Genomic DNA, 144,179 nt, shown 5'->3' on the forward strand with positions numbered 1-144,179 from the left:
CACTCCTGCTTTTGCTTGCGCCTTTGCCCAGCAGAAAGTGGGTTTGTGTAAGAGACATGACTCACGGTGGGAGCAGGAGACTGAGATGCTAGTCCCCGGGCGTGCGGCGGGCCTCAGGATCGCAGGCTCTTGTGACTAGCCTCACATTTGCTCTTGTGAACATCAAGTGCAAGTAAAACATCACATCAATCCAAAATAACAGCTGCAGCAAGCCAGCACTAAGGCATGATGAGAAGGCAGCGCCCTGCTCTGAGCAGCCCCCACTCCTCGCTGACTGCTCAGAAACCACCGCATCGGACAGGGACAGCCTCAAAACCTCACCCTAGAATCCCGCCCAGATTTATATGAGTTTTGAAAGCTGATAAAACCAGGTTCCTCCACTTTCACCTTCTCAGCCTCTTCCAGACACACACAGCTCTTTCCAAATAGACCTGTAAAGCTGCAGGTGGGACTGACATTCAGCCAGGGAACCGGTGGTTTGACTGGAAGCAGAAAAGACCAGCAAATTCTCACTTGTTTCCATTCCAGATCTCATCTGTGGGTCTCAGCTGAAATTCTTAAAGGTAAAATCCCTATGAGCTGGAGGAGGAGCAGAGATAAGCAAATACAGGCTGCATGGGAAATATCTCATCCTGAAAGCCCACAGGCTTCCAGGCCAGCAGGCATCCTTTGCCCAGCCTGCGCATGCCTTTCCAGTACCAGTTTTCAGCAGCTGCCAATATCAGAGCAAGCTTGAGGGTCCTGTAACACATCTCTGGGACATCACTCTCAACCAGCTACCTCTGAGACACAGAGACAGAAGGTGGAAGTGGCACCATGATGCAAATGGAGCAATTTGTGTCGAGGCAGGACCACGAGGCAGATGTCAAGGTGGGAGTCTTGCTATCTGAGGTGACATAAAGTGCCCGCTCCTGAAGCCCAGGGTCCATGGGGCCACCCTAACTGCGCCCCGGCGTTCACATGAGCAGCTCCCCAGGGCCCCGTGGGTCCTCAGTGCTGCAAGCTGCCGGCACTGCAGTGCGCAGCCAGGATGACCTCAGCAATGATCTCATTCCCTTCATCATAGCTCAGCACGGCCTCAGGACTGCACCCAGGTGTTTTAAGCAAGGCTACAGGCTAAGAGGAGCTTTGCCTTTAGCCTCCACAGAAGTAAAATGGAGACAAACTCTGCCAGCCCTCAGGAAGGGCTTTTCTGGAGGCAACCGCCCAACCTCAGCCACGCAGCTACAGAGCGTTACATCTCTCCCTCTCCGAGGGTTTAACACTAACCTATTTTTTTCCAAGGGGCAGTGGAAAATATGATGAGTGAATGTGTACGGCTGCAGCTCCCGTTCCACATTAGACATTCAGGAGGGGCGTGAGGAAATGCCTCATTACCCTCGGCACGTCGCGCGGAGCCAAGCGAGCACATGCCCCGCGTTGCCCGCGGGGTGCAAATCCCTCCCCAGGGACGAAGCAGTTCCTGAGAAGAAAGACGGGCTTGGGATCCGCCAGGAGCGCGGGGAAGCTCCGCGGTTAGGAGCCCAGCTGCCGCCCTGCGCGGGGAGCGCGCTGCGCGTGCCCCCCGGGGCTCCGCGGCGAAGGTTGCCTCACCCAGTCAACGTGTGTCTTGGATAAATCTCCAATAACGAACTGTTGTTTTCAGCGGTGGAGGGTTTTTTCCAGTCACCGAGTAGCCTGGAGACCTGATTTTGGGAGCATGGAATTAAGAGGGATCAAAGAGGTAGAGTGCGGTTGTCAGGAAAAAGACACAGGACTGTCGTGTGCTAATGCTAGTGAAACTGTGATAAAATGACAGGAGAATCGCTGCGTGGATCTCAGCCTAGCAGGGCACTTTGTTCATTAGAAGCAGAAGCATTTTATATGATGCTGAAACAAAAAAGAGAAGCGTTTGTTAAGATCAAATAGCATTTAAGCCAGCTGTTGTCAAAACTCCAGCTAGCAGGGAAAAGAAGGAAAGAAAAAAGTGGGGGACAGAGGGGGAAAAAAAAAGCACAAGACCACCGGGCATTAAAGCCATCAGGAGCTAGAGCTGGACAGGATGCCTTGGCAGGCTTCCTCAGCCTGAAGACCCAGGAACCGCTCAATAAATTATTCTTTTACTGTGCGCTGGTGATTGAATTAACTTCTTGCCCAGGTATTGGTCATTCACAGATATTTTCCTCAGCGGCTGCCATCCTGCTAGAGCCACAATTAGCAGTGATGCTCCGGCAGCTGCTTGGGAATTGTGTGTTGTAGAGGTGACACAAAGGACTAATTAACAGGGGCTTATGAAGGCTGCAGATCAATTAAAACACCCTGGCGCATGCACGAGGAAACCAAACAGTCCAAGCCCCGTGTCCCCCTCTGCCCCGGCTGCTCACTGCTCCCCGAGGATTCGCGAGAACCTTGCAGGTGCCGGCTCCACCCCAGGCGGGCAGGACCTCGCTCCCTTCAAGGGCGACACCATGGCTAACTGAGGTGACACCACCGTGTCCCACCAGGCACGGACCGCCGCGACCCGTCGGTAGGAGCACTCCCTGCGCAGGGTGCTGCCAGATGCCACGCATGCAGCTGGGGCCAGTCGCAGAGGAGGTGTATTTTACTTTTCCAAAACGTGCTTTGCCCTTTGCTTTCAGTCGCAACGTTCTCGTGCTCAGAAGCCAGCCTTTGGGGCAGCTCCGCTCCCGGGCCGCTGGGAACGGCCCCCAGCTCGGCTGCCAGCGTGGGGCCGGCTCACGGGCTGCAGCTCACAGGTGGCAGTGGGGCCTTGCCAGCGTCACGCAACCCCTCCATGGGAGGTGACAGCGCAGAGGCCACCGGGCTTGGGGACACCATGCTTGCCCACACAGAGACCTGCCTCAAAACTGTCCTCCTGGGCTCCTCCTCCTCTGCAGATGTTTTGAGCAGAAAGGAAAGGCCCGGGGGACCCAGAGGAGATTTTCCTGCAGGGAAGGAGGGGAAGAAAAAAAAGTGAAAAGAAAGGAAAAAAAAAAAAGAAAGAAAGAAAAAGCAAGGCTGCCCATCTCAGCTCATCACTGCCTGGCACCTGTGTCCCAGGGCAGGCGTCCAAGCAAGTTGAAATCAGGCGCGATGCCATCGCAGCAGATGGGCACGAGCGTAGGCAGCCGTGAGCCCACGAGCCTGCATCATCTTGGGGTGTTGACTGTTTAGGGCAAATTTCCCAGCTGAGAATGTCAAAACAGCTGCCAGTCTGGAGTCTATACACCTATAATTAAGGGGGTATGTGATTTCTAATCCAGCTCAAAGGGAGATGGATTAATTGGCAAACCTAAAAATAGCATCTTTGACCATGTAAGGCAAGCTTCTGTACATAGTTTAAATTAGGAAAACAGGCTCTGGCTGGTTGGAATAAATAGGGAGGGACAGCAGCGCTGTTCTGCGTCTGGAGAGCCATTACAGGCCTGGTCCTGCTGAGGGACCTTGGGAGCCCAGGGCGCATGGTCCCACTCCAGAGTAATAGCCTTAGTCCCAGAGAAAGATGATTCCCTTGGTTTTGCACGTAGAGGGTTGAACCAGTCCTACCCAGTACGTCGGTCCCACCAGCCCAACTCACTGCCCTACATAGCAGAGTGCAACCAGGCCCTAAGGCCTTCTCACTTAGTGGTTCCTTAGCCTTCTGGGTTGTGCACCAGCCTCCACCCCAACATTTCTCCTGGGTGCCCACAGAGCCCAACCACCTAAGCTGTAACTGAGCACACCAGGAGGACATAACTCATCTGTTTGCGATGCCTGGAAGCTTTGCATGGTGAGAAGAGACACATCAGTTAACCAGAGAGTCCCTGGCTGCCTCAGAGACATCCTAAACCTGCAAGTTATCCACCCAAATTCAATTTTTGCACCAATGCAGCCCACATGTTGCAGAGCAAGCCACCAACTTGCGCTCTGGGATCCTCTTCCTTTTCTGAATGCAGACCTACCCTAAACTGCACTGCAAGGTTAAATTGCTTTTAATTTTTGTTTAATTATCGACAGTGGCACAAATAACTAACAGCATTGATTTGAACTTGGCACACAAAGGCAGGTTCCAAACGGCAAAGTATATTATGAGATCGAATTATTAAACGTAGCTAATGAGCAAAATAATGATGTGGGACCAAGCTATAAAAGGTTAGGCTTTAAAGTTGTCACAGTTGATAAGCAAGAAAGATTTAATCGCACTCTTAATCAAATATTTATATGATAATGTGTTTTAATCAAAATAATAGCAATAAATTTGGAGTGCAATATACTGCACGCTTCCTCTTCTTGCTTTGCTGAAGATTTCTGCGGTGGGCTGCAGAGCACATATTTCCTTACTGAATAATATATCAGTCCCAGTTGTAAGGTCTTCCAGCTCTCTGTGGCTGGGGGCATGCTGGCATGGTGACAAATTGCAAGAGTAGTTCAAGGCCTGCGGGTGCCATGCACCGTCACGCCGAGCCTCGTGCCAGCTCCGCGGGGCCGGTGGTGGCTCCCGTGCCACCGCAGGGCTGCGCGGCCCCGGCAGCGCCCGGCCCAGGGCGACGGGGGCCCACGCTGGCACCGGCCAGCAAACCGGGGCCCCTCGCTATGCCTTTGAAGCACTTAGCTGTTCACAAATGATTTAGCTGCTACCTCTTTTCCTCTGAATTCTGCCAAATCTCATAACTCTCCTTGGCAGCTGACGGTATCACAATGATTTCCAGCTGTGCAAGAAGGAGCTTAAAATGGCTGCTGTCTTGGAGCTCCCATTCCCTCCTTCCCCTTCCTCCTTTTCTGGGCAGAGAGAGGCAGGGAAATGAGGAGGCACATCCAACACCTACCCTCTCTCAGCTCTTCTCCGGGGCCTTGTTTCCCCTCTTGACCTGCTTGGCAAAGCCTAGATCTGCAGCTGGATGCTGAATGCTCTGAAATACCGTAAGTTTTGCTCTGTGATTTTAATTCAGTGCATTATAAATATAGAAAGGGCGGTTTCAAGGAGCAACAGCCCCCTCCCAACAGCAGGGTTAGACCACGAGTGCCTGCAGAGTGCAGAGGTGGTCCCCTGGTCCACATCTGTGAGAGGTGCACACGTCTACTGTGTGCAAATGCCTTGAGGGAAGGGCCATGGAGCCTGAGGAAGTTAGATATCCATAAACCTGCCAGAGTGAAAAACACAGAAAAAGGGAGCTAAGATTTTGCCTGAAAAACTCAAAATGAAACTTGCTTGAAATTCAAGCAAAGCCTAAATGACCATCTTTAACAGAGGTTGCAACAGCCAAACTATCACGAGAAAACACAACCTCTTAAGGAGTGCATCAAAGTCCTTCCAATGCATTTAGCTGAGGGAAGCAGCCAAACAATCGGAGCATTTCTTTTAACGGAGTCACTAAATGTGGGCAAAAATCTTCAAAAAGCCGTGCCAAGCAAAACGGCACCCCCTGAAAGAGAGCATCTCTCACCAAAACCCTCTGATAAGGATATCCTATTATTATGCGCCTAGCTGCAATAAAGCTTTTGAAGAGGATAAATAACGCAGCGGCTGGCGGGGCTGCAGTGAGCGGCGCAGCTGACAATTACGCGGGCTCTGGCAAAGCAGCCGCGCCGCAGGCAGCGAGGACTCGTGCCGCGGGCCGGCCCCGCGCGCCCCGGGACGTGCCTCCCGCGGGTCCCCGCACGCAGCCCGCTGCTGCGGCGCGGCCGCTCGGGGAGGTGCCGCGGGAACCGCGTGCCGCGCGCTTCCAAGGCAAACACGGCAATATCCGGCAACCAGCCTTTCCAATAACATGTCATTCTTGGAACCACGTTGCTTCTGGGAATTCGATCAAAAACACCATGACAGTGTCAAAATACTGGCCCTACCACTAGGCCCTTGGCACACACCTTCACATATGCACAGCCCAATATTTTTTCTCTTAATCTATTTAGCCTCTTGTGCTGGATATATGTATAAGCACTTTTCACTGTCTGCCATTTTAACACTTCATCAGAAAGCTGGATTTTTTTTTTTTTTTTTAAGTGCTAAGTTTGCCGTTTCTGTTGGAGTCGAGATGAAAAGCTTTCAATGAACCACCTTTGATTGGAATCACTTCTGTTGCCTTTGGTTTGGCCAGATGTTTCCCAATTACTTATCTGTCAAATATTTCTTTTCTTTTTTTTAATTCACAGACATTTCCTCTAAATGTGAAATAGTGTAAGGTTCTTGTTTAATGTCTCTGCCTGAGTGAAATAAGCCAGGCTAGGCTTCATCATCAAGGCTGGATTTTATGCTTGAACATGCAACTTAACATCAAAAGCTTGATCTTTTTTATTATTCAGCACAGCCTTTTTAGACCAACTTTAGCAGGAGCCAAATGGCATATTATAACTTGGGATTTAAAACTTTTATTTATAAAGCTTGATTCGAGTCATGCAGCTTTCTCCTGAGCCTGAGTGAGTGTCATGTACTAACTTAGGGACAGAATCTGCCACCATTATTCATGTCAGTGAAGACTTATTTACATGGATAGACTTACTGAACCAGTGCTGCTTGGTGTGAGTAATGGTTGCAAAGTCAGGTCTGATCCTTCTCTCATCAGAAAGCATCCCCAGTGACCTAAATGAGTCGGTCATTGGGTCCTACAATGCCCTCCTATCCATTACTCATACAGTAATTCCTTTGGAGACAGAAAGAAGGAAACCTCCAAGCCTCTAACTCCCCAAACTGACCACCGCTGGAGGAGGAATACAGCATGGCATGGAGCAAGGACCTGATCTAACGAGGTAGCTGTCCCTGCGTGTCCATCACTGGAGACATGGGCATCGATTTGCTGTTTGGCTCCTGTCAGAAGTCTTTTGCTCTGGATAAGAGTCCCAAGGACCCTGATGCTAATGCTGCCTTTGCGCAAGAGAGAAAAACCGTCAGAACTAAGCTCTGAATGAGCCCATTGATACTTTCAGGATTTCATTCTCTTCCCTCTGCATTCAAAAGACAAAAAACAAAGCCTGTCACACGCGCTGTGCAAAGCAGGAGAGAGGAAAAGCTCGCGCTACCAGCCCCTGGCTGCCGGGTGCTCACCCGGGCTGCTGGAGAGGCGCGACGGGCGCTCCGCCGCGCCGCCCGCGGCCAGCACGTTCCTCCGGCGGGACGAGGGCTGGGAGCCCGCGACCGGGGCAGGGCCCCACGTTTTTGCAATCCGAGCATTGCTCCACAGCACCAGAACAATACACTAGAAGCAGATTGAATTAACCAAAAATAAATCCATAAAACAATTTTTCAGCAGCTCTGTGTTCAAGGCCAAATACCGTTCTTTAATGAGAGCAGAATCAGACCAGTAAAGCTTTAAAGTTATTTGATAGCTAGTTATTTTTCTTCAAAAGCAACTAGGCAAACCTCTGCCTCTAGCCTTCATCACACCACCAGAAATGCTTTGTCAGTGTATTTGTGACAAATTAATTATAGAGATGGAAAAATCTAGGTAGAAATGAATATTCCAAAAGAAAAAAAAAAGACATTTTAAGATTTTGACTTCGGGGAATTCACTTCTGTTTCTAACACTGTATGTTTTGCTCATTAACTCTTCTCCTCTCCCCCCCCCACCCCGTTCTTTTCAGAAACTTTTTCAGAAGTGGTTAGAAATGGTTTTATTTTCCACCCTCCTCGGCAGCGACATGTGCAAAGGAACAAGCCTGATGACATCAGAATCTTTCTGGCAACACAAAGTGGCCTTCCAGCAAACTTTTCAAAGGAAAAACAAAATAATCCAGAAATTACTGTATCATTCCCGGCGATCCAATACTAGCGTATTCTAAGAAGTCACCATGAGGCTATCTCAGCGCTTTAACATTTAATGAGTCTTCTTGCTCTGGGTTCGTCCTCGGCAGGCAGCGTGGCACTCACCCGCACCGGTCCCGGCTTACCGGCGAGCGGCACGTCCGGGCGGTCTGCAGGGGCAGCCCGCGGTGCGGGAGGAAATCAAGGAGTTGCATTTAAGAGTTGCATTCGTCTTGGGCAAAAACAGTTTCAGCGAGCAAAATTCCTTACTGCTCACCTGCTCGTGAACTTGGTTAAGGCTGACGAAAGCAGGAGACCTCTCAGTTAGGACTGCGGAGGCCGGCTCCAGGACCACCCTCCGGCCGGGCAGTCCCGGGGGAGCTGGGTGACCGGGCAGAGTCTCCTCCCGTCCTCTCCTTCCCCCCGATGCCTGCAGAAGCGCTAGCCGGGGTGCGGAGAACCATCGGCTGCGTCAGGTACGAGGCTCCTGGGGGATCTTATGTCAGGGTTGTAAGTTCTGGTCCACCCAGACCTACTTAATTAACAAGTTGCATCACTAACATGCTGCCTAATTAGCAAATTTAATTAATAAGTAGCCTGGATGGCTTAATTAATAATTAATTATTCCTTGGTTATTAAGGACACAAAGAACCCATTCATAGGGGATTTTTTTCAATAGTTTAAGGTGAAATAAAGATTTAAGGAAAAGGAGAAGTCATTAAAGTGACTGCAATGAGCTGGGTGCCTGGATCCCCCCTCCTGAACCCAGCAGCACCGGCAGGATTTGGGACCGGACACAGCTATCTGGAGGCTGGGAATGCACGACAGCATTCTCCAGTATCTCCACAGACCAGGATGCAGTTTGCTGATCATCCGACTCATCTGTGAAAAAGTGAAGAAAACAGCTAAAGCAAAGAATCATGAACTTAAAAATACAAAGACCAGAAATAAACCCTCATCTCTGAATTTCTGCTCCCACAAACATCAGGGTATCTCATGTAAGTAAACTGGGCAGGGCTTGTGGGTCTGCTCTAACATCTAGAGAACCAACTGGAGTCTCTCCACTGATTTTAGTTGGGGTTTCACCCCCTAGGCATCATCTGGGGCAAGCAGCTAAGAACTGGTACCTACCACAGCCTCAAAAACAGCACACAGTGCTCTGGCAAGGTCCCAAGGGGCTGTTCAGATCAATGATTTCAAAGGCATCAGCCTTCCCTCCAAGGTAGGTCCTGCTGAACCAGGAGCTGCAGGGGCCCTGGTGAAGGTCCAAGGCTTTTGGTATGAGAACGTTCCAGAAGAGATTGTTTCCTTAAATCCAAATTGTGCTCAACTCAGCTATACTCAACTCAAAATATGTTGCCCACAGTTTGACAACATCATACAAAATTTAACATTTTTCAACAGTAAAGTGTGAAGAACTATTTTGATGTTTTAGTTTCATTTTGATAGTCTTGCTTCCATTTTAATATTGATCTCAAGGTGTGTATACATTATATATATACACACACTGCATTAAACACATTCATATTATGATACAACATTTCAAATTTAGCTAAATAAAAGCAGTTGATGTTTTCTGATGGTATTGGTTTGAAAATTCCCATCCATAAACCACTCTGAAGTCCCAAACAAAACAAAATTCAGAATGTTGTTATTTCCCACACAACAGATGCAGTGCAACAATCTCCAGGAAAATGAATTTTTAGTTTATTGTTGCTCATGGTGACTCCTGTTCATGTCTGGTTTCAAGGAAGATATGGAGTGTAGCAACAGAATAACCTTTGCTGAGAGATAATTGCCCTTGTTTTCATTTTTAATGTCGTAGTTCCCAGCCTGAGTATTTCGAGATTCAGAAATACAAACACTACTGCTATTGCCATGTTGATAAACTATGATTGCTGGTTTACTCTGAAAGCAACAGTTAATGGTGTTCAGTTTCGTTGCAAGATTTACTGGATAACCGGAAATAAAACACAACCTAAATTTGTTATTAACATGATGACAAACACGTTTTCGGGCGTGGGGGAGAAGGAGAGTGGGAAGCGCGTTTGCTTTTTTTAAGATAAAACACTTAGACATGGAATCAATAAGCAAAATCTACCTGAAAATTCAGCTCCCCAAAGGAAAGATGTGAGACTGATTTCACTATATGCATTTAGTGGAAATAAGCGCTCCCCACGTCTTTTATTCAGCTCTTTTTGGTATCAAATGTGTCTTTCTACTTTTTCCAACTGCCATTTGTCGGCATGTCAGTGAGAAGGAGTTGAAAGCAAGCGTGACTTCTCTGATGACAGCAGGAAGTTCTAGTTAGTTTGGATTCTTTTTCTGACACAAATCAGTATATTCCTAATGTCTCATCCCTATTTAGAGCCAAAAGTTGCACAGTGTCTAAAACCTTCTTAGCTTTATTTTACCAGAAGTGCAGGGGACAAGGAGTTCAGCGGTTTCTCCTTTTCCTTTCACCTGCTGCCATTCCCTGTCGCTGCACTGACTTGGGTAGGAGCCTTTTGGTGGATAATTGAAAATATCAATAGCCAAAAAGACAAAGCTCTCTCTTTTTTTTTTTTTTTTTTTTTTTTTAAGTGTTACCCAAATCTGATGTCATGAAAAACAAATCTCAGCAATACCTGCTACATGCTCATTAACTGACCCCACACTTGTGTTCTGATCAAAATTCAAGACGTTTCTTCTCTGCAATTTATGTAAATAGGTGATAAAAGACAGTGCTGTAGAGCACTACAGCTACCCTGCATCCAGCTGGCCTGTAAAGTTTTTACCTATTCCTTTCCTCTGCTTGGAGCAACTAGCGTTTGACATCACTCAACAAGGAGACCTGAGGCACAGAGCAGGCTGTCCTCCTGCTTCCGCTGTGCCCCTGGACACGGACTGCAGCAGGGAAGGGAAGGCAGAGGACCCTTCTCTGACTTTCCCAGCTCCACTTAGTTTAAAGCCAACCCAGCCAAAAGTCACTGCACTTCACTTCCCCCTTCTGCATCCTACCTCCTGTACTCTTGAAGCTCCTCTGCACTGCAGGTTGGAAAGCAGGCTTGCATTGCTTTCCAAATGGATGAGCAAAAGACCCATGAAGCTACCTGCTCAAGACATCTAGCAGCCAGTGGCAAAGCAGATTTGCTTCGTATACTAGCAAACAACACAGATGCTCTTTACATTGCCTGAGGTCTACAGAGCCCAGCACGGGGCTCTCTGACTCTTCTCCAGATCCCCTAGGACACTGTTGTGGGCAAAAAAAAAAAAATCCTTAGGGACCAAATGGCATTTTTCCCTTAGCCAAGTTTCAGTTCTGTAATAAAGAAAGGATGGAAAGAAAGTGTAGAAGGAAAAAGAGGCAATTCACTTACTCCCCACTGAACTCTATAAATAATGAATGCAACTAATTGAGGTCAAGGCCTCCTCAACTCAGCAGCGTGGTTATAGTCTTGGGAACAAAAGCCTGCTCCCAAATGCTTCCCACGGTCACTACCACAGCAACAACTTGGAAAGGCTTGCAAAGTATTTACCAGTTGTTGGTGTCTGATGCTTGGCATGGAGATTCCCACTCTACACCGTCTGCACAGATTCACTTGCATTTCTCCACTCTACCTTCTTTTCATCATGTAACCTGAAAAACTTCTGCTGGCTTCTGGTTTTGTAATGAAAACAGTAGTGGCCATTTGGAAGGCCTTTGGGGGAGTTTTGCTGCTCTCACATCGTCCAAAATGTGCCCATCCAGTGGCAGCATTAAAGATGAGCACAAAAGGCCATCTATCCTTTAAGGCAAGGAACCATATTTTCCATAGTGGTTGTTGCAGCCAGGCCTTTCCCCATTTCCTAACCATTTTCACCGTGAATTTTTCCTTTAAGTAGTCATAAAACGATGACCACAGATTTGGGAGGGATTTGCAGTCAAATGCAGGAGGCAAAAAACGAGCAGTGAGTGTGCACCACTCCCATCCTTCTGGGCAGCTGGGAATTACAAATGTGACTAGAAACCCCCTGCTAGTGAAGACAGTATTTACTCATCCAAAACAAATCCATGAATGTCACCATTGCCAGGGGCTCTAGGTCCTGTTTTGAGGGGAATCTCAATGGACCACAGTGATTCATCCTTTCTAGAGGCTACATCAGAAGACTGGCCAGGCTGAGGGTGACAGGCTCTGGCCTCGCAAAGGCACAAGTTGACTTCATTTCAAAGAAAAAGCAGGAAATTTTGCATGTGTCCAGGAGGGAAGTGGGAAGTCCTGAGCCTCCTGAATGTTGCTTCTCGATGAAAAAGCCAGCTCCTTGACTCAGAGTCACAAGCCTGTCCCCCAGCACTGACCCGCTCCCTCTGGTCAATACCTTTGCAGCTAGCAAATCAGCACTGCAACTCCAAACCACACCATAAAAAAAGGGCGTCAGATCTCCCAGGTCTTCCTGCAAGAACGACTCTTCAAGAACACGATACCCTGGGTGGTCACACTGTCTTGCACAGGTTATATCAGCTTCAAAGCTGGGGACAAACACTAGAAAATCCTATCATATTTCTCATGGCTGAGCTCCGTCTGTTCCCTGTGGCAGGAGACGGTATCCGCTCGGAGCTGCCAGCTTTCTCTAGCAGCCTGACTGCACGTGGCTGACACCAGGGAACTTTAGCTAGTGAAATCCAAGACGGACCAAACCAGCCGCTCTCCAAGGTCGGTCCCTGATCCCGAGCTCCTGCCTCTGGAGCAGATGCTGCATGTTTCACTATGGTGGAGCAGGGTGCGCAGTGAGGCTGCAGATTGACTTTAACCTTCTCGCTCTGCCCAGGCCTGTATTGACACTTTTTTTTCCCTTCATTTTTCATTAAATCCAGGCCAGTGAGGAAGAGAAGCGAGTTCAGTGCATCTGCTGACCACTAACACTGAAAAACAGCACAGAAAAGCTTTACTAACCTGAAATGTATTGGCAGATCTAACCAAAAACTTCTTGATTTCCCCTGGAAAGCAAAAGCTGTGAAAGACCACTACTAGCAGGTTGCCTTGGATGTGAAGTAATTGAATCAGGAAATAGGAAATGTGAGGCAGGAGAGCTAAGCTGTCATTTTACAAAAACAATTAAATGCATGAAATGTATCTTAATGATATAATTAAGGCAAAATTCCAATCCTCCGTTAGCAGTGGCATTAATTATTGCAAGCACATTACTTTCAGTATAGTTGCAACGAGAAAATCCTTTGTTATACAGCTTTATTAAAAAATAAAATAAAATAAAACCCAGATTATCTGATCCTCAAGAGAAGCTCCAAAGCAAAATTACTTTGAACAACCCTTGATTACCCCTGTGCGTGCAGGCTGACAGCAAGAGAGGCCAAAGCAGCGCGGGGAACCCACCGTAAAGTACTGCCCCACCGCAGCAGCCGCTCCGGGCGCGAGCCAAGCCCTGGAACGTCGCAGCCGCGTGCGCATCTCACACGAGCAGCCGAAGGCAAAATCCGCCCGTCAGGCAGCCGCCAAGCACGACCGCTGCACCATCGCACGTGAGCACACTTCCAGCAACGCCGCACTTCGCCCGCTGCGCGTTATCCCGCGCGGATCGGCGGGAGCGCCGGCGAGAAACTGGGCAATTGCTCGCAGGCAGCGAAGGGCACCACGGCCCGCAGCGGGGCTCGCCGTCAGCCTGCCCGCACCTCGGCTCCGGCAGCACCCGCTTCCGCCCTCCCGGCACGCCCGAAGTCGTTTTGGAGAGGCAGTTTGCAGCAAGGCAAGATCTCACCTACCGCCCGTGCAAGGCGAAGAGCCGCAGTGTCGGCTTTGCTGCTCCCTGAGCGCGCTGCTCCCTCTCACTCGGGCCGTTTTTCTGCATTACGTTTCTGGGGGCTCGTGGCGTTCAGTCTGGCAAGGCGGAGACCGGCGCTTTGGAAGTGCACGCGCGGCGGGAGGAGCCAGCAGCCAGCTGTTAAAAGGCTCTTGGATGCTGCTCAAAACCGTTTCACATGCTGGGACAAGCGGGGGGATTCGTGACCCGTCACAGAGGTGCGGGAACATCAGATCTACCTTTCCAGCCAAGTGCAAGTCATCAATAACATCCATCATGGGCACATTTTTTCAGAACTATAAGCAAACAGGAACCTATTTATAGTGATTTTTTTTTTGACAATTCAGCTCAAAAATGCTATTAAACAAAATTGAAACCCCTCCAGATAGCCATGTGACTCCTGGCTGATAACTGCCAGAGCACCAGCAAATGCATCGGTTGAGTGATTATGTGGCTACTTGCTGAAAGAGGGGGATTTTCAATTATGCGCGGATGATTTTTCTGCACATACATCTCCTATTATATGGTAAAATCAATTAGCAAGAGTCATTTGTTTCTGAATGCATTGGTTGGAGAGAAACATTAGTTCAGAAACATTAATTTCTGGACAAATGTTTACAATTAAAAGGCGATTCTGATTCCACTCAAGTCCTATACTGCTGCCCTGCATCTCAGCCAAATCCAGAGACTGAAGGAGAGTCTCCAGGAAAGGCAGGTCCGGATTCGCAGCGGTGGGAAATCCCTCACAGGCAGCACGCTGTAAAGGCACCAAGCAAGGGCAGAGGATGGGGCGGGGGAATCTGGCTATTTCCTCATCCAAACCTTTTTCCTTGACAAACGAGAGCTAATGGAGAAGCTCGGACAGTTCGAAAGCACTTGGGCTAGGAAGAGAAAGAAATGGCAACCCTGCCGCTCGAAAACGTGGGAATGCGGGACCTTGGCTCCCTGGCGCACAGACAGCGCTCGCCAGCTCCCGCAGAGCCCGGGCTCCCTGCGGGAGCGGAGGAAAAGATCGGGAGCGAGTGATGGTCACGACTGCTTCTGCCACCAGAAACGGCCAGGCACGGCCAGCGCCAACGGCGGAAGCAGCCCGCGGCCGCACTGCTGCCGGCACAGCGCTGCGTGCCGGAACCCGAAAGTGGAAGCAATGCAATTTCTCATAACCCAAAACTTAAACAGAAAAGACAGGCTGTTTTCCAAGCTCACATTTTATTACAGCGATTACTCACGACTAGTTGCAATTATTCATGACTCAGCCTGGGAAGAGCTTCATGATGGCAGAAAATCACCGGAGTAGGGTGTTTTCTAGCATCCTGAGAAGACACTGAGTAAGCTTGACAGAAGTAAAAAAATTAGTCTAATTCCTTAAAGCTTCACTCCATGTTGTGCTTCCGCTGTGCCCCTAGAAGTCTTGATTACGTTCCCTGACACCGTCGTTACATTCTTTAATACAGTTATTCTGCCATTGCTCACTCCAAAATGAAGATTTTTTTTTTTTTGAAATATTACCAGTGTATGGGAATGAGGCAGATCGCACCCCCAAGCTCCCATGGAGAAAAACGTGCTCGGTGTCTCTGCTTCCTCAGGACCCATTGCACATAGGGCGCTTGGCCACGCTTCCTTTGGCAGGTTGGCTGGCAATAAAAGTGGTGATCCCACCATAGGTTACTGATCTGACCTAACTTCTCGGCGCAGGGCACGAGTGCATCCAGGCGCCGTGCAGATTCACAGGAATTGCTTGCTCAGACAGCTTATTCAGGCATTTACAGTAAAGCCAAGCCTAGAAATGGTTAATAGAGGTCAAGTTTAATACCACTCTTACAATATTACTGTAAATCTGGTCATATTTAGTATTTTTTCTTCAAGTATAGAAATTATGCAATAAACTGACCTTGCACTAGCAAAGGAGGAAGAGGAAACTTTCCAGACCTCCTGTTTGCAGAGGACTGAGAAGAGCAGGGGTCAGAGATCAGAAGGAAAAAAGGGAGATCACCTCCCGCCTCCCTCCTCCCTCTTCTCTGCGCCTCCCCGTGCCCCCGGGCCACGCAGCAGGGCAGGCTGGCACCGCGGGCCGGTCTCATGGGGAAACCTCAACTCTGCCTCCTTCTTGGAAAGCAAAATCAGCAGATTTGCTTAGCCGGGCAGAGGGAAGCAGCAGCCCTCACATGAGACAAAAACAGGGAGAAGAAAGAAAGAAGCCACCAGCAGGGCCCATCCCAATAGTGCCAGAGTTGGGTTTCAACCCGATTCTGCTCATCTGAACGTTGCTTTGGGTTCATTAGGGTCACCTGTTGATGGGGACTTGATGCGCACTGTGAAGGACAAGGACATTAAGGAGTTATCTGGAGTGAACATACGCTTAAGAAGTATCCTCTTCCTCAAGAAAACCATCCGTGTGCACGCTCACCCCGAGGTAAAACACGACCTGGCTCCCTCCTCACTCACACAGACCCCACTGACTGACCAAAACCACTCCAAGGCACCGGGAAGCATCCAGGGACTTTTGGTCTTGCATGATGTCAGTCCTGGATAGAGCTGCGAAGGAGCTTTGGGTGCCTTATTCCTTTGCACTGTAATGGGCCCAAGTACTAAAATACTGCAAACAACTCTTGAAAAAAGTAACTAACTGCTCTTGGCATTGAAACTGTTAACTCATAACTCATTAACTTACCTATCAGAGCAGGAGCAGGACAGCAGCCCACTCTCTGCTGGTGACGCAGAGCTGCTGTGGCCCCAGGGGAGGACACAGCTGTTCCCGCTTCCTAGTTCAGATGACGATCACCTTAAAGGGCCTTTTAAAGTGGCCCGGGAGCATCTGGTGCATTAGGAAACACAAGACTTGACATCTGTGCCAAACTTGCGAGCACAGCACATGGGTATTTAAGTCATGTAGACAAGTTCCCCTCCCCCGGATCGCACCCAGGGACTGGCCACGCTTTTACCGTGGGCCAGAAAGCAGCTAACCATCGTGGCGCAGGAGCGGCCAGCGCCGCAGCGAGCAGGATCACACAGAATGATGTCTTGAGCAACGACGCATCCAGCAAGACACTGTTCTGGCTCTTACGCAGGGCAGGGCACTTAAAAATAAAATAAAAGGGCAAGATAAAAACGAGGCAGTAAAGACAAATAAGTGCAAAAGCCTTTTTTCCCCTCACTTTTGCCTGGACACCAGTGAGACCACAGCAGAAAGGGAAAGGTGTAAGCATGGTGCAAAGCCACTTTCTCGGGCGCGCTGCGTTCCTTGGTAAGGGACGGGCTGAGGGCGCTTTGATCCTTGAGTCTCCAGTCTCCCTTTTTTTTAAGCCAGGCTGCTTAGTAGCAAAGCACATCAACACCAAAGCAAGAGCTTTGTACTTCAGAGTTACTCTCTTAGTCAAATGCAACTTTGCGGGGCCGTGCTGATCTAATTGTTCGGTGGCCAGGTTGCCTGTGCTTGCAAGAGATAAATACTCCAAGGAGCCGCTTTTTGACTGGCATCCAAAGCTCACCACTAGCTGCTGTGGCTGTAATTATTGCCGCTGCTAACCATCAATCTCAAGGCAAAGGCATGCATTTGAACCGAGGATCAGGACCACGCAGGGGCGGGAGGTGAATACCCACCGAGAGCTGACAACTAACGAATCCCGGCCGGCAGTCACCGCTCTCCCACATCTCTGCATTTCAAACCCCACTGCGAGCACCTCGTGTCAAGTGTTTCGAGCCACCTCTCCGCCACGCAGTCCAGAGCCACCAGCTGATGGGGACAGAGCTCTGACTTGCCTTGCGGCACGTTTCGGTCCTGCCCAGGTGCGCCAGCCCGCCCAGCCTGCCCCCCGCGTCACTCCCACGGGCGGGCGACGCTCGCCAGCCCCCGCCGGCAGCTGCCCCAGCTCTCGGGGGGAGCAACAGGAATCAGGGCACAGAGGCCGGGCAGGAGGACGCCCCAGTGCCGCGGGAGCGGCAGCAGCCAGGCGGTGACGAGCGACGCTCTCGGCCACGCAGGAGCGAAAGCCCCGACCTGACTCCTCGATAACCAGGGGACTTCAGAGACTCGTGGGCCAGCTGAGACAAGAACAGGTCCCATCTCATTCAGCTGCAGAGGGTTGCAGGTGTTAGCTTCCTCCAAAAAAGAGCCAAAAAGCACCCCCACAGGAGATGTTTAAATTGGCCTCCTAGGTCATGGGTTGATAGCCCTCACCTGGCCTCTGGCCACCCTGCTTGTCCTATCACTTGAGAAAATGCTGTTGGTCTCCCAGCACCTCCAAGGAGAGCGGGGAGCTTAAGTCTGGGCCCTGCACAGGAGGAGGAGGAGGAGGAGGAGGAGGAGGAGGAGGAGGCAAAGGCAAGTTCGTGCTCAGGGAAGAACCAGCTTTGCTCCTTCTGCTTTTAGGTGAGGTGGACACTGAGCAGTGCTTTTCCAGCCCAGTCATGTCCTGGAGCACGAGGCAGGAATTATTGCTTGTTTTCTCCTGTCTGCTCTTTTCCTTTGGCAAGTAACGCTGTTACGCAGTGCTCTCTCATGTCAAAGCGGTGGGAATTGCTGCTGGTGTCTCCTTTACAGAAAAAACCACGGCACAGTGGCACCTGCCTCAGGTCGGGACAGGGCCTCCTGAGGATCACGATGTTTTTTTTCTTAACACGTGCCAGTGTCGCCCATCGGGGTGATGCTCCTCGTGTGGGAGGGTTTGCGTTTCCAGCCAGCCTCGCAGAGGGCTTCCCCTCGGGTCCGGAGAGCCGGGGAAGATCGCGCCTTCCTCCGCGGCGGAGGGAACCTGGGGAGGCTACGGAGACCGCCGGGGGCCAGCGAGGACCACGGGGGCCTTGGAGAAACCCAACCTCTTGCTCCCGGCTCGGGCGCTTTCAAGGCAGCGTTTACACCTTCCCGCGAGCGGAGCCAGGCGGCGGAAACGCCACGACGAGGGCTTCGGCGGTGCGGGCCCAGCGTGAAGCGGAGCCGGATTTTTCTTTTTAAGGCCTTTCAAATTTGCAGCACACAAATCTGTTTAAAATCAAAGTCTTTGCCTCTTGTGGTTTCCAAGAGTCACAATTAAAATTGTTTCTTCTGAATTAAAAAAAAAAAAAAAAAAAGAAAGAGAGAGTTAAAAATAATCTTTCGCCAATCAGCTGTGCTGCAGTGTCCCCAGATCACCTTATTAGCTGCAGAAAGGTAGCTTAGTAACAGTATTTCTCTGCCCATTCCCACGCACTGAGCTGGCTGCATTTTTTTTTTCTTTTCTTTTTTTTTTTTTTTTTATGAAAAAACATCCCCTCTGGAAAATGTGGTTTCATCCAAGTGCCCATTTTCTGTGGGAAGATGTTGGTTTCAGTGGGGTTTTTCAGCTGCAAATCCTGAAATGAAAAACGCCGTTCCGTACTCGGTGATTGAGAGCAGAGCAGCGCCCGGCCCCGTGCCGCTGCCGTCCCGCACCGGCGGAGCCCCCGGCGGCACCGCGAGCCCCGGCCCGCGGATCCGTGGTTCCTCGCCGGCGAGGATGGGAAGTGGTTGGGCATCGCTCGAGTTTCCAGGCAGGGCAGTCTCCCGCAGCGGTGCCTCCTCCCCGTGCCCGGGCTCTTCCCAGAGGCCAAGCACGATCCGTCCCCCACGGACATGCTGCTGGGAGGACGGGCTGCCTGGTAGAAACCTGCCAGAACCCCTGAGATAGCTTTTCCAAAGGGAAAAAAGAAACCCAGCCCTTGAGAGCCCTGCCCCAGGGGCCAACGCATTGAAAAGTTCAGCTCCAAACACTCATGGGAAAGTAAACGAGTTCATCGCTAAAATGGTGCGAGCAGGTTTCTGCTCACTTAAAACACGATTTAGAGGGAAAAAAGGCTTCCTGACTAACAGCTGGTGTTTTATAAATGGACTGGAAGGCACCAAACGCTGGCAGAACGGAGCAATACCACGCACAGGATGGCCGGGGATAGCGCCAGCGCTGTAACGTCTCCAGAAGTTCCCAGGGATGCCTCTAGAATCACATTTTTTTTTTTTTTTTGCAGTTGAATCGCTGCTAATTGACTCATCGCAGAGCCCAGCCTGCTGGGGGCAGGTTCCCTACACGCCGCCGTTGCAACGGGAGCAGCTCAATACGTGCTGCCGCTCGGGAGCCTCCTCTGCACAAGAGCTCGCTCTTTCTCCGAGAGGCGTCTGATCCCTTCGGAAACTCGTGACTCCTCCGGGCACAGGGAACCGGCCAGGACTGAACCCTGCCCCGCTCCGGGGGCTGCGAGAGCAGCAGGTGCCATCTCGGGTCTGTGCTATTTTAGAACTGCTTCTGGCATGGGGGCATTTTGAGAGATTCAGGTCTAAAGGTAGAAGAGCTCCAAACCAGACTCGGTTGGATGTTCAGCCCATCAGCGTGTATGACTAGTTACTGGTAAAAGCGTTCACTGAAGTAGGGAGAACGAGGCCAACGCAGCTAGGCAACAGCACTGTTTTAAATGAAGCCAATTTCTTACCATGGAGAAAATTAAAGCCTTCCGATCTAATCCAGCTGCCTTTCAGGACTGCGTCACCCGGGGTCATCTTTCCAGCAGCAACACACAAAGGAAAGTAGAAATTCCACAAAATAAACCATAACTGGGAGACAAGCAACCCAGTCCAGGGATCAGAGCTGGAAGGTGGGATTTGGGGTCCTCGTTCCTGCTCTGCAACTAAGCTGCTTTCGGTGAGGACTACCGACGTGTTCCAAAGCGGCCCTCGGCTCGGCGCCTGCTGGAGCCAGCTGGACGCCCCGAGCATCCGAAGGGCTGCTGAAGTCCACCGGAGCGCCCTGCACCCCCCCAAAATCAAAGCCAAGTTTCCACAGCTTGGCCACCCAAACCAGCTGGAGGTGCCTCGCTGAGAAGCCTGGGGCCACGTTCAGGAGCGCCATCCGCCACGCCACCTTACTCGGAGGTTTGCGATCAGCGAGGGAGCGGGGCTGGCGGCGTCCGGACGAGCTCGGGCAGTGTTAGACACCTCCTACCCTCAAAAGGGACCGGAGATCCCAAGGTCTCTCCCATCTAGGTGAATCTGCAGGAAATCCTTCATAAATACAAAAAGAAAACCCCTGCAAACAATTAAGTTTTCAATCATTTTAATGTGATCATTGCAATTTGACCACAATCTCAGAAAGGAAAAAAAGAAGTCACACAAATTATCTGTGCTTAGGATTTAAGTCAATCTACACAGTTCTCATTGGCTGACGATTATTCAAGTTAAGACCTTCCAACCATCAGTGATGTTCTTGTCTGAAAGGCAGGATCGCGAGTGTGGATATATTGGTGCAAAACAGGAATGCTTCATCTGGAATTAAAGCTGCGATACCTGATCTACTCAAAAGAAAACGTAATTACACACACACACACAGACACACACACACAGACCGAGCATGCAAATACACCAGGAATCAGCTACAGCTTCACAGGGAAACACACGGTGTGTCAGTACACATTGGACTGTTATTCAGAAGGCTGCTTAACAAAGTGGGGGGAAAAACACACAAATACTCATTTTCCAGTATTTGAAAAAAAAATGGGAAGAGGTTTTCAAATTACATCGTGTTGGCAAACTCTGATTTTAGGTAACAAAGCAAAAGGTGAAGGCAAATTTTCCAAAGTATTGTAAAATTTATTGTATAAGTATTGCAGCTTTTAGAATGACATATAATTGCCACTATTGGTTACTGTTACACAATAAGCGTTTACAACAGATTTTTGTAAATTGGCATCAGAGTACATATTCATACTAAAACAGCAAAATATAGATAAGTACTGCATTGCATGTGCTGTCAATAGTTTACATAAGTTTAAACTTGAACAGAACTCAGGATACAGGACTGCCTATAACAAACTCCAAAGCCAAAGCAATGCAACTGGAAGTTTAAGAAAATATTAATACAATGAAATGTGACTATAAGGCAGGCAAATTAGGACTTTAATGTTGTCCTTCATGAGCTTCTATAGTACAGCAAAAATCTGAAGCGCGGTTTCTGGAAAACTTTCTTTTTGTAGCTTTGTGTTGTACATAGAAAATCTCTGAGCTATACAGAGACAGAAGAGATTAAAAATTCATTCTGTTCTTGCCTAGCACTGTTAATGCTACACATCTGGATTCAGTCTTTTTTCAACCCTTAGTAAAAATGTTGGGCTTTTATTTATTTATTTTTAATATAGCAGTTAGTGCAATTTTATAGTTTTATACACATACAAAAGGGTGATTCTCAAGAAAGCAATCAGTTTTCCTTATACCCCCACTTAAGATGGAATGAATTTTGTAACACTTATGGAAACAATGCACTAGATTAGTGAAGCTGAATTTCCAAACCACTGAAATCAAGGGCTGTGAAGGGAACTTAGTTTTACCAGTGTCAGAACCAAATAAAACCTTTTCTGCCTTGCCATCCTTATTGAAAAAGCCATGTTCACATTCCAGGTCATTAAGTTTTGGTGGCACTTCAAGAACGTTGCTTGTCATACCATAAGATAAGAAAAACCTGCAAAATTAACCACCGCTTTTAAAGCTAACATGACTTAAAACTTTGAGCAAAAAGGCAGGCTAGGACAAGAGGTTGCTAAGCGTTAGCAATGTCTTGTTTCTTCTGCTTTTGTTTATAAATAAGTCATTCTTACAGGGCCTGAGCCTCTCTGCTGACAGCTGAAAGGTGCCTAGAGCCCTCTGCGGCGCAGGACTGTAGACCCACTGCTAGGACCCTTCTCTCATCATCTGCACGAAGGCCAAAAGAAAACAAGTCGATACATCAGCAATCGTGTGCAAAGCAATTTCTCTGCCTTGGTGGCAAGATGGGAGACGGGTGTTGGGAAGAAATGGACCCCGAGGCAAAAAGTAACATTAAATAGTAATAATAATAATAATAATAACAACAACAACAACAACAACAATAATAAAAAAGAATAGACTGTTATTTCTAAACACCCATTCAAAACGTTAGAGTTGATCTGGGCCCCAACTCTGGTATCTGCATTTGAAATACATGGAAGTTCTCAGGACTGCAAAGCAGAGGGATTAAAAAAGAAGAGAGACAGAAGGGGAAACCTCGGCTCTGTCGAGGTGGACAGGAGCTTCCCCAGGCTGCCTAGAGCGGAGGTCCCCCCGCCTGCCCCTGCCGCTAACTCCCTGCCAACGGGAAGCGTCGGTGGAGAAGGCGGCAGCTAAATTTGCGTCTCTACACGATGTGTGCTCAGAGGCATCACTGTCACCAGAAACTCCTTCCTGAAGAGCCACCCCATTTCCCACCCATTAAACATTGCCTGCTAGGACAGACAGAAATGCAACTGGACCCAGTAACTCAACAAACTGACCAAGAAACTGCAAACGCTTGGGGTGATGCTGGTGAAATAAAGTTCACACTGGGAGTTGATGGAGGGGGGAGGGGGGAAGCAAGAGAATCAGTTGAAATTTTGAGGACTTCAAAGAACTAGTTTTAATTGCACTACATTTTTTTAAGACCCTCTCCCACTACCCCCACGTGAGACCGTGCCCTTTCAAACCACCCTCCTGCTCTTCCTAGGGGGGTCGGGGCCATGTTGCTCCCATGCGACAAGACAATTCAGTCACTTAACAACCTCCAGTCCAGGCGACACCTCCGCGTTTACCATCCAGTTTTGGATGTGCGACACAGACTCCACCCAAAACCTGCTGAGGTAACCATTATTTTTTGTAGCAAACAAACCACGAAACCACAGAACCGCCCCCCTCCCGCCGCCCTCCCCGAAACCCCCAAATAAAACCCAGCGACACTATTCACGCGTTTTGGCTCAAGAGGGCAGTAGATATTATATTTCAGTCTGTCTTTTGGTTGGTATCTCGTTTACAATATCCACCACGGTTTCCTACCTACACAAGTAGGAGATGTGCATAAACGTATTCAAGTTACCTTACAAACAGTCCAAGGAAAGAAACGGCGGAAAGGGAGCACCTTACCGGGGCGGCGCGGCGTGGGAGCGCTCCGCGCCGCGGCACCCACCGCGGCGGCGGGGCGGAAAACCTAACGCGAGGTCCCACGGAGCGAGAGACCGGACGCTGGTACTTGTGACGCTAAGGACGATTCTGTTTGCCCCTCTTTGAAAAGGGAGGGTTGCTGTTTCTTTAATAAGGCACTAAATAGACATGTTACATAAAGGAAAGATACATTTTTTAAAAACTCGTAGAAATTCAGCAGTTTTGTACCTTTCGTGACAAACTAGATTTATTCCTTTGCATGACCTTTTTTTTTTTTTTTGTGGCTTTTTTTTTTTTTTTTTTTTTGAAGGTCATCAAAATTAGGTTACATGACTTTAAAGCTATGAAGGTTTCAAGAGCTGTGGAAAAGCGGTTTGAATATTGAGAAGGTACAGGACTATTTCTAGGCAAAATTAAAAAAAAGGCAAAAAAAATCAAACTTCAAGTTCAGCTATTCATCATCATCTTTAAAATATATATAAATATTGTTCAAATGGTCAGAACTTCAAAACTGTTCTCATGATTTTTTTTCAAGTAATAGAAAAGTTGCTTAAAAACAATATTTATTGCCTTTATATCTTTCATTTATGTCACTACTAGATAGCATCCTGCAGAAAACGAAATTACACCTCCTTGTAAAAGCAGCGCTCTTTGTGGTTCCCCTATCCGACCCTTCCTCACACTCGGAGAAATCCTCTCCCAGCCAACGGAGCAGCGTTGCCCAGCTGGTAATATCTGCACACAAGGTTGTGAGAACAGTTTTTCCCTTTTATTTTCTCTCTCTCTCTCTCTCTCTCAAATTTCTCACTCGCTCATTCTGTCACATACAAATTCACCGCAAGGGTAAAACACCTCTCAGACATCTACGCAATATAAAAATGTAAACAATAGCATAGTAAGACAAAATGCTTCCGAAACAAAGATAAATTAAAGACGCACGACATCCAAAGGGAGCGAAGGGCGGGAGGGGGGGACATCGCCGAACGCGGGACCGTGCTGCTTTGAATGAGGAAATCTTCAGAAGAGGTAAAGGGGTTTTGCTTCTAAAGCTTTAAGCATATTTCTTTAGCCTTTAATTAATACATCACAGGAGCAGATTCATTTCCACCTATTGTATTCGATGCCTCTGTAGCTAGGATAATAAAGTAAAAAATAACAATGACCAGAGGCAGCCTGCAAGAACTGCAGATATTTTATGAGACATGACTGCGCTCTTTTATTCCAAATAAAAGTTTTGGAGTTTAATATAAAATGAAAATGACTTTCATGAGCAACACACTTTTCAGCTTGTATTTTCAACGAGATATTTAAACCCCTTTGAAAGGCAGCCTACGGGTATGTTACCATTTACTCACATTAACTTCCTTAACTACCACTTTATCTCAAAATAGGGCCCTTCGGTTTAATATAGAAAGAAAGAAACCAAAAAACACTTTGTTCCTTCAGACACAGAAGTTTATTCTCATCCCCACCACCCCCCTCCAAAAAGTTAGAGGTTGTCAAAAAAAAAATCAAGTAGTTTTTGTTTGCTCCTGTCATTACTGACTCTCAGAAGCAGCAATTTTTATCTTTTTTACTCCAATAATCCTAACGGATAACACACACACACACACACACACACACACACACACACACACACACACACTCACACTCCTCTTTCTTGGTAGGGAATGTATAAAACAGCGAGGGCCACTGACCAGCCGACTGGCCAGGACGGTCCATGCTCCGGGGACTCTAGGAATTAAAGATTTGCATAAGATGCAGTCTTGCTCACAACGTTCCTCGCAGGGCTGTCCTTTTAACTTTAGGATTTTTCCACCCCCTTCCAGCTAGTTTGTTCTTCACTTTGACATATTATCCCTTAACAGTTTCATGGTAGACATGATAGAGGCTTTGACCAACACAAGCACTGACATATTTATATTAAAAAATAGTGCAAAATTTCAACATTTATATAAATAACTCTAAACCCCTGCTTTTGTTTTTTTTTGTTTTTTGTTTTTTTACAATGTAATACACACTTTTTGAGTTGGCACTCAAAAAATTGCCATTTTTCTTCTAGTTCAGAAAACAACTTTTTTTTTTGAATAGGCCTCTTCTTCTAATACAAAAATACTCCTGCTCCTTACACATACACTTTCTCTTATTTTTAATATATATTTATATATTTATATTGCAGATCTTTAAACAAAACGTTTTTTGTGCAAATATTTTGTCTTTAAAGTTAAGTGAAATAATCAAACAAAAAAAAGCATTCACACACAGCTCAACTAGAAACAAAAAAAAAGGACTACAGTTGATTTTTTTTTCCTTTTTAAATGTCTAGACACAGCTCAATAAAGAAATGTTTTTGCAAGCTTTGTAGGCTTGTGCATTCAGACCAGACATAACAAGTAAATATTTATACACGGAGAGATGGGGAAGGGCTTTTTTTCTTTGCTCATCTTCCTCAACTCTCAATCTCCCTCCTTTTTCTTTTAATGAGAAGTGCAGAGCATTTCATTTACTTTCTTGCGCGATTTTTTTTTTAAAAGGGGTGCCCTTTTTGTTTCTCTTTATCTTTGTTCCATGCAGTTGTGTTCTCAAGGCCATTGATTTGTGAATGATGGAGTCTGCTGCCCTCTAAGATCGAGGGCATCCCGTTGTTGTTCTGCTGGTGCTGGTAAAACGTAGACCCGGGGTAGTGCCCTATCACCTCGCTGTACGTCGGCGGTGGTCCTTCCATCCGACCATTGCTCCCATAGCAGGTCGCGCTGATGCCAGAGTTACTGCTGGGGGGGCACGGCCCCCCGTACACTGAGTTATCTATCAAGTCACTGTCGAAGATGGTTCTGTTAGGGGGGGCCCGGACCGACTCTCTGTTGAGCTCCATTTGCTGCTCGGGGTCTCGCAGCTGCAGCGTGCAGGGTCCCTGGTATGGGGGCGGCTCCTCGCCGTCCGACAGCGAGATGGTGGGCGGCAGGTCGATCTCGTGCTGCATGTAGGGGTACGTCGGCTGGAATCTGTTAAAACGGTCCCTCTGCAAAAAGGATGGCACTGCGAGCCGGTCGCTGGGTCTCGGCGTGTAGATTTGCTGCTGAAAGGCAGAGAAAGAGCGAGAGAGCGTCAGAATTACGAAACGCTGCAGCCCACATGCAACGGGGAAAGGTAGCGGCACGCAGCACCCGCTTCTCCCTCACCTCTGTTATTCCGTTTCCCGACACTGTGCTTTCTGAAGGCCACAGGCTTCCTTCCTACATTGGGGAGGAGAAGAGAGTTGAGAATAATTCCTGACTACCAGCAATATTTAAGTTCTTGAAGATTTGCAAACGGATTGTGCCGAACTTTATTCTGCACAGAAGCCCGATGTAGAATGATGTTTCTGCAGTCAGCAGAACTGCACAGGTGCAGCAACGCAGAATACAGACCTGATTCTATGTTCCCTTCTACAAGAACAGTGTTACCTGCTCTAGTAAGAGCATTACTTTATTAACACTGAAAATAACTCTTATAATCAAGATTTCCCTCCATTTTTACCTCCATTTACATTTAATAAATCACTTACAGAATGAATGATGAGAATGACACAAGCAAATTACACTCGCTTATTTGTAGTCTTCCCCCTTCCACTCACACCCACCCAACATGTTTCTCTCCTCAGTTCAAGCATGCCAAAGGAATATTTTTCAGTTTGTGATCCACGAGACACTGGTGATTCACAAGACATTAGAAAACCGTACATGAAATAATGACAAGATTAAAAAAAAAAAACAAAAAAAACCCCAAACCCCACACCCACATTCTGATGTATGTAGTCAAAGAAATCATGAGAAAATACAGATGGAATGAAAGCACTCACAAGTTTAGTATAATTTTGATTTGGCTATAAAAAATAATATACATAGCAATAGAGCACAGTCCTGCAGTATTTCTTCCCCCAAAGATTAAGTCCTTAGCTTAAAAAGACTGAGTGGTCTAGAGGCTTCCCTACGTTGCCAGCATCAGCCCTGATCCTGCAATCGGACCCAGACTTTGACAACCCAAGGCATTAAAACATCTGCAAACCAATTTCCTCACAAACCATGAGACTAGCTTAAAATAAATGTATAAAACAAACAAACAAACAAAGGCTCTTTTCATTTGCTGATGATATTCTGAATTTACAAAGTTTACCTTCTAAACTTTTGCTGTAAGAGCTAAAACATTTAAGTACTGCTAATATTTACATATAGTAACGTTGTTCCAGAAGACAGAGCTGGAAGAAAAGGAGCCAGAAGGCTCCTAATTATAAGCTGTAATAGCTGGCACTTCTGAGTTCCTTGCAGGTGAATCTCCATTTCTGGCACCAGCAGGAAACACTTAGCCCCACTGGATAAAAATACCAGGTGTTTTTTACCCCTTTTTTCCTTCAACAATGTTTTCTATCCAAAGCCTATTCTAGGGACCTACCCTACACAACAGGGCACTCTGAGCAGACTGCAAACCTTCCTACTATGAAAATACCCATTTCTGCGATAACCACGGTGGCAGTCCAGGCAAGGTGCTGAGGTCCAATGCTCCTGTGAAAGCCAATGCATTCTGTGCAAAAAGCTGGAACTCAGACACAACTTCTGATAAAGTCAAGAGATTATGCCTGTCAGACGGCTCTCTGCACCCAGCCCAGGTGTCACAAGCATTTTTAGCCTACTCTCAGTCAGATGTGCACAAGGGTAAATGTTGACGTAAACTTTGAGCCCTTTGTAGCTAACGCAGTAAACTGAAGTGGTTGAGCAGCTTCTCCACTTGGAGCAAGACCACCACCAAAGGTAGATAGCTCATTCCTGGACACCTGTGAAGCATTCATGGGAGTGCTGTGACCATGGCCTCTGTGGGTAGATCCTACCATGCAAGCCCTGCAGAAGCAGCGCAAGCACTGGGCACCTTGTGACCCTCCTCCCGAGAGCCCAAAACACACGGCACACGTACAGCATTAAAATCTCCAAAGTAGCTGCCAATTAAACCCCCATTCTTCCCCCCTCTGCCCTTCTTCTATATTTTTCCCAACTTGAGAATAAATTTCTTCCGTGGCATTGCATGTAATATCAGATATGGAGAGAATCCAATTGCATTCCTGTTTTTGAATCTCAACTCTGCACATAAACCTCAAGGCAGTCCTGTTGCTAGTGCAAGGAAAACAGTGATTTATATGGAAATGAGATGGCCCACATTCTTTTCACTTCTCTATGTTTTGTAGGGAACATCTCCTTGGAATACCAGAGGTTACGTGTTATGACAAGGGCATACTTTCCACCTAAAGCTAATGAATCTGCTGTTTTGGTTTTGTACCACACATCCATCCCACCAAAGCATCTGGCAGGCCTGAACAATACAATGCCCATATTTTATACAGACCTTGAGACTTGAACATGCGACTGTTTACACAGGCATCAACTGTTTAGTCTAGTCCATTTTATATGTATTTCTTGCCTGTAAGGATAGTCTACATTAAAATTCCCCCAGCAGTTAAAAAGACCCAAGAGTCTGCATCTGTCATAGATGAAAACCTTGTCTTTAACCCCTCCAGCACTTACTCCTCTGACACCAAAGCACAGGGTGGGTTTTGCAGCCAGACCCGTGGCAGGTAGGAGCGCAAACCACTGTGAACCATGTTTACTCTGCAACGTCCCGACAGCAGACTTCCCGAGGGGCCAGTTCCTCGGCTGCTTCACACAGCAGGGTTTATATTTAACATCGCAGGAGGCAGCATCACTGCTACCCCATCTGCTTCACCACTGGCCCCGGAGTGAGGGCGGCCCACTTGCACGAGGGCAGCTGCAGAGTGGCAGGAAGCTCGGAGCTCCCTGGGCTCTCTGCTGCAGGAGGCAGAAGGGACATCATACACCGTTACGGGAATTACTTCAACACCTGCTCCTTCACGCTCCAAAGCCTGCACCCAAAATCCCTCCAAGGTATTAAGGACAAAAAGTCTCTGGCTCACAAACAAACTCTGCTTTTTAAAAGTCTCTGTTTGTACAATGAGGACTTGTGCCCTGGACAACGTGTGAATATAAGACTAGCAAAATGTTGGAAATGCAGTTAAAACAGGACATGTAGAGCTGTAAAGTGAAGACAGCAGACCAATCCCCAATGTAAAGTCTGCAGCAACTAGACCTGTGCATTTGTCTTCAATCATTTCTGCTGAGACTTTAGGGCTTGACTCTAGAACTGCTTAGTTGCTTAAAATTAGCCAACACACAAGTTCTACCCCTGCCTAGGTATGTTAACTGCTTGTAGGACACAAACTCTAATGTCTCAGCCATCATTATGAAGCCGTAATGGCTTATGTCTCACCTTGAAAAGTCAACAGTGGGATTAAAATTGCCAGAAATCAGTTGTCAGATCTCAAAAGATGGAAAACAAACACATTTTAGCATTTGTTCTTCTGGTCATGGGACTGTCACACCACCACAATGAGCCAGGCAAAATTTCCTCTGCTGGGTGGGAAACATCACCTTGGTAAATCCCTGAGATTCTGATGTGTAATGAGCAAGAGGGCTTTGAAAACCTCCAACAAGCATTCACAACTTAAAAAGAAATTTAAAAGTAATTTTAAATTCTGAAGTAAAGATCAGTCTATGACTTTTATAGAACTGCTTGTTTTACTAGTGTCAGAGAACTGTACAAAGTCTGGAAGCCTTCAGGAAAGCTGGTATTTTCCATTTTGCCGGAGATAGCTACTTTCGAAATTGTATTTGAACCACTTTTTCTTTTGCATGTGTGCAGGGGGGAGGAAGTTGAGATGAGTTCTCACTGTCCCAAAGGTATAGAGACAGCAATCATCTTATTGCAAAAAAAAGGAGGTTGAGTAGCATTTATTAAAGAATTTTCATTCTGGAGAAATAAATGTTTTAAGACAACAGAGTTCAGACAGAGCAAAGAGATGGTTATGGAGACATATCCAGTAATATGAGATTTCCTTACTAGCAAAAATCACATTCAAAAGACCTTTGGGGAAATGAATTTCTCCCTCACTTGTACTTTTTGAGCTACAACAACAGAAAAGGACAACTAATGCAGATGTTGGAGCCTTCTGACCATGGGATAAACTTCTTTAATATTTTAAAAGAGGAAAAGTGTATACGCAGCCCCAGTGCCTGTCTCTGGTCATGACAGCAAAATGAAGTTTGGGATTAAAAAAAAAAAAAAAAAAAAAAAAAAAAAAAACGAAAAAAAACTAACAACAGTTCAGTGCAAGTTTAATGGATTACATAAACCAATATCTAGTTCAACAAAGTCTGCCTGCCATCCTCGAACACCAACTTATACTTGAGAAGTTTTCTGGAAAAAAAAAAAATACACTGTGCTGAATCTCAAATGAGCTACCCCCACGATCAGTATTATGACTGATCCCAGTGCAACGAGCTTCTTGCTTAGCACACAAGGGGCTTTTCTGTCCTTTCAAGAGGGCTCTCAGGCCACAAGGAAAGTGTTGCTGGGACTTAATTATGCTGTGCTTAAAGCAAAATAGGGGGCAGGGAGAAGAGGAAGAACGGTAAGGAGGGGAAAACCCGCAATTTTGTACATTCACAGCTCTCTCCCTAGCTCAGAGAAAGGTTCTGAAGGCTCTGGGCCTGCACAGAGGTCTAACAGATAGCAGCGGTAACTGTCTGCTGAAAAGCTATTTTAATTACTGATGTTTCTGAAGACTGAATAAATAGTGAATCTGTTTTGGTTGTACTGCCTAGGCCAAAAAAATTGGCTGGAAATAAGACTGGCTTGGTGAGATCTTAAAAACAAACAAGAACAAAATTAAATAATGGACAAAATTTTATTTCAACCTGAAATTTCTGTTCAATCTCCACACGATTTTTTACTCTCTTTCTGTGTTAGCTTTCTTTTAAGAAGAAAGGCACATAAGAAAACATAAATAACTATTTTAAAATAGAAAAGGCTTGTCCTGGTATTTGTTTTTGAAAATGTAGACTGAAACACCTTGGGATTCCCAGAGTAAAACATTCTGGAAATGGGGGGGGGGGGGGGGGAAACTGCTATTTTTAAAAGCTCTAAACCCTTCACTCACTTTTGTAACTACAGCAATTTGCCAAATTTGTCCCAAACTGGCAAACACTTTCAGCTTTATTAAAACTCCCCATTTTGTCCAAGTCTTAATAAGGAGAACTGGGAGGGATCAGGCCAGCCAAGTTCTGCCCTATCCCTAAAATTCAGAACCTCACTGGTTCAGAAGTTATTTCTTAATCCCCACTCTCAGAAAACAGGACGTCTAATGAAGTGATGTAGGGATTCAGCTAATCAAGTGGTGCCCATTCTTGTTCCTTTTGCACTGAAAACCCATTATACCAGAGCCTCTAAACAAATTTCAGCCTCCGAGTGTTGACTAGATGTACTCACATGCCCACATTTTGCTATCGCTGGAGTGAGATGCATGAGACTAAGAAGAGGAATAAGTTCTGGAATGCCAAAATGAGCCTGGGCATGACCTGGATGTTTAGCTCCGATTCCCCAAACAGGCAGACGCTTGAGGGAAATGCCTTGAGTGCTCATCACCCTCACACAAGTTGGCCTACCATGAGATCGTTCACTCCAGGCAGTTTGCTCATGCTGCATGGTTTCATATAAATGAGCATGTGCTAAGTTCAGCACCCTACCTTTTGGAGATGCTGTCCCTGCACTATTAAATGAAATGTTTTCACAGCTCTCCTTCCCAATGGGGTGTATTCTTCACTTTGGAAGAGAGCAACCCATAAGAGACCTTACTCTGTTGTATGTAATTCATGACAAAACGACAAATAGTCTATGGATTTTTTTTAAGAAAACAATCACACTATTCGATCTTTTTCTCATAGCGAGCATGGATATAACACAAGAAAACAGAGCCCCAAATGGAACAAAACAAACAGCTCCTGATCTATTCAGCCTACAGTGAAGTCTACAAATGAGCAAAAGAGCAAAAAGCAATGACCTTGAAGAAGGCATATCGTTTAAAGAGCTTTCAGATCCTTCAGGGTGAATACTAAAAAATGTATCAGTACAAGACAACCCTGCACTGGAAGACAGAGTCATGTAGACAGCAGTGAATAGTACATGTTCACCCTCCAAGAAAATTTTATTTCTCTTCTCTACCGGTTCTTGTAACTCACTCTGAGCTGCAACATTTGAGGGAACACTCCTGCTCTGCAAAAAGCAATGTCTGTCACAAGGCTGGAAAGGCTCCCCCTTGAATGGTACAATTAATGCATTTCTCCTATGGGTTCTAATGAACCAGGAAGCCTGCACTCTGCAGTGAACCACTCAAGCATTACCTTAGAGACGTTTCTGCTTGTCTGGCTGACAAGAGTTTTTGTAAATTCTCCACTACTGTAATGGCAGCACAATTTCACCAGTGGAGAAAACCAGCAAAAGTCTTTCACAAAGTCCAGTCCTCTTGAAGTCAGGCAGTAAATTTTAATGTAATCTGAGACTCTCCAGTTGGAGCTCCCAAAGGGCTCAGTAACTTTGGACTACAAAGTTGAGGTATTTGCATCTCAGCCATTATGAACAGTACACACAAACAGCCTCACGCAGTTAGTTGTCTCAGCGAACATCACTGTTGATCAGCCAGCAGCCACGCAACACTCGCAGTAGGATGTGTAGCAGCGGCAGAGTCCACAGAGGCTACCAGGCTTACACTGATGAAAAATCCAAACTAGCTCAGGGGAAAGACAAGGCTATGGCTTTCCATATATTACAACTTACATCACCATAAGGAGCCATAGGCATTGCCAAACAGGCTCTGCACAGAACAGAAACTGAAGACAATGCCAGGACCCAGCTTGCAGGGTGCTTCCATGCAGTGCCAAGCAGCACGTGGGCAGATGTAAGTGAGATCAATGTCTCTGACTAAGGTTTCCCATGCTTTGCATCACCTGGCAAACAATACAGTAAAACACATTAGAAGACCAGGGTGTCACTTACTGATGATAGATTCTCATCTCTCCTCCTCCCCTGGCTGTGCCGGCTGATGAAGGATCGTGCAGAGAGTTTGTAGTGGTTCAGCAGACACGTGATCACAACCACCATCACCATCATCACCACCACGATTATGATTATCTGTACAAACTCCAGCTCCGCTGCAAAAGAGACAGACATACTTTGAGCCACCTGAGAAAACACCACTTAGTTAAGAACAAGACAAACTAATTTGGCCAAGAAGCCAACAGCACAGCAAAGCTGCATCTTTCCTCCACGTTTAAAGCTCTCAGATATATGTATGTGGCTCTGCTTGTTTTGAATCAAGCCACTTACTAACTAAAGAAATCATTAATTTATTCCTTCAATATCACAGAATAAACCGACTCTAGGAGGAATCTTTAAATATGATCTAGAAAGCACACGGTTTTTCTGAGTTACAGTCCAGACACAAGGCTTCTTAAAAACCTCCCTAGAGGCCCAGCACTTTCTGATTTCAAGTTTGATAGATGCCTCCATAACCAGGTGTACAGCAGGTTTTGCACCAGTGCCGAGTGCTGCTTTACGCCAGGTTGTGGAGTCATAGGCCACGCATGATTGGTCTTAATGAAATAATTTCACAAAACATGAGCTAAGTTTTTGTAATCCTCTTCCCAATGCAATTACTTCTTTCCTCAGAGAAGACAGGACTGATGTCAGCCTTGGCCCATCAGGGCACCAAGCAGACGTCACCTCTTTTCAGAGGGCTGGGTGGAAGTGCAGGACTGCTGAAGTGACACAGGGAGCCGAGCGGAGGAGAACTCGTGCTTTTCAACAAGCAGCCAGACTTACTCAATCCACAGTGATTGCAGCACCCCCTTCCCCCTCCAACACCACCGACATACCAGAGCTCCAGACATAATTCAGTTCAGGGCTCAGTTCCGCCAGCTGACAGTGGCAGCTTGAATGGCTTGAACTGGCATAAAGGAGAACTGCCAAAAATCCTCCAAACAAATAAGAACAAGCAAACAACAGACTATCCGGTTAACTCCAGAGACATTTGGCAGCACTCAGCATGAAGCAGCTCCTAAAAATTTAAGAAAATAATTCCTCGTACCTCACTGATGCTAAATAAAATTGAGAGTTGGAGACAGACCATAATAGCGGGGTAATTATTTCCATGCATTCAGCATCTAAAAGCGGGAGCTACCCCTAAGCAGCTCCAGCTCCCTGACCGACAGCCCCAAATGATGCACGTGTGTATATGTGCATACACGCACACACACAACACAAGTGCTCACCTGCGTGCAGACCGGCACCCCCTGCCGCCGAGGGCCCAGCAGCAATGCTGCCCCAGCTTTCAGCAAAGGAGACCAGCAAAACTCAAATTCAACAGCACTGGTGTTTTAAGCCTCTTCTGCTTCTCGGCAGGGACAGTTACAAAACCCAGGTCTGAAAAACTGTGCATCACGGATGCAGCCATCTGCATTTCATCTATACACACGAATATATGCATACACAGGAGGCTCATACATGCCCAAAAAGGGCAGTACCACACTGCTCATAAGGGATGGGACGGACTGTGCTGAGTCAGGCAGGCTTTTTTTTTTTTTTTCTTTTTTATAGAAAGTTTTCTCCTGGCAGGTGGCATTTAACTGCCAGTAAAAGCAAATAAATGTCAAGAAAACAGTCCAGGTGGTAAGTGCTGCCAGTTACCTTGGAGTTAGTTCTGCTAAACAGCAGCTATTTCTGCCACCGGACAAGCCCATTTCCCATCATCCCAAAAGATCCCAGAACACTTAACCAGCTCTGCCTGCCACCTTCAAAGGCAGAAGTATGCCTTGAAAGCAGGAACATTATCTGGCATTTAAAGCTAGGCATATGAGTAAGTCCTTCTGGGCTTGAAGCCCATTCAGTTACAGCACCCCTAAAACGCAGCTGCCTCTGCGCTGGAAAACTGCATGCGGGGTGGAAAGGGGTGGATTAGGAGCTAAACGGTGCAAAGGAGTTTTAGTTAAAGGCTCCGTCTTAAAAGCAGATCCCAGGGTCTTCCACGGCAAACCCAGCAAGGTGTCCAAACACCACTGCGAAGGGAACAGCTTAGGGAAAAAAGAAAAGGAAAAAAAAAAATCTACATCTATAAACGACCTAATCCCCAAGCGCCCAGCAGCATTTCCACGGGGAGACTCACCCTTGAGAGAGCTGCCGGCGTGGCTCTGCACCGGAGGAAGGAATTAAAACAACAAGGCTGTTTCTTCTACACAAGAAGCAGACTGCACGAGCACAGCAAAGCTTAAGGAGTTCGAGGATGACATGAAAACGTTAAAAGCAAAAATTAAAGAAGGGAGGGAAAAAAAGCCAAAAAGGTAGAGCCTCTTCTCATTCCCCTCACACCTTTTCAAAAAAAAAAAAAAAAAAAAAATCCTGGGGAGAAAAATACATACAAGGGATCGACACGCTGGCACGAAGGAGAAGGAAGCGCGGGGGGCCGGGACCGGCGGGCAGACGCTTCCCGGGAACAGCCGCAGCTCCCGGCCGCCCAGGGCCCCGCGGCAAAGGGGCTTCAAGGACCCCCCGAAAGCCCAGGGCCCTGTGGGGCCCGTCGCCCCCCGGCCCTTCTGTGCCCCCCTCTCCCCGGGGGGCGGCGGCGGCGGCGGCGGGGGGGGGCACGGCCGCCCTGGGCTTACCGGCGGCGGCGGCGGCTAGCGCGCGAAGCACCACACGGAGCAGGGCCACCAGCTCCAGCCGCAGCCGCAGGAGCAGCTCCCGCCGCCCCGCGCCGGCCTCGGCCTCGCCGCCGCCCGGCGCTTCCCTCGGCGGCGGCCGCCGGGCGCCGAGGCCGCGGCGGGACGCTCCATGCCTCTCGGCGGCGGGGCGAGCGCCGGCTCCTTCCCCCTGCCCGTCGGCAGCCCCGCGAGCTGGATGAGGCGCGGAGCCTGCTCCTTGCAGGATTCGTTACGGGGGAGAGGAGGGAAGAAGGACAAAAAAAAAAAGAAAAAAAAATCACAGATTTTCAGAGTATGAGTCAACTTAGCCTCACACAAAATGCAACGTGCTCAAGGAGACGCCGGAGAAAGGAGACTGGTGATGCAAAGCTTCCTTTTTTCCCCCCAAAGAGGTGGCGTTTCTGAAGGAAGCCCGGACCCGGCCGGTCTGAAGGAGAGCCCCGCGGCCACGCGCGGCGCACTCCGAAGAGCCCCGAGACGCTTCTCCTGCGCACGTGCAGACGCGCAACGGCGCGGAGCCGCGGCCGGGCGAGAGGCGGGAATCCCGCCCGGCGCGGGGACAAGGCGCCGGCGGCCCGACGCAGCCCCCAGCGCTGTTTACTCTGGCTCGGGGACTAGTTTGATCGGAGCGGCAACGTTATCGGCGCGGAGGAAGTCCGCGTCCCTGCCCTCCCCTCCCGCCCCCGCTCCGGGCTCTTCGGACACGGGCGGCGGCGCCGGCAGCCGAGCCGACAGGCCTCGGCGCGGGGCTCTCCCGAGCGTCACGTGCCGCTCGCTTCGGCTCTACGTCGGGGCGTTTCAACGCATAATCTAGTCTAACGCTACAGTGATCACATTAAAATTATAAATAGAATAGTAATTTTAATATCTGACTTCGCGTGAGGGGAAAAGGACAATTAATCAGTAAATTAACATTCTGTTAAGCGGGTTTGGTGAAAAATATCTGAGCGATAAAAACTAAGCAGCTCCCCCCGTTCTGATCCCCGCCGTCACGCTCTCAACTTGCCTTCACGGGCACAGGAGAGGAAACGCCTCTTAACCGCGGCAGCGGAGCACATCTAACGGCACTGCAACGGAGACCAGAGCGTGAACGCGCAAGCACGCATCGCGCTCAGCCCGCGCCGGCCACGGGAAACGCGTCTGCACTGATGCTTTGTTTGTTGCTGCTGAAATTCAAATTTCTTCTCAATGGTGAAATTAGAATCCACCAGCTGGCCAAACCCCCCAGGAGCCTCTTATCTCCACACCAGAAGGAGCCAAACCCTAGGAGCTCAGCGAGGAGCGCAGAGCAGACCGTGCGCTGAATTCTACCCCGTCGCCAAATCCAGCCTGAAACAAGCAACGCAGCACACGAGCCTGCGAACAGAGCAGGTACGCCAAGCCGAGCTTTAATGCCTTCAGCAAGAACACTCATGTTGCCCAATCCTCCTTTGGAGGAGGAAAAAAGAAAAAAAGAAAAGAGCCATACACACGATTTGGGCTTTTCAAGTTTCAAGAGACTCATACCCACTTGAGGCATCAAAGTTCCTGCCAACTCTCTTTCTGTTTTAACATGTCTTCATGGGCTTCATTTTCAGAATGGGAGAGAAAAAAAAAAAACATCCTGGAAAGCTGGATATACTTGGTAAGATTTTATCCAAACAGCTCAGTCAACTAATGAAGGAAGAGCACTAAAAATCCCAAACTTTGAGTTAGTATGTTATTATACAATTCAGCTGCTATGCTAATAAAAAGCCTTCAGGGAATGAAAAACAAGCCAAACCTCAAAGCACAAATTGTAATTCCACTGGTATTCTTAAAAAACATGCGCGCGCACACACACACATCCCCCAAAACAAGAAAAAACCCACTCAACACATTTTGTATTTGGCTTCCTAATCATTGTCACTTTTCAATTAGAAGAGACCTCATTCCATTTCTTGCTGTAATTTTCCCCAAGGGAAGTGTTATAAATGCACTAGGCTTTACAAGGCAGGCAAATTCAGCCTCCAAATGCAAAGTAAGGTCACACTAATTTAATTTTGCATAATTTTTACTCCAGAATACATTTCAAACTAACAGGTTCAGACATCACGTTTAAGTGACACAACCTGCTTTTCTGTAGTTTCTGTCTAGACACTGCAGCTTTTGGAGTTGGTAAGCATGCACGCAATTGTTTTGCAACTAAGCATTTTTTTTCCTCAGATTCTCACAATCCAGAAACTGGATATTCATGATTAAGTGAAATTACTTGTCACATCTCATTTTTCAGTTTGTTACTCGTTTGCCACTTTAAACCATGTGTGGCCTTGAAGAAGGGTTTCAAAATAGATTACAGCGTTACATTTAACAAAATACATGAGACTTTGCTGCTTGCCAAAGCTTGCAGCGCAGGCTGCAGCCACCTTCCTGCTCAGGGCTCTTTGGAGAACGGTAGCAGATGCAGTTACAGCCACACAGCATTTCAGCTAAATGCACCGAGTGATTCAACACAGTCCCCTCCCGGCAGCCTCGCGTTGCTGCAAAACAGCTACCTCGTTAGGGCAATCCCCTAAAAATCACTACGGGCTCACCCTAATGTAGTCTGCTCGCCTTCCTCCCTGCGAAGGACGAGCAAGCTGAGCCCGCCAGGCTGCTGCCTGGGCTCTAAGACAAAACAGCTCAAAAGCATCTGAAATTTATGAAAATTGAAGCTGGTGAGCAGTTGCTGTCTCCACAGCAAGGCCAAGGAAGTCTCCCGGCGTTCGGGCCGGCAGCCCCCTCCCCAGCAGCAGGCTGTCATGTTCGCCTGGGCTCGGGGGCCGCCGAGACCCAGGCGTCCCCATTCCTCTGGACGCAGACCGGGGCTTCGAGATTTACAACTCAGCAGAAGCAGCTGCAGAAAGGAGCAACTTCGAGAGCTTCTTAGAGTGTTTCAGATCTTTTAAGAACGAAACACCCAAGAGCCACAGATTCAGGATTTATTAATACTTTTGCAAGGAGGGAGCACTATTTGAGTCAATATTCACGCTGTTAAGCACTGAAGTCACCTTCCGTGTATGCACAAGGTCCAGAACTGCTGCAGGGGAGCCAAGGCCACGATGTATTTAAGATACATTTCTTACTTTTTACAACCTTCACTGCAGTTCATAAAATACTTGCTAAAAACTTGCTTAATGCTCTTCTCACTGCACAGAGTATCACTGCGGGTAGGTATCAAAAACTACACCTGTGTTTTGCTGAAACGATGGATACTACAGCTGTAATTTACAAGTGGACAGAACAGCTTTCACACAAGGTCTTAACCAAGACCATCTCTGCTTTCAGCTGGGTATAATATGAATCTACAGCTCCAAATAGTTACCTCTAAGCTTCAATTATAATTTATATGTATATGTATATACACTGGAATTGCCTATCATGTAGGAAGGGGAAGTGAAACTACTTAGGAGATAATGGCTAGCTGAATAAATGTTGCTGCATTAGCTACAATTCCTAAAATAAGTTTTAAACAACACTGTCATCATAACTGCTGCAGTGAATTGTGCTAAAACTATAGTCTGTTGTGCTGAGACAAAATTAAACAAACCAAAGAAAACCCTGTGGAATACTTCGCTTCTCTTATGTTCATCTTCACTTCCTCCAAACACTTTATTGTTAAAAACCTCTGAGTTCTACCTTTAAACAGATTGCTGGGAACAGCACAAATAAGATCACAGTCAGATCACAATCCAAATCTTGAGCAGGCTATCAAATATATGCTCCTAAGGTGTAGAGAAAAACTGTTGCAGATTTCATCTCCTGGTGGAGATCTGCCCAGGTAGGCAGCAACACAATTACAGATCTGAAGAATACACTCCACACCCTATCAGCAATCCACATATAATGAAATACCTCACCAGAAAGCCACATTGTTAAAAGTTAATTAACCATCAGTTAAATTTTACCCAGGAAGGATGGAATATGCACCTCAGATTCCAGATGCCCCTAGGACTGTCCCTCAGAAGCAGAGTCTCATATCACTGGTTTGTTAAAATTCTTTGGGGAAAATGCATCTAAAATAGTATTTTGAGGCGGCTCACATGCCTGACAAGGACAGGACAGCTAATAACACTAGCAGCCAAAGCTGTCATTAGGTTTAGAGGGACTGATTTAACATCAATTTTCTTTCACTTGACCTCAAAGTCAAGGACTACACACCTTTATTGCCCTTTTGAGATGCAGGAACCAATGGCCCTAGTCTGGGAACGGGGAAAGGCCTGGACTGCTGGTCAGCAGCAGAATCAAAATTAAAGCATGAAGCTCCTAGCCTGCAGTCTTTGCTGTGCAGAATCCTCTAAAAAGGCAGTCCTGGAACCAAATGAAAACCAAGGCAGCAAATCTCTAGCACCACCAGTTCAAAACAAAATTGAGATTTTTGCAGCTGTCACGATTAGAGATACTATTTTCTCCAGAGGAAAAGATTTCATTTTGTTACTTAAGGATAAAATGAAATCTGAAGCAAACAGGCTGATGGGTATTATCACCTAAAAGATAAAGAAAAAAAAAAGGAAAGAAAAGGAGCTTCCATCCCATTTTCTATCGGAAGCGCGTGCCCAGGAGCCTCAGCTGGGGACGGTTGCAGGGCAGCATCCAGAGTCTCTCTGTCTGTAGGTGGTGCTTGCACACGCTCTCCGCAGAGCCGCGCCGCGTTTAATGGGAGCGCTAACAAGGGCCGCGCTAATCGGCGGCTCCCGCGGTCCCCGGGGCACGCGCGCGGCGGCCCGGGTGAATGGAGGCGGCGAGACATTGGAATCCTGAACGGCTTCCCAGCGCCGCTCAGTGCACAAAGGAGCACTAAACCGGGGCTAAGACGCAATTAGGATGTGTAATTTGCCTGTAATCCATCCCCCTACCTACCCCTGCACCAGATTTAACGCAGATAGGGCAAAGGCAGCACGCTGGGGGAGGAACGCTCCGGGAGGGTTGCCCCATGCTATGGCAAAGAGCAGCATTTCTGGAAGGAATATTAAACCCAAACTCACAGCAACATACACTCGCATGTGCAATATCACGTGTTTAATATACGCTGCCCCCAGATATGCCCCTGGCTCGCCCACTCCGCACAGGCAGTTCACGGCAAAGGATGGGGAGATGGGGATGCAGCCAGGCGGAGGAGCGGTCCCTGCCGACGGCTGCAGGAAGGCGGCCACCCGCCCCAGAAAACGGTGGCCCCTTCGGCACCGGCTGTGGCCGGGGCATGTCCCACATGGTGCTCGCACGCTGTGGGATAACCTCCATGAAATCACCCATCAAGCCACATGACCAGGGTAAAAGCCCCGGAGCTCAGCACAGGGCTGGTTGCATAGGCTGACTCCTGCTGGGAAATTTCTACAATCGCCCTAATATCTTTGATATCAGAGTTCAGGGAAAAAGGCAGGCGTAAAATGAAACTCAACTGCAGCTGTAACTGCGCTGGCTTCCCCCAGTCTAGAAACTGATGTTAATTTGAGTAGTAGAAAAATCCAAAAGGAAGTGAGTAAGAATTCATGAGACTAGAAAACAAAAGTAGTTGGGGGGGAGGGAAGCACAGATTTCACTCTTTCAAAAGTTTTAGGGAGCTGGGGTAATAGCTCTTCCCCCCTGAATCACTGCTGTTCCACCACTCTACCAACAAGCATCTTTGCTTTCCCGTAGCCAGGCTCCTTGTGTGGTTTTATCTGGCCCTTGGTTTTATTCCAGACAAGTGAAAGGTCTTGTTTAAAAAAAATGTAATAATAAAAATCTGGAGCCTGAGGTAATATAGAGTCCCCTTCTAGGCTGGAAAGCCATTCTGCAACTCAACTGTATGAGAATCTTAAAACTAGCTACTTTCTACAGTATGTAGGGACCGCACTTTAATTAAATGTCACTCATTTTCCCAGGGAAACATGCTGTAAATGCCTAATGGAATAGCCAAAGAGCTCCTGAGTACTGTGCATTCACCTCTGGATTTGACACTGACACACTTAAGACAACTTTTATGCCTAGGCTGCATGGGTCCTGAATAGGCCAGTTTTGTGCAGAGATTCCTCCCGCTGTCTAACAAGCCTCAGTATATTGGGCAAAGAATAAGACTTTTAAAACCTGCCTGTTGAAACACAAAAGGATGCAAGCAGGTCTTGTACAAACTTGAATAGCATCTTTCCAGTCTCCAGAAGACGAAGGCTAAGGATGGCTTCTAATGGCAATAGCTTGTGAATGCTTACCAAAAAAATAAAGTGAAATAATAATAATTAAAAAAAAAATGCTGCTCCAACTTAATCCCAGCCCATTTTGACACACTTTCCACTTAGCAAGAAAATGGCTGGAGGTTCTCCAGGAAACCCTGGATAGGTAAGGAGTTACACCCTGAGCACTCACCCTCTTCCAGGCTGGGGCCATGGGAGCGCTGCCCCGTGGCCGGGGAGGCAAGGCAGAGGGTCGCACGGCGAGCACTCGCCCGCGGTGCCGGGCTCACCATAGCCTCCCGCCTCCCTCTCCATTCCAGCAGCAAAGCTTCAGCCTCAGGATTAAGTGAATTCACAAATACACACAGTTGGCTGAGGGGAACGATATAATTAAGGTCTCTGGGAGGCTGAACAGAGTTAGCAGCCAGAGCAAAGCTCGTCATGGGAGATGCATCACTGACAGCAGCGCCGGGATGAACTCACAGGAGGGGGAAGGATTATTCACCCCGTCTAACTTTAGGCACCTCAATTAGTTGCCAAGTTAAGAGCCCAGGCTCCCTACACTGCCCAGCAGAGAGGGATGAGGTCTTCCTGGGGTGATTCAGCCCAGGAACTAAACTTAGCTCTGAGTCACCCTCAAGGAGGACCTCACTCCCTCCCGTGACTACAGACGAGCCAGGCGCTCTACGTGGGCAACAGGACACACCTGAAGGACGTGAGCCCACTGCCACTGTTTCAGGTTGGGAGCCCCAGTGTTGGGCACTCGAGGCCTCTGACAGCGATGAGCCCTTGGTGCCACTGCAATACCCATTGGCACCACGCAAAGGCAAGAGAAAGCTTACAGAGAGACAGCACAACTCGTCCCAGGCCGCTCCACCAGAGAGTGGCCGACCTGGCACTCTCCTGCCTGCCGAGCACTGCAGCTTCGCGGAGCACCTGCAGCTATTTTTGGAGTAGTTTTACAGGACTCACCCTGCATGGGGACCCAAAGAAGGGGCTGCTCCATTGGCAAAACGCAGGACCAGACCGGGGGCACCTGCCTGAACCACACTGGGCCAAGTGGGACGATGGCCAGGCCAATCCCTGCCCCAAAGCTTGTTAAATCCATAAACGAACTGCTGCCTACAGTAACCTGAATACTGCGGCACTGTAATGCAATACCACATATCTCAGCTTCTTCCAGAATCCTTGAGAATTTGGGAAAGTTTAAATGAATGTAAAGCTCCCTTCTCCCAAACACTCCCCTGCTCAAATCTCAGACAGGAAAGTCTCCACACACACACACACACAGTTTCTCCAGACATGACAAAATTAACTGGATGAATTAATAAAAAGTGTTCGCAAATCCACAGCAAGTACTTTCATCACACACTGTTTCTCTGATTTTCCATTAACACCTCCGATATCCACAGTGCTGCCCTTGCAACGTGACTCTCAGTAAAATGCAGCAGAGCTGTGTGCATACCTGACTTCATTTTCCTTCCATCCCAATTTTCTAATCTTTTCATCCACCTCCACCCTTGGGTATCTTTTGCTTGAACAGGTTCCTTCCAGCCATGAATGGCAGTGCACCACTTACATTAAAAAAAAAAAAAAAAAAAAAAAAGGATCTAAAAGAAATAAGGGTGCAGCTATACTTGATTGGGAATGTACAGATAAGCTTATTCAACAATAATTAGGAGAGAGGGCAGGAGAGATCAATCAAGTCCAAATGAGATGGATAAGGGCAAGAATTTGAAGCTTGAGGATGACAAGTGTTCAGGAATCCTTCCTCCCTGTTTGCAATTCCCCAAATTCTGCATTTACAAGTTTTGCTGGAAGACAAGGACACATAAGAATGTTAACCAAGAAGAGTATCAGGCCAGTAATCCTAAACTTAAAGGCATCTTTACAAGCTAATGCAGTTCCTCCAAGAGCAAAAGAAAAACAGCTCTTGGAATTGGGAGAAGGCCATGGTGCCCCTCTACCCCAGCTTCAGTAAATGTCTTTCAGCACCCAAAATTCAGACTGCTTCATTAATATCCCACAGCAAGCATCCCTATCAGCCACCAGTTCAGAGGTCCTTGCCTACTCCTTTACCAACCCACTGCTTTTGACAAGCACTGAAAGAAGAATACGACCCAGCATTTTCTCCAAGAGACCTGTGCTGCAGTCTTCGCACGAAACTTATTGCCAATGGGCAGGTAGAGATGCTGCCTTAAACGAGATGTGATGGATCTGACTTTCAGCAGTTCTCAGCACCCACATCTCTGGCCGAAGGCAGTGGCAAGTGCAGGGGTGTAGGAGCCCTGAGAATTGGGTTACTGAAAAGGAGAAGGAGAGACGCCCTTATCCATTTTGTCAGCTACTTGACAGGCCTGACCAACTTCCTCTCCTTGTCTTCACTGACATTTCAGAGCACTACTGCTTCAGCTGTGGTAGTGCCCAGAGGCACCACAAAATACAAGGAGATGTACAAGGACAGTCCTTGTCATGGACAGCTGAGAGCCTACCACTGCCTCGCACCACCCAATTACTAAGCCACAAATCAAGTCCTAATCACACTCTGAAAATAAAGCAAAAAACACCCTGTGCCATCTTGTATTACACCTACCAACATGCAAGTGCAGGAGAACCAGAGAGGACACGAGTCGACATTATTAAACCAGTTTTCATCAGGGGGATATCCACAGAGAAGGCCCGAGGTCCACATAGTCCTTGGGCACACATACCTGAGCAAGTTTTAAATCCATGCTGGCCCCAAGAGCTTCTGCTTGTGCCTGACAACTGTGATCACAACGCAGCTTGGGACTACTTTGGACCAACATGTACATCCCTGGAAGGATCTGAGGGTTAAACTCAACAGAATCAAATCCAGCGGAAGTGCAATGGTTAGGCCATATACTCCAAGCCTCTCTAAAAGGATGTGGGTTAAACACTGTAGCCAAACAGTGGGCCTCATTTTTTCTACTCAAAGCAAAGGAATGTGAATCTGAGAAGAGCCATCCGAATAGTGACCCTTCAGAATTGTGCTTTTAGCAAGAAATAAATTCAACTCTCTAGCAACCAGCTGCTTGGGTTTTGGACAAGATGCCTGCAAGCAGTCAAGAGGCATCAGGGCCAACTCTGGCACCACTTTTAATGGCAGCCCCTCATTTTTCCCTGCTTACACATGAGGCACCGAGGAAAACATTGTGGCACAGCAGCAACATAGGGTGATGGCAGCTCCACATGGTCCTGTCCTTCCCAGCCCCACTTGGACAGGGGATATGCCCATTATGCTAAGCATTACATGTGAACTGCTCTAATTTAAGCAAGAACCAAAAGAGCTCTAGGCAACTGCTGGAATCCAAGGGCTGCCAAAGAGGGTGCAGCACAGAGCATTGCTCCTGGTTTACAGAAGCTATTTCATCCTCCAGATGCCAACTCCGCTTGTTAAAGAAACTAGTGTTCTTGCTCTCGGAGGCTGCATGGGAAGAAGAGATGAAAGAACAAAGAACTAAAGACAGCAGATTACTCAACTTCTGTCATTTGTCTCTTAGGTCATCCAAAACAATCAAACCAAAGTCGTCACCCCAGTATCTATGTATTAGTGTTTATCTGTTACATTTATCTGCTAAATAATACCTCCATAAACCACAAATAAAGGGCCCATCAGATTGTTGACAATTGTATTTGTTCACAAGGCAGCACAGAAAGTACTAAAGATAGATGCTGAATATGATCCTGGTATTGCCAATGCTGGCACAAATCAGGAATATCTTGAAGCTAGAGCTACAACAGCAAAATCAAGACAGAAAGGAGAGCAGAATTAGGCCCGTGACAACAGACCAGACAGCTGGGAAGAGCCAGTTGGATTCAGTTCTGCTTCATGCATCATCAGTGCAGTTAACAGCTAAATTACATTTCCAGATTCAACATGGCTGGTTATGATGTACAAAGCAGAAGTAACACTATGTGATTTATTGATCCCAGGCTGAGAACTGCAGCACTAGTGTTAAGAATAAACTTTGCACTGGGACTCAAAGGAGTTAGTTTGAGAAAAATCTTTGCTGGAGATGGCTGATGGGACCTCAAGAAGTTGTGTTCATAGTGTGAATTCTTGGACCACAACTGTGCTTTTAATATAGTTCATTTTCTTCATTTGACACCCTGGGTAATCAAGCATCATATCCTCCGCGTCACTGGCAAATGATGGCCTAGCCCTGCGCCTCCCACCTGCTTTTTCTGTTTTTGTTTTGAAGGAAATGGCCTCATTTCATGGTTAGAGTCATGTAAGTCTCATGCTGCGGAGTCCTCAAAAATTTCTTAATTAATCCTTTCAACACTATCACAACACAATCACACCATCACTCCTATTTTTGTAACAGGAACTTTCCAGGCTAGCATGGCTATGAGTATAGCACAAGGAGCAGGAGTTACGTTCAAAGAGCAGAAGGAAGGATCAGCCTGGCAGTACTCAGCACTTACATGGAAACTAAAAACATTAAAGTTACAGTCAGCAAGTCTTTCAGCTGGGACACCTTGCTTTGAACAGAGACCTGTCAACTGTGATAGTTTGTTTAAAGAAAGTCATGAAGACATTAACCAGCTCCATCAGAGCACAGGAGAATTAAGGAGGTTTTTTAATATACTGAGACACTTTAAGAACTAGTAGATGCCAATCCTTTCCCTTCCTTTTTGTGCCCTTTTCTCTCCCTCCTGCATCCCCTCCAGTATTTTGGGACCACATTTTATGCACAGTAAACTTGATCAAAACTTAGTAAAATTACTGGAAGAAGTATGTTGCTTTTGAAGTCGTTCCCAAAGGTAAAGACAGTAAAATCAAATAAAAAGAATAAAGTAATTCTGCTTTTGCACTTAAAAGATAGGTAAATTCGCTTGCTCACTAGAAAAATTTTAAGAAACTCATGGCCCCCACACCAAGCTAAGAATAATCAGAGCTAATTCTCTGTCGTTCAGAGACTCCACAAAGGCATCTGACCTAATTACTTCTGAGGCACAGGTGAGACCAGCAGCACCCTTTGATGTGCTCTCAAGATTCCCCTTTCCATGTTCCTCTACATTGGCAATAGCTCAGATTACAGCCCTACCTTGGGGCACCAAGTAAAGAAGTTTGACCATGTTGCATCACCTGAACATATCCTCACCATCTCAAACGTGGACATCCAGAGGGGGACAACTGACCAAGAGTTACAAGCCTCATTTTCTATCATGATAGCACATGCTGTCATGATCAGAGTGTCTCTACCAAAATCAGTAAAAAAAAAAAAAAATAAAAATAAAAATAAAAATAATTTGAAAATGCACAATACCAGACTCCAATCCAGCCAACTGACTCTGAAAGACCAAAGAGGTTTTGTTTCTCAGGGGTATCTCTATGGCTAGTAAAAATAAAACACTTCAATAAATAAATATTTTCTTATACCCTGGAAATATTCCTAATCAATATGCAGCTTGCTGCCATAGAGGACTTTTTCCTTCCAACCACCAGAAACTCATGACAAAAGAAAGCACGTCTCATTTATGAACTTAGCTATAAATACTTTTGCTAACTGCCATTTAGGAATTTCATTTCCTGCTTGAGCAAGTCCTGTTGAAAGAGGCAATTACCAAATTTGTTTCTAGTTATAGAAATAGATGTTTGTTGCTGCCCACATCTGTTTCGACAGACAAATTGCCAGTCATGGACGCTCTATGGAGAGCAAACACTCCATCCAGGGAGGGCTTTGCCACCTCTCCAGAAAGCTAATAGCAATTAAATGGATTGGGTTTCCAATTCCAACCTCTTTTAAGCCCCATCTCTCACTGTAACGGGAGCTGCCTAGCGTTCGCAGGGCTCCTAACCCACAGCTTCAGAACTAGCTGCGAAAGCCTCCATCATGTCACGTGTCAGACGCTACCGATGGTAGGTACTGTCAGTAGCAGAGCGAGCTGCTCCCTCCTGCTGCTGAAGAGGCTCTACAGAATATACATTTAATTAGCCATTAGGCACATCAAAACACAGCAGACCTAACTCCGTATGTCACGTAGATTCAGCATGTCGTATGTTGTGCGCGTACGGGCGAGCTCGGCGGTGGTGCGCCTTCCTCCCCTGCCAAGCTGCGGGACGCGGCGCCTTCCTCCCCAGCCGGCCCGGGACGCGGCGCCTTCCTCCCCAGCCGGCCCGGGACGCTCCGCCGCGCCGTCGCCAGCGGCTCCACGGACACCGCCGGCTCAGGCTTTCGGCCGCCCGCCGAGTTCGCAGAGCGGGTCCGCGGGCCGCAGCCTCTCCTAGCCGCACGCTGCGTACGACGGCTTTTATCGAATTTCCTTCCCAAGTACTCTGCCTTTTCTACTTTCCTCCACCCTGTTTATCCTCTGGAAAGTTTCCATTTCCACATAATTCAGGGAAAACCATTAATCAGCCCATTCCCAATCGGCTGCAATACTGGCCCTCCAGGAACGGGCTGGACTCGGGCGCCGACCCAACGCCCACCCTCCTGGCGGAGCCGGCCAGCCCAGCCGCCTCCGCCACACGGGCAGGAGAGACCGCGCCGGGCCGGACCGAACCGCAGAGCGGCCACCAGCCGCCGGCGCGGGGCTCCAGGAAGGGCTCCTCGCGCGGGGAGGCCTCAGAGGGACGCCAGCCGAGGAGCCCGGCTCCCGCTCACGAGCGAAACCTCGGCACGTCCCTTCGCGCGCGGCCAGGCTCCAGGTTTCGTACCGCACGTCGGCCTACACGTGCCTGGACCCTAGCGCTCAGCTTCAAAACCCCAGCTCAGAAGTGAGGTGGAAGCACACCAGAAAGCCAGGAAACCCTGTGACCGAGGTGGAACCTCCTGCTAAGGGCGCGTTTCTCCCGTGCGAGTCAGGAGCCCCCCGCACCCTCTGCCTCACTTATCAATCAGGCAGCAGCACCGAAGGGCCCATTAGTATTCGGCAGACGCGCCAGGAGCCCCATCGCGCCAGATGCTGCGCGCAGGCCCCGTCCCGCAAAGGCCTGGCCACCCCACGGATACGCGCGGCCATGCACAACTCCCCTCCGGAGGGCCCCGGGATCACGGGAACGGCCTCGGCAACTCCAGGGCCTGCAGGATCCGCGACGCCCCAGGCAAGAAGACGCGGCACACCAGACTGCCTCGGAAACTTGGGAGCAGACGAGTGTTGAAAGAGAGATTGAGCAAGATGACCAAAGCCGCAGAGTCATGACAGGGCTATAAACTGAAACCGGATTTCCTCAGCTACGTCCAGGGCCTTATCAGCGGGACACCTTTCCTTTCCATACTGCTTTAGGTGTCTCTTACATACAGCTTTTCAGCTTTCTGCTTACAGCAGGGGTGACGTTTCACGAGGCATGTTACTTCTACAGAAAAACTAAAATCTTAGCGATAGACACAATTATGCATTGCAGAAGAGTGCAAAACGCATGCAAGTGCCCACACATACATGCCTGTATTTGGTCCCCACAATATTCAAGCTCAGCTCTCAGAGCAGCCCGAACACTGCCAGACAGGAGAGAACGAGAATCCATGCTTGTGGGTACATACTCTCTCACGTTTATATAGATATTTTATGTGTATATATAAAAATACATGTATAAGTAGGCCAAGGAAAACGGGGGCAAGGTGAATAAAAATGTTCTGGGTCTGATGAAATTGGAGGAGAGGGCAATAAACTTTCACCTCCATTTTAGCAACAGCCCTGTAAGGATTTAAATAACTTCTGGAGCGCATATTCTGGAAGGTTTACTTTTTGTTGGGGCGTTTTGCATCTGTTGGTTTTTCGGATGGGGAGAAATGCACTTTTTTGTGCTCAAAAACTAAGAGCGTTTGCTCGAAAGAGGCTATTCTACAAACCGAGGACGTTCGGGAGCGACCATGCGCTCTCCCCACCGCGACGCGGGACCAGCTGCCACGTCCCCTTGCCGCCCGCTCCACCGGCTCCCGGGCGCGGTGGACGCCGGCGACGCACCGCGGGACGCGGGCACGGCGCGAGGAGCCCGCCGCGTCGCCGTCGCCCCGGCCCGCGCCGCCCTCGCGGGTTATTTCCAGGGCCGGCGGCCGGCTCTGCCCCGCGTCCCGGGGGAGCTGGGGGCAGCTGCCGCCGCAGCGCCGGGAGCCGGGGTCGGGGGCACGGTGGCGGCGGGGGGAAGAGCGCCGAGCGGAGGATTATCCGCCAACACAGCTTGTCCCCTTTTCACTGCATTTAACAATAAAGCAGTAGCTATAGCAACGGGGTTAATTAATGCGTCCGATTTGCATAACTAAAACTCTCAACCCATTCAAACCCCGATGATATTTTCATTCTTAAACCCGGCGTGCCAGGCTGCATTCGTACCGCTACGGGAATACAAACAAATACAGGCACGTACCTAGGTACGGACGCGCGTGCAGACACTCGCACGTACGCCCGTGCGCTCGCACCCAAACAACAGCGCCCGAAAGCGCTGCAGAACGGCGGCTCCCGCAAGGCGACCTGCCGCTGAGCCTCCACCGGAGACTTGCTCCGCGTACCTTTATTCCCCCGGAAAACATTAACGTTTGCCAATAAACATGCTAAAAAGACAGAACAGCAAAACGGGGACCAAAGTGTCTTTCCAATAAATAAATAAAACAAGGGGGAAAAAGAAGTGATTTTCAGAGATGGAGGGAGTAAAGCACATTCCAAGACAGAGGGGGTAGGAAGATAGGGAACGTAAAGGTTTCAGACTATCGTATAACCAGAGGGGGAAATGTCTTCTCACCACAAACATGCATCTGCATGATGTCTAGACAGTCATAAAAAGGGCAATTAAAGTACTGCAGGCTGCAGTAAGCTAATGTCTCCTCACCGAGTCTAAACACTTGAAACATACTGCGCTAACTTCGGGAAAAAAAAACAAAACAAAACCAATATACAGGGGGAGACAGAGAAAGGCAAGTTTGTAAGGAAAAATGTTTTGAAATTCAGTTTTAAATAAGCTGGTAAATTAATTCAACCTTGTCAAATCTTTGCCTTATAACATATCAAATATTCCGCCTGCGTCCTGTCTAGACTGCGATAACAAAGGGCATTTAAAGCCCTGCAAGATGCGCTGACAGAGTAGCCATTTAAAGATGCAGTATTGCTTTCTGCATCTAAAACGATTTGTCAGATGGAGTTAAAATGAAAATGATAAGCAATCACTCTGGTTCACAAGGAACATTTAAAAAGGAAGAAAAAAAAAAACCCAACCCACAGCCCATAGATATAAACCCACTAAAATCATTCCAGTATATCACTCCAGTGGGATTTGTTTGGCATTTGCTTTTTTTGTTAATGAGATGTAGCTATCTTTATGCAGCACATGCATTTCTAAATAGGAGCAAGTTTTAGAAAGCTAGCTCTCAACTGTTAATTGATTTACCTGGATATAAGATGATGACCTAGAGTAAGGTATTACTAGAACACAAAGGGTTACAGCAAAACAGATTTTTTCCTTCAAGGAAAAGCTGCATTCACCCTTGCAAACTACATACTTAAAATGAAAAAAGTAAACCTTCACATAATAGAAGCTGGTCAGCCTCCAGCAATGATACAACTCAACCTGGGAGTCACTGTCCCTCCTCAGGGGGGAGGAAAGTTAAGGCAAACTATGTGGGTGTATACATCATTTTTTACTGAGAGGACAGTTTTCTGGAAAAAGCAAAAGCAGCTATAAGCTTGCCTAATACAAGAAACATTTTCCTCCCTTCCCGGGTTTTGTCAGCTATTGGAGAGCCAAAAATCTCATGAAATATAAGCAAACTAGCTGCCACAGCTTAACAGGACAGACTAATGAGGCCCATGATACGGCAGAGACAAACTGGCATTCTTGCTGGATTATGGACAGGTAACCCTACAGGCAACCATTTGTCACAAAATGCAAGACTGACTTAAAAATTTTATTGTGATATTGAATGATGAAAAGCCCATGGCAAAAGAGGGGGGGATAGAGGCATGCAGAGCTTCTATTCAAACTGCATCATATGGTCGCTTTTGGAGCGGGGAGATGAAGTGGGGAGGTAGTGCTGTAAGTTCAAAATAGGGTTTACTACAGTTTCTCTCTGCTCCTTACCCTATAACATCCCACCAGCATCTCATTTGCACCTCCTTCTGCCTCCCCACCCTTGTTTCTTAATTATTATTTTAATAAGGCTGTTTCCAACTTCACTGCTCATTCCGCAATAGCCCAAGGGCTACAACTGTTCATTAGACAGAATTTCTGTTTTAATTGCACTGACACAGATGTGTAGGTTATCTGGAAGAAATTACTAAAATGAGCAGTAAAGAATGGGGCTGGATGCTTTTCTTCCCTTATGAAGAGTTTAATTTAACATCACTCCCCCACTCACACCCCGTACAACTAGCAGTGCTAAATGCATCGTGGGCCTTGCGGGGGAATTAACCTCTAATCGTTTCCTGTGCCAGACTCTGTACAGGTGCTGCAGAAACCTTACTGGGGTATGCCCTGCATTTATGGTCCCGCATGCTTTGTTTCCCGCAAGGAAACAATACTTGAGGAAGCCTTTTACAAGGACATTTTTAGTTGTGGTCAACACCCATCTGAAGAATGATCAAGCCACTCGTGTCAATTATTTTCCCTGGCAAGAACCAAACTCGAGCCCAAGAGGCATTTTGCTCTACACACCATGGCTTCCGCAAGGGCTAAAAGTGCAGTTTTGACCCAAGGCACTGCAGAGGTGGTGCCTGGAGGGTGTTTGGCAATGTCCACCCCACGAGGTGCTCCAATGCTCCTGTGCAATGCTGGAGGCTGCGGTGTCCAAGAGGACTCAGACTGATCACGCCTTGCCACCCACACACTGGGCCCCAGGAGACTGAATCCGGGAACATGAGGTCCCCTAGCACGGATACAACCCAAGTTGAGACCTTGAATGACAGAGACCACATCAGGGCGAGAAATACACACTACTGCATGGTCTCAGTCTGCACGTAACTCTCAATACTGGCCATAATGATAAAACAAAGTCCCTGGCGAAAATTCGGTTTTAATTAACCTTACATGTTAGCCCTGTCATGGGTTTTTGATGACACACAGAACAATTCAGAGTCAAGACTCCTTGGCAAAACCCTGGAAATGCCAAACCCTGGAGGGCAAGGAGGCGATATTTGCCATTTTTAACGGCTCCCACCGATTCCCTCACCAGCATTTCTGAGCCACAGGTTGTCCCCACTCCCTGCTCGGGATGTGGAGACCAGGGTGGGATGAGGCTTAGTGCGTTGGGTTCCTACTCCTCCCCTCCAGCAATGTAAAGCACCAGACATAGGCTGCCTTTGTAAAAGCATCACCGCTTCTGCTTAGCGGCGCCCAGGCTTCCAACCTGCCACAGTTGTGCAGCTGTCAAATCAGCCATGGAGTTTATGTGAACTTCCTCAGCAATGCACGTTGGCAAGAGCCAGATATATAATAGCCCTAGATTCATGAAGAAATAGCTGCCAGTGTTATTTCTATTTAAAACCTCTATTTGAGTTTTATATGCTCACTCTTCACACAATACACACATGCATACACACAAAATGCAGGAGCGCGCCAGATCCAGCATCATGCCACTTCACCAAGAGCTCTGCCTAATAAGGGTTGCAGGTTTTGGCTCACTGTTATTATTTAATAAATTTTAATTCAATAATAAAAAACAGAAGCCTGCCAATTTTTCATTGTGTCTTTTTGCCAGAAAAGAAACTGTGCAAGAAACTTGCTTCCGACTTATTTATTTAACAATTCTCTCTCCCTCACCTCCCACCACCCCCGTGAAGTCAGACAGGGAGCTGCCCTCCTCGGCACCGGCACAAACGGACCTACCAGGGCAGCTGAAAGCTAAAACCGCAGAGGCAGGCGGCCAGCAAGGGTGGGCTGGGCGAGGAGGGGAAGAGAACAAAAAGATGCACATCAAGGGTTCAAGCTCCATCTCTGAATACAGCTAAAAGTCGTGAAAAAAAAAAATCTCCTTCGGCAAAACTCATCTTTGATTTAAAGAGGAATAATAATAATAAAAAAAAATCTAAGAGCTTCACGACAAAAAGTCTGTATTAAACAAAAAATCTTATACCTTTGTTGCTAGGGGACTTGCTTGCTTTATGTCTGCCAAAAACCTTTAAAATATCACTATATTTTAACAAAACCCAGAGACTGAAACATCTTGCGTGCTAAAATCCAAGAGAGAGGCACATCCGTTCCACGCTTTACGTACAAGTACTTTGCTCAGGCCTGGGTTCGTTCTGCGTCTTGGTCCTCGATGCTTTTTGGCAGTTCGCTCTAGACTTACTGGCACGGGCTAAAAGGGTTTTATTTAGATGGTGTCAGCTGAGCATCTGCGCCTGCGAGCGCGCTGCCGGCGGGCAGGCAGCGAGCCGGGCACGCTCGCCCACCTCGGACCCTTCCCGACAAGGGGCCGGGAAGGCGTCCGGACCCCCCCGCGGCCGCGGGACGCCGCGCGGCGACGCAAGCTCCCGCTCCGGCGCGCGGCAGCCGCGACCCCCAGAAGGCACGGCCGGCCCGGCCGGCTCGCCCCCCTCCGCCGGCGGCGCCCGGGGCGGCTCCCAGCTTACGGTGCAGCCGGGGCCAGCACAGATGAAACCAGCTCATCAGATTTCCTACGTCCAGCCCGAGTGGCCTGGGACGTCCCCTTGCCTCCGTGTGTTTTACACGTACCATCTTCACATTCCTAAACGCAACCTGCTCTCGTTTCGCTGCGGCGCAGACCGCTAACAGAAGAGCGCGCGAGCAACGCGCTTCCTTTCGCGAAGCCTTTTCATTTCGCTTTCACTGTTCAGTTAAAAGGGGACGTACAAAAACGTTCCTTCTCACCCAAGCCTAGTGACATCAGCCCAACGTGCAGAAAAACTGCATTCAGGACGCAGCTCCGCCACGTCCCTCTGGTGTGACCCTGGACGAGTCCCTCCGTGTCTCTGTGTTGTAGGTGTCCCTCTCCCCAAATACTCAGTGAGATGCCGTGAAACGCAAATACCCTAAATAAATGCTAGAGCTGATGGCAAGCTGCTGCCAGAGAACTGCATGCAAAGAGAGGAAAAGAAAAAGGGGAAAAAAAAGACCTATTAGAAGCCCTCCTTCATCTCTGCCAGAAAGAAAATGTTATTACCAAGTACTTAAAAAGACACATTAAGGGAGAGAGATCAGATCAACGTCTAAAAGCATCCATCCTGCAGCAGAGCGGGAACGTGGCGCGCTGCAGAGCGAGGCACGAGCTGCCAGCGGGCGGGCGGCCCCGGGACTGCCGCGGCGCCCGGCGCCTCTGCCGGGGCAACGCGGCGGCAGCGCGGCGCGGCCCGTCCTCCAGCAAGGCTGCTCTGCGAGGCGCCGTCTTCAACCTGCAGGTCAAAACACGCCTCCTTTCAGCAAAGCTGAGATGAAACCAAAACAATTAATCTTAAATGTTCCCAATTTGAAGACTATGTCTAGTAGAAAAATCCAAAAAGCAGTTTTCCAAACCACTTACACAAAAAGACAAAACAGAAGCTCCCTATAGGTGAAGGGCCTGCTATCACTGCAGCACTGCTCTGGGAATGAGTGGAATTAGCAGCATTTCCTGGCTTGTGACAACCAGTCGACATGGAACTTCCGAAACTGGTGTGAACAGGAAAAGCCTCGCTGGATTATACAGAAGTTTTCTTTTGGTTTCTGAAGTCATATATGGGACCTTCACAGGTTTCTGCAGGGACAGGCAAAGTTTTTTTTTTAAATGAGAGGTGAAATATTAGCTGGCTGAATATGCTGAATTCAGAAAATGAGAGGAGCTCCATTCCTCACTTCGCTATCTGATGACCTATCCTGCGATCTCCATGCCCCTCTTCTACCCAGGGACAACTTAAGAACAGCAAGTTTCTTTTTCCCCCTACTCTCCATCACTCCCATATTGCATCTCCAAAATGTAATTTCTCTTGCAGCAGTTTCTTCCCAGGATGCCCTGATTCAGAGGACCAGCTGGCACCTGTACTGCCAGCAGAGCTGGGAACCACAGCAGGACACTGTGTGGTGTGGTGCAGGACACCTCAGCAAGGTCCAGGCAACATTCATTCGAGTAGCCTTTTTTTTTTTTTTTTTTTTTTTTTAAGACACTTGCATGTAGACTATTTTTGGTATGCATACAAAGAAAGACTGACAGATCCTACAATGAGATTTTTATCAGCAGCATGCAGCTATGGAAACAAACCAGTTTGAACTAATATAACAAAACACTCAAACCAACAACAATGAAATAAAGTAGTATGTATATGGGCATTTTCCCAGTAGAGCGTTGCACTGAGGTGGACGCACCTTCTGTGAAACAGCTGAGATCTGTGTGTCAGCTTGGACATACGAAACCAGTAGAAATCAAAAATCACATACTGCATTTTCATCTACTTACATTTTCTTTTTTTTTTTTTTTTTTTGTCTTGTGCATGTTGTTTTGTGCAAACCCTCTACCCTGTTCTTTTATTTAAGGAATGCAATGAATGCATCTTTCCCAGAATCAGTTGAGCAGCTCTATGGTGAAAGCAGCACCTCCCTACCCTACATACCCATTCCCCCAGTCACCCCCTTTCTGAAGCAGGGGAGCAGACACTAAACCCCAATATCTGCCTAGCATTTGGCTTCCTAGTCCTAACTTGGCAGATGATGACACTCGGCAGAACTGTTCCTCTTTCAAAGGGCCAAAGAGATTCACATACCAACTTGCAGGAACCAGAGACAAGGTCTGGCATCTCAACTGAGACATTCAGGAGTCATCAAGAAGAAGCGGGAAGGGATAACAGTTTAAAAACCCAGAGAAGGGAATAAAGAGCTCCAAGTCTCCCTTGGATCACTCTTGCCCGAAGTGGAGCCTGCCCTGCCCTGCTCTACGCAGGGCTTTAGAAGCTATTTATCTCCGCATCCGCAGAGGCGCAGTCAGGGATTACCCAGCGATGCCAGCACAGATCTTGGCTAATGCCGCCACTAGCACTACTGCGGTTGTGTAAACTAACAAGTGCTCCGGTGCCAGGCTGCCGTAGCCGTGGGGCACGGGAAGCCAGCTCCGAAGAGCTGCCACGGAGCAGGGAGCTACTGCACGCTCCCGCCTGCGTCGCGCCGTCGTCAGGCCTGCTAAGTAAACAAACCCACCTTTTTTGGTTGTGCTCCAGATTTCTCCCCTCCACCCCCACATCTCACCCCAGGCAAGCCGAATTTCTCAGTAGCACGTGGGCTTTATAGCTGGGAGCACCGTGGCTCCCGGGAAAGGTGGCGGGAGAGGCTAGAGAACGCCAGGCTCGCTGGCATCCTTGGGAAAGGGCACCTCTCCCCGTGCACCCTGCCTCTGCAACCTGCTGACAACACTGGGAAGCTACCGAATAAAGCACTCGGCAAATACAGGGACTTCAGGCAATATCGGCCCAAGCTGGAGCTGCGGACAGGACCCAGACAGCAAAGGCGAGGCCAAAAGCCACCGGGCACGGGGAAGCCGGGTCTTGCAGACTGCGGCTTTTAGAAGCTCAGCAAGACTTCCTGTGCCCCCATGCACAGTTTCCTTTCTCCAATGTTTGCAAACACAGCTCTTCATCGGACTAAAGCAGGCTGCACAACTCAGCTAACAGCAAAATCTTTAAAACACCCCTACACCATCGTCCAAAAAATACCGATTTCAAAAGATTAAAAATAAAAAACAAAAAGCAAACCCAAAGAGTACAAGTTTGTGATAAAGGAGTAAGTGATGGCAGACAGCAGAGAACAACTCTCTCTCAAAAATACTGTATTTCATTTTCTGCTGTCTATATTCTAAGAAAACCACAAGTTTTAACTTGAATGTTTTTTTTTCCTCCCTCCCTGAGGGACAAGCGCACATACAGAACAGGACAGAGAAGACCAGGGAAAGCCGAAAGAGCAGCAAAACTAGGGCAAATCCCTGTCCACTTGCCTTCCTAAATCACTGGACGAGGAAATGGATGCAAGGTTATTGAGGAAGCAGCCAGAAGTAGCACTGCTCAGTGCAGCATGAAACTGGGGCTCCCTCCACCAGCCCAGCTGGTTTGCAGAAACCTTCTGAATAGCAGACCTGGAGGTACACACTATTAAGGCAATAATGTAGAATACATCATTTATTCCCACCGGAGTTCCCTACGGACTGCAGTGAGCCACCATCGCCCACGTGCACGGGCCACGTCCGCCCTTCGCACGTGGCTGCTCCCGACCTTGGGCTCCCTTCTGTTTCCCAGCGGAGATATTTACACCACGATAGTGCTCTCGGTGAGGGCGGTAGTGTTTTATAGCTTTTTTGCATAAGCAAAAACTATTTTGCTGTATGATCAAATTGTGCTATCGGTCTTTAAATAAAGCAACTGAAATAATTCTTTTCTGTCTTATTTTAGATCAAGACTTTATTTAATAAACACTTGATAAAAGCCTAATAAGCAATTTGAGGTATTACAGGTATGTTAAAGATCTGAGGGTGGTTATAAGCCAAGGTCATAAGCTCTATTGACTTCTCAAGCTCTATAACAATTGATTAACCATTTATTAAAATCATTTATTCATCACTTCCTAATACTTTATTCAGTAGGTTCTTCTCCAGCAAGTTTGAGCGTACCACATTTTGGGCAAAGATGTCTTATGTCTCAGGTACTCTCAAAGTCAATTCTAAACTGATAGAGAAAGAAAGAAAACCATAAATGTTATGGTGGCTTTAAGGACAAAAAAAGAAAAGGCTCTTTCACAAACAGGTTCAGCTGAAATCCAGCAGCCTGCTTCAACACAGCCACTGGGTATTTCCTACCAAGCTCAACAGGAGCCTGACTGTCCTCTATCTAAAAAAGCACTCAGGTTGCCTAACCGCTTTCATAAAACTCAGCAAAAGCTTTTCCCTATCAGAAAGTTGTTCATTAATTTACTAGAGTGATAACAAATGGAAGAGCACGCACACTCAAAAGGACATTCAGCCTTTGAAGATGTTTCTGTATTGAACAACAGAAGAAGAAAATACCATCCAGGATTCCCAATGTGCAGTCAGATATGGAAAAACTAAAACTGTCTGGATTTGCAAAATTAACCTCTAAAGATGTCACTGCACTTTTTCCTACACCCTAAAGATGAAATACCTGCCGCTCTTCCTGGATAGGAATTCACCGATGTATTTCATTGCTAGCAGGGCAATGTAATTTGCAACCCGTTTCGCCAAGTGAACAACAACAGTGTTTATAGTACAGCAACTACAATCATACAATCAGCCTTCGTAATTAGATCTTGGCAACTCTTGAAATACTTCCCTTACCCAGTTTACCTGGAGAGGTGCGACCTAACCATTTAGCTCCTGGAGACGTTTGAAGGAAAAACAGCAAGCACACCTCAGCGACCAGAGCCACGCCAGCCCAGCTGCACCACACCTCGTTGGCCCCACAGGGTCCCCTGACAGCCAACCACAGTGACTTGGAAGACACCTGGACCTAAGGCTAAACCTCTGCAATGCCCAGGAATACCAGAAACTACACAAGCTAGTTCGTACCACTCCTGCTGGCAGCCCAGCAAGCTCTTTCCACATCGTAAGTCATGGCACATGGTCCCTTGTTCCTCCTGGCCGTACCAGCACACAAGGCTTCCCAGCACTTGTGCCACCCAATGCTTTCGGCCAACATGCCCCATGAAACACCGAAGACTTACAAGGTACACCAAGTTTCCAGGATTGTGCACACCACCCCCAGATGCCTCTGCCATTTCCAGTAGCATAAGATGCTTTCTCACCACTTCGTGAGACACTGGCCACTTCCAGCCAAGACACTGGTGGGCTACTGTCCTTTCAGGCATGGTCATCTCTGCTAACATGCATAGCCAAGACTTGTGAGCAGCTGAACCTCACCAAGATCACAGAGCTTTCATTAAACCCTATCCCATGTAAGTGGGGAGATGTCACAGAGTGTTTAATAAGACAACCCAGGCCAAAGTCTTGCACAAAAATCCAGCTGAAATTCCCAGCAGAGGAATTTAAGTGAGACACAAAATGGCAAAAAAAATAGGAATAAGACAAGTCGTTACTTATCTCTAGACTTAACAGTGTGTCACTGCTTGCAAAACCAATTTGATCGTCTCTCTCTCAGGGAGGCGAATCCTTCCAGACCCCATTAGCCCCCATTAGCCAGACTGCAACGCCAGACAAGCAGTTTGCGAGCCACGAGACAAGCGAGTGCTGCTGCAATCCTGCAAGCCATTTCTTTGGGGAAAACATGCATGTCTAACATAAAAAAAAAAAAAAAAAAGCAGCAGCAGCACGTAAGAACTGTCTGTCGCTGATAATGGTTAATTGGTACTAATTAGTACCTGCCACGGTGCAATTCCAAAGAAGTCCTACCAGCCTATAAACGTGGCCTTTACCCCAAGAGCAGTACACGTTCCCAGCCATCAGAGACACCAAAGCAAAGGCGGCCGCACCTAGCCAGAGCGGCGAGTCAAAGCCTCCAGCACACCCCGGTCTTCCTCAGTCCTCTGACTGCCAGAGGGTTAAGTTAAAGTACATGAAAGCAGTCTCGGAGGCAATTCAAAAGGTTATATTAACACATCTTTCCTCTTGAACACGGCTTTAAAAAGTTACTTTCCAAAGTAACTGAGAGGGCAGAGATAAGCAACTTTTTCACCCTAGGAAAAGATTAAGGGTCAGAGAGGCACTGTAAATTACTGCCGGGGCTGAATAACTTGGGATCTGTAGGCTCAGAGTCAACTCAGTGATTTTAAGTCACTCTGATTTAGAGGAACAAGTTCAGATGTATTGCAAATCAATTCCTTGTGCACAGACGGCATTAAAAAGTTAGCTTGTAAACGTGAGCTGTTCCCAGCATTTCCACGGGCAAACGGCAGCGTGCTCGGGCAACCTCGGCACGCGCACATGCGGTCACTGTTGCCCTGAAAGCAGCATCGACATTTATCACGATGGGAAAGAAGAGAAGAGACTTCTGGCTCACGCGACACCGGCTGGCAGCAGAGGCGCGATCTCCTCCACCCCGCTCCCCCGCGGCCCGCTCCCGGAGGAGCTGCTCCACCGTTCGCAGGCGGCGGGAGCAGCATCAGTTGTTCTGTTTAATTTACAAAAGGGCAGAAGGCGACAGCTTTCACCCACGCCGTTGCAGATCCGTGTTTATAAGCAAGCTGGGGACCTACCACATCCCACCAGCCAACGCGTTACCGCTCCCAGCAGGGACGGGAGCGGCCAGCTCCGCGGCAGAGGCGAACCCCAGCCCAGCGTTTGGTGCATCAGCTGGGCGAGACACACACCCGGCGTACATCATCTCATCGTCCGGCCTCCCGCCCGGGACGCTCGGACCGCACGGCAGAAGCCAGCCCGACCGCTCTTCTGTCGCGTGGGGTGCTGGGGAGCAGCTCCTCGCCCCCCGCGCACTTCACCCGGCTCTCGCATGCTCACGCTCAGCCTCCTGTTCAAACCACGCGTTTCACCAAATTTTTTAAACGCAAATGAAGATCTGAAGGAACAAGGTTTAAGGTCAGTGCTTTCAGCAGACCTGAGCCACCATCGGCTCCTCCTGTCCTCCTTTCTCTGTCGGGTTCTTTCCAAGCACTCGGCAGCAGAGGAGCGGGGAAGGACCCCAGCCGTGCGGGGCCGTCGGGAGGCAGCCTGGGGGATCTGTGCCCGACGTGCTCCTGCCGCCGCGGTCCTGCTAGACGACTCCTCGAGAAGGACGTCCCCCGAGGTCCGTCTACGGGCAGGAACGGCGAACCCGTAATTACCCTGGTGGACCAGCACCTGCTGGCGGCTTCGTCCCACGCTGTCGGTGCAACCAAGGAGGCTGCGGGCAAGACAAGGACGTACTCAGCCTGAACAGGTGAGAACATGAAACGGAGCAGCCGCGCCTGCCCCACGGTGCAACGCACGCCGGGAAACGATTTCTGGCTTAGTCTGCACAGGGACTTCAAAGCCAGCAAAACCACTGCCTGCGCTGAAGCGCTTTAGCACAGGGGAGGGCAGCGCTCGTCCCCCGCGCCGAGCAAGGGACGGGCACGGCGCCGCGGACCGAGCCCCGCGCGGCACGGCCCCCCTCGCCGCTCCTGCCGGCACGACCCCGGGCAGGGGGCCGCCGCCGCCGCGGGGCGCCCGGCACGGCCCCGAGCCGCACCCAGGACGCGCTCCCCCGGCGGCGGGTGGCATTTCTGCTTTACTGCAGGCGATTCGCCGTGGCCCGGAGTAACACGGCCTCACCTCTCGCAGCCTGAGAGCCATAAACACTGAACAGAGGAGAAGAGCGTATCCCAGCAACATCTGGAATTTATCCCTTCCTTCTTCTATGAATCAGAAAAAAAAAATCATGCTCTATTCTTTTTGAGAAAGAAAAGTGATTATATAGAATTATAACACTGGGAGTTAGAAGATGCAGAAAAGAGCAGAAATTTTCTTTGAAATGCTGTTTGAACAATTAAAAAGTGATAGTTTTGAAGAAGAAAAAAAAAACCTCCCATCTCAGCTTTTCCACCAGGCTTGCCTTTTACATATTGGCTAAGACACTTGGGAAAGCAATAGTTTTCCTCCTTGCAAGACCTTCAGTAAGCAAGAGAAAACTATGCAAGTCCTAGCTGGTTGCAGATGCACCAAATAAAAATGATTCCTCCAACTTCCCTGATTTTCTACAGGAAAAGCTCCTTGAGGAGCCAGCTTTGGAGAAGTGGAAGGGCGATTCGTAACGCTTTGTCTCTCCAGACAGGAGAATGGAAAGGCTTTAAATATAGAAACAGGAAAGACTATCTGGATTAATCTGAGGATGCAAGGTCGAGACACGATATCCTTTGCTTCCTCAGGCCCGGGACTGCAGCAGGACTTGGGAACAGGCCACGACGTCCGAGAGCGGAGAAGCCTCCCTGAGAGGGGCAAAAACCATGGGCTCGCTCCAGGCCCCAGAAGCACCTACAGCTACTAAATTATCCAGCTACTTAAACCAACTGCATCAATCAGGCTGGAAAACAACGCTGCAGTCCACGGCGCGTGCAGCTGCGGGCGAGTGGTGCATTTTCCACCTGCCAGCAGTTACTGGCAGTTACAGCAATAGCGAAATCCACTCCTTGCACCCTGCCCATACCCAGACACACGGCAACCGAATGCCGTGGAAAGAGTCCGGTGGGCAAACACAGGCGAGGTGGAACTAGTGCTCCAGCCTCCTTTAAAACAGAGACTGCAGCAAGTGACAGACATGCTTGATTTTGCAAACAAGGGCAAGGCTGTTAGCACCAGTCCCAGTATTTAGGACCCTCAACCTCCTCCCCCCTCCCCCACACACACTCCCTTCCTCAGCTATTAGTGGACTGCACGCAGGATTTCACGAGGACATTAAACTCAGAAGCCATAAAATTCACTGTGCAAGAAAACCAGTTATATCTATTTTCGTAACACCGAATTAAACTTGTGTTTAAGCTCCCTCTCATACCCCCACGCTACAAAAAGCATTTCTTCCACTCGAAACGTGTGCTTTTAAAGACCTTTTTGCTTAATTTTGATAGAGGTTTAACAGGGGTCTGCAAACTCCTACAAGCATAAGCAAGGCAGCCCCATGGCTGCAACATACGGTGTGATCCTTCCCATAGCAAACAAGAAGAATAGAAGGCAATGCAAAGCGTCTCCAGTATCAAAAACCTGCTGAGACTGGAGTGCTCTTGTGGTCTGGAGAGCAGCAAAACCCCAGGGTCAAGTCAAGAGAGAAATTCCTTAACATCTGCACACCACTGTTAACCCATTCAGAGCAGCAGTGCTCCGCGCGCTACCCAGCTACCCTCGCACAGCGGGGCAGAGCCTCTTCTCCTTGCATAACCAAATTAGCTAAATTAAACCCGCTCAAGCATTCTTCCTTCAGATCCGAAAGAGCTACTTTCAGAACTTAAATTAAATAAATGCGGTCATCTTTTTTTTTCTTTTTTAAAGCTGCACTAATAAAAAGCACACAGCGAATGTATTAAATTGATGCTGTCCATTATGTTTACTGTTCCTTACAATTCAGGCCTGCATGACAAGTCAAAGGATGTCAGGAAGTATTTATCAAGAAACCCCATGAGAATTACGAGGATTAAAAGCTATCAGCAAGGCAGAAGACATCTGTAACCCACCAGTTTGCACTGTGCCTTACCCGGAGCATATGGGACTCCAGCTAAAGCCCTACAGTACCCCATGCTAATTCTTGAGGCAATCTCTGGCACGTCAGTGAAAAGGACGGCCATCAGCTGCATTTGCAGCAAATAGCTGAAGAAAGCAATTCCTAGATACTGCTATGAGTAAGTCACGCTAAAGAAATGCGAAACATCCACTGCATCACAAACCAGCAATCAATACCACTAAAAGTGCTGCGCTCCTTGCTACAGAGCGTGCATGTGTGAGCACTCTGGAGAGGGCAACACTGATCTCGCATGGAAAAAGGCACCTTCAAATTCAAGCAAATTCCCATTAGAGTAATGTGAGTGTAACAATAAAAATGAGATTCCTGTTTATAATACAGGAAATAATCACAATTTAAGATAATTTTATTCTGAACTGTGAGAAGCAAGTCTCCGTAAATCATGTTGTCCCTTAAGTATCCTAAAGGTATATAACTTCACAGGCCAAAGTGCTTTCAGAGCTCAGTATTGACAAGCCTATTGGTATAAGCTGGACTAAGTTATTGAAGCCAATAGGCCATATGTGGTAAGGTAGAATAATAGTGGAGGAAAAAAAAACAAAATAAACATAAAACAAAACAAATAAAAAAAAAACCCACGGGGACGAGCGGAACCTGCTCCTCCAGCGAAGCAGCAGAGAACTCAGCCCTTAGAGACATCAACTTCTTGCAACTCCAGAGCGAGCACAGACAACATTGATGCTCTTTGACTCTTGAGGAACCAAATCCCATCTACTCACAAAGCGCCCAAGAAAACCCAATGCAGGTTCAAGTCTGAAGTGTGCACCAAGAACCTGAAACAAGCTCTCAATCTCCGGATTTCACCCCAACTACTTTCACAAAGAACCCCTGGCCAGCACATGCCAGCACCATGCACATGTCCACGGGTGAGGCATGGGAGGCTTGAGATATGGCTTCATTTTGGGGAATTTGTTCTTGTTGTTGTTGTGATTATTAACAGCAGGAGTAATATTAAAAAGAAAATACTAAGGGTGAGAGTTTCAGACTCACTCAGCACAGGGCCAAACACACAGTGGGTTGCCCTGCTGGCACACAACTGCTGCACGGCTAGGGACTAGAAACGGTCCATGGCAGCAGAAACCACAAATGCTTCATGCATGGACGGAGGCGGTGGCGAGGAGACTCTGGGTTGTAGGGACTCTGGTTCGGAAGCATTAGTCTTTATGTTCAGCGGTTAGGCATCTTTTGGGAATTCATCCAAATGGCACTGCTCCCTTCCCACTCGCCCCGCAGGTAAATCTCGCATGTGGCTTACACAATCTGTTGACTTAAATAAAGCAAGGGCAGAAGAAGAAATCTGTTCAAACATCAGAAGAGACTCGTCAGTCCTTTGGGCAAAAGTCTGGGTCACTTCCCTCTCTGAAGAGCATTTTGCATGTTGTCTGAGGCCCAGTTCCCCTCCGCGAGCACATACGCAGCAGGCACGCAGCAGAAGTGGTCACAGCTTTCAAAACTTCAATGAAAGGACAATTACAATGTTGCCAAGTTCTTCCACATTTTTGGCCAGCATTGATGCTTAAATTCAATTTACAGAAATCTAAATCCACGAGCTCTGTGCTTCATTGCTTCTTTACAAACCAAATGCAACAGAGCAGCAACCATGCCGGCCTCACAAGGCTTGGGGACACCTGGCCACAGCCACTTCCAGATCTCAAATTGCTGTTTCCCTTGCACCTCCAGGCTGCCCCAGAGTAATGCTCACCCACCCTGTGGGCTCAAGATGCACTCCAAGACCACCATATGCTCCTCAAGTGCAAAATCTTGTTCAATCCACTTACCTCAGGTGGAAAACCCATTTACAGTGTAGAAGTTTGAAGAGCAGACATGATCCTAGATTTCCAAATGTTTCCAAAAGCTCCCTGCAGGCCCTAAGGCTAGGCAGTACACAGCAAGCCCTCCAGAGAAGCCTCACCAAAAAGCCCCAAAAGTACTTTGTGACCGTATTCTTAGGCTCTCCTTTTCTATTGCTCATCTCAATCCCTTTCTGTTCCACATTCAGCTCCAGCACCAAAGTACCACCATTCCTGGAGCCCGTATTCCCTGCTAGTGAGCAGAGTGGAAGCAAACCCTGCCTCCCCAAACTAAAACACCAAAATCTGATTGAAGCAATCCTGAAACAGGTACAGCCACATTTGTGTTTTGTTAGTAGCTTTACAAACAGGAAAGAAAATTAATTCTCACAATTAGTGAAATCAGATAGAGGCAAGGAAAGGAATTTTGAAAGATGCAAGTCTCCTTCCATCTGAGAGTCCGAAGTGGTATAGGCATGTTTGGAAGAAAAAGCAGCTCGCCCGATCACAACACTATCCACTAGATGTTGCACAGCCATTCTGCCCAAAATGCAAAAAAAAAGTGCTATCCCTGACCAGGAACAGCAAGTCAGTTACATAATCATTCAATTTCTGCATGCAAAGGATATAGTGACCAAGGTCTGCAACAGGAAAGCGCAGGAATTCACTACCACAAGCACTCATAATGCAAGTTAGTGTCTAAACCTTTAGATAGGTAGAAGAGATTATTGCAGTAGCTACCATGGCAAGTTCCTTAAGAGGAAAAACTAGACACTTATCTATTTTGCATATCAGGCCTGGGTTAGCATTTAAACAGGATCTACTGTAGGGATCCTTAGCAATGTGCAGATGTGTTTTTTGAGTAATGGTTAGTGTTACTTAACTGGTTGTATTCACTAATGTAATTGACACCTATTCCATCATCTTTAATACACCCACTTCTTTCTCTGATACCATAAATAGATTAGAAAAGTTTCTGCAGATGGCCATGACCCCATTTGTTTGTGCACTTAGCCATGTATGAATCACTCTTGGCTTGTAGCAGCACTCTGGAATTACTGAAAGATAACTAGTCGGCACAGACACCAATAAATGAATCATGCTTTCCACAAGACCAAACCTTTGGGCTTTTACAGACTCCAATTACAAAGTAAGACGAAAAGAACAAAGAAATTACTCAGTCTATTTGCACAAAGTCATGCAGAGTTGATTCACAGTTTTACAGAATTATTACTGACAATCATTTGTAGGGGGCTAGAGTAACAAACCAGCTACTTAACATATTGGACAGAATGAAGAGATGGAAAAAAAAACCAAACCACATCCTGCATATATTCTTGAGAAGTTGTACTGATTTTTGTACAAGTAACACTTTTTATCCTTGGTATGATTCAAGCACGGGAGTTAACCAGTGTTGTTTCTCCAAGGTTACGTTCCACCTTGCTGGGTTGCATGGCCAAGTCTGCAAACATGGGAAATTGTTGCACCTGCTGAAATGCAGACACCTCACACCAGCAAAACACTGCACGCACAATTCCTCAGCATTGCACATGTAAGCGGGGTCTTCCGAATGGGTTAGAGGACTGACATACGCAAAAGCACTTGCCACTCTAAATGTACATTTTTGAATATAGACTGCAAGCAAAAAACTAGCCAGTCAGAGCCATTTTATTGAAAATATGTGTGAGACTGAATACACTGAACAAAATGCACGAACAATTTGAAAGCACTGTGAATATCCACCAACACTGACAACTTGCAAGGCAAGTTTCAAAAGATGTCCTAGATCTCTCTATGAAATGCTACAGTCTGTGACAACAGTAACATAGATCACAAATTGTATGTGTGTATGTGTACATAGAAAACATTTTTTTAAAAGAATGCCATTCTAGATGGAGTATAAGCCTAGTCTTACATCAACTAGAAATATGAAGTTTGATTACTTTGAGGAAAAAGGGGGTATCACACCAATTATCACCTTAGCAATGCTATGTTACTATACGCACTGAAAAAAGTGATGTTGATTTACAAAATCCAAAAGCGATGAAGCCCTCAGTGCTGACCTCACCCTTGCAACATGTACCACTGTACTGGCTGTAATACCTCCCAGCGTGATAGCTGAATTTACAAGCTTCATGGCCAAACACTCCCACATGCCCCAAATCAGCATCCTGTGTCAAGGAGAGGCCCAGAATCACAAGAGTAACATCCAACTGAACAAAGTCACTCCCACTTTGGAAAAGAGGATGAGTTAAATGCAATTACAATGCTATTTGTCTAAGGCATTCCAATGAGGCTAACACACGTATCCTAAGACTCAACTTTATGGGCTAATTTTGCTTGCAAATTAAGTGTGCAGCCTCTTCTACCTCCCTCTCCGCCCCCCCCCCCCCAAAGAAAAAAAAGAAAAGAAAAGAAAAAGTGTGGACTTTGGCAGTTCTCTGCCTGCGGCCAGCCTGGGACAGCTGGGTGTCATAGCCCAAGAGAGGCCCAAAGCAGCGTCAAAAGAGCTACGACACAGCACTCAATCAGTTTGGGAAAAATTGCTTATTGGTCTCTCATCCTTAAGGCCACTGACTTCCCACCAAAGGCATAAGCCCTACCCCCGCTGGCTGCAAGATTTAAGTGAAAACTCTAACAAACATTCTGAATTGCTAACTCCCCTTCCTATGTGCCTCCATCTGCACTACAGCGATCAACACAACAATCTCTCTTGTAAGAGAACGTAGGTGATAACACTTGCCTCCCTCCAAAGACCATTTATCTGAGGGTGTGCTGTAGATGGAAGGAGAAGAAAGATTCCCCGAAGCACCTCTACAGCAGTAGCAAGTCGTCTTCAGAAAGCTGCTGAAGCATCCACTGGAATCATGGTCTTCAGGTGCAATGCAAGACTGAGAGGATGCACGCGCTAAGCACTAACATAGCCTTTTTACGAGGAAAATAAATCGAAGTCAGGAACCTGCAATATTAGGTGCATACTAAGGTAAACACCACACAACACACTGCAGCAGAAATGCTAACACAAGTTCAGGTTTCACACTGGAGATATTGAAGAGACTCACAAAGCTGTGATAATATTTAACATCTCCACTAATTTCCTCTCTGGTGCAATCATAAGTTTGCCATACTAGCCAAAAGATCTGGGATGAACTACAAGTTCTAGCTGGCTCCAAAGCAGACAAGAAGAATGTGTGCTGTTACTATTTTCTCTTAAAACATACCTCTGCAGAACTGTCTTAAAATGAAAAAAGAATTGTGAAACTGTCATTATAAAGAAGCATTTAAAATGCAGATCAAAGTGCTGCCTTGGAAGTTGTATTCCTTGCCAAATCATCAAAGCTCTCTTTACTCTCCATCATCCAAATCAGGGGATTTGGGAAGCTATTAGCTTCTACAGTTGAAATTTATCTGTTTTAAAAAAAAAGAAAGAAAGAAAATGTACACACCTCCTTTCCTGGTTACCAACTACTTCATTAATGAGTCCATTTTAAACTATTTTCTTACATTACTAAATCAAAGCAACGCTCACAAACGCGCACACACCTGCATGCACACACAACCCACCGGGTTTGAGTACAGACACTCTTTGGACCGTGGAGGCGCACGGGCACGCGGGTCTGCTCCCGCGAGCGGCGGCCCCAGCTGCCCAAGCCCCGCCAGGGCAACCCTGCGCAGCCAGGACCCAAACCCTGCTCGCGCCGCGGCCGCTAACACCCCTCGCGCCTCGAGAGCCGGGGCCGAGCGACGGCGCCCCACGGCCGGACCCCGAGCCGGGACCGCCCCGAGCGGCAGCCCCGCCGCGCAGGGGGGAAGAGCCGACCCACGGGCGGCGACGACCCCGCGGCTTCGGGCGCCGGGGAGCGCGCTGCCGCGTGCACCCCGTGCACCGCGCACACGCCGAGGCGCAGCGGAGCGGCCCGCGCACGTCCCCGTGCCGGGCACGGCTGCTGCCAGAGGAGCGCGCCGGCACAGCGGGCGCCCCGTGCACCGCGCGCACGCCGAGGCGCGGCGGAGCGGCCCGCGCACGTCCCCGCGCCGGGCACGGCTGCTGCCAGAGGAGCGCGCTGCCGCGTGCACCCCGTGCACCGCGCGCACGCCGAGGCGCAGCGGAGCGGCCCGCGCACGTCCCCGTGCCGGGCACGGCTGCTGCCAGAGGAGCGCGCTGCCGCGTGCACCCCGTGCACCGCACACACGCCGAGGCGCGGCGGAGCGGCCCGCGCACGTCCCCGCGCCGGGCACGGCTGCTGCCAGAGGAGCGCGCTGCCGCGTGCACCCCGTGCACCGCACACACGCCGAGGCGCGGCGGAGCGGCCCGCGCACGTCCCCGCACCGGGCACGGCTGCTGCCAGAGGAGCGCGCTGCCGCGTGCACCCCGTGCACCGCACACACGCCAAGGCGCGGCGGAGCGGCCCGCGCGCGTCCCCGTGCCGGGCACGGCTGCTGCCAGAGGAGCGCGCCGGCACAGCGGGCGCCCCGTGCACCGCGCGCACGCCGAGGCGCGGCGGAGCGGCCCGCGCACGTCCCCGCGCCGGGCACGGCTGCTGCCAGAGGAGCGCGCTGCCGCGTGCACCCCGTGCACCGCGCACACGCCGAGGCGCGGCGGAGCGGCCCGCGCACGTCCCCGCGCCGGGCACGGCTGCTGCCAGAGGAGCGCGCCGGCACAGCGGGCGCCCCGTGCACCGCACGCACGCCGAGGCGCGGCGGAGCGGCCCGCGCGCGTCCCCGCGCCGGGCACGGCTGCTGCCAGAGGAGCGCGCCGGCACAGCAGGCGCCCCGCGCCACCCACCCCAAGGGCCCGACTAGGCAAGCATGGCACCTCCTTGCAGCGAGCAAACCGGCAGTCAGCTTTACGTGAAAAACCACGGCAAACGCGTGACCTCTTTTAGCTAGTTAGGGTTACCAAATCCCGACAGTTGCTGTTACCTGAAACGCGACCAACCGACATGACTGTGCAGCGAGTTTCTCGGGAACGAAGCTAGATGGTAATTACTGTCTATTAGTGACACCATGTATTTTGGTACTTCCCTTGGAAAGATCTCCTCACATCTGCCCGTTCGTAATTCAGGCCTACCGATCCATCCCAAAGGTGGATTTATCTGGCCATCAACTGCCAGCTCAGGAAACCTGCAAATATTGGTGTATTTAGAGAGCAGCAGCAAGCAAATAAGCCGAGGGAACAGACGTTTCTAAGTGCTCCGCTCTCCCTGCCCGACGCGGCCGGCAGCAGCCGGGCTGAACTTCATTCGGTATTCTGAAAATCCAGAGGCGATCTGGGAAAATCCAGACCGCATCCTGGGAATTCCTGGCTTTAAGGAAAGATGCTGCTATTTATCATACGCTCCTCAGCACCAGGCCGCTAATCACCAGGGTCCGAAACCCAATGCTAAATAAAACGAGGGCAAACGAACAGCCTGGGGCGGCGGGTGGAGGATATCCACCACCTTCCCGACCCGAGGCGGCAGGGCTCGCGTCAGGCTCCCCGCTCCGAGCGCACCCCAGGCCGCCCGAAGGGACGAACGCGCCGTGCCGCGGTGCCTCGCCGCGGCGCACGTGCTCGGAGGCGCCTCCGCCGCCGCGCACGGTGCAGGACCCCGACCCGCGCGCCCGCCGCGCGGAGGCCCAGGTGTTCACCCAGAGCCGGGGGGGGGGGGGAATTTGGCTATTTCCCCTCCCGTTTCCTCCTTAGCCCTTCCATTCACCATCAGTTATAAAACACCAAGATGAAATCACGGCCTCGAGGCAGGAAATAAAACTCGATTCCCAGAGCCCCGCGCTCGGGGGGCGGCGGGGAGCCGCGGCTTTCCCGCGGGCTGCGACGGGGCGCAAACCTGCCTCCCTCCCGGCGTCGGCTGCGGCCGGGCCGAGGTGCCGCAGCGGGACGCGCCGTGCCGGGCGCCGCAGCTCCCGAGGGCGCCCACGGCAGCCGCCCGCTCACCTTGCTCAGGGAAGGTCGTGGCGGGGAAGGAGGAGAGGAAAAGAAATGAAGAAAACCAGCGCTATGCAGTATTACGCGCCCTCCCCGAAAGGATCCGTAACTGCCACCGACACGGCGTCGGGAAAGCAGCGCATCTGCCAAAAAAGCAGTCTGAAGCGGAAAGGAGACGGGCTCCGCGGCCGAGCCATCTGCGTCTGGTTTGTTATTAAACCAAGGAATGTGAAAACCTAGAAGTCCCGGCCTTGGACGGAAACCCGCTCTCACGGTCGGCCCCGCGGCAGCGGTGGCCAGGGAGACCCGCGAGCTCCCGGCGGCCGGAGACCTCGGCCCCGCAGCAGCCCCGCCACCAGCACCGCTCCCCCAGACGGCACCTACTCCAACACGACCGAGAGCAGGCGAACAAAAATCAAGTAACCAGTGGGGGGGGGGGGGGGAATCCCCAAACCCGTAAAGGGAGTTTTTCTCAGGGAGGCTCAACTCCGACCTTCCTCCCGAGCTCGGAGCGGAGGCGGCGATGGCGTGACCCAAGCCCTCCTCCAGCACCGAGGTGAGCCGGCGCGGCCGCCGGCTTGAGGACAACCGCCCGGGCAGGGAGCGGGCGAGAGCAGCGGCGAGGGGCTTGCCGGGGCCGGGCGCAGCTCGCGGGGACTCGGGGACGGCATCCCGCAACGCGCTCACCGCCTCCATCCTCCTCCGTCCTCCCCGAGGCTGCACACGCAGAGCGGCAGCGCCCGCCTCGGGCACCCGCGCGCCGGGGAGCTGCGGGCAGGGACGGGGGAAAGGCTACTCCTAAAGCAAAACAAAAGACAAAAAAACCCTCCAAGGAATGAAATTAAAAGATTGGGGTGTCCCAGCAAAACCTCACGCCGGGAGTTGGGCTGGAAGAGCAGCCTTCTTCCTTCGAGAGGCATCACCCATCTTAATTCGCAACTTTTACCACAGCCACGAGCCCCGCTCGGACGCAAAGTCAAGTCTCTCCTCCTGGTAACTCTGCGGGACGCGGTTTACGTTCGTTAACCGGCTGACACAAAAAGAGCTGTATCTTCATTACTTATGCACGGCTATTGGCAGGCTCCCCCGGCCTGCTGAAGTCAAGGAAGAATAACGGGCGATTCAGTACCGGCAGTGTTAATAAAAATCAGGCAAATTCAGCTTAGTTTTGTCTGAACACGAATGAGATTAAATCAAGATTAAACGTGCACACGGTACAAAGGGTACGGGCTTTACGCTGGAGCTCGGGGTGAGCACGTCTGAGCACAGGGTACCCGCGCCGACGGACCCGCTCCGGGATGCGGGCACCTGGACCGCACAGCGGAGGAGCTGGGGAAGGGGGACGAAAACCACCGCACGCACCGAGGGACAGGTGCTGTCTTCAAAGGCACAGGAAAGAGCCGCGGAGCCGCCGCGGAGCCGCCGCGGACCGCGGGGCCAGCTCCGCGCCGGCGGCCTCCCCAGCGCCAGGCCACCGCCGCGCCGCGTCCCGCGTCGGCCCGTCCAGGCTTCCCGGCACCGAACCGGGCGCCAGCTGGGGCGGGAACCCCGCGGCCCCCCCAGGCTGGGCCGCTCTGAAACCCTGACATCGGCAAGGCGGGGGGGGGGACAGCGAGAGCGGCCCCCGCGGGGCCCAGGGCGCTGCGGGACCCGACCCGCCTCCCCCCGGCGCTTCGCCCCCCGCGCGCAGCCCGCTCCCAGCGGCGGCACCGGGGCGGGCGGCGCAGCCTCGGCGGCCCCGTGCCCGGGGCGAGAACAGCAACGGCAACTGTTAATAATCATAATAACAAGGTATTTTTTCAAGGAAGCGGCGCCAAGGGGGCTGCAGGCTCCCGGCACAGCGCGCCCCGCGCAGCTCCGCTCGCCGCCGGCTGCGCTTTCAGGTACCAAACGCGCAGATTTCCGCGCAGGGCAGCGGGGGGAGGGGGGGACGCGCGCGGCGTCCGCGCCCGCGGAGCGACCCGCGTGGGGGCAGCCCCGCTCCCCAGCCCACGCGCGGCGCAGGACACGCGCGGGTACTTACTGATCTCCATGCTCTGGAACAAAGACCTCTTGCAGTTGCATGTGCAGGACACATTGGGCTGAAGAGCTACGGCGGTGCTGTTCAGACCCATTAAGTTATACATTTAAAAAAAATTAAAAAAGGGGGGAAAAAAAACAAAATAAAAAAGCGGCGGCGGCGGGAGGCAGCGGCACAAAGAACTTCGCGGCCCCGAGCGCTCTGCGGGCAGCGCAGCGCGCACACGGGCTCCTCCTCGGCGCGGGGGGGGGGGCGGGCGCGGGGGAGGGAGGGAAACGCAGCTGCGACCAAAAATTGGAAATTAAAAAAAAAAAAAAAAAAAAGGGAAAAGCAGAGCGCGACCCGGGGAGCGGCGCGGCGCAGCGCCCCCCCCCACCCCACGGCGGCGGCGGCCCGGGCAGGCGGCGCGGCGGGGCCGGGCTGGGCTGGGCGCAGCCCCGCGCTTTTGTGGGTGGCGGCGCGGCTCGGCGCGGCTCGGCTCGGCGCGGCGCGGCGCGGCCCGCCCGCTCCCCGCCCCCCGCGCTCCGTCAAGGCCACGGAGACGCCGCCGGCAGCCGCGGGCGGCCGTGACGTCAGCGCCAGACGGGGGCTGCCCCGCCGCCGCCGCGGGGGGGGGGGGGGGCGGGGCGCTCCGCGGGCGCGCACCGCACCGCACCGCACCGCACCGCACCGCGCATCAAAACGCGCGCACTCCAGCTCATTTTCGTCTGCTCCTCGAAAAATGGAGAAAAACCCGTTTTTGTTTCAAACGGCCTGCAACCCCCTCCACTTCTCGGACAGGTGGAAGGAAAAACTCCGTCCCTCCCCCGAGGGCTCAGCTGCCAAGTCCCACTCGAGATAGCTTCTCCTTCTCCCCCCCCCCCCCCCCGGGAAATAAAACTGTGAAAACAGGGATTTATAATGAAAATGCTGAAATAAGCTTAACTATAGTGGTGCAAAGTAGCTGCTATAATACTTGGTGAATCCTGTTACCAGGAGATAAAGACAGCTCCAGTTATCTTCTAAGAGAGCGTATTTTCCCATAATTCTTGATAGCTATGGTTTAGTATTTGGAAGCATTTTTTTTTTCCAAGAGTTTTCAGTTGGGCTTACGCTCCCCAGAGATGCTACCATGCATATTGCACTAAAAAAAATGGATACAACACAAAAAACCAGAATCTTTCACAATACTGTAAAAATCATGGAAGATGGACAGTGTCAAGAGTCAGGCAAGGTGCTACTCATCATCAAGTTTTAACTTTAATTTGCCCCCCTAGCAAACAGGATTTATTTCCACATGCATATTTACAAAATAACATTAAATCAGGCTCCGTGCTTTACAAAGACTCCTTACGGCCTCATCTAGTCCCCTGGAAAATGCCTAGAGAGAAGGAACAACGAATTGCCAGGTTGTTTAATCTTTACTCTTTGCCACTTGACAGATGGCAACTCCCAACAATTACTAATCCAAAAGAAACACGGAAAAGGATCTTGCATCACGGATAGAAATGAGCTCTAGGAAGCTTGTGGTTCATCGTGCTGAATGGATGTGAATTGCTGCACAACGAGGGACAGCAGAGAAAAGCTGCTCGGTCACCCGGCCGATCTGGGGGCCCTGCCCTCCCTGATGGGACAGACTCAGGGAGCACCGCTGAGCACGACACCAGCAGCAGTAGCTAGAGTACAGGATTGGAGCCAGGAAAAAAAAAAAAAAAAAACGATTTTGAGATCATTTTTGCACAAATTTTATAGGCAAACACTTTTTGGATCCTGGTGACTAGATCATATATAAAACAGTACTATGATTTTTTGGACATCTGGGCACCCACAACCCCTACTGCAGCCACTGGGAGCTAAGATAGTATAAATTCCAGAAATCATATCCTGTGTTAGAGACAACTTCAAAGTGAAATTGGTCACTGAGGTGGTACACTTTGAAAATTTGAACTCAGTTGCTTACCAAAATTTACTTGAAAAGAATCCATCCTAAACCTGGAAATAAGTTATTTCCAATCCCATTTGTATGTCAGTGTTTATTTCCCTCAGCCTCAGTTGCCTTATCTGCAAAGTGCGAGCACTAATTTTTATCTCCCTTTTATCTTGGTTCATTCAGGTTTGTACCAGAGTTTGGATTCCTTTTGCTGTAGGCAAATTTCTAGAAATGTTTTATGAAAATACACAGAAAAGTTATACCTGTTACAGGAACATAAAGACTCTGAGGCCTCAAAGACCAGCTCAAAAGTTGAAGGGAGGCATGCACAGACTTTGATGACAAACAGCAGTTCAGACAGCTTTATTTGTCAGTCTGCTTCTGCCATCATTAAAGCTGGAAGCATTTTTTCTTTGCAGAGCACCTGGCAGCTGAAGATCAGGAACCCTTTCTCAGTGGAGCTTGCTGGGCTGGCCAGAAGACACGATGGGCTTGTAGGCCAAGCTCAGGCCATTAGCTTGCACCTAACACGGCCCTTCACAGTTAAAATATGCAGCACAGTCATAAATAAGTCAGCATTATCAACACACACATACTCACATGTCAGCGGATACCATTCAGCAGCAACCTGCTAGCACGCATCTCACCTTCAGCTGTTCAGCCCCCGGCGTCCTGCTGCGCAGGGGGACCGGAGCACCACGCAAGCACGCGAAGCCTTCTTCTGGTCCACGTTTGATTCAGAGTTACTGTAACTTAAGGATGTACCATAAAGTCTGTGCCTTAAATGGCCTTAAGCAAGTAAACGCTGCTTTAAGTAATACATTATTCCTGAGCAGCAGGTCAGGTCCCTGACTAATGAATTATAGAGTCTCTCTCTCTCTCTCCAGCTCAGTAAGTATGTCATTACTTTTTATAAAACGAAAGAGTTTCTCCCAGTAGCCCAGCAAACAGGAGATCTGGCTGCGTGCAGGAGAGCAGGGCACGAGTCCCTGTTCCAACGAGACACGCTCAGGTACGACGCCGCAGCTACCGCAGCGTCCCGTGCCCACCCGCGAACGAGCGCAATCCTGGCTGAGCACAGGAAGGGCCGGGGCAGCTTTGGTGGATGAAGGCTCCAGTTTCACGTGCAGGCTGCTGCAAGTTTGCACATATTCTTAACCTTCCTTAAAAAAAAAAAAAAAAAAAGAAAATAACTGTTTGCAAGTCAATGCTGGTTTAAAAATGCACTGTTTACCACTATCCCAAATTCATCTGAACTGTTCATGCAGCTTTTTCCATGATTTAAGAACAAATAATTAAAGTCATCCTAGAGGGGCTTGTAAAAATTAAAGTATATCAGCTGACTTCAATGATTTATTCTTTGTAATAATTCTATCCACTTTCCAAACTACTGCAGTTTGTCAGAGTTTCTTCTGTACAAGCACTTGGCCAATTTGATAATTCTGGAATCTACTTAAGTAGGTTTTGGCACCTGCATTCTATCATTGTTCATCTTTTTTCAGTTTTATGTTCTTCCTAGAGACTCCTCTAGTAGTTACAGGATGAGCCTAAGCACTATGAGATCTCAGTTCATTTCTTGATTTTACAACAAACTCTCAGGGCAAACTGAGGCAATTCTCTGTGCCTCAGTTTCTGCACACTTGGAAAATGAGGCAGAGGAACTCCATCAATATTTGAGGTCCTTGAACAATCTGAATTATATGAACACATCTGGCTAGTCTAGGACTATCATACAATTTCACTCATGGCAAGACCAAAAGTCAGTCATTTCCCCATGCAGTCACATTTAAATTTTTGTCTTTATTCTTCACTGCAAACACTTCAGCATTAGTTATGGATTTGAGCAACCCTGCACTGCAACACTAGGTATAAATTCATAAAATGTAATTGGAAAGAGATCCATACTACAAATAAGTAACCATAAGAGTCAAATCATTTTCTTCAGAAAGTGATTGAGGCAATCTAAGGGAAAAAAAACCAAAACAAAAACTCAAAACTCTCCAAAGATTTGTTAAGTAAACAGTTGTCCATTAAAGAGACCAAATATTTCACAGCATTAGTCTTTGGATTAATGTTAAATCGATATGTACTAACGCAATAGGGCAATAGTTACCATGGTGAATAATTCTATATTTATTTTCAAGCAAGCCTTATTTCTAACATTTGCAGACATAGTTTCCACTTTCTAGTGACTAACCTCTTAGTTTAAGGGGGTTTTGGTTTTAACTGTTTGGTACCAGAAACTCCAATTTTCTCCATGACCATCATAACACAATCTCAGCCACAGTACAGGCGAACGATGCTGGGCAGGGACGCAGATGCGCGCCAGCTCTAGCGGGGCGTTTGTTTACCTTTGGAAGTTAATATAGATTAAAGTCAGGTATCATTTAAAGCACCGCAGCTATGCCAAATTAGTTCTTAGGTAGACGAGCCCTCACAGCTGTCTGGAACACCAGACATGCTTCTCTTCGGAGGACTTCACCCTGTTTGGTGAGCATTTAATAACCTGCCTCAGAACGGCCTTCCGAGAGACTCCGACTATGAAGCACCTGCGTGCATCTTATTTACTCGTTGACCTGCCTCATCTCACCTCTCCCAGTAGCCCCTCCGCAGCCTTCGCCCTGCGCCTGAGAGCCTGGGGCCCTCCTGCTCCTCGCACTGGGGCCACCGCCATGGGACACCACTTTGGGACCACCTTGCAGTCACCGCCTTGGGTCACCACCACCATGGGACACCACCACCACCACCATCACCTTGGGTCACCACCACCATCACCTTGGGTCACCGCCTTGGGTCACCACCACCATGGGACACCACCACCATCACCTTGGGTCACCATCACCACCACCTTGGGTCACCGCCTTGGGTCACCACCACCATGGGACACCATCACCTTGGGTCACCACCACGGGGCCAGCTCCGCTCCGCTCCCCTCGCAAGCGCCTGCCCGCCCTGCCCGGCGCAGCGCGGGGCTGGGGCCCGCTGAGGAGCGCTCCCTCCCGCACCGGGCCCAGCAGGGCGGCAGCCGCGGTACGGAACCACCCGCCGAGCGGGGCGGAGCGGGGCGCACCGGCCCGCGGGACCCGCGCCCGCCGCCGCCGCCGCCGCCGCTCTGAACGCCGCCGGCCGCCCCGGGGGCGGGCTCCAGACGGCGCCTGACGTCACAGACAGGCGTTCCCCGGCCTCCGCGTGAAAGCGACACGCGCGCTCGGCCAATCAGAAGTGGGGCAGCCGGCCGCGGCCGCGCCCCCTCCGGCCGCAGGGCGGCCAATCAGCGCAAGGGGAGGCGGGGCGCGCGCGGGCCATGTGGGCTTTAACTCCACGTGGGGCGGGGCGGGGGCCGTGACCGCGCGGTGACCCGGGGCCGTGACAAAGGCGCCGCGCGCTGCTTCCCGCGCCGCCGCCTTAAAGGCGCAGGCGTGGGCGCCGCGTGGGGCCGCGTGGGGCCGCGTCCCGGTGCTCGCGGTGTCCTGCAGCACCAGCTCCCCGCCCGGTAGCTCTGTGCGGCAGAGCAGGCGCAAGCACCGAACCTCGGCGCCCGGCGGCTGCCGAGCCGCGGCGGCGTCGCGCGTTCAGCTGCAGGGCGCTTTCGCGACCCGCTGCGCGGCGGCGTTAGGGACGCGGCGCGGGGCGCGGGCCGCGCTGCGGGCGGGGCGCGGGCCGCGCTGCGGGCCGGGCGCTGCCGCGGAGCGGCGGGGAGGGCGCGCGGGCCGGGCCGTGGCCCGCGCGCGCGGTGCCGAGCCCGCTCGCGTGGGTTGCGTGGAAGATGCGGCACCAAGGAGGCAGAAGAACGGCCCAGCAGGCGGGCTGGGGCGGAGGGAGGGTCCTGGAAACACGAACGCCGCCATAAATGCCTGTGCCGCAGGTCTGTTTACTCAGCTGCCGACACCGCTTCAGCGGCGCGATCGCGGTGGGCGCGGGGCGCGAGCGGCCCCTTCGCCTCGGCGGAGGCCCCCGCTCCACGTCTGCCTCCGCGCTGCGCGCCCCTGCCCCCTTTGGTCTAAAGGGGGGGGTCTGCAGGGTTTTGACCCCCAGAGGCAGGACGCTGGCGGGGGCCTGCAGCGCCGCGGGACACGCGTGTGCAGCGCGGGGCCGTCGCTGCGGACAGGCTCTGCGCGCGCGGTTATCCAGCACTGCCTAACCAACGATTTTTAATTGCACCGGAACAATAAATGAGCCTAATTTTGATACCTCTTGCCCCGATCCCGGTGCTGCTTGGCACGAGAAGAACTTACAGGCATGTCCAAAGAGACCGTGAGGAGCAGAAATACTGAGTTTTTGAGGGGGTTTTGTTTGCTTTGGTGTCGCCATTTTAGATTTCTAATGATTCTGATAATTTGTGGAATGATTAATCCTAAGGGTGCACAGAACACACAGAAACGGCTCCTTCGGCGGCTCTGGGGGCCACACAGGAAACGGATTTTCCAAATGAAGAGTTACAGTATCAGTTCAAACCTAAAAGCTTTACTTTTGCAAATCTTTTATGCTAGATTTTATACAGCTAATACATCGCCAATGTTTCCAAGGAAACCAATATGCCCTGTTCTCACTGAACCAAATCTCACGATTAAAACAATTAAAAACTTAATCTGGGTTCCCTCCCTTCCTCCTCCTCTCTCCTTTTGGAATTATCTTGCACATTTTAATTAAAAACACGATTGCGATAATTTTTTTACACATATGTATGCAACAGCGTAAATTACCCAGAGGAAGCTTGATTCCAGGGCAGAATAATTGAGAATCAAAATCTATTGCACGAACTGAGTAAAATTAACAGCAGTCTTGACGAATCAATCGTGCCCGCTGCTCGTCCCCGAAGGCTCCGGCCGTCTGACGGAGACGGGTTACGGCGCCGGGGGGCTGCGCAAAACGCAGCTTCGCGCGTTAGACCCCGCTCGGACGAATCTCACGAGGCCGCGGGGCGCCTGGGCGGCGCGGCGCTCCCGCGCGGGCTTCGCACCCTCCGAGCGCGCCGCTCCGCGTGCCCGCGGGCTGTTCTAGGCTCAGCTCGCGCGCTGCCCTCCCTGCCTGCCGCCCTCCCTCCCCAGGGGCCCGCAGGCTCCTGCCCCGTCCGGGGGGGCGAAGCTTGCTCACGCCGTCGCGTGCGTCTTTTAGGGTACCACGTACTGCCGAACGCTCCTTGCAAACGCAGCTTCCTGTGAAAAAAATCCCAGCCTCGCTAGCATCCCACGTGTAATCTGATACATTCCCATTCATACACACTTCCCACCACCCCGCCATAAAGCGTTGTACAACCAAAGGCAGAGAAACTGAAAGGCACGTCTGCACGCTGAAATTCCTACTTCTTCAAGTGGGGGGAGGAGGGGCGACTTGGAGTTATTTAGGTGTTTTTTTTCCCCCATTTTTCCAAAAGAGTTTTGGAAAATTACTTGCCACCATCTGCCCTGCCAGAGATAGGAAATATTTGGAATACATTCCGTTCTCCTAATGAACACGCAGCAGCAGGGGTGCAGCAAATAAGAGAGAGAAAATCTTTCTAATGAACAACAAATGAACTAGAAATCAGATCTACATAGCTTCAGCTTTTGTTGCCTATAGCTTTCGGGTGATTCATGGAGACAAAATCAATGAATGTGCTGTAGACCCAGGTCTAGCACGGCACACAAAAGTCTTGCCGTGACCCAAGCCATATTTGTTTTGGATACAAATACAGACTCTTGCAAGCTTCCTTTTCTTTTAATTGAAAAAAGTGGGGGAAGAATTTTTTAAGTATAGTTCCTACAACTCCTGTTAACGCTCTTCAAAACATGTTGAATTTATAGGATACTGTCAAATGCATATTAGTATTCATGACACAAATCACGTTGCTTCCAACTGGTATATAGAGCTGTATCGCGTTCTTTTGTTAAAAAAAATAATAATGTGCTCAACTGAAAAAACTGATTTGGTTTGTCTCAGATAAAAAGGACCAAGAAGCTCCCCTTGATTCATGCCCTCAGAGACTGTGGATGCGTGTTGCTGAGCATGGCCAGAGGTGGACTTCCAGATCCACTACAGTAGAAATTAAGGACTTCTGTCAGGTGATGTATGTGCCATTATGAATATGCAATTAGCTGTTCTCTGTTAAGAGCTTTGCCTGCTGCAAGCTATTTAGTCATAAGCAATTTTCCACCCAAAGCTTTTGCTGTCAGAAGCTAGGATGTATCAACTGGGAACTGTAGTCCAGGCTCAGAAGCTGTGTGAAGCCCAGTGCTGACCACCATAGCAGCCCTTAGCCTGGAGATGTGGGAGAAATGACACATTCCTAGAGTTGCAACCCAGCCTTATTGGCAAAAAAATCTCTGCTCAGATACTGAAATTTTTCTTCACATCTTACTGGTGTATTTAGCTTTCTGCGCCAGTCCACAAGCTATAGCCCAAAATACTCAAAAAGTGACAAGCGCCAGTGAAGAACTCTTCAGCTCATCATCTCTGGAAATTGAAGCATCTCCCCTCCCTTAAAGAAGCAGCCATGGGAGCACAGGGGAACTTCCCAGCCTGCTTTGAATGTCATCACGTTGGCTGTGGCAGGCCAAAAGAGGAATTTCCAAAGCATGGGCTGTGGATACTGAAACAGGGAAGGTCTCAGTCCTATAAAAGTTACCTTAGTAGAAGCTGCTGACACTTGCCACACCGTCCTGAAATCCTAGATGGACCCTACACATTTCTTAGTCTCTGGAGCCCTGAATTCCCCATAGGAAACATAACCAATCGGTTCAAATGCGAAACTATTTAGCAAGAAATCCTTCTCATCTTGCTCTCACTGGAGGTTTCTGAGAGCTTGAAGGTGTAACGGCGCTAGAGATATTCTTATAGCAACCCAGTCTGCAGCTGCTAAAAATAACGACCAGACTGGCACTGCTCTGCAGATACAATGATACCTGCTCTTTTCTACGCAGTCTTTCTGCATCATTCACTGGGTGAGGGAAGACAGGGGTGAAAGGTGTTACACTGGGTTTCCTCTCTGCACCTGTTTTTTGTGTGTCAAGGTGCTGATTTCTTGGTGTATGCACTCATTTTTTTGGAGCCTGACTCTGCTGTTCCTTCAAACGCTTTATTTGTGAGAAAATGAGCAGTTTCCTACAAGAAGACTCTCATGTGACTGGGCCTATTTAATACCATTTTCTGGAGACATGTTCACCTTCTTCATCTGCCACTTGTTGCAGTTTCACCCACCTGCGCATAGTCACTTGCTACATTCAGCATCACAAACACATTAAAAAGCCACTTGGTTCCCCCTTGTTCTAGGTCTCCCGCACTGGAGCATGAATTAAAAAGAGGAACAGAACATTCTTACAAAAAGCAATTTTTTAGCTGGCCATTTTTTTTTGCTCCCCTCAGTATGGCAGGATATATTTATGTTTGAACAAAATCCTTCTCCCTCCCAATCACTCCAGCTTCTCTTGATTCTGCACTGCAGTCACACTGTTTATATCAGGCTGTTGCTGTGAAAATTAATGTGACAACACAAAATGCAGCATAATGACTAAAGGTGTGTGAAATAGTCCTAGAGAAATGAAAACTGACTTCAAATGCAAGGTATTTCCTTCTTCCCCTTTATCCTATCCTGCAAGCTGCTACAGTTCTGAAAATGGGACAGTTTTCAAATAGGCTATATTTGCAGAGCAAAGATGGATGCTATTTTTATTGCAAATTAGCAGATTTTTTAGCAGATCCAACCTCATTTGCAAGTGAAAGTGACTCTACTTACCATGCAGATATAGGTCTTATGTTGGAAACGCATGGAAATTCATGTTTTGAACATACTTATAGAAGAAAAAATAGAACCTGCCTTTATTTCTGGCTGAGACTAGCTCCGGCAAAGAAATAGCAATGGGACGGCATGTATTTGCTGCACAACTACATGATGTGAGCGAGTACAAGTGAGCCTAAAGTAGTATTTAGCTGTGCTCTGTGAACTTCTGGGAGCCTGGGGGCTTGAAGGAGTCTACAGGGATATCTGAGAAAAGATACTGTTTTGTTAGTAGCTTTAAATTTGCTACATTGGGATCCACATTTCCATGGGAACATTGTGAATGGTCTGCATATGGAAGAAGATTGAAAAATCACTATCCAACAGCCAGCACTCGCTAGCATTGTTCGTGGTCTGCACTGATGTGAAGAATCTGATGTAGTAAATAGTACGAGGGCAAAACATTTTCAGTCGACAGCCAGTCCTGCAGGATATGCTGTTTCAGAATGCCAAAATTTTTCATTAAGTTGGAAAAAATCTGGTAAGCGGTTTAAGCCAAGAAAAACAGTTGAAAAAAAATTTAGGGAAATCAAAACACTGCATTTAAGCACTACTGAATCAAAAATGTTTCGGGTTTTTGTTTCAAAATGAGATTTTGAATGAAAAATCAACCTACAATTTCAGAAAGATGAATTAAAGGTTAAATGCCTCCCAAATCAAATAACAGAACAAGTCATTACATCCCAAATTGTACTAGCCCCAAATCATGCCATCAAAATTATGGAGAAAGGAAAATTCAGGGAGCAAGAGAAAAATTGTGCATGCTTTTAAAGAATTCATACAACAGTGGTGCTAGAACCCTGCAGGTCTGATCTGGGCTTCAGTTAAGGCTCCACCATTGAAGTGAACTAAGAAGAAAAAAAATCAAGAGGCAAATGAAAAATGGAACAACGGGCAGGAAAAACAGAGAGAGATGTGATTTTAGGAAGGCGATTCTAATTTTGAGAGTGCAGTCTACCCACCAAATTTGCATGTGCATTCCTTGAGCCTGGAGCCGTGCAGCAGGTATGAGCGTGTCTGTGCCTCTCCCGCGAGCAGCACGGCTGAGGGAACCAGCGGTGCAGGCATTCGGGTGCGCTAACAAATTCTTCTGGCAGAGGCGTTATGCAGTTAACTGCTACACATGGAACAGCAGAAGGTGAGTCTCGGCCCTGCTGTTATATTTAAGTGTGATGGTTTCTTTCTCCCCGTCCCATCTCTACATATCTTTGGTGCATGCAGCATCCTAATAATGTCCATTGAAATGCACAAATCACATTCCCAAATGCTCGGTTGCTATGGACTTTAGTGAGACTATTTTAATCACAAATGAGTTCCAAATCAGAGGTAACATTTTAAAAGCACCTAAATTCTTACAAAATAACAGGCTCTTCAGAGCTTACATGTAAAAAAAATTCTGTCTCAGATACAATGTCCCAAACCTCTGCTCTTCTGAAAGCTCAGGGCCTCCCTTTGAACGCATTTGACAACATATATTTAATGCATACAATGCATTCAATGCATATATTCAGTGCATACCTGTCCCGGACATTGCTTCGCTCCCCTCTGTGAGTGATGACACCATCACTCATATGCATTGGTGCTAGCATTTTTATCAGTTTGGGCTTTCTCCCTACAACAGCAGTAGGGTTTTGGAAACCAAACAAATGGACCTCCTAGATTCACAATTTTTACAGGCCTTATTTTCCTTAATATAGGTAGAGAGAATATATTTTCTTATTACTGAAAAAAGGTCAGGGTATCCTTTTGTGAGCACGACACATCAAATAATTTGTAGCAGGCATGAATTATTGCAGTGTCTCCATCCAAACAAGTGAACATCTGTATCCCATTTTCATTGGCACCGCGAGATACCTGGCGTGGCCCCAAATGGAATGTTTAGCTACAAGGGTTTAAAATATGCAGTAATTTGCTGTTGTGTTATCTTCTGGTGTTCTCTGCTTTGGAAGAAAAATACTTTATCAGTGAAGTCCTCCCACTGTCTATTTGCCTTGCTCTAGCCCAGAATGAAATGATCAAGGAAAACAATTTCGAAAGCCTCATTTATTTTCCCTCCTGAAGAGCAAGGCTTAGGGAAGCCAGTTGGAGCGGGATGCTGTGGTGGATGGGATGTTTCATATCCCTCCCTCTGCTTCTCGTGGAGAGGATGTTTCATACAGACATAGGGGGTTGTAAGTTTATTCAACCCCCTCCTCCCGAAGACAGTGGTGCTTGGAGAGTGATGCTCAGCAATGGTAACAGTGGGTAGTTCACAGAAAGAAGTCCAAGGCACTCTTGTTTAGTCTGGTTTTGCATCCTTTGCTTTTGAAAATATGTTTAAGACCATGTCTTCATTGCAAGCAAGGTGTGCTTTTGCAGCAGATCACTGTCCCAGATTTGCCACCTCAGCATGAAGACATAGGGCAGAAAAGGTGCAGGTCTTTCAGCTCAGTTATGCCCTTATTTCCAGGTGTTGACTTGGTGTTTCAGATTCTTTCTTCATAGCATCTATTCAGGCAATTACAATTCTCCCCTTCTGATCGCTGAAGCATCTCTATCCCTTACCATGCGCAATGTTGCCTTGTCTGTTCATGGTCAAGCAGAACACTGCTGAGATCCCTTCTTGGTCCCTTGCCTTTATCCTGTCACTTCTGTGCCATGTCCCAGATGAGTCCCCTCCTCGCTGCCCCAGGACAGAAGCTCCTTCACAGCTGACCCCATCTCACCTCTCTCCTCAGGTGCCAGGACAGGGGGCTGCTGCTGCCAGCCTGCCCAGCCATAGGATGCTCAGAAACCTGCCTTCGTCCTCCCCTACCCCAAGCTCAGAAAAGTCACAACTCTTTAAACCCTCTCCGGATGCTCCCCTTTTCAGTGACTGCCGTATGAGAGGGAAAAACAAAGCCTCAGCACTGGTGTGCGGTGACTGCTGCCCATGCAATGTGACACACATTTGTCCTTGTCTTCCATGGCTGTCTACGTCCATCTGTTGTTTCCCATAAGCACTCTGGAGAGGAACTGCCTGTTTTCCCCGTGTTTGTACAAGAGCTGAACAACGGCTCCTTGGTCCTTTCGGTGGCTGCAGCTCTTAGACGCTTGCTACTAGCTACAGCAACAGCAATAATAATTTCTCAATCAGTTATGGTGATCATGAGAGTCTCTGCCTTGCTACAGCCAGCAAGGGCTCTCCTCTGGCTTGCAGTCACCTTGCCATTTGCTAGATGAACTCCTGTAATTTAAATCACTGTCAGCTAGCCCGATATTCAGTTAGTGTTTCATTAATGCCTTCTCCAATGTGTCTCAGTTTAACTCATCAGGAGAAGTGAATTGGGCAGATGGGAACATTTTCCCCAGCAAGTTAAAAATGCTCTGGGTCACTTTTCTGACACACCACAGAGACAAAATCTTGTAACCCTTCAGCTACACTGAGTGGCACAACATGGCCAGCATGGGCCATGGTGCAAGAGTGAAACAAGGTCCCTCCCCACTGCTGGGTCCCCCGTCGCTGCGGCTGGTTGCACAGGGCCATCCCCGAGCTGACACCTCAAATGGGCAGAGGGACCAAGTCCCTGGTTACTATCTTGGCCTTTTCCCAGGGCTGGGAAATTGAGGCACCAAGGGCAATAACTGCTCCAAAACCACAGGTGGGCGGTCGTGGATTGCCAGCAGAGCTGGGTACTGGGTTTTGGTCCAAGCTATTTAGACCACACATCGTGTCTGATGACCAAAATGATCAAATTACCAGTGTGTTTCAACTCAGATTGGCTCTAAAATAAGAGACAATTAAGATGGTAGGAAAATTCCTGTTATTAAATATCCATGGGGAAAGCTGAACTGACAAAGAAGAAACAAATTCACAAATATCAGTAAGCAGTATGTTGAGCTATAGAAATAAAAATGAAAGAGAAGTAAAGAAGGCTATGTCTCTGTAGGGAAATATATTCTACATTAGTATAGCTATAACTGCCCTGCAAACCCTCTCATCTCAGGGGCTTCGGGGACACACCTTCAGAGAAGCGACAGAAGCTAAACTACCAATAGTCTTTCTTTTAATGTCTTTCTTTGCTAAGGAAGATTTTCCAGGGTATCTGTACCAATTCCAATTCACACCTTACATATTTCTGAATATTTTCCCTCCGTAGACCCAGTTGAAGTCCCTAGCTCTGCAGCCCCAGTGCAAGTAAGCTACGGGCTCTGGAGGCCTCTCCCAGCGTGGAGCGCAGGAGCCGCCTCGGCCGATGGTGTTTCCTGGGTGTTTGCCGTGCTGCCTCGCCGTCTCCGATCTGGGGGAGCATCAAAGGGGAAGGAATGTCACTTGCCTAAACGTGATAGACTATTGCTGCAGGCAGGAGTAACTTGTGCTGTCAGTGTTCAATTAGCACCAAGTTAAACTAAATGTCTTGTGAATATTTCATAACGATCTGCCAGCATCGTATCTGAACTCTCTGGCTTTTACCAAGCCATTTCCCTTCCAAAGTGATGTGATGTGGAATTAAAGAGGGATGATGAGCCAATCTTGCTTGTTTGAGTATCTGTTCAAGAATCATACTGTGTAACAAAAAATAAAGAACAGCACAAAATACCCCAGCAACAACCACCATCTAAGCATATTCTTTGATGATAAGCTGTCTTTGAATTAAGTGAGAGTTTGTATGAAGAGCGGCTCTTCTTTGTCCTGACTGTAAATTTACTGCACCTTTCCCTTTTGCTTGGTGAGTTACAGGAACTGAACTCGTGTAGGCTTTTACATTCCCATCTTCTTCTTTTTCACAAAAATCTCAGGAGTTAAATGGGTTGGAATAGATCTTAAAAGCCAGGGCTAACTTCTAACCTGAAATGCAGAGCCTGCACGAAGCACCAGGGGAACTGTGCTCGCCTGTCACCGGCGTGAGACACGGCGGGCTCTGCGCAGAGCTCTGCGGCAGCCGGGGCAGAAGCCGCCACGTGCAAGGCCACAAACCAGCCGCTGAACTGCCATGCTGAAAATCCCGCGAGAGAGGCGCTGGGGCAGATCTGCAAGCCTGGCCTGCGAGCCCAGGGCAATGCGTCCCAGGGCTGCAGCCTGCCGGACTTGGCTGGCGGCCCGGGGGAAGCACCGGCAAGCGCAGGCAGCAAAACCTCGAGAGCCTCTGTGCTCATGGCACACAGCTCTTCCCAAAGGCTCCCTCCAAGGATGAAAAGGTGCCACACCGCCCAAAAGGTCATTCCCCAGACTTTCTGCTAGGGCTGTCGATGAGGAGATCAGATGGTTTCAACTGTGATGGACCAAAGCCACCAACTCCTTTTGCCTCATCCATCAGAAACCCAGATGATAGATGACCTTGGGTTTGCAGCAGCCTGGGCTGATACTCTGAAGCACGCAGCCAAATTGCCTAGCTCAGCTTGCTGAGGAGACAGTCCCACAACTGACAAAGGACAAGCTAAACTAGAACTAGAACTAGACTAGAGACTTCTGCAGAGGGCTGCAGAGGGCTTGGGACAAACACTCCAGTGAAATGCTTCTGCACAAGCAGAACAAGTGCTGCCTCATGTTGGAAAGCTAACTCGGGAGGTAAAGAGCAATAGCTAGTCTCAAATAACCACAGGGATTGTATCATCACTCCCTCAATGCTAAATGACCCATGGCTAGTGTCAGCCAGCTACACCATGGGTAGGCCTAGAGGCTCATCTCCACTGCATTTTGCAGCAAGTTAATCAGTACATATTAGTTATCTCCCCATAAAGTCACACCTCTTTTGGCAATGAAGAATTAATAGGAAAGTCCACATGGGAGCTGTATTATTATGGTGTCGCTGCAGTAACTGTATTGATATAACAGCTAAGACTTGCTCATATAGGCATGATGTGTGCTTTGCCTTTTTAAAAATAGTATTATACAGCTTGTCCTACTGTAACGGACCACCTTGGCGAGGCCCCGGGCATGGCTGCATGGCCGCGCAGCAGGTGAGCCAGATGCACACCTGAAATTTTATCTGGGGTCTTCTGATGAAGGAGGCTTTAAGAGTAACATCAGGAAAAAGCCTTAAAAAGTGGCGGAGAGATGCAAGGAGGAGAGGTAGGAAGGTCTAGCGGGACGGAGGAGCCTGCCGGGGGCCAGGCGCTAGACCCAGCGGGGGAAGCAGGCAGGGCTGTGCGCCCCTCATCCTCCTCAGTGCTGGGGTACTGCCGTTAACCCCAACACCAACACATGCTGATCGCCCCCTTCGCCTTGCGCCCGCTGCGCCCTCCCCTCTGCTCCACATCCGAGTCATTTGCATGCGGCTCTAGGGGATAAAGCCCAGCGCAGGAGGTACAAAGGCTCCCATAATTTAAGAGACCTCAAGACCTATCAGCATTGAACGGCTGCAGATACAGACACTATGCAAACAGCAAAACAAATCCAGGCCCGGCTGGGTGGAATATTAATACTTTCCTCCAAGGACAATGGAAATAGGGAAAAGCCCGTGATTAACCTCAACAAAGGGGATTCTGCTGCGGACAGACAGCCTAATTAGCAGCAGAATGCCCTGGCCCGTCCGCATGACAAACCCTGACATTTACTCTCCCCCAACGGCTGACCTAACACCCTGATAGCGGCGGTGGCACCCTTCCAGCAGATGGGACCGATGTGTTTTGTACATAGACCTGTTGGGGGGTTTTGACACAAGCGCTTGTCTGAGTGCCAGCATCTGAAAGGCAGCTCAGGAGGCCTCTTACGGCTTCAGACTTAAGCATCTTGGACCTCTTTCTGTCAGACAGTCGCGAGGAAAGGGAGCACTGCTGAAGTCAGGGCAGACGAGGGAGGCAGTAGATTTGCTCGAGTCTGTGTTCAGCCAGAGAGCAGCTGTTGTCCGAGTGAACGTAAGGACGTGTTTTAAAAAGCCAAAACATATTAGCAGTGCTCATCTGTGAAAACAACGATTATCGGAGAGCGATTTGTTCGTAAGCCTTAAAGAAAAAACACAATTCATCTCATATTTTGCTGGAAAAAGTCCCCTATAAATTGAATCTTGCTCTTGCAGCCTCAATTTGTGAGCTGAAAAGAAGGGCTGGGATGCCCTAAAGGTCCGCAGCACTTCTCTGACCCAGCAGCCCCAGTGGCCTTCAGCAGGTTGTTAGCAATGATCAAGAGGCTGTAAAAGTAATACCCTGGCCTGATTAACATGATGGTCCACTTGGCCACTCCACTGCTTTTGGGTTTTGACATTGATGACCAATGGGTAGAGGCTGGTATTAAGTGTGTAACTGCTAAATGCCAGACTGTATTTAAGCCTCAAGCCTCTAGAGCAAAAGGAGTTAAAAAAAAGGGGAAAGGAGCCAAGATGAGGAGCATGGCAAAAACAATTTTACAACCTTGCAGGCAGAAGTAGCACAGGTGTAACAGCTCTATCACCAAGGGGACGTGGCAGCACAGGCCATGTCCAGCGGGTCCTGGCCTACAAGCTGGACCTCAGACCGTGGGCCACGCTGGGGCACCAGAAAGGGCTAAATTAGGGGTAGCTACTGATTCTCCTACAAGTGCATGGCAATCCCATCCCGGTGCCCTACTTGCAGGCACGTGAAGTCGCCCGTGAGCCCACAGCAGCCATCACAGCGAGCCGGGCTGCCTGTGGTCCTGTCATCTGGGCAAACGTGCTGCACCGGCCCACGCCGCAGAGCTGCCCTCTGGGGCTGAAAGCCACCAAAATGCCCATTTTTCCTGAAGTATTCTAATTTCGTCGGTGCCGCTGGGTTTCTATGAGATGTTTTATTGCATTAGTGTTGTCAAATTGTGACATTTCTGAGAGTAAGTCATAGGGTTGTTGTTAATGCCAATTTAATGGTGCTAAAATGATTAAATATGGCAGGCTTTTAAATAATGAGGTACATAAAAGGTGTTAATAACCTCTTAAGTGCTTTAATAATATTCTGTGCTATCATAAAATGTTAGTAATTGGACCTCTTAACTTTCATCTGCCGTAAAGTAATGAAAGAAAAAAATCTCAACAGAGGCTCTGAACGGCTGAAAATTTTGCTTAAATAAAAGAAAAAATGAACAATGGTAAAACTGAGCCCTATTTGTTAAAAAAAAATGGAAGAAAGAATTAACTGGAAAGCCCAATGGAACATGCATTTTAATATCATGCAAATTTTTAGTATTTCCAAAAAACACCTTTGGTATAAGTTACTGCAGGAACAAAGGATCCAGATAAAGGCCCGATGGCTCATTGCTAAACCCAACATCCGACCGCTGGTGTAGTCTGAAGTCAAGGACAAACCTGTACGCTGCTGGTGTGAGTGTGAACCCACCACTTACTTGTATGTAACAGGCCTAAGCTAAACCTAGGCGCCTCTCACAGACTTTGCAGCTGAATAGAGCTTCTTGCACTGATTTAGTAACAGCAGGACTGATCCTGCGAGGGGACCACCACCTGTGGAAGGACTTCTGGGACAGGCAGTGATGACCCCCCCCCCCAGCATTTTTCGGTTTATAGGAACTAAAACTGATAAAGGATCATTCAGTGCCTCTCTAGGTAAGTAACTGCGAGTGTTTAACAGCACACAGTGACGTGCAAAGCTTGGGCAGAACAGCAAAATAGCCAAATATCAGCAGAATGGCAAAAAGGGAGTCCAGGTATGAAAACCTGAAATGAAATTCTTGGGGAAGCAGCAGCCCCTATGGAAACAGGCAGAGGCCTTTAATGAATGCACACAGCCCCACCTGCGGCACTGCTTAAATCTCCCCCCCCATACACAACCCCCCCCAAAAACAACAGCTGGAAGAACTGCAACAGCGTCCATACAACCGACTGACGATGGCTGAGCATCGCCATAAGGCTCAGCAGACTCCTCAGCATGACTCTCCGGATTTGGGGGAAAAAAAAACACTTAACAGGTAGCGTAACAGAAGCCCCGTGCCCCCCTCAGCCAAGCCAGCCCACCTCTGTGAAACACGGGTAGCTCTGATTTTTACCAGCCCTCTATTTATAACATCGCGTCGCGCAGGCAGGGGGAAAGAGCAGATCCACGTGAGCGCCACAACCAATTGCTCCGCGGGAATAACAATAGGAAGCAGCAGAAGCCAAGAGTTTGCCCATCGGCACTGAAAAAATTATAACGAGCAAATCGATTTTGAATAGTCTAAATTTGCTTGTAGATAAATCAGGAACAGAACAAATGCTCTATGTAACAGAGAAATGATTCACCAAGTACAGTTTTTCTAGATCCATGCAGAAGGCTCTTGGCTGCTGTGAATGCTGGCTCCTTTTTTTTTTTTCTTTTTTGGCTTTGTATTTCAGACAAGACCATTATTATTTTCTCGTTATGGGTCTAGTGCCGATCCCATTGAAGTCAATGACAAATCTTCCATTAGCTTCAATGGAGGACTTGGCCTCATAAAAGCAATTATTCATCCATACATAAGTATTTGCTTGACTCTTGTATTTAAGAGAGAGAGAGAGAGACTGTGATCACTCGTCGGCATCTCTCTCCAACACAGCTACAATTTGCAAGGTTCCTCTGTGCCCCACTGCAGGCCCTCGCACTGCAGACGGGGATCATATTTCTTCTTACTTAGATGCCCCTTGGTTCATCTGACGTGCCCATTATTTGAGAACTGTCTCTCTTTTTGTCCATTAGGTAAATTCTGGATGAGATTATTATTCTGGCTTGGTTTGTAACAATCCCTCTGGATCCATCTTTATGCTTATTAGGATTTTAGAAATGCAATCTAATTTGTGCTAAAGCATACAAATTCATCTCCCCTACGATCTGCGCTGTTCAGTGCGCCATTACTCCATCTGCAGCTCAGCTCTGATCTCCGTGCGCGAGAGAGAGCAGCAGTGGCGGGGACAGTCCAAGCGGGGTCCCCCACAGAGACCCTGAGCTTCGGGACGATGGGTGAAACCAAGGGGTTCGCAGTTAGTTCTTGTTCATTCCTTTTCAACTCCCTACTAAACATCCATTTTTTCAGCTTCACTGGAATTCATCAACCGCCTTTTGCAGCCATAGATGTGATCTATATTTTGTGCCGTGTTTCTGGAATGTCTGAAGATGCACAAAGCCAACCAGAGACGCCTGTGTGCTTTTTTAAACCCGTTCTCCAGCGGTTTTCTGTCTGCGCGCTCGTCCAGCTTGCAGCCAGGTTGAGCTTCTGCTCTGATCGTGCCCGCAAAGCCCAACGTGCCCCTCAGCAGCGGGAGGACATGCGGCCAGACGAGACCCGCCAGTAACCAGCAGCGCTCCGTTGCTGTTGATTGGGAAAGTTAATTAAGTGCAGAAGTTATTTTACCGGGATAACTTAAAGAACAGAACGGAGGGAGTGTTTCATTTTCTAATGCGGTAGGTTAGGTTTCTGGAGAGGCGCGTCTAGAAGCCGTACGGCGCGCCTCCGGGGCCGAGGCACGCGTCGCCGGCCGGCGCTGGGCAGGCTCCTGCGCTGCCCAGCAGCCCCGCGGAGCTCGGGCGGTTCCCGACTTCACCCCTGCTCCGGGAGACGCCAGAAGCAGCTGAAGGCCAGAAACTAGCTCCGCTTCTGCTCTAGGCGACCCGATCTCCAGAGGTCCCTTCCACCTCGGCCGGTCTGGATTCTGGCCCCCCCAGTCTGGCCGGGGGGAGTTTCGCTCCCGCCCGGCCCCACGGAGCCGTGGACGGCGGGGGCTCTGCCGCCTTTGGGGAGGCCTGCGCTGTTTTTCATCCAGACCAGGCAGCTAGTCTTTGGTTTCTGCAACCCACCTCTGTCTTCTTACAGACTGTTTCAGTACTGTTCAATGCTTAATACGCTGTGCTCTCCATCAAGTAAAAGTAGCAGATTAAAAAAATCGATAAAGTGCTTGCAAAAGTTGCTTTGTACAGAGTTTCACTTGCATATTTAGAAACCCGCTCTTCCCTGCCACTCACCTCATGAATCTATTCTTGGAGAATAAAAACTGGGATATACTTTGCAGCCAAAAGTAAAGTCATAAAGAAGTTTGCTCACGTTCCCCAACACATGAGATACAGAGTTAATTAAAAATTGTTCTCTGTACAACAGGTTTGTTTCACTGGAAAATGTCACTGATGTAAGGCTGTTCTGCTCTTGTTGCCAACTACATTGAATTGACTCCATTATAAGCTTACTCCTTCCCCCTCCCCATTACTTTTCTTCCAATAATAAACTAGACAGATCTTAGATCCCACTTTTTTATTGGAAAAGGTGCATTAGTGTTAGCGGAGTTGGAGCAGCCATTTTACACCCCTCTGTTCCCTGTTTATTGCTGTTCCAGCAAAGAAGCAAACACTTGCCCTCACCCTGCACAGCATAAAGGAGATATTTGAACCTACAGGCATGGTGCTGTTAAAAGATTTTTAATTAGATAAATACATTTTATAAAAAGATTTCGCAGAATAGTTGCCTCTAGCAACTGTAACCATCTTGAGCAAGCTTCATCTTCTAAAAGGAAAGGGAAGTCTTGCGGGAGGCTAGTAGTTATGTAAAAAGGAAAGACGGCAGTGCAGAATCAACAGCAAGGGCCCCGGCGCCAGCCCTCCCGGTCCCCGCGGCGGCCGGGACTCCCGGGCAGCGGCGGCGGGGCCCCCTTCGCGCCCGCGGCTCCGCCGCCGCCCCTCTGCTCTGCAGCAGCGCCGCGGACCCCGCCGCCGCCGCGGGCTCTGCCGTCGCCGTCGCGCTGTCTCTCCTCCGCCGCCCGGCGCCAGCGAACGAAGCTTCCCGATGCACCAGCCGGGTGGGGAGCCGTCGCCCCCGCAGGCTCAGCCCAGGGGAGCAGCTGCAACGGGAACTTTTCCATCCTCACCCCCATACGCAGTATATTTAGCCCTGACCTAGAAAGACCATCCTTTCTAGGGCTGAGTTGTGATTCAGACAGTCTGCTTACTGAGCAGAGACTGCCAACTGTGCCGAATCATAGCTGATTAGAGGTGGGAGAGAGCCTGCAAAACAATACACTCAGGCAAACGCAGTGGGTTTGGAGCATTTCACGAAAATTATATTTAACACCATTTTGGTGACTTCAAGAAAAATTAAAACAAACAACCCTCGCACCTTCCAAAATAACCCTACCTGTCTCTGGTGGGAGAGAGGAGACTGGCAAAGTGTTGCTATTTTAAATCACAGTGGAACAGGGTAAGAAAGAATATACATATAGATAGATATATATAGATATACACACACATCTGCAGCTGAAGCAGGGGTAAGTCTTCTGGGAAATGTATACTTTGCCTCATCCGAATGGAGGGGAAATGAGGGAAAGAAAAAAGAAGAGACGGAAAAGCAGATACGTTCTTTTATTTTAGGAGAAATTTTATCTTAAACAAAACAAATGCCATCATGCCTAAGGGGGAACAGAGTGAAAAAGACAAAAATGTTTGAGGAGATGTCTGAAGACGCCTAAAATGCTCGTACAAAAACTGCCTTCAGGTCAAAATGCCCCTCCAGGACGACATGGGAATGGGGCTTGCATCCCGCCGGCAGCTGCCCTCCGCCGGCAGACGCAGGCCGGCTATCAGCTGGGATCGGCAGGGGAAACCTTATCTCCAGGCCCCGGGAAAACTGGAGGAGGCACCCGCGGTCCTCATAACCTGGTAGTACGGCCGGGGAGCTAGAGGGGAACACCCTGCACAGCCCAGCCTGGAGAGAGCAGAACAGAGACTAAACACAACTGTTTAACAAATAATTACGGCGCCTTTATTCGGACTAGCATTTGTAATCCGCCTTCATCCACTTCTCTTTGCACAGTTTAGAATTACAATGCCGAAGGGATCACAGGGAATCATGAAATAATGTCCTACGTTTGAGTGCAGAGCAGACAGTCTCTGAGGGTTTTAGACAGTCCATTTGATACTCTTTTCATGAAACATTTACCATGTTGTACCAAAGTGTTCGCTCCACTGTACCTCAGCAAACACAGCGTACACGCTGTTACAGCTGCTCACATGTGCAGGATGTTTGCAGCCATTAAAAGTGATGAAAAAAAAAAAAAACCTGAGCTGGATAGGTTCTCCTGGATTCAAATTCAGTTAAGTGTGGGCCTTGAATATTATCTCCATAATAAATTTGCCACACCATAAAACAGAGTAGGGAATCGGGAAGTAACATCTTGCATTTCAACAAACGCTCCGGCTCCGCAGTCCTCCCCCATCCATTTGATACCCTTGGATCGTAGGAGCACAGTTTCTAGGCATCCGTATTTTTTTATCTTAACTGCATGGAGAAGAAAGTCCTACGGCAATGGCACTGGATTGATATCTGGGGGACTGTGGAGAAGTCACCAGCTCTGCAAGAGACTCCCTGACTTCACAGATAAATCACAGTCGTCTGGTTTCTCAGCTGCAGAACAGGCTGCCAGTCCTGCTGCTCTTCTCCCCAGTTGCCGCAGCACCTCCAAGACAGACACCCTCGTGGTTCAGTAGTTCAACAGATGCTTTTATTTTATTTTTATTTTTTAAGAGATGAGCTTGACTAAATGAACGAGCTCTGGCCTCATGGTCAGGAATAAATGTTTATAAAAACAGGTTGCTATTGAGTACCAGCACTCTAAAAATGACCCAAATAAATATTTCTGTTTCAGAGAGGAAGTTGAAATGAAGGTTAGTCAAAAACCTTTCAGGAGTTAAAAAGGAAAGGGAAATTATCTGAAATCAAATGAAATATTTTGTTTGATTATAAATAAGAGGCTAGTCTGTCATTTTAAGTGGCTTAAACATTCCTAAACAATGTTGGAAGAAATTTCAAAAGGACAGTTTGCAGAAGATGGAAATAAAATACTTTCTTTAGAAACACCTTCAAAAACCTTCCATCTTTTTCATACTTCTTTTTCCTACATCAATAATTTGCTGCAACTGACACTGGCTTGGGAAAAAATTGCAGTACCACTTAATCTACCATTTTTGCAAAAAAATTTAGACTAAACCATGCGTTCAGTTCTAATCAGGAAGTCTCAACTCTATGCCCTTTTAACACATCATATAATTAAATGTTTTACTTTAAGCACAAGCTCAAATCCGTTTGATTTTCGCGGAGTTAAGCACAGACTGAAATTAAGCCAGTGCCAAGTGCTTTGCTGAATAAGGCTGCAGTCAAGCACCAAGCGAGTTACTTTGCTGAATGGGGTCCTGAGCACATGATGAGAAGTGAAAATAAAGCACAAAGACACAAACAGAAAATAAGCACGGCACTTGGAGATTTTGAGCTTTGTTTGTACAGTATTTCTAAGGTATGTTTTGTGTGTCTGAAAAATCACGTTATTCGGGAGCGGGGACTCGCTCTTCCCTCGCAGCCCCGATGAATAGCGAAGGCGCAGCGTGCAGTCCTTTATGCCGAGGGAGCCTTAATCACTCCCCTCCTGAAACTGCTGCTCCATTTGACTGACAGAATTAGAAGCAATCCACATATTGGAGGGGAAAAAAGAAAGGCAGACCCATTTGGTTGTCAGACTGTGGGTACATACACAAAGCTTTTAGCAAAAAAAGAAAGAAGAAAAAAGAAGAAAAAGTTGTTGCCCTCCTAAAGCACATCTATATTAATGACATGAATGACAGGCTTAAGGGGAAAATTATAAATCTTTCTTTCCAGCTTTTCTTTTATTGCCCAACCGTATATTTCATCTTTCCAGGGAGCAGTGCCATTAAACACGCAGCTGACAGGCGCGAGCGCTGTAGATAAGCTGCAGCGAGCCTAGTCTGAGGCAAGGATAAGCGCTTTGTTAGCACTTGCCCAGCGGGCACTTTTGTGAGCCTTTCTGCGCCAGACAGTATCGCGCAGCGCCAAAGCGACCTACACGGCGCATCGCCTCCGTAGCTTCCCGGAGGCCCTGCCGCTGCCCCACGCGGCAAAGGAGACGCCAAGAGAGACCGCAGCGGCCAGGTGGGGTTGTGCAGGTGGCCGCAGCTTAACAAATAACCTAAGGCTCTTGACACCCCGTCTTTGGGACTCACCACCCCTTGATAGCTGGGTTTGCATGGAGCAGGGAGTTCTGTTCCTGGGGCAGAACAGTGCTCTGGGGTTGCCATCACCCAGCAGCAGCCTCCGGAGTGACCCCAGCGCCTCCAAAGGATGTCTTCTGCGTAGGGCGCCTCTCGTTACAGTGGTGCTCTGGACCCCTGATGGAATGAAGAGCACTGCCTGCCCTCTCCCATGCCATTGAAGAGGCTATGCCCATCTCCCAAGGAGCCACCAGACCTCTGCATCTGTGATTTGTGCATTTTCCTCTGTAGCTGCAATGGAAAATAGAGGGGAAGACAGAGAAACCCCAGTGTCTTGTGGGATCACAGAAGCAGATGCAATCATCTTCAGCTAAAATAATTCCTATAAATTTCCCCAGTCTCAGGTTCGGAGGTTCTGTTTCCTCTGGGGACAATATATTACTAATATGACTGTGAGACCTGTTCGCTGTAGTGTGTGTATGCATGTTTACATATATATATATATATTTATACGCACACACACACACTTAACTCATTTATTTTATTAGTCTCCTGTGAAAGACCATTACGATCATGTAGAACTGCCTGTGCTCAGACATCGTGCAAAGATACTTCCTCAGGTTTTACTGTGTGTGACCACTATACTTATGTTTTATAGTAGCCTAATTTCAGACAATTCACTTTAAATGCTGACATGCAGTGTTAAGTTCTGCGGGTGAATGAGTAGATATAACATTTCTCTGTGTTCTCTAAAATCGTGTATTATTATCAACTGGATTTGTCAATGGCTCAACTGTCTGGAGAAATTAATCTATTTAAAAATTGTCCTTGATCTCTCATCGCCAGTTGCACTGAATACATAGTGTTTAGGGAATGTTTTTTTCATGAAGGAAGTAGAGGATTAAAAAATTAAGTGGTTTCATTTGAAACCACCTGCACAGCTTAGTTTATACATGCCAATGATGGTACCTTACAAATCAATCAAGGGGAAAAACAGAATTAAGAAAAAATCAAAATGAATAATCCAGTGCCTTGCTGTCTGGCTCTACCCATGTTACACAGCCCAAATGGACATGGCCTCCACTTTTTTGCTAGCGCTGCTACAGTAGATTATAGAATTCATGTGATTTTCTATAGCTCCTTTAAAGGGCATCCAAAGATTTCACAGCTGTAGGAGCAGCGCACGAAAATACACCTTTACTGTAATGAAGAGGCAGAGAAAAGATAAACTGGGGGGGGGGGATGCCAGAAGAAACACTTTGTGTCATGAAAAACAGATTTTTAAGGTAGAAAACACATAAAGGACAACACATAATATAGGGGAGACAGGCTGAACAGAACCTGCTACTACTGGAGCCCTGGAGCTCAGTCTTGAAAATATGTGTTTTTCAGGTGAGGATTGTGATTTTTCAGGTGTTCTGAATGCTAGGGGAAGTGTGCAGCTCTGCAGAGGCCTGGTGCCACTGCAGAAGATGTCTCCATGCCAGGACAGGTAGTTCTTGCCTCCCCAGTTCAGTCCAGCACATTAAGAAACCACCAGGATCTTTTCCCAGACCGCTGCTTCAAAGGCTCTCTGTCGTGTTACCGTCACCCCGTGCTCATCCCCACCACAGCGATAAGCGCAGTATAAACAGCTACCAGCAGATGACAGACAGAACATGGACGTGACTACAGGGTCCTCCCCCTGTTCCTACAGTTGGCACAGCAGTATCTGCAGTGATCCACCGCGCGACGGGACTGCTGGAGCCAGCTGGGAGCGGCAGAGGTGCTTGCACGAGTGCAGCTGAAGCAAGACAAACTCTTCATGCTGTTCCCAAATCCCTATTGGAGGCAAATACACAGGTGAATATTTATCTGAGCAAAGTACTAACTCCAGGGTTAATTAGGACTTGCCATAATTTAAGACCTGGTCACAACTAGGAATTGATTTCATTCGATGTTCAGTGTTTCAGCAAGCTCTCCCTTTGCCTTCTTGTCTCCTAAATCCCTCCAGCAGTTCTTGTGCTATCCAGCTCAAGGGTAACAGAGAGGATTAAAAATCAGCTTCTCATCTCACGCTAATTCTCGTTGCCTTACTGTCTTTCTATAGCCAAACCAGCAAAATATGAGCAGGATGCTCAGCTCTGGGCATCACAATTTGAGAAAGACATAGATGGATGGGCGAGAGGCCAAGGAAGAGCAAACAAGATGATCAGAGGTTTGGAAAACATGACCTGCAAGGAAAGGTTGTAGGAATTGGGTTTGTTTAGTCTAGAAAAGAAAAGAATGAGCAAAGATATGATAAGTCTTCCAATATGTAAAAGCTTGTTATAATGAGGACAGTGATGAATGGTGCTCCATGTTCGCTGGGGAAAGGACAAGAAGAAATCACCTTAACTTGCAGCAAGGAAGGTTGAGGATACGCATTGTAAAAAAGAAAAACCCTTTCCAGCTCTAGGAGTAGGGAAATCCTCAAACAGATTGCTTAAGGCAGCTCTAGGATTTCCTTCGCCAGTAGTTTTAAGAACAAGTTAATGAAAAGGAGGCCAGAAAGCCCTTCCTGCCTGGGCCGTTTTCACTGCTCGTGCTCAGCTCCAGCCTCCAGGCACTGCTGGCGACGGATCCGTGAGCGGCCACGGCTCTCCTGGCACTGCACGAGGTGAGACGCGTGAGCGGAGCCTGAACGATCCGCATCCGCGGTGGGCAAGGAAGGGAGGGAGAGCAGGGCAGGCCGCTCGGGGGAGGCGAGACCCGGCCCAGGTCGTGGTGCCAGGGTAGAGCCCCCCCCCCAACGCCTCCTTCACGTGCACGCACACGGGCACACCCAGACAAACTGCTGCTGTGCCGGAAAAGAGGTGAGTCCTCGGCGGCAGTCAGAGGGAAAACAGCTTGCAACACTCCATCACGTTCTGCAAAGCTGGTAAATATTTCACGAGGTTCGCAAAGCCTCCAACTCCGCAAGCTTGGCACAGCCGAGCAGCTGCTCTCCTCAAGAGCTATAAAGAGCCTGGATTCAACACTTAGCTGGCAATTTGCTGAAGACACATGGGGCAGAAACCAAATTTGCTCTGTTTAGACTGACATTGGCTCCCCACTGTTGACAGCAGTCCAGCTTTGGGGTCTGATCTTTCTCCCACTGAATTCAATAGGGAATTTTTCCATTGGCTTCAATGGGGGCAGCAATAAGCCACTGTATGTGTCAGTGCAGATTGCCAATGCAAGACAAACTGGACTGGCTAAGTGCTGTCTGTAATGAGAAATCATTTCTCCCCTCCCTCCTCCTCTTCCCCAAGTCCATTTTCAGACCATAACCACATTTTAATGAATAAAAAGTTGTTTCAAATCCTTGCAGAACTGCAGTCCCTGCCAAGCCTGTTTTTCTTCTGGAAAGACAGATGGATGTGCTCACATTATGGTAGTTGTTTTTTGCATGCCATATATTTTCAGTGATGTTCATGAAACTAGAATTAGTGACACTAATAATGACAAATCAGAGGGCTAATATTGTTTAACCCTGTTAAAGAGTGTTATTACATTTACATGTTCCCACAGAGTAAATGCTGTTTGGCTCAGACATATGTCTTGCTATCTGTTTATTTTTATGAATCAGAAATGAATCAGCAGTCAGTCTAAGAGTGTCCCGTAGATTTACTTGTATCATATACCATTTTAGAAAGGGGGAAAAAAAACAGGTTTTATGGAATTGTTTTGTGTTTAGTAGAGGCATAATAACATTATTAAATTAATTATAATCAATGAGAAGGAATATTGCAGGTCTGCAAGGACTTACCCCAGAACGCTGAGCCATAAAGAGGGCTAGACTGTGCTCTTCCTAATGTAATACGCATTCTTACTCAGATCGTGAAGACAAAATTAAACCTTCAAATTAGATCTTACGTGTGTGGCTGTCTGGTTTTCACTGTTCATGAGCAGATACACAACTGCCTTTTTCTCAAGCCAACAGGTCCTTCAGAATGCAAAGAGCAAATGCACAACATATAGCCTACAGCATTTAAGCCCCATTTGTAGACAAGATCTACAGTAATTTAGAGTGGAGACGTGAGACCATCTCTGCAATGCCCTCAGCAGAAAAATAAAATGATAACACCTGATAGGTTGTTTCCATCCATGTTTTTCTTTGACTTTCTTTCTTTTTTTCCTTTTTTTTTTTTTTTTTTTTTGATATCCAATATTTTCTCTGATATCTGGGGACTTTTGAGAAAAGGGCTAGGATCCTTGGATAAGGCCCTGAGAAGAATCGTCTGCTCTTTGAGTTATTTGTTCCTTCTTCATACTTAGGTGTTTTTGCATCTTGTTTGTAAAAAGATGATAACAGACTTGATAGGTTCTGCCTTAAAAAAATTAAATCAATACATTGCTTCAGAAATTTGACAAAAAAGTTATGTAAGAGGTAAGAAAAACATCACACTTTCTTAGAGCATTAGACATTCCAAGAATTACAGAAGGTAATTTAAATTCAACTCAGCCGCTACTGTTGCAATATTGAGGTTTTAAAGTCAGTTTATTTATATTTTAACTTTGCAGTTTCCCATAAGGCATGGTCAAAGTCTTTAACAGAATCACTGACATTAGGAATTCTCGTCCTCCTTTTCCCTTGCTCCTTATCAAGTGTACTTCGTTTCCTGCAATGGTTTATTGGGACCATCTGCATCTCCTCCTGTTTTCTCTCAGGCATGGAGATAAGATTTCACCTTTGGATGTCTGGTTGAAGTCCAGCTGGCAGTCTGGATGTGTTTGGTGGCTGTGGCTCGGTGCCTGTTGCATGCACGCGCTAGTCTCACATGGTGGCGACAGAAAAACCCACGTGAGAACCACCCGTGGTGTTCAGGACCAGCTCCGTTCTCCTATTCTAGGCTAGGGCCAAGAGCTTCAAACCAGGTTGCCTGAAATAAATTCCCTCAAATCCTTATCTGAGTGATTAAATAAATGGCTGGGTTTACAGAGTCTGAAGCCCTTACTGATGTTAGAAGGCATGCTGAAGTCTGCTCAGGACAAATGTACTCTTTCCCAAATCAATACCCAAATCGCATTCTGGATTTTTTCCAACTGCTTTTGAACCAGATAATGTCCCTGCTGCTGCCTCTCTTTCTGGTCATCCCACACCACTTTCCTTATTTCTGATCCCACTACCTGACCTGCGAGCATCACACTTGCTCTCTGCATCCTCTAAGAGCCTCTAGTGCTCCTGCCTCTGGTAGCAATCATTCTGTTAGGCCCAAAAGCAAGCTGGGCACTTCCAGCCCAGGCTGCCCAAGGCTGGGGAGACACTGCCATGCTCAGAGATGCTATTGAGTCCCCGCATCTCAACGCAGCACTCAGCACTTTTGGACATCAGGCCATCTTCAGTAATCTTATCCTTCTCCCCTATTATTGGTTTCTGCCTTATCCAATACTTGAACATGAAGTGAAAAGCCTAGATTTCAGTCTTTGTAAGTGGTAACACTGTCTACTGAGGCCAGCCTAGCTGGGTGATCTGGTTTATCTGCAGCTGAGGCCTGCTAAAACACGCTGCAGCAAATGGTTAGCAAGTGAAATCAGCTCTCCACCAGAGGGGACGGAGGACGACATGCTGGGGAACCAGGGGAAGGATGGGAGTGCCCTCCTCCTCAGTTTATCCAGAAACTCTACAGAAATGTTGCAGACTCTGAAGATAATGGAAGCAAAGGCAGTTCCTTTCTTCCTTCCTTGCCTCCTTCTTTCCTTCCTTCATTCTGAAGGCACATTACCCACACAGAGGGATAAGTATCTAGTTAAATGAAGCGTTTTTCAAAAGCCCAACCTGAAGGTATGCGATGCAAACAAACAAACAGCCTCACTGCCCGTTTTCCCAAGGAACACCTTCTGCACTCAGTCTTTTGTTTCTTTGCTTCTTTCTTTTTTTATCCTCTGAATATTTTTATTCTTTTTTTTTTTTTTGGTATCTCATGAAGCAAGAAGAAACTGCTAATCTTTGCTCTGCCTATTTGATGTTTCAGAAAAGCCAAAGAGACAAGTCTGTAAAAGCGCTTTCTCTGTTAGATTTTTTTTTTCTTAAACACAGACTGCAAGTCTCAGAAGAAGTCAAGGACTCAGGTTTCTCTTTGTTTTTAGTGCCTGGCTGCTTCTACTGTGTTAAAGTGTCAGCTCTAGATAAATAAGGGAATGAAAACAGAGAAGGTCTATTTAAGAGAAAATGGCTGTCCTTCAAAGTCTGGAGAGATAGAAACGGATTTATTGTCCCCTGGGTAACATCCAGGGAATGTTTTGGAGCCTTGAGGCAAAATGTGGATACTGGAGGCACAGTCCTCAGTGGTTTTTTGTGTCCTCAATATTGCATTTAGATCGGAGCTGCTTCACTTCCAGAAAAGTGAAAAGCAGATTAAATCTGGAAGGGTGTGGGGGGAAAGCTCCTCGTACTAGGGGCTGCTGAGGCAGCAACTGCATGAAAGACCCTCAAGGGGTTGGAAGTGCAGATGGTAATGGCCAAGGTGTCAGGAGCAGCTGCTGGCCAGGACAAAGAAGCTTTTGGGGAATATACAGAGGAAGGGCTGGCATGCATGTGCAATTTCTGGACCTTGACAGACTTGTGAGAAAATGGTCTTCCATAAATCACCTGAGTGCAAGCACCCTAGCTTATATAATAATTTCAATTAATACAGTGCAATCTTCCTTGTTTAGACTCATGTGATTACCTAACAGCTAAGATTGAATTAATTTTGAAGCGGGGAAAAAAAGTAGGTGTCTGTCCCTTATTACTGTGGACAAAAGTTCAAGAGAAATGTGGACTTCTCTATTGATTTACCACAGAAATATTTCAGATGTGTTATTTTCCTTCATCAACTTTTTATTTAGACAATGTATATTGTAAAGCAGCCCTGCCTCGGAGTGGATGTTCAGATCTTACTGAGCAGTACTGGCTCCGTGCATTGGGGGCAGCTCAGATTATTATAAAACAACAGCACATTCATAATTGCACTATATGTAGAATCCAGACTAATACATAAGAGTTACCATAACAACACCACCTCGACATGGTGCTTGCACAAATACCTAACACATCTTAGGGAAAAGGATTCAACACCCTGTTGGGTGAGAAACATTTATCCTTTGAAGAACAGACCATTGAAAACGGCGATGCCTGAGTCATAATTTTGTAGCAGGAAATTTGTGCATGAGAAAAGGCTTTAGCAAATCATTTATTAGAATTTTACTGCTGTTTTGCCTAATCCTGTGGCTAGCGAGCCAGCATTTGGCTATGTAGAGACTGTCACTCCCTTGCTGGCTGATGAGTCCCACTGATCAGCATGTGCAGGAGCGGTTCATTACAGAGTTTATGATGGTGGAACAGAGCTCTACGGTGCTAGGCACTGTACTAACACAGCAGCAGAAAAGGAAGACTCCCAATTTTCAGAGCTAAAGATGACCAGACACAGGGCACAGGGAGAAAAAAACGCACAAAGTAATAGTGTCAATGACAGATTATCTCCATGAATACATGCCTGCTGACAGAGGTAGTTATCAAAATAATCTGAGGGAAAAGAGAAGTAATGGGAGAAAAGTTGAGGGGGAAGCAAGGCAGTGAGGACAACGGCAGTTGGTTGGGGACAGCAAGGCTGTTGGGAAAATGATAGAGGTGGGCCAAAATAGGAGATATTACTCCATTAGATTGGCTACCCATTCCCACACACAGTGGTGGCAACAGTTGCTACCAACCCTCTCGCTGATCTTCACATCCCATAGGTGTTGCAGGTCTCATGTAAAGTATCATGTTTCAAGGACTGTTTGGCCTGCAGAGACTTTCTGCTGGTGTTCAACATTTTGCTGTCTTAATCCCCTAAACCATTTTGGTTGGAAGTCAGGCAGCTCGCAACCACACAGTTCCTTCCCCTTGGAAAGTAATTCTCCCACCTAGACTGCCTGTAATGAGGCAGCCTGCTCATCACGCAGCACTGAGCAGAATATTCCCTGCTACTAAAGAGCAACTCAGCAGGGCAAACCCTTCCCACTTCAGTCACTGCATCTTCATTATTCTTCTTCTCCTTGCAAGTAAAGTATCAGATTTCAAGTTTCCTTCAAGTTTCTGTAAGGGCTGTTCTAATACAGATCCTTGCTCTTTTATTTATTCCCAGAAGAACTTTGCTCGATTTTACTTATAGTACTTCAGTACTATTACAAAAAAGAGCTCAAGTCATTTCTGTTATGCTTGCTTTGATAGGGATATTCAGCAGCAAGATTCTTTGTGTGCCATAAACTCAGGAACTAACTAGCTTTTTCTATTATTATAATTAGTCATACTAAGGTGTCTAAAGCCTTTAGCTGAGCTACTCATGATAAATTCTGCATATACCCCAGCCCAGAGAGATTCCCACCCAGTTTTTCGTCGTTCAGGTTAGTTACATAGTAGTTTTAGGTTCTCTCTGAAGCTAATGGAGTGAGAGCCTATCCCACTTCGGATGTGAATCATCTTGAGGTGTCTCCCTCTTCCTCACTGAATGCAAGGGGGTCCCAGGGCAGGTGCATTCCTACCTGATGCAGTTTCTTCTTTTGGCTGGCTGGAGCCTGCCCTAAGCTGCTCACCATCTCAACAGGTAGGAAAATAAGTAGATGGAAAAGAAAAATAAAACACAATAGCAGAATCTAGGCAAGGATGCCCAGAGAGATCAAGCAGTGGCTGTAAATCATACAGGGTGCTGGGACAGGAAGAGAACCCGGATTTCTTGAAGACACCCATTTTTTTGTATTTTGTACCAGAAGGGTCTCCTCTCTGTCAAATAAAAAGAATGTGATTGTGTATTTCCTTCTTCTTTTCCTTTCCAGTAGTTTCATGTTAATTAAGCACTTAAAATTTTCCAGAGCAATCGTAAGACCAGAAACCTCTAAGTCAGATGGAAAGAACTCAACATTTCAGCCAATGTGAAGCATCCAGCAAAAATAAGCATGTGGGAAAAAAGAAACATTGTGCAAATAATATTGCTGAGGGAAATATAAAAATTACACGAGAAGAGCAGATAGGGGCATTGTGCAGAGGATAAAGAAGGTGAGCTAGGCTAGGGAGGGCGGCTAATTTTGCTTCGTAAACACAGACAGTGAACAATTATCATTCGTGTTCCTGCCCCTCTCACGGAGGTTTCTGACTCTCCAGTGCAGAGCCGCCCGGCCACTGCATTCCACCTTCTGCACAGCCGAGGGTCCCGGGCCCTGGGGGACCCACTGACTGCTGGGCAGTGGCGACAGGAGGGGAGACGGCAATGAGCGGAGGGAACATCTGCCAAGAAACCATCTATCCTGCGGATGGCTGACCTGTCTTGTTCTACTGTCTTGCTTTTGCTCCAGAACTGGAAATTTCTGTCTAATTCATTGTGCTGAACGCCAGATGAGCTCTTTGTGTGGCTTCAGAGGCTACAGCCGCAGAAACTGCTAAAAATGATAACCACGGGCTAAACTGGTTATTGTATATGACCTGATCTGACCTTGAATATAGCCGTGCTTGGAGCAGGGAGTTGGACTAGATGACTAGATGACCCCCAGAGGTCCCTTCCAACCTAGTTTTTCTGTCATAGGTTACTCCTGAGAGCTGCAAATATTCATGAAAACAACTCTTCTACTCTGTGGACTGGAAAAAAAAATGCTATTTCCAACAGTTGTTTCCTTTCATTATGAGAAAAAGACCTAAACTGTTCTAAAACAAATCAAAATTATAAACAAAGCACACAAGCAGAAATTCTGCCCAGAGAGCAAGCAGAGGACAGGTTGTCAAGGTGGTCTTCTAGATAGAGAGACTCTCTGTGGCTAGAGAAAAATTCACTCCGAAATTTCATTCAAACTGGTGCATTTCAGGGCATGGGAGCTTCAGTTTCAGTAATGTGGTGTTCTGGTAAATGTTTTCTTTAAAAAAATGTGGACCAGCTGTATGATTGCAGCTGCTGTCCTCTTTCCAGTGGGTGGCTGCTCTAGGGCCTGAACATCTGTAAATCTGCTAAACAGCCCTGAAATCCTGGAGGACAGAGAGGGTCCCTACAGAGAAATCACCAACCGACTGGGTGATAGAGAAGCTTGTTCTCCACTTTTGCTGTAAAATGACCTACTAGTTTTCCTGCCTTTTCTTTCCAGTTTATCTGTTTCCTCAGAAAGAGCCAAAGCCAAGTGAAAGATTAGCTGCAAATACTGCAGACCTTACTCCTGCTGATCTCCCACAGCAGTCAAGGAGTGATGATGGCAACATTAGCCCATTAGTGTTTCCTCACTTACTTACGTTAAAACTATCGCAGCCGGGACACACACCCCAGCTTTCTGCATCGTTTCGTGGTCCTGCAGTGGCTGCGTCTATAGCTGCCGTCTGCATGAGGTATAGATATATAGTTGAAGTATTGCACGTGTGCCAGTTTGGACACTTGAGACTTTTTTCCCCCTGAGATGGTCACACAGGGGGTCAGAGCCAAAGTGCAGATTCGGGGGCACGGGCTGGCGTCCAAAGCCATGCCCGCAGAGCCCCGTGCAGCCCCGACTCGGAGGCGCAAGAGCTGGCAGCCCCGTGGCTCCGTACGGGGACACGAGCTTGCAGCCCAGCAGCAATACAGCTACTTTTCAGCAGCGATGGTCCCTGGCTTTTCCAGCACTGACCTGCACTGGCTCCAGTGCCCCCTCGTGCAGGTTCGGGTACCTGAGCCTGCAGCACCCTGCGTGGGGGAGACTCACCGCTAACGACCTCCCAGCTCTGCGCGCTGCCTGGGAGGTGCCAGCCAAGCGGCCCGACTTCTGCAGCCAGGCTCGGATCATTAGACCAGCGGATTTTGGAGGCTTTAAGACTTTATTATTTCCCCTTACAAGCTTAACAGTGCTTGGCACTGTACCTCTGTAACAATTTTAAACACTGTGGCTAGAGGGGACTCCTACTCCAGAGGCTGTACTTTAAACTAAATCAAGATGGCAATCCAGAAACCCAGTCACAGCGGCGCTAGATCACAGCCGCCCCCTTTAACACCAGCTAGTGAACCGAGGCAGCAGTGACACCTCGAGAAGCATCTCCACGTGACAGAGGAGCAAACTTTGCTGAAAACAGGTTATCATCAGTGGGACCCCAGGAGACCAGTCACTGTGAAGCTTCACTTCATTCCAGAAATGTTTTGGAAGCAATTACTTCATCTTGTTCTTTATTCGCGGGATTCACTTAACTGATGACATTATAGCTCAGTCCATTAAGTAAACAGGTTATATATCTTCTCCAAGTTTTGGTGAAGTAATGTTGCATCCTCTGCTATCATAGCTATCATCGTCAGCAGTCAATGGGGACAGGGACAGATCTTCATTTGTTTAGTGAGGGTTACCTCTGCTGACATTATAAATACGATATATCTGGCTCTAGGTCTTTTTAACATTTGAGCAGGATTTTAAAAAAAGTAAGAAGAAAGCAAGTGTTATTTTCACAAAAATTCCTGGCAGCTGTACCGTTTATTACGAGAGGAAAACGGAGCAAGAAAAATTGGCATGTCATTTCTTAAATGAATTTATATCCTCATTTCCTTTAGAAAATGAACCCATGCTCCATCTAGCCATTTTCCATCAGTCTGCATGGGCAAAGTTTGCAGAGCACAATTGAAATACACAGTTACAGCACGGGCCAGCGTGCCGTATATGGCTTTCATAATAAGATCCTCCCCCACCCTTACTGCCGGCAGCGCTTATAAAGGTTTTATTTTCCATCAGTTAGCCATGCAGTAGGTCTTAAAAGTCAGCAGCAGCTCAGAAAATAATCAGGGACACATGATCAAAATAAAATTCTGGTCACCAGGGCCAAAACGACTCTGACGGCTGCAGAAGCGGTGGCCCTGCTCCGAGCAGCTCTGCTGCGTCCCACCTCGCAGGCCCTGTGTCATCCGGCCTTTTGTGTCACCGGTTTCTTTTGTTGCTTCTTAACAACGGCTCAGTACCCCAGGCAGGAGCAGCAGCAGGCTGGGGAGGAGATTTGCCAAAAGATAAGCAAATTCGGAAGCCAGTGAAAAAGCCTTGCTTTGGGAACTGTCACAGAATGCTGTCAATCAAAAGAAGTTTCTCCCAAAATCTCCAAAACAACCTCTTCCTCCTCCACATCCATCCGCCTCCTCAGAGGGGTGGTGGTTAATACACTAAATACAACATAACCACTTGGAAAGCACTCTGCATTTTGAGTCACCACCCTGCTATTTTTGCAGCCACAAATACAGACTGGTGGAGTTGAAGTCATTAATCTGATATACATGGGAACATCCTGGGGAGTTGGGGTGAAGTTCCAAGGAAAAAGAGGTTCCCAGGAAATAACTTCTGTGGAAGTCAGGATGCAGGCAGTGCAATGCCTCGGGGCCAAGAAAAGGAAGGAAAAAGGGGATAATCACACTCTAATGTCATTTCAAGTTGTCAGCAGTTTCTGTTTTAACCCATTACCAAATTAGAAAAAGAAAAAAAAGGAAAGAAGAAAAAAGGGGGGATTTTTCACTTGTCAATGACATAAAAGGTTTGGTTTTGGATACAAACTTTTTATTCCTTTCGTCTGAAATATTAAAAAACCCCTGGACAGAAATTTCAACTCCCAAAGTTACTTCAAAATGAAAAATCAAAGGTTCCTGTCCCAGCATAAAGCTCACTGGGATGGTGGCAGACAGGGTGGGAATGCCAGACATCAGGCACTGGAAGCTTGACAAACACATGGGAGGTCCCGAAGGCAACAAAGCCAGGATCCAAAACCTACAGAATATCCTCATGATTTGGGTCAACATATGGCTCAGTGCACGGTCTTTGGCCAACCTCAGCATGTTTCAGTCTCCAGGGTAGCACATGCTATTTTCTCACATCAGAACTGAAAAGCATTAATGGGATGAGGGAGGGAAAAGCTACCGTCACTGTATCTCAGACACGCGTCTGCATAAATGCGGTGACAACGTGCTGTTTACTTCTGCGAGATCTGATCTACAGCTCTGCTGGATCTACTTAAAGCTCCGAGGGAGCATCCTGATGGGCACTGCGGCTGTTGCACGCGAAGGCAGCGGGACCGGCGTTACCGGGGTCCCTCAGTCACAACAGAGTGTCAGCGCAAGTGTGAGACATTTCTCCTGACAGGGTGTTGGGTCTGCGCGGCGTCGAGCGCAGGCCGATGTCAATGGCACTATTATGATTCCGCCCGGGCTCAGTGCTCCGGCTGCAGTTTCCCTCATTCCCTGAACAGCAGGGAAGGTCTAGACTGGAGCTACAAAGGTTTCCACACACGCGCACGCACACACACACACACACACACACACACACACACACACACGATTTTTCTTCCCGTCCTGCCAGTTTCACCAACCGCGAACACAATGCACAAAGCCTAGCAGGGCTTTCTCCTCCCTTCCTTGCTCGGCCGGCTTTCCTCAGCCCGGCTGAAGGCTCTGCTGGCCTAACCACGCAGATACGGACCACCAGTCTGAGACGCTGTTGTAGAAGAGTTAAATTTGGGGAGAGAAGAAGTGGAAGAATCAAGGGACTACTGGAAACTACACAAATCCGTGTAAGCGGAGAGTGCAACTGTGTGGGCTGGAGAGAGACAGTTCAAGGCTGGGACTTCAGGGCTGCTGCCCTGCAGTCTGCAGAGAAAAGGCTCCTGCAGGCCTTGGCGGAGCTGCAGTCGGGACAGGTTGTCTGGCTGGAACAAAATGGAGGACCTGCTTTTGCTGTGTGCTCGGTTGGAATCTGTCCGTTTTGCCCCGGAGGTGCAGACAAGACTGACTGAAGGGTCACAAGTCCTCCCAAGCCCTGCTGGCAGGCAGATGTTCTTCTGCCACATGCTTTCTGTCTACACTGTGAACCAGGAGCACCTGTGAGCTCCCAGCCTGCCACTGCCTCCTCACCCTGCCCCAGGACAGGACTCGCATCTGCCCCGCAGCTGCTTTCCATGCAAAGGCAGTGCAGCAAGGCAAGCCGCAGGAGACGTGGGCCAGGAGGGAGGGCGCACTGCTGCAGTCAGCAACTCCAGCAAACTGTCCTACAGCTTAAGATTACCTCCATGCAGACAGTACCCGAGTATATAGAACTAAACTAAGAAACACCAAGGACACAACAATCCGAACAGGGTTTTGCCCAGGAATGCTTGCACTATTAGTCAGGACGCCCAGGCTCAGCTGTTAGCTAGCCGTTCAGTGGAGACCCGTGCTGAGATTGCTCCCGCTTCAGAGAGCTTGCAGTCTCTCACGCCACGCAGAAAGCGGACACAAATCACAACAACATTCGTAGGAACATGTGCTCTAGCAGAGCCTGGGGCAGGGACCGATGCGTGCACAAGGTGTGTACAAGTGCTGCTTGGCAGCCCAGGTTAAGGCTACGACGTCTCCAGCATGACTCTGCTCTATGAATCTGTTCCAATAAAAAAGCAAGGTCAGGGAAAGCAAGAGAAAAATGGTGCAATGATTCATGTACCTGTAACTAATCTGAGAAAAGCAGCCACGACCAGAGGCATTTTCAACAGACGATACCATGTCAGCAGACTTGGCTGTTTTTAAGTTAATTTCCTTGAAAAGGGCTGATTTTAGTGTAGGCAACAATATAAACAATTTGATAATAATCTGACTTCTATCAACCTCAGAGTTTAAAAAGAATATAAAACAGAAGAAAGGGGCAAAGACACATCCAAAGGAGAGGGGACATTCAGGAGGAACAAAAACACAGGCTGGTTTTGCTTGTATTCTATTTTCAGTTCTTCTCAGGAAAACGTTAGAAAGGCACATAAGAGCAAAGTATATTATGAAACATTGAATCAAAATATTAATATGCTATAAGAAGAATAAACTATTCAATCTCTCAATGTCCCCGTTTTTAATGGAGTAGCTCTACAGGGAGTACTTTCCTCTTTTTTCAGCCTGCAATATAAATGGAGAGATCAAAGATTTCTTCTTTCCAACCTTACTTGGACTTCTAGTCCAACGCAGTTGTTTCAGTTATTTAAAAAAACAAAACCAAAAATCCCTCAGGAAATGAAAGTTAAAAGAATACTTGCTTCATTTAATGATCACTCCTCTCTGATATGTTTAACGCATTTGCGTCAGGTGTTACAGTTGGAAGCAGCTGTTATTGTATTGGTGAATATTTACTTTTCTCTTTGGAGTTTGCACAATCCCTATCTCACAATGGTGCACGCCAACAATTTCAGTGCTGGAAACCACAGAAATAAACATAGGAACAACTGTTCTGCGTTACTGCATAGCGACCAGAAAAAATGATTTTTTTCCCTCTTCTTTCCTAATGACTCACACCTTCCAAAATCACATAATCTAAAGTCCATGCAACCTGCCTTTCCTCTTGAAAGTCACTTCTCTATTTTTCCTTCTCCAAGCAACCACTTTAGCAAAGAAATCTGTGTCTCTGTCCTTTGATAAAAGTGACTTGATGTCCACAAGAAGTGATGGGGAAGCCTCCAAAGGTTTCAGTTGGCTTATCTGAAGGCTAGCTGCGCTTTCTAACCTCCCCCTCCTCTGCCTACTCTCTCCACAAGCCCTCATTTCCCATTCCCCTCCATGGGCTTGTGCACAGTGAAATACCTTCCCAGAACAGCTATACCAGAAACCTGAATCCACTACAGATAGACCAGTAAAAATCCCAGCCTCAATATTATTCTGGAAGTATGTCTCTGTGCAGCCATGGCTTTTATTGCAGAACCCATGCAGGGATTTATCCTGGTGCAACTGGCGTGGAATAGTTATTCTGGCACAACTATGCAAGGAGATCGCTCTGCATAGGCGAGCCAGGAAGGACAATCTCTCCAGCAAGGACTTGAGAGAGACAAAACGACAAGCTGCAAAACAGTATTAGGATTAGGACTGGGGCCATTTTCTTATTCCCTGAGCTGTTTTGTTCATTACTGTCATTAACCTTGCTTAACATCAGCCCAGGACAGCAAAGGCTTTGGAGCATGGAACAAATGCCTGAAATGCAGGGCAAACCTGGTTCCCCTGAGGTTAAAGACCATCCGCTTTGTCTGAATTAGGTGTATAGCTCTATGTGCTTTTCAGACACACATGGCTATTCCTAAATGTACTTTCCCAAATATATATACATTCTGGTCTGCATAAAAGTGAATTTAAGACTTAACTACAGTGCAGACAGTATTACAGTCCACTCGTCATTACTCATCATAATGGCAAGGGTGCAGGGAATATGACCTCCCCAAAATAAAGCACACACAAATTGGGCTATAAAAGTGTATTTGGTGTAGATCTCTGTGACAGGCTCTTCCACGGAGGAGCTTCTGTAGAGATCAGCGATGAGCTGAGGCAGCAGCGCGCAGCACGGAGCTGCCGGACCTTGCCGGGTGACGGGTGACGCTGGTGCGGTGGAGAGGAGAGGCTGGTGGAGACCCTCGCAGCCGGGCTGCTGCATCAGCCCCAGCTCCAGCGTCTCCGCCTCTCGCTCTTCTCACCCTTGTGCCTTGGTTTCCCATTTTTCTAGTGGGAAAGTAAAACTGCTTTAGGGATTAATTAATTGATGAATGTAGAGAGCTTGGAAAGTGTAAAGCACTACACAGGGAGTTAAGTGTCGTAATTAGGAGCAATTCTGATCTTGATTACAATGAGGTAAAACTGGAAGTCCTACACCACAGTAAAAAGATTTAAACTGACAAAAAAAATCAGAATCAGGGTCTCATGATTTTAAATGTAGACTTGGGTAGATTCCCTGCTGAGTTACATCTGCAACTGTAATAGGATCATGAAACATGACAACTTGTCATTTCAGTAAGAGATATAGGGAAAATGCCCTTTAAAAAAATTAAACAGGAAGGAAATTTTAAAAGTGTTTTCTTTGGCTCTGAAACATATGCCCGGGGAGAAACTGTTCTCAGCAATGCAGTGGATCTTGAAATATTTACTGGGTCTGGCATTTAACATAATCTTTCTTGTATAAACGATATAGAAGAAACACATATTATCTTAGACTGAAATCTAGTGTGAGGATGAGATGATATTTTAATAGGGCTGCATTCATCAACTGTAACAAGAGAGGGAATGTGCTCCAATCCAACATGCCCTGTGGGCAATGTAAATAAGAGTAAGTGACTTCGACCATCAGATAAGTACAGCAACGGGAGGCGGACAGACGGACAGACAGACTGCTGGTGAAGAAAGGCAGTCTGGGGAGGGTCATTCAGCCGTGACAGCTGGGGCACCCATCGCCAGTGTTACCAGGGTCCCATCCTCTCATTCCATCGTCCGGCACGCACTCAGCAAAGGTCCCCTTGGAAACCTGAATTTCTTGCTTGGCTAGCAGTGGGATTTGCATGTCTAGCCAGAGACTCTGCTATTTTCAGAAGTAATTAAGTTTTTATTTATGGTTTTTAATAGCTGGTAGCTACTGCTTTGCAGTTTTATTTCTTTCCCTGTTGGATGCACCATGGTATGGTGCTCTGAACCTCCAGCTTTTCTTCCAGCAGGATTTGAGAGTTTGACCACCCACCTGGCCAGGGGATCAGGATGTGTCCAGCAGAGCTCACAGCCATGCATGCCATAGTTGCAGTCTGAAATCAGAACCAGGCAGGACACTTCAGAGCCACCACAACATCCCCCCAAGATTTTCTAACACGAGTTTGGAGAAAGAGAACAGAGAAGACAGAAAGGCCAGATCCTCAGTCATGCCTGGAAGAACCCCGGGAGGAACCTGAGGACGGAGGTGTTCCTGGGAGCAATACACCCACTTTCCTTCAAACCAGGTTTTCAGGCTGAACACTGGTAATCTAGAAAAAAGGGAAAGCAATGGTACGCAGGTGGCCTGGTACACACGTAAAACTGAAATACAAACTTTCAAAGAGGACTTTGAAAAGAGGACAACCGTTTTCAAATTGCTGCTGATTGCTCTTAGCTTGTGTACGTGGCAGCCCAACTGGATATACAGCCAGGGCGCAGAGGGCAATGCCCCGTTTGCAAGCCCTAATTTTATCTCACTTTTTAAAGCAGGGTCTGAACCTTCAAGGTTTTGATTTCTTCAGATCATCTTGTTACGAAGTTGTGAGAAACCGTTTGTGGTCGGGTGATTTCCTTTTGCCCCAGACAGCTGTCAAGAGCAGCAGAATGGCCCCTGGCAAAATCTGCTGTGGGTGTAAGCAGTGTCTTCAGGCAGTGAGTTAAAGCGACCGGTTAGAAACTCTGAGAAAAAAATGAGCCAATAATTCCTGAAAAAAATCTTCCTATTTTGCTAAGTTTAGTTAGTCAAATTCAGTGGCCCCTCTCCAGCCCTTCAGCCATCTCCACGCCTTAAAAAAGAACCAATTAATCATTTTGTGCCTGTTGTTTAATTACCCGAAGCATCAGCAGCCCGCACCAGCGCCCGGGGAACGGACCCCAGCGCTCTGGCAGGCCCGGCGCGGCCGCGGGCGCTCCTCTGCAGCCAGCCGCGGCACGGGAGGCTTTCGGTGGTCGCCAGTGCCCCGCGCCGGGCCACACGCGGCGGCACCGTCCCCCCGCGCCGGGCACCCCACGCCGCCGGTCCCTCTGAACGCGACTCGGCGCTCAGCACCCTTGTAGGAGGTTATGGCCATTTAATCGTCCCGAAAGCACTGTCACAAACCACCGTTCAGAAACCGAGAGATCAGCTGCTGCTTGAAATCCTCCGAGCAGGTCTGAGAAACGCAACCAGACAACAACTCCAGGCAAATCAGACTGAAAAAAGCTGTTGCCTGTCTAACGTTTGGAGTAAAAAGGGATGAAAAATATCTTTTTATTATACCGTGCCAGTTCTACTAGGACATTCTTTTAATGAGTAGTCTTTACTGGAAAGGGATGAACGCTCTCCACCAAATGTTAACGGAGAAGGAGGTAGAAAAATGGATTAGGGACTCAGAGACAATTGTCACAGATCATACTGGCTTTTCTTGAGAATCTCAGTTTTAATGAACAAACTTCCTAGCTTCCAAAAAACGTTTTCAATTGAAAGAAAAATCTGCCTCAATTTTGACAATTCGTAGTGGCATTTTAGGGAAAGTTCTGCTTATCAATTTTTAATGGAGGGTTAAGCCAATTTGAAAAGTTTGGGAGGGACAGGAAAGAAGAGAAAGGATGTTTGTATTCAATTCAACGGTTTTTGAAACTTGCAGTTGCAATCTAGATGTGTCTCTGGCGCTGACACTAGCAGCACCCACTGCTGGGCACAAACACGAACCCACATAGTTTGCAAACTGCTCCTTTCAGGCTGACCATTGCTGCTGCCCAAAGCTACACTGACTTCTGGTGGGGCCAGGGGCTGCAGGACAGCTTTCCAGCTGCAGCCAGGATGCCCCCATATCCACTTATGCCCCTTCGCTGCAACCTGAGGCTCTCCTGGCCCGCAGCTCTCCTATGAGTTTGGGCACCTGTCACAGCACGTTTCATTTGCTAAGCAAACATTTGCAACACAAATATAATTACCTTTCTCTTTGGTAGCCTTTGTGCACTAAAGAATTTTACTGGAGTACTCATTCTAATTCAATTAAAAACATAAGTTATCTTTTCACTAATATCAGCTTGGTTGTTTTTATTTTTATTTTTATAAAGACTCTTAAAACTCAGCTTTTGCTTCTGCTACTAAATGACTGTGCACAGAGCTCTCTCTCTTTGGAGGTCTCAGTCTGTGTCTTTCATGAGGCATTCACTGAATGTAGACTCTCTGGTTATCAGGTAGTATTTTATACAAAGGCTGAATTTTTGTTTAATAGTCAGAGTCTTTATTGATTCATGCAGCCAGCAATGGTGACTAACAGAGTTGTGATTCATTGGTACCTATTGGCATTTGGGATTTTGGGTTTCTTTTCACTCTTTACACCCCTTCTGTCTGCTTCCTCCAAACACACACATGAGCAATTCCTTTAAAAAGACAAATAAAATGATAAAACTATTATTTGGAGATAGCACTATGCTTGCAGGAGATTTCATATCCTCCTATGTTTTATACGTGCATCTATTTCACAGCCATTTGCAAGCTCCCCAAACCTCTCAAATTTACCCACCATGCTGGTTATCTTGGTTTTTTCATTGGACAGGAAATACTAGGTGAAGTCAAGCATATGGGTTATGAGAAAACTGAATGATTCATGAGGGCTGCAATGCTCCGAAAATTAGCTACTTCTTGTCCATTTTATACTTGTATACACAGTACGCTACCCAGAACTGATCCATATTCTGGTCTTTAAAAAGAAACAAATCACAGTCATGTTCATATGTAGCTGATTATAGTACCTTTGAATCAGCCAGAAAAAAGAAATAGCAAGGCTGGAGTCTCTAAAATAAAAAACTAATATACACTTCCCTAGTGGTTCAATACTTATTGCTAATTTTAAAAACACAAGAGGATCACACGACCCGTGGTACGAAAGACTCTGCTCCGTACACAGCGTACTGCAGAGTTTCATGGCATTGAGCAGAACCCTTCAGCAGGGCAATCCATACGCACCAGCCCTTCGGCTCAGCTGGCTGCAGACTCAGTGCTCGATCCTGCACAGAGAGGTGGCTGCACCTCTAGAAGTGCACGACCAAGAACTTGGAACACGGCCATGTGAGCCATTTTTGGTGGATGAACTTTTGCCAAATCCTCTTGGTGTGCCCTCAGGGATGCAGACTCTAATGGTTTCAAGCCTTGCTCTTAGTAGTCCGAGATCATTACCGTTAATGGTGGATCTCTCTCTTTGATGACTCTTTAAGAGACGTGTATGACAGGCGATGCAACCCCAGACTTTCTTCCTGATGAGACTCTTGCCTGCTCCTCAAACCTTCTTTGTGCTACCATTTCCCCTCATCATCCCGTTGCACAAGGCTATGAAAATTCAGCCTGAAATCTTGGCCTTGTTAAATCACATGGGAGTTTTGCCACTGGTGTCAGTGGGGCCAGGATTTCACTATAGGTCTTATTTCCCTAGGCTGAACTAGTGGGAGCCAGAGCTTTACCCAATGTAAAACCTGGCAGCTGCAAGGTATAGTTCATTAATGGGTCATGATTTGACACACCACTGATTGCTTCTGTGTAAGTTTGAGCTCAATAAAGCCAAGTATTTGAAATTCAAGCTGTAAGGCCACTAAGACCAAAACCACAATTTCTGTTCTTTCTTTATCTTTTGCTTCGCAATCCACCTTTAAAATCTTTTCCCTTGGAGCCTGTCAAAGCTGCTTCCCCAGGGCTCTCCTCTATCGCATACGTCCTCATGCAGTCCCTTTGTAATACCCCAGCCATGCAGTGGATGTTCAGACTGAATTAGAAAGCAGGCCTGCGTCTAATCTGCAAACACACCCCCAGTCTTATTTTCCTTCCCTTAATGTATTCCAGTCTATGCCTGGGTAGTTAAAATCTTCAGTTCCTACCACTCTCTCCCTTTTACATGCCTGTTTTATTTGCGCAGCCATTTCACAGTCCAGTTGTTCTTTCTGGTCAGGTGGCCTATAAAATATTTCTATTACTAGTTTACTCTCTGAAACATCTCCAACTGCAGCCCATAATGACATAGCAGCCCCATGACTGCCTCTCTCAGATCCCCATTTTCAAAGGCTAATAAATCTTTTTCCTTCTCAAATAGCTCTCTTCTCTCATTCCTTTCTCCCCCCCCCCCAAACAATCTAAACAATCTCTACTCTTTAATGCTAATATCTCTGTTATCTTCCATGGAAACTGCAGTTACATCCATACATATTTCCCAATGGGCAATGCCTACACATGCAGCTAAACTTTCAGCATCCACACCGAAACAAAACAAGAAGCACTCCCTTCTTCCCATCACTCCACAACTATAACCTCTTCCTGACTGCACTCTGGGACTGACGGCTTTGCCGTTCCCAGCAAGGGTAAGCACGGCTGGTTATTATTTCTGTCCATCATCCTTTAAGTCTCCCATTCCCCAACTGCTTCCAATTTGTCTGGGAAGGAGGATCTGGATAGAGTCAAGGATTTCTACTTTTCAATGGGTTTTTTCTACTGTACCTCATAAATATATTTAACTAGCCTTTCCCACTCTCACTGTGAGAAACCTTCCTTTCTTCTGCTTGGTGGGGTAGGCTGGCCACAAAGGAGAGTGTAGAAAGTGCTTGGGGTTGGTAACATCCTTGGGCTTTTCATTGTGTATGTTGACCTGCAACGCCTTAAGCTCCTGCGACTGCATTTTCATAGTGTGTATTCCTGTGGCAGTGGGAGTGGGACTAGTAGCTCATGTAGTTCTTCTCCTTAGCCAGGTTTCTGCAGCTATTTCAGGTACACACAGACCTGTGGGGGCAGACACAGATTTGAGCAAAGCCGGTGGGCTTTCCCTCCCCATGCACCAACCACACTTCAGGTCACTGGCATGTGCACCATGCAGAGGTGTGATAAGGAGGGTGAGGGGGACAAAAACCTTCTCATCTCCTGTAATAAATCTGTGTGAAGCTCCAGCAGCACAGACTCCATGTGAGCTGCAAAATGCCCCTGAAGCAAGGTTGTCTGAAGTAGCCAGGCGAGGAATCTGAGAACAACTCGAAGTCCAGAGCTTCCCAGATGGAGTTCAGAACATCTCTGGAAGCCAGGATGCCCAAATTATTTTGTCTTCATTAACATGAAAAACTATAAGAAACAGCAAATCCTCTCACACTGTGGAAAAAGTCAGAGGAGATAGGAGTGGCTTGGGATTCACTCCCATGTGCCAAGGGTTACTTGTGTGTTTTTAAGCACCAGGCCAAAGGCTGAGGAAATTTACTCTACACTAAACTTAAATACACTAAAAAGGAAATTTGGCCCTAAAATGTTTTGGTCCTACAATGACTGTAAAATGGGAATTAAACTGTATTTCTGTTAGTGAGCTGAAGAAGAGCTTGGGAGGGATGCAGAGGCACACAGCCAGCATAGCTCCCAGCACCCAGCAATCCACCCTGCTCACTGCTCACACTTACTAGCCAAAAAGAATAGAAAAGCAGTTTCCTTATTTCTTCTTTTGCTGTTACGGCTGCAGCCCTGTGACTGGATTCTCCACATAGCCCCGTGGAGCTCCTGGCATGCAAGGAATCAGCTGGATTCTGGACTACAGGAAAGTTTTGTTAAGACTATGGTTATTACTGATACAGACACACACACAAACACAAGCTCACAGAGTCATACATTCACAAACATGACTACCAAGCTACATACATCCAACCAAGCAGCCAAATGGTGAGCAGCCAAGCAGTGGTCTGAGAGCCAGTAACATTCAGCTCTGGGAACTCCCCAAAAAGTCCAAAATGTAAAGAGCATCCACAGGTTTCCGGCTGCCTCATGGACTGTTCAAGTTTCCCAGCAATAATCTATCTTGGCTAACCAAACTGCACCACACTTGAACCTGTCAGGCTGCCTGTGAACACACCACAGACCCAAAGCCAGTAGCTGCACTTCCGGCTGTGTGAAGACATGAGTGATTCTGGTAGTGGTAGGAACCATCCCCTACTCTTCTGGCCCCAATGAGGCTGTGATGTTGTCAGTAAGCACATGGCCTGGGTGGTACCTCCAGTGCCCAGCCCTCTTGGAGACCTGTGTGATGCCCAGAGCAGAAGAGCCTAACTGGAGCAGTTGTGGTCTCATGTGGTAACTGGAGAGATGACTGGAATTACTAGCCTCTTAGCCCATGTGAGTGAAGCTGAGAAGATCTAGAGCGCATCTTTTCTTACAAATCTTGGAAAAGTTTGCATTGTGGTTTCCCCATCTATGGTGCTGACACATTTTGTTGGGCCTCATAATACAGCATTTGGACTCAGTCTTAATGGAGTCAGATGGATTGCACTTTTAGTCCATTAGCATAACATTTTAGTCCCTTACTCTTCTCCAAACTGACTCACAGTACAGTTGAAGTTCCTAAAAATCTGGGAATCTGGTTTTTTTTCTTTTTTTGTAAGATTCAAAAAATAAGGTTTGGAAGAAGCTGCAGGATTTCTTCTGAGCAAGGACTCATTTGCTCCTCTTATGGGAGCACGTGCTGCATCAGAGATCAAGCTAAGACCCAGAATCAAGAGCTGTTGAGTTTTGACCCTGCTATTGATATGTGACCAAAACCAATTCATTTTACCTCTGTATCTATGAGTTTTCTCATCTGGAAAATGGGCTATTAAAGACAATCCAAATCCATACATTTTGTTACATTAAATTTGCTGATAACCACGAACATTCCCTTCCAGAAGTGTAAGTCTATCAGCAGCTATCTTGTTGCCCAATAAACTATTCAGGTGTGTTTTCTGTCTTCCATACAGAAATTTCCAATTTCTGTTTATGTGAACGGAGACGGTACATTAGGACAGGTCACGTCTTAGAGGATCCCCACGCTACGTGTGACAAGAGCACATGAACGTGGGCTACTGCGTGGACACCTCCCCAGCACGCTGCAGAGAGCATCACCACTGCAGAGCGCTGACCGGTGTCTCAGCAGCCACAAGAGGCCCCCAGGACCCTGGCAGGAGGTGCGCGGGCGCAGGGCTGAGCGCCTCTGCCTGCTCTGTGCCCTGCTGTCTGTCCTCCTCTTGTGCGAGCGGCGCAGATTGCTAAAAAACATCAGCTAAAGGGCAGGACCCGGTTCAGAGCAACGCTGGGTGGCTACAGTCCTGCGGAGGAACCCCAGTGTTTATGATACCGAGCACACAGACACACAGTTAATCTAAGTAAATGACACTGTCACACAAGGTAAATCAACACTGAGGGAGACGAGGAGCAAATGATATTGACTGTAATGTTTACAAACACTCTTCACCTTCCAATTCACTGATGAATTGGTAATTTTGTTGCTGGAAGAAAAGATCCCTCTTGCTTTAAAGAAAACTGTTTGACGAGGCACAGGGGAGACAATTAAACATTTAATTCAGTTTGACCTGCTCCGTCCTTATGGCTCTTTGTTTCCCCATCCCTTTCTCCCTTTCTTTCTCTCTGACCTTTAGGACGTGGTCCTTTGCCGGGGGGGGGGGGGGGGGGGGGTGTGACTAGGTCAGCTCCAATAGATCCTGTTTCCCAAAGATAACACGGATGGGGACTATTAATGCAGCCATCCCCTACTGTGCCCCTTCGCCCTCCTTGCGCCTTGAGCGCGCTCCCCCCGCGCCTCCCCCTGCCTGCGGGCTCACAGAAGCACGCCGAGTCCCCGCTCAGCAGCCCACCTTGCACAAAACACTCCAGGACTCTCCGAACAGCCGAAGTGCTAATCAAGCAGGGCCCTGTGCTGTGTGCTTCTGCAGTGGTTGCCTGGCATAGAAATGGGCTGTCTGGCCGCAGCTATGAGGTAACGTCTGGCTTTTTTGCCAAGCTGCAGAACTAGTCAGACACTCCCTGGAACAACATTTCTTCAGGAAAAAAAAAAAGAAGAAAGAAAGAAAGAAAGTTAGGCAAGAAATGATCTTCCAGAAACTTCCTTGCATCTTTGTGTGTGTGCGTGAGTGTGTGTGGCTTTTTTTTTGAGGGGGGAAGTTATATAACCAAATTACTTAGAATGCAATGGGTTTCATCAGCTGATTTTGGGCAGTGATCTTACGAAACTGATTTCTCACACTTACTAGGCAAACTGGAAATTTTGAAAGGAGAAAGAACACACACACACAGATGTACCCCACTCTTTTCCCTGCAAAACAGTTTAAATCTATCAGCTATTTTTGGATGCAAACGGAAATAGAGCAACACAAATTCAAGCAAGGCAGAGCTAACCTGCATCTGAAGCATCTTTTTTTTTTTCAGCACCACCACCAATTAATCTAATTAACCACTTAGAGGAATTTTTCATTATGCTGCAGCAGCCCTTCTCTTTCCCTAAGAAATTCATTATTTAGTAAGGTTGCACATTATTCCTAGTTCAGTCTATTCTGCTTTTTATAATATTGCTGCCAGGTTGATCTTTTTCCTGAAGAAGATAAAATATATGGTTCATTTTTTCTGCTGTGAAATTTGAGAAATAATATGGACTGAAGAGCCATGGCTATTCATTTGGAGTTTCAAGCTATGGCTAACAAAACCTCTTATATGAAAAAATACATATATGATCAGTCAGGAATTTAGACTGGTGCCTAGGTGACAGCCATCCAAGAGTTAATTCTTGAGAAGCAGCAGCTTTGAAAAGGTGCAAGAAGGAATGTCTTGTCCTCGGGTGGGAGCAGCCAATGAAGCCGCGTGCTGGTGACGTAATGCCTCAGACCGGGTGCATCATTGGTTCCGGGGATATTCTACTGGTTATTATTTTGGAGAGTTTAGTGAGAGGAGTTTTTGCAGAAGAGCCTGTAAATTTCCCTGCACCAAGGACATTTCACGTAAATTTTCTAGTGTTCTCAGTCGGGGCATGTCTGCTGCTAGAAGTTTGCGCTGATGATAATACCTCTGCCTTGGGTCTTCTCGGTACCGTTCAGCTATGCTGTGTCCTGCTATCTGGGAGGCATTTCTCTGAAGTCAGACTGTGCTGGAATTACTTCTCCAGCCTGCCCGTGAAATTGAAATGAATTTTTAATAAAATGCAGTTGTTTTTTCTCCGACTCACCTCTGAACTCTTAATTGTTTCAGGCACCAACTTCTATTCCCCGAGCTTCTATTACCTTCCCAGGTTTTCATCTGCCCAGTCTTTCTTCTTTCGCTGATTACTTCATGAGGAAATGGCTGGTGATGTCTTAAATGAACCTCTCCAGCCTGGGCTTGCTCTGGAGGAATCCACTTAAAGCCCGGTAACATCAGTCCAGGACTGACTGCACACAGGAGCGTGCAGCCTCTCCGTACACCAGGGTCCCAGCCCACAGGACTTGCTCAGATGCCACTGCAGCCCTGGAGGCTGCCTGGCTGCTCTGGTGCACTAAGCGGCTTAGGCGAACTTTACCCACGATTCTGCCAGAGACTTCTCTGAGAGTCTCACCCATTAAATGAAGTAAAGAGTCTGGCAAAACACAGGGGGAAAATAAAGGCTTTAGTCAAAACAGGGAGGAACAGTAATTGTGGAAGATGTTTGCAGCCCATCTTCCAGAGGTGCCCCAGAGATGAGGATACTGGCAACGCCGAGGTGGAGGTGGCAGCACATTGAGGACCAGGTCAGCCCACAACCTGTGGAGCTCTGTGCTGTTCAGGTGCCTGCACCTCCCCTGGGCACCCGAGGAGCCTGGCTGGTGGCAGCACTGCGAAGAAGACAACCCCTCCACGGCACAAAGGCTTTTTGCTGCTGACGCTTGGTTCTGTTCCAAACAAGAATGAAAATCTAAAATCCTAAAATTCCCTTAAGACCATGGGGTAAATACAATTTGTGCTAATTTTTTTTTTATAAAATCAAAATGTATGTGCTGATGCAGACGTTTGAAAAGATGTATAAAAATATATGATCTCAGGAAACTGAAAGTGAAATCATTCATTCCAGAAATGGAACTTTTCCTCTCACCTCCCATTTTTGTCTGAAATAAAACAATACAGTTTGAATAAAATTGGCCCGGATGAGTGGCGTATTTGAATAACTGTGGAATGACACATTCTGTAGGCTGAACTACCTCTACTTGTTCTGATCAAAAGAGCACAAAGATGAGCTAAGGCAAACTTTAGCTCAGTTACTTTAAGTTACTTCTGCAAATAGATTATCCTTGGTGCACTGCTGTCTTCTTTGTCTGACAGTATTTAAAACCTTTCAGAGAACGCGATCTAAAACTACCCTAGAGAGGCTGTTCCAGTACCTAACTCTCCTAATAAGCAGAAAGCTTTTCCTAATTTCCAATCTATTTTTTTTCCTGCAAATTAAGCTGATTTCTTCTCAAGCTAAGGTCCTACCTCCAGTGGAGAAGGGAAATGACTAACCATCACCCTCTTTAAATCAACCTTCTTCATAGTACTGGGCTATTGTCATACCCTTCCTTAATCTTTTCTTTCCTAGAATAAACCAATCCAGTTATTTTCATCTTTTTTTTTCTCAGTCATAGTATCTACATTTCAGATTTTTCCTGTAGCCCCTGCCTTCCTTGGGATTTTATCTCTATTTTTTCCAAAAACCGCCTATTTGGTGTTCCTGCTGCATCCTCTCACCCTGCTCATCAGCACAGGCAAGGAGAGCAGCAATTTCTCCTCTGAACATGCTCCGATAAAAGCGAGGGAGGGGACTGCAGTCTGTGCAGGCCTCCTGCTTTGTGATATTTTGTTGATAAAGTGTCCCTGTTTGAGTCGCTTTACTCAAAGTAAAACCAGTTCTGTGTTATATCTCCTTAGCTTCCCAGAGGAGCAACGACACACAATGTCCTCTGAAGGAAATAGTTACCCTGATAACTGCCCAGAGTTTCCACGGCTCAGCACTTCGCTGGACTTCCCGTGTGCTACCAGCTATCCATTCATTTCTGCTGGCTTTCCAGCACCATGAAGCCACAATCTCTCACACGTGCTGGTGAGATATTGTCAGTACTTGGTAAAGAAGGGAAGGATTTAATATTAACACATTTCAAAAATGGAAGTAAGGACCACAGCTCAGCACTCTAGAAGTGCATGCGTGCACCAGTGCAGTGTGGTTGCGTGAAACGTCAGCAGTTGTTTTGTTCTCCTGACGGCTGGGATGCCGGCCACCCTTCCTGCCTCGGCCACCTTTCTGTTGAAGCCCATGGCTGCTGTCTGTATCACGTCAGTAGAAACCTGTTACCACTGGAGAGTCGTGACTTCTGCTTTCTTTCTTTGCTTTATTGAGCAAAATGAAGCTCTGTTTGCTCCTTCGGTGGAACGAGTGCATCATTTCACTACTCCCTAAGCAGAGGTATTAAGATAAAGTTACTGTATGATCACGTAAGATTGAATTTTAAACACCTCTATTATGTAATTTGTTCTAAAACTCTGTTTATGGATTTTGACAATGCAGCTTGCAACATTAGAGTGCAATGACAATAAAATCCATATTCAATGATTCTACAGTTGTCTTTCCAAACTGCAGCATAAATACGTTTTATTCCTAGACTTTCTAGCTGTTAGGAAGACATTTAGTGTTGGCTTGGGGAAATTACTGTAGCAACAAATAATGAGCTGTGCTAAAGCCCCTGTCCTGCCTCACACCCTGTGTATGGAGAATGCAGGTACAGCTGTGCAGGGTGTTTGCTATGTGGTTTATAGAAATGCATCTCACTTGTGACTTCAGCTAGCCGAGCTTCTCAGTACTGCTCTAATAACGATGACAGCTGTGTTTGCGGGGGGGGGGGTTGTGCTGGTTTGCTATGGGGAGTCTTCCCATTGACTTCAGGCAGTTTGAGAAAGGGCCTGTGGTATAGCAAATCTATTCTGCAGTGCAGACCTTCATATGAGCCTGCCATTAAAGCAAACTATAGGGAATATACGTGAAAAGTGAACTGGGAATTTGAAAATACACTCTTTTCAAATATCCTTCCAATGTGGCAGGGCAGTCCAGTGGACAACGAGATGCTCTGAATGAACGACCAAGTACTTGTTCTGCCCCCAGCATGTTTGGAAAGCCGTGCAAACTACACGAGCAAAAACACCAGCCTGCTCACAGACACCCTCCAGCCTCGTCCCCAAAGCTCTCGAGTCATGTTGTCACTTCGGAAAATATCTGCAAACGATGCGGCGCACGTCCGTGGCCACCCCAGGAGCCCCCCACCCGCCCCCCACCGCTAAGCTGTGCTTGCTCCTGCAGCTGTGCGGTCCCAAAGGGAGCTGCTCGGGCAAACGAAATTACCCCCCATGCCAAGGACTCCCGTAAGAGGGCACCTCCATTTAAAATGTTTAGATGTTTTACTGCCATCATGTTTTTCTATAAATTGTTCAGTATCTTAGACTCCTCAGGATGTAAAGTGTCAATTTAAGTGTTAATTATATTTTCATATCAGAACATAAACTTCAGTTTGTAAGAACATGGGTGTCCTTAAAATACGTGGTAATAAAAAATTGAAAACAGCTAGTGTTCTTGAATCAATTTTCACATTTACAACTTTAAAGAATAATTCTTTTTTTCTATCTCATTTTGTCAACTCTGTATAGCTTTGTGCTTGCCTTGTCATTTCATCAAAAAATATGTCAGCCTGTAATTTGCAGTGTTTCTTTCAATTAAAAACAAAAAGCCCCAAAATAACAACAATAAAAGCAGAAGCGAAGTCTCAACAATGTATTAAGCTATGTGGGCATAGTAATACCAAAGAACATGCATAATTTATTTTATCAACTATAAAGAAAACTGCAAAGATTCAACATATAATTGTGAAGATAATATCATTCCATTGCTATTAATGGCTGTTGTCTGTGATGTATACATTACTTAAAATTTTCACAGCTTATTTGTATGATGAATGAAACACAAAGAATTCTGTGGAAAATAGTGTAGATACCAGATTTATCGTAATGTCTGAAGGCTTTCTTTGGAATCACAAAAATTGGACTTTACATATATGTAATATATATAATTTTCCAGAGGTCCCTTCCAACCTTACTGATTCTATGATTCTATGATAATTTATTTATTGGATTTCAAAACTTTGAATTGTAAATTATAATCTTACCAAGGTCATTAACACTAATGGGAAATATAAAGTTAAAAGATGCTGACTACAGAGTTTGCAGAACCTTTCAGATACCTTCTAAGCACTCATTTCTAATTTCTAAAACTACTTATTTTTAAGCTTCTCCAAACTCCTGCAAATCCCAGGAGCATGTAGCAGTCTTCCAAACCTCTAGCAGTACATTTACTTTCCTCTGAGTTAACTACTAGACCTAATTAAACAACACTGTCTCATCTGAGTGGATGATATTCTTACAGTCTGAATACAAATTAAAATTCCAGTTCTGTTAACATTCAGGTCAGTTAATCAGAATAAACCTCTTAAAAAACTAGAAAACTAAAGTGATTTCAAAGTCAATCATACTCTTAACTCATTTTAAGGATGTCATTTGTAATATTCTCACCTAGTTCTCTTTTTTAAAGAAGAAAAAAAAAGAGCTAAAAGTTCTCAGATCGGCTTAATTCAATGAAAGAAAAATAGGGAATTTTACATGAAGGGTTGCTAAAGAGCTTCAGTTTCCAAAGGGCAGGCATGCAGTTCTGCATGTTGAAAATTGCACAGACAGTTGCCAAAACAGCATGTGCAAATTAAACACCGTTCACATAATGAATTTGTTAGAAGACTAATTCAAGATTTGCATGTGGAAATCTGAATATGGAGCTACATTATTCCCTGTGAATGCAGATGTATCTATTAGTCTGTGTATTTTAGCAGATGTTATTTTCAAAACAAGATCCAAAGTCCTCACAGGACAAAAATTAATAACCAGAGACAACAAATTAATGGAGAGCACAAGATACCAGACAATCAGAAATGTTGAATTTTCACCTCATCTTTGCAACGGATTTCCTGTGTGAACTCAAGGAAATGATATTACTTTTACCTACTTTTGTTTGCCTATCAGTGAAATGGCTTTAATATTCCTTATCTGCCATCACAGGAGCACTGTCAGACTCAATTAGTGTTATTAATTCTCTATAAGCTCTGCAAATGATCGCATGTTTTGGAACAAAATTAAAAGTAGAATTGTTTAACTCAGTCATTTTCTTATTGCAAATGCTAATCACTTGGTGATAATTTTCTAGTGTTAAGGAGGGGAGAAAGAGGAAGAATGACACAGACACACATGTAGGTATACTGGCAAACTGTTTCTGGGGTAGGCTGGGCTTTGGGGCTGGCAGCTCCTACCTTGGAACTGGCACTGTGGTAACTAAGCAGGCTGGAGATGAGGGAGAACAAGTAGAAAGCAGAAACTGTGCTTTCCTCTACCAAGAAAGGAAAAGCTGCATTTGGATCCATGTGGCTGGGAACATGCCCTGCCCCTTTATCACTTAAAATGGGGTAATAAATAAATAAATAAATAAATTTTTTAAATGGGGAGTTTCAAAATGTGTACGTCATGGGTGCTTGTTCCAGGGCTGGGCTGCAACAAAGGGAAATGCAAGGCTTTGTTCAGCATTCAGTCTGCATATTGCTGAAATACATACACCTCACTGCCCAGTTTTTAGGCCCTGTAATCACTCTTCTAAAAGTGCAATACTATTTTCAGTTCTATCTTCATTTTATTCTCATTGGAATAATTGCTGTGATTTAAAGACTGCCTAATGCCTTGTCGTTATCACCAAATCTCTAGTAGCAGAAGTATACTGGCATCCAGTAGTGAACCTAAAAGCTGCACAGATTTTCAAGTTGCAGCATGTTAATCTAGTTCAGTATGTACAACAATCTCTCTAATTGAAAAGATGAATGCAGCCAGGCTTTATATGTACTTTTTCTGTGTTTGTATTTAAAATCCAGTAAATACAGGGAAGGCGCGGGGGGGGGGGGGGGAGCTTACAAAAACAGAATAAAACAGATGCAAATGTTTGCTCTGAGTTGAACAACTACTTATGATTTGGCCTGACCAAGTGCACCCTCTCCATAGAAGCTGGAGCTCAACGTTATTCAAATCACCTTTTAGGGAGAGAAAGTCGCATTAAGGAAGAATGGTTTATAAGGCTAGTGAAAACTTGGCTTTGTCAAGGACATTAGCAAACTCTTCATTGACTTCATTAAGGCTAAGATACCACACCTGGACTGTTTGCCCCTCAGTCTGTTATACTGACACAGAAGATGCTCACCAAGATGCTGAGATTGACTGAACTCTGCTTGAAAATTAACATAGATCTTAAATTTAATAATCCCACACAATGGAGCTATAAGTAATAACTGTACAGTATGTCAAGGCTATTTTGTAGAATACCTTAAGATGTGTTCCTATGTTCCATTGACTTCTGGTTCTCAAATCCAGCCAGGCAGGAAACTGTCCTGAGAAATCTTGTATGAGCCGTAAAAGAAAAATGCTATAGTATGGATTCAGAATGGTCGTTTCGCATCACACATTCATGTGGTTTCACTTACACTACTCCTACTCCTGCTTTCAGCTAGTTGGCAATACCCAAGGGTGTGGTTTGCGTTTGAGATTAGACAGGTTGAGAGGCAGGCTTTTATCATTGTTCCTACAGTGCATGTGATTTTTTTTATGTGTTCCTACTTGTAATTTTATCACTTGGTTATTATTTCACAGTGGTTTTTATTGCACTTTTTACTACAGGAGTCTTGTGGGTATTGAAGTTAGCTATTGGAGAGCAAACTTCACTTGCTGTAGTCTGCCTGTGGAAAACAGGTGTTTAGGTGGCCAACAGAAGTTGGCATTTTCCATCTGTGAAGTCTGTATGTTGTGATGAAACCTCAAAAGATACTTGGGTTAGTTTATTCAAAAAGCCATCTGTACTATTGCTCGTGCATGTCCTGAAGGAGTTCCTAGCATTGTGCAGCCCAGGCAGGAGAGTGCTTGAAAGAGCTTACAGGCAGGTTGGCTCTATTATCCAAATTGGGTCACTCATTCCTAATTATTTGTAACCTCTATCTGCAGTGTATTGCACAGCATGATGAATACTCTCAAATGGGAAACTCCTTGGGCATGAGGCTTATGGTATTTTCTCTCACAAGGAACCACTAAACAGAGTCCTCCTTGGATGCACAAGAGCTGCTGCTCTGCTGCTGTGTCTCAGGGTGAGTCAGCGTTGTGGGTGTGCTCCCTCCTGACCTCCAGCCATCCTCAAGAATAACATTTATAGACTCCTTGTAAAGCTTCTGATAATGAGGGCTCCCTCATTACAAAGTCTAATTATTGAAGTGTGATTGTAGGGGACACAGCCTTAACATTCCGGCTTTCGTGACCCTTTTCATTACCCATTTTATCCGGATGCTTCGCCAAGTTGTAACAGGCAGCATGGAGCTAACATCCTCACCGAGCATTTTCCTTCAATCTCACACTAGCAGTCATTTGAGATCAGTTTGATGGACCAGTGGGTCAGCAGGAGAGAGACACAGCATATTAGTCTTTAAGCTTCTTAGATGAAGCATCCCAGTGAACTCTGGCAAAAAGAGTGGGACCCTGCAGCTAGGGGAGGGGAAGTAATGGACATTTGCTGCTTTTATCTTAAGGAAATCAATGGACTTGCTGGAGATTGGGTGATGGAACACGCAGCTGGTGGAATGGACAGCCAAAGATCACTATTTTCCTTTTAAGCAAATCAATGTGTTAATTGGGATTCTGGTGGGATTCTGAAGCTGCTAATGGAGGTGGGGGCCAGTGGAGGATCATTAGTCTTTATTGTAAGAAGCATAGTTAGTTAACTGGGGTGTGATTGTATTGTTGGAAGAGAGCACAGGCAGAGAATGAAAAGTGATTTTTAAAATCTGTCATGTTAAACTTTCCATAATGAAATGAATATATCTGAAAAAAATAAAAGTTAGTTATCATTTGTTACTGCTTCAGGTCTTTGAGCCTGGGGAGATCTTCATTTTGATTAGACCATTCTCTTTTATAAGACAGGTTTTGCCAGCTTTTAAACCTGGCTTACAAAGAAATGAAGTCATCCTTAGGAAAGTTACAATTTATTACACCTATTGCTCTTACTGAAGTTGGCAGCAAATTTTCATCTGATCAGATGAACCTGTGATCAGGTGTTCTCCAAATACCTGAACTTGAAATTTTTTCAACTTGAAATTCTTAATGGTGGCCTCGGTTAATGTGCATGATTTCACATAGATATTAGGGCTGTGCCTCAGAGCTGATTTTCTGCCTAGTTCACAGTTATCATATTACCTCATATTATGAAGAACCTCCTGGATAGCTTGTGCAACAAAATACAGATTTTGCAGAAAATTTGGACAATGTATATGTGCCTTCTTTGTACGTGCAAAGGAGTTGCTTGCACACACCATGGGCCAAAAGAGCTAGGCTCAAACATTTATGAAACTTTCATATTAATTATAATTTCATGTTGACTTTGCTGGAATTTTACTTTGCAAACAGACATAGAGTGCTGCATGAATTTAGTTGCCTAAATCCTAAAAATCCAGTCCACAGTTTTAGAACAGAAATTCAGGACCAAGTCCCTGCTTGTGATTTGACTTTTATGAGAATGGTAATACTGAAATAAAGAACTGACCTCTTTCATATGAAGGGGCACGGACTATCTGGTGCTATATCCATAGTTTCACAACCATGCCGTAGCAAATGAATGGCTCCTGAGAAGGTGAGACTTGGGCTCCCTCCCATGAGCTGGCACATTTCTATCATAAAATCGCAAAACAAACCCTCAGTTCACTGAGTATTTGGGTATTATTTTTTCCTGCACCTCCATTTTTGAGCCTGGGCAGAAGAAGAAATGTAGAAGTCCTGTTATGACATCTCCTAAGATCCTTCCATGCAGGACAAGCATCAGAAGTCCTGGCGCTGTCATGAGGAAACAAACTCCTAAGCTGATTTCACACAAAGCTTTTGCAGAGTAGATTTGGACAAAGTAGCAAACATGCAAGTCATTTCCGATCTGCCCTTCACTAGTTTAATCTCTAGCTTATCTCATTGAGAGACACTCCAAAACCATCCATGCTCAGATAGTAGGTGGGTTAACTGACCAACACCAAGACTAAGCAACTTCATTGCAGCCCTTGGTCTACACTTAAGGTACCAGTGGCTAGGTCTGAGGAAGAGTTGGTCATTTCTGATCTGCCCTTCACTAGTTTAATCTCTAGCTTATCTCATTGAGAGACACTCCAAAACCATCCATGCTCAGATAGTAGGTGGGTTAACTGACCAACACCAAGACTAAGCAACTTCATTGCAGCCCTTGGTCTACACTTAAGGTACCAGTGGCTAGGTCTGAGGAAGAGTTGGTTTATTCTCACTAAAAGAGGGAGAGAGAAGTTCCTTTGGAGATCAGATGAAGGAATGGCTGTTCCTGTGGATTCACTAAAGAGTTTCTCACGGGGCGGGGGGAAGAATTATTTCCAAAATTGTACTGAAAAACTGGGGAAAAACATTTTTGAGTAGATTCAGACGGAAACATCATTTTTCTGTTTGTTTTAACCCAATGAAAAGGTAAAGTTTGAAATGAATCTTTTAGGATCAGTAAAATATGCCACTTACTTTGAAATAAAAGGTATTATTTCACTTGTAAGCATTTATAAAATAAAACCAGATACATTTCTGAAAGGTGTACTGTTTTATGTAAAAATGTCGAAAGGGAACATTTTGATTTGTTTAAATTTTAAGAATGAAACAACTTGTTAAGCTGAACGTGAATTCATAAAATGTTTCAGTTGACCCAAATCTGTTTTCTTCAGAGCATGATGTTTTATCCAAATATATCCCCTAGCTCTAGCAGTAAGTCACAGAAACGTTCTGTTCCCGCACAGAATTGGGCCCACATTTCTGGTCGCTACTCAGTAGGCCTTTCTTTTAATTTTCAGGTCAGATGTACGTAACTGTGCAATCAAATTTGGGCTTCTCACAGACTCACAAGCTTCAGATCTGCTCTTCTTTTCAGTACTCATAATACATAATATCCACTTTTACCATGATGTGATTCCTTAATCATCTTGTTGAATGTTGAAAGGAAAGCCAGCAGACTTTCTGGTGTTGCTAAAAGCCCTCAGGCCAGGCTGGCAGATAACAGCCCTCTTATTTATTTGTCTAAATAAGCATATAGCATGATGGATAAGCTGTCAAGGAAAAATCAAATCAATTGGGGACATAGCTTCAAGGGAATTACTACCTCTCTGCCAGTTTTACTGCGCTTCTTTTACAAAATATAAAAATTAACATAGTTGGTGGTGAGTGCCAGAAATTACATTTTAAGAATAACAATATTTTCTATAGAACATTTCATCTGACAGGGTCCTGAACTATAGCATACAGCAATCACAAAGCTCATTTTAGAAAGATATTTAGCCCACAAGTGAAAGCAGGGTATATCAGTGAACCTGCAATTGATTCCCCCATATGATTGACATGAGCTTAAAATGTAATTGTTCCAATTTTTCACCCTTTATTTATATGTGTGTGTGTGTCTGAGTAGAAAGTACAGAGGTTCCTGAGAACCTGAAAGCTTTTAGCATACTCATAAAACCAGACACTGTAGGAAATGAACTAGATCCAAAAAAGAAAAGCTACTTTTAGAAATACAGCTCCATGTCTGGCCACAAAGTAATTAAGGTTCTTAAAGCTTTCCTGTCCAGATGAGTGACTGGCATAAAAATAATTATACAGTAATAACAGCAGTGACTTGTCACTGTAGGGAATAAGTAGTAGTAAACAACTTCCAGTAGAAGGGGAAAAAAAGGAGTTGTGGGAAGGTGTGGTACGGTGAGGGGTAGTAAGTGTGTGTGTCAGTGGGTGGATGAGTAGGTGGGTGCTGGAAGAGATATAAGGGAGGAAAACAGAGACTTCTGGCCAAAACGATGCAAAACATCTTGTCTTCAAGTTCAATTCATAAAAAGAATATAACTGAGTCATGTTCTTTCCACTATTCAATGTGTGTGACACAAGATGCAAATTCCATGCATGATTCATAGAGAAAAATGTCAGTTTTGCAAAAGCCTACATGAGCCTAAGAGTGAGTTTAGGTCAGCAATCAGCCACAGCAGGGGAAACTAGCTTTGCTGTTCTACCTAGTGTTTCAGGACCCAAAGGCAGGACCCAGGGTCCTGGCACAGGGAGGGCCTACCCATCTCCTGCAATTTGTTTAGCACTTTCCATTCTTTCTAGCAAGAACAGAAGAAAATTGTCATGCCACAAAATCAGATCTCCAAAACCCATCCAGTTCAACTGCAGTTTTTCCATGGACACCAGTAGGCCAAACCACAGAAGACAAGAAAATGTTCAAATACAAGAAAAGCTCAATAAACTGCAGAGCATCTATTCCCAAACATCCGCCACGTTTTTTTACACCTCTCTTTAGTAACTGCTTTTGCTATGTGACTAGCTTCCAATACAAAATACAGAGAAACTGCAAGTTCAAATATGGTGGGATCTCCTAAAGATCCAAAACATGGGAATGTCAGTCCATCAGCATAAACTATCTCTGGACTGACACTCACTTCAAACTGACTTGCAGCAGAGTTACACTTTTTTCTTTTCATACTGAAGTAAAAACCCAGGAATGGTGTCTTCTGTCCTTGGAAAATAACATGTGGTGCATTTTGTTTGGCATTTTCATCAGTGTGTCCAGTTGAGTAAACCCCCACGCCACCATGCGATTCAGTGATTTAATACTTTCGTGGGCCGCTTTTGTAGAAAAACATCTGAGATGTCATATTCCCAGATGAGCACCCATTTGTTTTGAAAACCGTGCCAGATTTCAAACTTTGCCTTTTTTTTTTCCCCCAACTGAAAATTGGATGGGGAAAGAAATAGAGCAAATATCTCAATAAAATAACTTTCAGGTCATCTCATCCCAGATTCTAACACTGATCAGAAAATGGTCCTTTTCCCGAACAAAATTTTAATGAGAATGGAAATAATTTTTTATTCATATTTTCCATGCAAATATTAAAGTTAAATACATACACTCCCATATATATACACATATATATGGTATATATTGTATGTATATATATTGCTGATTTGAGCTTGTCTTCAGTCTTCCCCTCTTCTCTACAATCCCAACTTGGCATGCTATTCTGTAAGAGCCCTACTCTGCTGGTATAGGAAAGTAGTTTCTCAAAATAAGGAGTAAACAACAACAAATTAGGTTACAAAAGAAAAGATAAAGTCATACAAAACTCATTGCTTTGGCAGTTTTGCCCTCAAAAGATGAGGGTTTTTTAGGAAAGATGCTGACAAAGCCACATACATTCATTCTGTGTGGAACTTAATTCAGAACAGAGAGGTTCAAAATGCCCGCATCAAGTGCAGGTATTCAGAGAGCTAGTTTTGGGCTCAGGGTTTGCTGTGTATTTGAACCTCCCTGTGAACATCTGGGGACCATGGACTTAGGCATGGAAGGTCCTCCTAAGTCATCAAGCCCATCTGTTGCTACTGCTGCTGAGTACTAAAGGGTACGTTAAAGAAGCAGGGAGGGCGCTGCTGTGAGTCTGGTCTCTTTAGAAGCTTGAGTTCATCGTACTGGAATCATCAGGCAAACCTTCAAGGGTCACTTTATTTCAGCCACTGCAAAGAAAACTATTTCGGGTTCAGCTCATGGACTGCATCTGTAAATGGCACCCTGCAGAGTTCACACATCCTGGAGAAGCTGATCCACGACATTACCTCTGTCTCCTTTTGTTTTTGGCCTTGCAGACTTTGCCTGGTTATGATTCATCCTCCCAGGAGGAAATGAAAGTGCAGCAACTGTTGACTTTTCAGCCTGGGAGACATACAGTTTATGGAGCAGAAACTTGGACTGGAACAGAATTAAGCTGAGTTATAAACCAGCTTCAGATGGAATAAACAAAGGAACAAAACCATCAGTGGCTAAAAGCAACAATGACTTTGTGCTCCAGTTTGTTGTTTGGCCATCACTGGGTTACACGCCAGATGAGCATTTATATCAGATCAAGGACATGGACTGCAGTAAGAGTACTGCTAGAAAAATATCCTGATGGTAAAAACCTGTGCTTTTGAATTTGTGTTTCACTTTAGTTTGTATCTGGGCATAACTAAGGTGCCTCCTCTCCAAAAGGGAAAAAGGAACTAAAACCAACAAAAGGAAGGCATGTTGCAATCTGTGAAAGAGCAGTAGAAAACCAAAGGCAAATATGGCAAACTTTGAATGGGTGTGGAGCTTTAATCCGTGTCCTAAATATTTGCATGTCTATACAGGCCTTTTTAATTCTATCAGCTTCAAATATTGCACAGTGCATCAAACATTTCTTACTGTGTATTTCTACTTGCCCAAACTTTCACCAAGTTCTGATGGAATTATTAACTCATTACATCCTCTCGGGTGTGAATGTGTCCACAGCACCGTTACTGCTCTGAGATATCAAGGACTGAGGAAGAACAATGCCCCAATCTTCACTCAAGGGTCACTGATTCAAAATAAGCACAAGTTAAGAGAAATGGAAAGATGTTGCCTCCATGTTGGCTGTTTGGCATCAAGACCACGTACCCCAAACACAGTGAGGCTGTGTAGGCTGCCTACATGCGCTTGCTAGACAGCAAGCCACAGGGAACGTGAGTAGACATACAGCACAAGATGAATCACAAAATCACCTGCTGAGCTGGGATCAGCAGTCACTACAGCTGTAAAACTTACTGTCTCTGACCACTGAGGTGAGAGAAGGCTATTTTCTCAGGTGCCATTAATGGATGTTTTAGTCTGAAAAGGCAACATAATGTAGCTATCAAACTGAAAGCTGCCTCACAGACCTACTGGAAACATCCTGTACGTATTTAAATGCTCCTTGCCAAAGCAAGGACTGATAAGTCCGTATCTAATCCTGTCCAAATTTGATCTCAGCAGCCAAGTGATTCTTTCTTCTGGGACTGATGGAATTAGGGAATGCAGCTTGTCTACACACTCCTGAATTGTCCAGAGCATCACAACACAGTGACAGGAGAAATTTGCTCTTATCCCTTAAAAGCACAACCTTATCCTTGTATTTGCATAACTATATCCTCATATTGCTTGTACTCCAGTAGTGCTATAGGCTCCAAATACAGCCTGTCTCTAGCAGTAAGCGTTGCTGCAAACATGTTGCCCATCTCTCAGATCTTCAGTGTAGGCATGCACTACTTTTCTGGCTGTTTCTGGCATTAAAATGTAACTCACAAAGTAATTCATTCATCTCTCATATGGAATTTGGGGGATGCTACAGTTTTAATGTGCCCTCATGGCTCCACGGTGAAGCATGGAAGTGCTCTCTGCCCTGGTTCAGAGATAGAGAACTGAAACAGAAAAGGACAAACTGTTTGGCTGAGAGGCAGGAAGTCCCTAGCAGACCAAGGAACTGAACCCACATCTTCCATCTTCTTCCCGAGTGTCTGACTTTCAGTCACTTCCTCAGGCTGAGAGTGAGAAGTGACTGTCCTAAAGCCACCCTGTGGGTCCGTGGCAGAACTGGGGATGAGCTCCAGACAAAGGTCAGGGGCTGAACCCCACGTCACTGCCATGGCAGTAGGAAAGCACTGCCTGACTTAGCTTTGCTGCTTGTTCACTACAAACTGGAGAAGTGAAATATACTTCACTGCCCTCAGCATCTGATTTAGAGAGAGGAAGGTCTTAAATTCACAACTGCAATAGAACAGCCATAAGCATACCAAGAGACATCTGACATGAAAGTGAGCCAACAGTGACCTACCCAGGTGGCTTGCACATTACTGCTGAGCTGTGCAGTCCTGCACCATATCAGACAAGGCCAGATGCGTATGTGGGACTGGATGGAGAAGGGGAAAGGAAGGATGGGATTTATAGTGCAGTTGGGCTTAGGATTCTAGGAGACACCTCTAGCAATAAGTTTGCGAATGATATGGTAGAAGGTTTGCACTTAATTTATGTGAGACCAAAATGTATTAGAACCCTTGATTTTTCTCAGCATTTCTCCCACACATCCCCTTCTCAGTTTCTGCAACTCAGGAGCTGCACAAGAAGCTATGAAGTTCCCTGATTATTAGCCTCATACCATCAGCATGAAGACACAAGTGGTTTTCTTCTTTGAACTTACTTTGTTATTCAGAACAAAGAGGATAGTGGAAAATCCTATAGCTGTAGATCTACAAGTAAGTCAGACAAAGTACCTCTCTATTCAGTTTGTATTTTGGAAAGTACTCTCAGTAGAATTACTACATTGATTGTAGCTATTTCAGAAAACCTATGCAAATTCTTAGAAAAAATATAGAATTAGTCATGGAAACAGCCTAATAAAGAAGCTCTTTCAGGTCTAACTTGGCCTAAAATTTAGGCTTTGTAATAATAAGCTTTAACAAAAATTATATTTCCATGACATTTTGTTTTAAATTCCAGTAGGGAGGAGGAAGAAAAAATCAAACAAAGATTCTCTGTAGTCCTTGTTTTGTGAGAAGAGATGTGAAGCCTGAGAATCTCGCAAAGGGAGTGAACAAAGCCAGCTTTTGGTGAATACTGTCAGGAATTTCCGTTGATCTGAACGTATGCTGCTTCCATGCTCTCTTCAGTAGCCTTGCTAGCAAGCCCGTTTAAGGGCACTAATCACTGCTGACCCAGTAGATGCAGAGGCCTAAAGCAAAAAATTCTCAGAGTGCGTTCAGAGAGTTAATGGCTTGTCTTCAGTCACACTTGCCTGATCTCTGGCCGTCTGAGGGCCTGATTCTTGGCTGCTCTCCAGGTGGCCAAGAGCCAGGGTGAGAGCAGAGCCTTGCTGAAGTCAATCGAGTCTGTGTGAGTTCCACCTTGTGTGGGTGCCTCTTTCAGGGTCATGAGCTCTTTTCCAGTAAGAGAATGGCCAGCAAAGAATTGCTCACAGTGCTGTTCAGCAAGTAACTGGGTTTAGGTAACAGATGGGAGAAAACTGAGTTTTCTTCCTGAGGCCTGTCCTCCAAAAAATGGGTTAAACATCCTGAGAGTTTCGCCATGAGCAAAAACATCCTTTTTCATTATGGCACCTTTGACACTTTATTGCTCAGAGCTGATCTCCTGGCCCTCAGTGGAAATCTGTCAAAGCCACATGCTGATCAGGCTACTGTGGAGCCCACATGCTCTACCAGGCATGAGAGTCGGGAAGACTTTTTTCTTCCAGTAATGTTGGGTGGATTTTTCTTCTTGTATTTTTTAAAGATCAAAAATATTTGTATATACATGTAAATTTATGGGGGAAAAAAAAAAAGTACTTCTGCTGAATATACAGCAAAATGTGCACATAAGAATCATGCTGTGGGTCCTAACACAGATGCTTATGCGATGTTTCAGGAGAGCTCCCTTAGCTGAGCTACTTCTCCTGTGCTCTGTATTGAGGCTGCAGGAAGTGGTGTGTTACCTGTGGCACAAGACAGCTAAAAATCTTGGAAGATGAAGTCAGGCTCTTTGATACAATGGAATAGGAACACAAAATGGCAACTGTAGCTCCCACCACACAGTGCAAATAGTGTGCTTTGGTTTGGGATACCTAGTACTTCAAAGACCAACAAATGTCTTCCACAGTAAGTCCTTGCAAAATATTTCAGTTAATCTGTCCAAAAAAGAAAAAATAATTGGAGAAATTTCAACAAGTCCTAGATAGGACATTATTCCTACAGGCTAATATCACAGCAGGTACATTAGGAAGTTACAAATGATCTCCAAAATGTAATGCAATGCAATGTTATTTTATAACAAAAGGGCATTTGGTTTTTCTGAAACTTCTGGTTATCGCCTACTGAACCAAGGTGAAAATGGCACGGCAACAATCTGGATAAGACAGCTGGATAATCTTTTCATATAAAAAACATTCCCAGTGTTCAGGCCACTAAAAGGGTGACATCTTTATAAGTAATCACAAGAAACATATGTCCAAGGTATGGATTAGCAGTTTTACTGAGCTTGAAGCACCATTTACAAAGCATTCTCTAACATTCATATGGCAGCAACATCAAGGGCTTCCAGTGAGTGCCTGTGTCTCCAGTGCGCTGGGCACAGTACTGTGCCAGAGCACACGGGCACTTAGCCTGGTCTAGAGTTGGACTGTCCAAAACCTGCAGGAACCTCAGAGCAGAACATTTCAAGGACATTTTTAGGCAGACTTTTAATCACAAGGAAAAAAAAACAAAACAAAACAGCGTATTTGAATTATTTATCCCTGTCAGTGTATTTTTAGAGAGGAGAGGTTAAAACAAACTTTATCTGTAGGAAGCCTTCGCCCAATTGCAAGCCCCTCCATATACTCTGAGCCCTGTCTAATAAGCCATCCAGACAGAGGGAGCATTCTTCTGTAAACCCCGCTTGGCACACAAGCCTGCAGCAAGAGCTGAGCAGGCAAATCCCACGGCAGGGGAGAGACAGCACTTTTTGACCCAAACAATGTCTAGACAGCCTGAAAACAGATAAATTAACAGGCAAGCAGCAGCGGCATCACACAGCAGCAAAGCGGTGGATATTTGTCACCTCAGTGATGGGTTAAATGAAGATTCAAGGCCCCGGTATAGTCTTTATGAAACACAATGTACTCCAGCTGTCTCCCTCCCTCCTCCTGAGCTATTTACTGTGTTAACAGCTCCATGCAGAAAGTTCACATTCACTGACATGGTAAACATTTCCCATCTTTTACAGACTGCCCTAATGAGGCAGCAGGATCAGAACAAATTAGTGACAGAATTCCCCTGTCCCCTTCCTCGCAGGCAGGAACAAACATCCTCTCCTCCCCGCGCGCCCTGCAGGATCCGTACGCCGAGCAGAATGCAGCAATTCATGGCAAATGAGAGGGGGGTTGTTCAGCCTAATGATGTAACAACATTTTTTAATGCAATTCCTGCTTGAGGATGCTGTGTTCACATTACAGTCTGGCTCGCCCATTCAAGAAAACACATGTTTTGCTATATATAGTGGGGCTTGAAAAATAACTTCTTCTCCTAAAACAAGCACAAATAGTTTCAAATGATACTTTTGGTAGAGAAGATATGTGATTTCATTTACTGTGTTTACTGAAAATTATGCACACAAATTACCTTAATGAGATGCAAACCTTGTCGTTTGCACTTAGTGCACCAGTAACAAAATTCTGGTAGCTGCAATGGCAGCATATTTAACATTAAGAAAATAAATAATTTGTTACATCAATGCTGTCAAAATGAAACAAGCCAAACCGTGATTAAAAGCAGTTATCATTAAACTAGAGGTTGACTTTCAGAGCTGTTGTGAAAACAGCAAAAGAAGCAATTTCCCTAAGTGCATTTCAAGTGACTGAGTAAAAACTGAACTTATGGTAGACTATATTATAGAATACTATTTAAAGTGTTTGGATGATGATACTGCATAACACAGAAGACTTCATGCAGTACAATTTTAGTCCTTTCTTGTTGCTGAGCTTGAAAGCATCCTAAAGATGGGGAGCCTGTGCCTGTGAGAACCAGCAGCACCGTTCTCAGCTGTGATGGCAAGGAAGTTTGGTCTGGGTGAGATTCCCTGTGTATGTGGAAGAAGCAAGGGAGGGAGGGCAGAACTTCTCTGTCACGCAAGATGCATGTCCTGGCTCCTGCCAAGCAATATTCTGTGCATTTTCAGCATGGCAGAAGTTGTAAACATGTTGTATAATCACATAACTGGGCTGTGACCCATTTGTTAGCAGCATAGGAAAAATACATCAAAGTCACAAGATAGTCTCTTCAGGCAGGCCTCGACAGATACCCATCTGGTAATAACCTCAGACTGTGAAAAATGGATGATTTATAAAGGTGTTAAGGAGCTCTTCTTTTTATATATATAAAAATCCATATTTTAACTCTGTACCAATTAACTATGGAGTACCAGGAAAAGAAAACAAAAAATAATGCATTGGTTTAGAAACAGTAAAGAAGACTGTAAGAAGAGATTGTAGCCATATTACTGCCAAATAATTGAGTGCTCGGTAGCCCTGAAGAACTGGTAGTCCATTGAGCATATGTTAGGCTAAATTATGGCAGCCCTGAATGCTATATGACCTCAACTGTCAGTCACAGTCTTAAGTATAGATGTCATCATAAGCGCCAAGAAGGGCAGCTATAGAAGGATGTCTAAATATTCTACTCCCATGGCAAGTATGGCTCACTTATGAAGATCTTGTGCTTGGATGTTATGAAAAGCTTTTGTCCATTGCTCTGAGCTCTGTTTACCACTGAAGGAAGTCAGAGCTATATTCATTTGTGCCCCTTGAGCTAGGCAGAATTTGACGCAAATGCCTCACTTTCAAAAATTCATTACAAAATGTGTTATTAACTGCAAAGAAGCCCTATTTCACAGTGCTTCATATTTCATTCCCATTTTTGTGCAAGGCACATACAAACACAGAAGGATAGCC

General features: G+C 47.1%; 1 protein-coding gene and 1 long non-coding RNA gene across 7 annotated transcripts; both read right to left on the minus strand.

The window, feature by feature from the left end:
* Nucleotides 1–24,820: 24,820 nt before the first annotated feature.
* On the minus strand, nucleotides 24,821–74,348 carry PMEPA1 (prostate transmembrane protein, androgen induced 1). 3 transcript variants are annotated; one of them, XM_062589044.1, is made up of 4 exons: nucleotides 74,000–74,348; nucleotides 33,318–33,472; nucleotides 26,567–26,620; nucleotides 24,821–26,463 (listed from the first exon to the last, which is right to left on the minus strand). In XM_062589044.1, the coding sequence occupies exons 1-4, from the start codon at nucleotides 74,100–74,102 to the stop codon at nucleotides 25,915–25,917; spliced, it is 861 nt and encodes a 286-aa protein (XP_062445028.1). In that variant the 5' UTR covers nucleotides 74,103–74,348; the 3' UTR covers nucleotides 24,821–25,914. The 3 variants fall into 3 exon arrangements, with proteins under 3 accessions (XP_062445028.1, XP_062445030.1, XP_062445031.1); XM_062589046.1 differs by having other exon boundaries at nucleotides 24,821–26,460; nucleotides 74,000–74,347; XM_062589047.1 differs by lacking the exon at nucleotides 74,000–74,348 and adding an exon at nucleotides 35,482–35,650.
* Nucleotides 74,349–75,247: 899 nt separating this feature from the next.
* On the minus strand, nucleotides 75,248–78,933 carry LOC134147664 (uncharacterized). 4 transcript variants are annotated; one of them, XR_009960046.1, is made up of 4 exons: nucleotides 78,799–78,933; nucleotides 78,103–78,256; nucleotides 76,553–77,068; nucleotides 75,248–75,651 (listed from the first exon to the last, which is right to left on the minus strand). It is a non-coding gene; the product is annotated as an uncharacterized LOC134147664 (long non-coding RNA). The 4 variants fall into 4 exon arrangements; XR_009960045.1 differs by having other exon boundaries at nucleotides 76,506–77,068; XR_009960047.1 differs by lacking the exon at nucleotides 75,248–75,651 and having other exon boundaries at nucleotides 76,341–77,064.
* Between the last annotated feature and the right edge of the window lie 65,246 nt (nucleotides 78,934–144,179).

Source organism: Rhea pennata, chromosome 16, assembly GCF_028389875.1.
Source record: "Rhea pennata isolate bPtePen1 chromosome 16, bPtePen1.pri, whole genome shotgun sequence".
NCBI classification, from domain to species: Eukaryota; Metazoa; Chordata; class Aves; order Rheiformes; family Rheidae; genus Rhea; species Rhea pennata.

Bases quoted from the DNA above. Each gene is read 5' to 3' on its own strand.
- PMEPA1 (XM_062589044.1), bottom strand. From the start codon at position 74,102: ATGTATAACTTAATGGGTCTGAACAGCACCGCCGTAGCTCTTCAGCCC. The intron at 33,473-73,999 runs GTAAGTACCCGC...TCTCTTTTGCAG, and splicing joins GTTCCAGAGCATGGAGATCA to CGGAGCTGGAGTTTGTACAG. The intron at 26,464-26,566 runs GTGAGGGAGAAG...TCTGCCTTTCAG, and splicing joins CGGGAAACGGAATAACAGAG to CAGCAAATCTACACGCCGAG.